The sequence below is a fragment of the Gopherus evgoodei genome, chromosome 18, assembly GCF_007399415.2.
Source record: "Gopherus evgoodei ecotype Sinaloan lineage chromosome 18, rGopEvg1_v1.p, whole genome shotgun sequence".
In the NCBI taxonomy this organism is placed as follows: Eukaryota; Metazoa; Chordata; order Testudines; family Testudinidae; genus Gopherus; species Gopherus evgoodei.
Genome location: NC_044339.1, coordinates 6,727,621 through 6,871,799, shown reverse-complemented (window position 1 = coordinate 6,871,799; position 144,179 = coordinate 6,727,621). Strand labels below are relative to the sequence as shown.

The 144,179-nt window shown below is 49.0% G+C and overlaps 1 protein-coding gene and 1 long non-coding RNA gene across 4 annotated transcripts; both read right to left on the bottom strand.

The window, feature by feature from the left end:
• Positions 1–21,408: 21,408 nt before the first annotated feature.
• LOC115636808 lies at positions 21,409–39,395 on the bottom strand. Of its 2 annotated transcripts, XR_003997073.1 has the most exons (6): positions 39,205–39,395; positions 37,481–37,608; positions 36,367–36,518; positions 30,949–31,083; positions 22,886–23,308; positions 21,409–21,614 (listed from the first exon to the last, which is right to left on the bottom strand). It is a non-coding gene; the product is annotated as an uncharacterized LOC115636808 (long non-coding RNA). The 2 variants fall into 2 exon arrangements; XR_003997074.1 differs by lacking the exon at positions 36,367–36,518.
• Positions 39,396–81,937: 42,542 nt separating this feature from the next.
• Positions 81,938–143,309, bottom strand: ACTL8 (actin like 8). 2 transcript variants are annotated; one of them, XM_030537387.1, is made up of 4 exons: positions 142,468–143,309; positions 124,696–124,989; positions 84,334–84,709; positions 81,938–83,396 (listed from the first exon to the last, which is right to left on the bottom strand). In XM_030537387.1, the coding sequence occupies exons 3-4, from the start codon at positions 84,697–84,699 to the stop codon at positions 82,632–82,634; spliced, it is 1,131 nt and encodes a 376-aa protein (XP_030393247.1). In that variant the 5' UTR covers positions 84,700–84,709; positions 124,696–124,989; positions 142,468–143,309; the 3' UTR covers positions 81,938–82,631. The 2 variants fall into 2 exon arrangements, with proteins under 2 accessions (XP_030393247.1, XP_030393246.1); XM_030537386.1 differs by lacking the exon at positions 124,696–124,989 and having other exon boundaries at positions 142,468–143,307.
• Between the last annotated feature and the right edge of the window lie 870 nt (positions 143,310–144,179).

Here is a 144,179-nt window from a genome sequence, read left to right as displayed (position 1 = left end):
TTAATGAATGAAGGATTTGAAGACCTAACAGCTGTGGAGATTTGTGCAGGGAGGAGAGGAAACATTCAAAGGATTATCAGAAAAATCAACACGCTTTTAAAAAAAGGGAGAGATGGGGAAATTGCAGGCATATAAATATAGGCTTGGCAGAATTCAATTTTTTTATATAATTTTGACAGATAATATCGATCTTTACAGTTAGACTTTTTTTCTATCTTTATCGATCTAAATTTTCACAGTTGTGCAAAATTAAGGGGTTTAGAATTTATTTTTATCAACTGAAATTTTCACTGTTGCGGGAAATTATAGACAATGGGGGAAGGGGTCAGACTATAATTATGTAATGGCAGTAGACATTGAGATGCAAGACACTAAAGTTGTATGAGCATTTATGACGGGGTGGGGAGACCCTGTCCCGTGCGGGGTGAGTTCACCCTATCCTTCAAGCTGCCTTGGATCTCCAGGCCGTAGGGTGACCAGACAGCAAATGTGAAAAATTGAGACAGGAGATGGGGGGTAATTGGCACCTATATAAGAAAAAGCCCCAAATATCGCGATTGTACCTATAAAATCGGGACATCTAGTCACCCTACCAGGCTGTGAGACCTAAGGGCAGGAGTCCACAGAGATGTCCTGATCTGCAGGGCTTTACGGCCCACTGGCCAGAGGCTATGGAATCGCCTTGCTCCACAGAGCAATAGGGTCACGTGACCTACATCCCAGAGGGTTGCCCTTCTCTGCTGGGCAGGAAGGCCTAGTGGGCAGAGTCCATAGGGGGTACTCCAGGGTTTGCAAGGCAGTAAGGCCTGATGGCCAAAATCAATAGCAATACCCTGGGTCTACAGGGCAGTAAGGCCAATCAGCCAGAGTCATTAATGATCCACTGGGTTTGCCAGCAGCCAGGTTTAGTGGCCCAAGTCAATGGAGATACCCCTCCAGGCATGGCTGAATGGCCTAGCGGCTGGAGTCAATAAAGTCGCCCTCCATATGGGGCTGTATGGCATAGTGGCCGGAGCCAATAGGGTCACCTTCTGGGCATGGATGTCTGGCCTAGTGGCCAGAGTCAATAAAATCATCCTCTAGGCAGGGTTGCATAGCTTAGCATCAGGAGTCAATACAGCGGGGCTGTATGGTCAAGTGTACGCTTGGGGGGCGGGGAGGTGGCATCCAGGTAGGGGGACCTGGGCCCTCCCTGCTCTACCGGGTCCCAGCCCAAGGCCCTTGCAGTGGCGAGTGAATCTGCCACTAGGTCAGCGGGGATCCATCCACAACACACTGACCGGCCTCGGGCTACTTCCTACCTTGTCACTCCAGTCTGTGATCTGTGCATCTTCGAGGTCTCTGGGTTCTTCGGCTGGTGCAACTCCCTGGGGTGTCCACAGGTAGCTGGGTGTCTGTGTGGGTCTTGGTGCCTCTGGCTTTCTCAGTCTGGGGCTCCAGTGGTTCCTGGGCCAGAACCAGAAAGGAGCATCCTCCCTCTCCAGCGGTCAGCCCAGACTGAGCCGGACTATTCCCTCTTATACTGCTGCTACACCTGGAGCATGCCCAGTAGAGACGTGGGGGCATGGCTTCCTCCACCCATAGTGAAGAGTTAACCCTTCCCTGTCCAGTATGAGGTGATTTCACCCGTCACACACCCTCCCCCACAAGAGGGCACTCGGTGAGGGGAGTTCTTCCTTTCCCCTCTCCCCTGCTATCCTTGAAAAAAAATCATCATGCACTTTTCTGGGGCGATGTAGTACCTGAAAGTCATATGGTTGCAGGACAAGATACCAGCACATGATTTGTGCATTTGTAATCTTCATGCTATTCAACCATCACAAGGGCACGTGATCAGTCAGAATGTATTTCCTAACAGATAATGCCACAGAGCTTCTATGGCCCACTTAAGGGCCAAGGCTTCTTTCTCAATAGCTGAGTAGCGGGTTTCTCTGGGGAACAGCTCGTGACTTGGTTACAGCACAGGGTATCCTTCCCCAGCTACTTCCTGTGATAATACTGCCCTGAGGCCTACTTCTGAAGCATCTGTCTGTAAAATGAAGGGTTTCTGAAAATCCAGATGCATTAAGACTGGTCCGCTGGTCAGTCACTCTTTCAGTGTCTGCAGGGCTGTCTCACACTTGACGGACCTCTGAGGTTGTGAATTTTTAGTTAGGTCCATCAGGGGGGCTGCCAAGGTAGCAAAGTCTCGGATGAAACTATCCGGCCAGCCAAGGAATTGCTGCACCTGCCTCTTCATTGTTGAGTTGGGCCAATCTCACAGGGCCTTTATCTTGTTGACCAGGGGCTTTAGTTGTCCTCCCAGCAATAGTGTATCCTAAGTACATCACCTTGCTCTGTCCAAGGTGACATTTTGTTGAGTTGACCGTAAGTGCAGAGTCCTTAAGGGCTTGGAGTTCCTGGGATAAGTGTTGGAGACGGTCTTCCCAACTGGTGCTGTACATGATGATGTCGTCAATGTAGGTGGCAACGTACTGGTCATGGGTTTGTAACAACCGATCCATGAGCCTCTGGAAGGTGGCCGCGGGTCCATGGAGCCTGAACAGCATCGTGATAAACTGGTACAAATCAAAGGGAGATGGGAACGACTGGGACAAGCAGCAATGCCAGGCAACGTGGCAGGGACTGCAGCCGTCCTACCAAAAGGCAAAGGAGGCCAACAGAAAATCTGGGACTGCCCCCCAGACCTGCCTGTACTGTGCAGAGCAGAATGCCATACTGTGCAAGGACCCCACAACACACCTCACGATGCTTGGAGGAAGGAACTGCAGCGGTGCACCCTGATGATGAGCTATCGAGGCTATCGGCAGTGGCTGGAGCCGGGGTGACTGTTCTTGGGGACAGGTGTGTGAATCTCCAGCTCCCCTCAGTCTGTTTCCTGTCCACCAGCCAGCAAGTTGTTGGGTTCTTCACAGTCAGAGCTGGGGGGGCAAGGACACTACTTGTACCCAGTGGCTGCTTTTTCAGAGAGTAGAATCATAGAATCATAGAAGATTAGGGTTGGAAGAGACCTCAGGAGGTCATCTAGACCAACACCAACTAAATCATCTCAGCCAGGGCTTTGTCAAGCCTGATCTTAAAAACCTCTAAGGAAGGAGATTCCACTACCTCCCTAGGTAACCCATTCCAGTGCTTCACCACCCTCCTAGTGAAATAGTGTTTCCTAATATCCAACCTACATCTCCCCCACTGCAACTTGAGACCATTGCTCTTGGTTCTGTCATCTGTTACCACCGAACTGAGCTCCGTTCTCTTTGGAACCTCCCTTCAGGTAGTTGAAGGCTGCTATCAAATTGCCCCTCACTCTTCTCTTCTGCAGACTAAATAAGCTCAGTTCCCTCAGCCTCTCCTCGGAAGTCATGTGCCCCAGGCCCCTAGTCATTTTTGTTGCCCTCTGCTGGACTGTCTTCAGTTTGACCACATCCTTTCTGTAGTGGGGGGCCCAAAACTGGATGCAATACTCCAGGAGCCGCCTCACCAGTGCCGAATAGTGGAGAATAATCACTTCCCTCAATTTGCTGGTAATGCTCCTACTAATGCAGCCCAATATGCCACTAGATTTCTTGGCTACAAGGGCACACTGCTGACTCATATCCAGCTTCTCATCCACTGTAATCCCCAGGTCCTTTTCTGCAGAACTGCCACTTACTCAGTCGATCCCCAGCCTATAGTATTGCATGGGGATTCTTCCGTCCTAGGTGCAGGACTCTGCACTTGTTCTTGTTGAACCTCATCAGATTTCTTTTGGCCCAATTCTCTAATTTGTCTAGATCGCTCTGGACCCTATCCCTACCCTCCAGCATATCGACCTCTCCCCCCAGCTTAGTGTCATCCATGAATTGCTGAGGGTGCAATCCATCCCATCATCTAGATCATTAATGAAGATGTTGAACAAAACAGGCCCTAGGCAGACCCCTGGGGCACTCCGCTTGATACTGGCTGCCAACTAGACATTGAGTTGTTGATCATAACCATTGAACCTGACAATCTAGACAGTTTTCTATCTACCTTATAGTCCATTCAGTCAACTCATATTTTTTTTAACTTGCTAGCAAGAATTCTGTGGGAGACCGTATCAAAAGCTTCGCTAAAGTCAAGGTATCTCATGTCCATCACTTTCCCCATATCCACAGTGCCAGTTAGCTCATCATAGAAGGCAATTAAGTTGGTCAGGCATGACTTGCCCTTGGTGAATCCATGTTAACTGTTCCTGATCACCTTCCTCTCCTCCAAGTGCTTCAAAATGGATTCCTTGAGGACCTGATCCATAGCTCCATCTTCATTTTATCCAGTCAGGAAAGGTCATTAAGCTCAGCACAAATGCCACCTCCTGTAAGTGAATACACAATATTAACAATCTTGGTATGGTTGGGGGAGAGGGGTGAGACACACGCGTGTTGAACAGGGACAGAGCTATTTATTGCCCAGCTTACATGGAAATTTTGGCTCTAATGAAACACCTGGGACAAGCAAAACGGTCGTTTCAGATCCCCAAGCGCTCCTGTCTTTAGCCTCAATAATAGGGCTGAGCCAGAACAACCAGTGAGGCAGAACTGAGTGAAACTAGGAAACTGCTTTGCCTGCGGGAGGGAGGCAATGGAGCAAACCAGAACTCTCCTGATGAATGGGTGGAATTTCTTTCAGCTACTCAGGCATTTCTGTGCTGCTCGTCAGGGCAGCAATCGGGAGCCTTTCAAATATCGAGGAGGCATTAAACTCCCAACTACAGGTGGGTACATGTTGTTCAATAGATTTTTTTTCACCCAAAAATGCATCTTGGGGTGAAACAAACCCATTAGTCACTCAGCTCCACTCACAGCCTCTCACCCCGTAGGAGACAGGTTATTATTAGCGCTATCCCATTTGGCAGAAGGAGAAACTGAGGCATGGAGGGTTTATGTGATTTGCCTGCATTGCAACAGTGAGTCTGTATTAGAGGCAGGAATCAAATCAGATGTAACCACACATCCATGGTCCTGCCGCTTGCTCTAAGGAGCGTTCTGCGTTACTAACAAAACGACATCAGCAGAAGCACAAGGAAACAGGCCTCTTAGACTTCAAGTCAGTGCCTGCCAATCTCTAATCAGCATCCCCCACCCTCTCCTAGCATATTTTTCTCTTTCCAAACCCCCATACCTGGGTATGTTCCATTCCATGCATAAGTTCTGAGCGTCACCCCCACCCCAGGGTAAGGTTAGCCCCTGAAACCCCAAACTAGCTGTTTCACACAGCCCTTGGCAGTCTGCTGCCCCATCGCATCTGTGGGTGCTTCATAATTATCTCAGGAATCCCAGTCTCGCTCTCTCTACCTTGGGACTGGTGCCACAGGGAAACAGAGTCTCTGTCCCAGATAGTATCAGAGGGTAGCCGTGTTAGTCTGGATCTGTAAAAGCAGCAAAGAATCCTGTGGCACCTTATAGACTAACAGACGTTTTGGAGCATGAGCTTTCGTGGGTGAATACCCACTTCCTCAGATGCATGTCTGAGGAAGTGGGTATTCACCCACGAAAGCTCATGCTCCAAAACGTCTGTTAGTCTATAAGGTGCCACAGGATTCTTTGCTGCTGTCCCAGATAAAAAGTAGATTAATTGCGGTGGGAGGGGAGGAGGGCCTTTGGCTTCACCCACAACCTGATTCTTTAAAAGCCATTTACAAACGCAATCCTTCCCCAATGAAAACTCTTCCCCTCTGCCCTCTGGTAGCCATTCATTTGTGGAGGCAAACGACTGTACTAATTTATTTGTGATCGGAGGCATTTATACTATATGAGACACGTGCCCCTGGGGAAGATAACTTCTCTGAACTAAGGGATCCCGTGTGACAGCAGGATACCCGGCTTTGTCCGCAGACGACATGCTGAATGCAGTATAGGCTTGTTAGAGAAGCTACGCTGTGCACAGAATTCTCCCTCATTTTCCAGCAAGCAAAAGGTTTACTCTCCAGTGTAGACATCACAGAAGCATCAGGAAGAACAATAAGGCAGGGCTGGGGACTGAAGGCTGAATTAAGCTTTCAGAGAGCGTGAAAGAAACTCAGTTTATAGAGGGTCCAATGCTTTCCCTCTCTCCTTGGGCCCCCGTTCGTCACTGGCCTGCAAGTCACGCAGTAATTTACCCAGGGCAAAGTGGGAGGAAGAGATCAGGGAAGGAAAGCTACATTGTCTAATGGGATCAGGTCACCCCTTTGAAAGCAGCCTGGATTGGTAAGTAAGCCAAAGCTGTTCAGTTCTGGGAATTGTGGACACATACCACTAGGCTCAGCCCGATCCCTGCCGCGCAGGTGCCTGCATCAGAAAACCATCGCTGGGATCAGCACCAAGCTTCATTGGGAGTCCCCCCGCCACCACAGGGAGGCCAAGGAGCGAATAAGATGTGGTCTTACTGCTCTATTGGCAGAGTGGATCAAAAAGCAGGACTTCCATCTCGCAGGAAATGTCGATATTCATTTTCGTCCCCAAGTGCAGTGAAAAGACGAGCAATGAAACATCTCGAGGAACAAACAGTTCCAAAAAGTTTCAGTTCATGAATGTCGAAATTGACATTAATCTCTGCCTTGTTCTGAGCCACCATGGTGCCTGATGGGAGCTGTAGTTCCAGGACTCTCATGCCCCATTTCTCCCCTATGGGCCCAGGTCCCAGGACAGACGTCCGTGGAGTTCCATGATAACCTGACATCTCAGCAGGGTGAGTCTATGCCGTATCGTGGGAATGCAGGCCAGCCCCTGGAACTACAACTCCCAAGAGGCTCCGTGACAGTTCAGAGGTTAACATCGACCCAAATTCTTCAATTTCAGTGATATGTTTGGTTGGCAAAATGGATTTTTTCCCCTGGAAAATTCCTGATTTGACAAAAAAGTCTAATTCCCTATGTGAAAATGTTTCATTGGAAATGTTTCTATCATCCCCACCCCTGACTCCTAAAGGTTGGCCTTCCCTGACAGGCTGACGCACAGGGCAGTGTGTGTGTAAGTGTTCTTGCTACCCACTCAGTACCTGTATAAGCTCATTCAGGCATTCCAATTACATGAGCATTCTGGGAATTTTCTCCCTTGCAGATGAGAGTAGCCCAAATCCTGTTACTCATCTAATAACGATTTAAATAGTTTTCATCGGCGCCGATAAATGTTTCAGTTGTTTCATATGTTTCCCATCTTCAAGATAGCCCTGGATCCATTATATTATAAAGCCGAACAACTGATGGACGGCGGTAAATTTCGCAGAATTAATTCTGTCTCGGGGAATGAGCTACATCCTTCCGGTTTATGATGTGACCAGAAATCCTCCGCAAAATCATCTCCTCATAAATCGCTGCATTCCATTCATTATTTCTGCTGCGTTATGAATAGATGTGATGTCACCCCTGTGTACCCATCAATCACACCTACATAATAAGGAGGGCTGATTGGCAGCTCGGAAGGAGAGAGTAAACAGAATGCACAGCAGACGGAAACATTCTATCCATATAGCATTTTAAAATGAAAGAGAACAAACAACAGCCTAATGCAAGGTTATCATGCAAAATGTGGATGCTGGTAAGCTGGTTTGAAGAGGGAAATCTGCTGCTCACTCACAAACATCCAGCAGCCCAAACCAACGCTCCAGGCTAGCGACCACACAAGCTATTGCTTAGTATTTAGCCTCCCTTCTGTAAGCAAAGAACCATCTCCAATGCCACTGGTCAGCAGCCAGAGCACCTGGACTCCAGGCCTTGGCAATGAGACAGTACCATAAGTCAGATTGGCTCTGACTCTGCCCAGGTTGGAGGCATCGGGCCAGATTGCTTGGTCTGGCCAAGCTGTATCTGGCATAAGATAAAGGAGAGAGAGGAGACTTTAAACCACCTGTGCATCCCCTGGGGCTAATGTGAGCCAATTTGGACTGACAAGTTAGAGCAGCACAAGGGTAGCTCTAAGTTATGCCAGTTGTTCTGCTGTATGCTCGTGGCTCCCAGGGGGGCTATTCTAGCACCTGAGGATCACTGGACCATAGAGATACACTGCCCACATGCCTTTTCTCCTGGACACTGCCAGCAGCAGGGACTATGAAGGATAACAGCACAGGAGTGGCTATGACAGCTCCCCACTGCTAACTGGGGAAATCCCACCAGGGGATGGGTTAGCTGCCATTATGTTTGCCCTACACTGCCAGAGCAGCTGAAGCGGAGCTGAGGATCAGGCCCATCTTGGTTACTCTGGTCATGCTCAGACACTAACACAGGCACCTCCTTGCACAGTAACTCTCCAGATCTGTCCCTGGATCTTGCTTGAGGGCTGGGTGCTCCAAGTTCTTCCGGAAGGTATCCCAGGGGAGCCAGAGGCACAGGGGTGTGAAGGTACCATGGGCAGGGCTCTGAAGTGCATTTCTGGAAAGGGTGATGCCAACGGAAGAAGCTCAGAGAGCCCAAATGCCATCACATCTCTAGACAATGGACTCACGTCCATTGGTTAGCCTGGCCTTGCACAGCTCAGCTGCCCTCAAGCACATGTGCTCTTGCACCCAGGAACATTCACCTTGGCTTCCAACCCACACGGATGCCATGTGCCTCTCCTGGTCGTTTGGGCATCATTAGATGATCACTGACACCTCTTCCTTGGAATCTCCCAGAAAGGCCAAGCTATTTCTTGGACTCTAGGGAGGGGGAGAGGACACACAGCATGGCCCAGAACAGATTTTTTCTTTCAAAGCCGAATCTCCATGAAGAAGGTGACAGTGTTGCCAGAAAGGTTAATAAGTTCACACTTGTCCTGTGCTCCTCACAACAAAACGCCTGCAAGCTTAGAGATGACATTTTGTCCACATGAAAAGCACCGGCCCTCCCTGAGAAAGAGGAATTAGCTGCTCCCGTGTAGATCGTATTTTATAACATGCTCAAATAAACACCAATTTTGGCTCCCTGCCCAGGATGTCGGAGGCTTTTATCTCCGAAGAAACACTGGGGACTGGGTGAACTTTAAAAATCATAATCCGCCGTCCCCTCACTAGGCAGGTTTATTTTCTTGGTATCACATTCGTGTCTCAAAAATATTAATCACTCAGCCTCCCAGAAAACTGCATTTCCCATCCTGCTCGGCCAGTCTAGCATGTAGGGGGCTGGGGGTAGGGGTGGTGAAAAGGAGACACACTTAGCAAATGTGTCCCCCCCTCCTTTTATTCTAATGGACTCCTCCTTGTTATTTTACTGTGGTATCCCAACAAAGATCAGGGCCCCCACTGTGCTAGGTGTGTACATTCACCTAGTCAGAAGCAGCTCCGGGAGTCTCTCAGGGAGGCGGTGGGATAGAAAGTAGTTGAACCCAGATCTCCTGAGTCCCAGCCCACTGCATTAACCTGACGACCATCTATCTTCTAGCTTACTACAAACCTGGGCTTTAAAGAAAGGCCTGGAGAGACTTGGAACAACACTGATTTAATCTCCTGAGTCCCATGTTCAAACGTTATTTCCCAGTCCTAAGTGAAAATTCATCCTGAAGCTGATTCTCTGGGCTGCTGGGCCTCTGCCGCTTCCACTGACCTCCAGGGGAGTTGTGGGAAACTCGTCACGTCTGGAAATCAGGTCGTTCTCTAGCCACATGGCAAAGCCACTGTGCGTCCTAGCAGCACTTCGCCGCAGAGGGCAGGGTCTGCTGCAGAGAGGCCAAGGAAGGTGCAATGGGTCAGGGCTGAGGTGCATTGGCAGAGCCATGAGGAGGAGCCAACCCTGCCATGCGTGCTGCAGGTCTGCATCTGCATAGCTAGCGCAAGCTTTGTCCAGCCTGCCCGGCCCGAGACGCTAACATTAAAATCCCTCGCCGCGCTCACTTAATTATAACAATTATTTTGTAAAGAACAGCAAAATCCCTCATCTTAGGCCTAAATCTGCCAGGCTGGCAGGCAGGGCCAGGATCTACGAGGCTGCCACTATGCCAGAGAAGTTGGCTCTTTCTTTCTCCACTCCCCCACCCCCATTCCTTTCCCTTTATGCTAATTTATGGAAATCAAATGGAGCCTGTTCCAAGTCGAAGATAATAAAGGAGAGGTATTAAAAGGGGAAGGGGGGAGGGAAGAAAAGAGCAAGGGGGCGGGGTTGTAAATACTAATTGTTCTATGAGGAGAGTGCATTTTATTTTCTTGCTAACGGGAAGGTTATGTTTAATTAAATCTGCTTGTTCTCTGCTTATGGGCCTGGATTTCAAATGAGCTCTGAGCTGCTGTTACCAGGCAGAAGGAGGACACCAAGGTTTTCAAACACACTCTCCGCCCCTTGGGGCCAGAGCTCTGATACTTGTTGCAGACGGTGCTGCAGGTCAGGCCTGGCAACTGGGCTAGTGGTTATCAGGACTGAGGTGCATTGGCAGATTTCTAGGCACTCCCAGTTACCGGAATATTGTGTATTAGGAGAAAGAGGCACTGGGAAAGCTCTGTCGGTGTCGAGTTACTGGAATAGGAGGGGTGCTGGAGATTGGCCCTGTAGTGCATTGGTGGAATAGAGAGGTCTGAACTTGGACTGTCACCTAATGCAGCTTCCCCTACCTCAGTGGTTCTCAACCAGGGGTACGCATACAGCTGGGAGTATGCAGAGGTCTTCCAGGGGGTCCTCAGCTCAACTAGAGCTCAAGTGTGCATGACGCCCAGAGGTGGTTGCAACTGCAGGGCCGGCATTAGGGTGCAATAAGCAGGGCAACTGCCCAGGGCTCCAAGCCACAGGGGGCCCAACGAAGCTAAATACAGGCTCCAGCGCCAGACGACGGGGCTAGGTTTCAGCCCAGGCTTAAGTCTCCCCCCTGAGACGCCCATACAATATTTATATCCCCATCGATTGATGGCGTAATCGTATGGGGAAGACAAGAGCATCAGCAACTTTGCAGTAAGAGCGCGCTGTGCCATTTTTGTATTATGTTTGATTTTATAAGCAAGTCGTTTTTAAGTGAGGATCCAGGGAGGGCTCCCCATCTCCCACAAGCCAGGATTCCCCCCATCTCCAACCAGCACCTTTGCTAGTTTTGACATGCTCACTACTTCTCCTACCCTGATGGGCATCAACTGGAAGGCCAAGGAAGTGCACTCTGCTTGGGAGGGGGCGTATGCAGGCCCAGTTGTGTCACTGAGTACAAGCCTATACAATTGCCTCCCTGGGAGCCTAGTGCAAATCCCGGCACTGGGGCGCATAAACGGCTTGATGAGAGTGTTCTCTGTGCAGATTTGATTCAGAGACATCCCAGCTAGAGAGGAAAATAGAAGAACGAGGCTGTAAAGCAGCTGTTCATTTGACTTTCCCTGGCACTCTATGAATACAATGTTTTGGGGGGTGAAAAATTCATTTCTCTGTCTCAGGAGACGCTAGTCAGGAAAACAACAAGCTGTTTATTCTGACTGGAAAAATCTCAACAGTGGGGCGGGGTGGGGGGAGAGAATTACCAGCCCTGAATCAGAATTCAGTTCACTCGAGGACAGATGGGCCATACAGCGGGGTGGGCTTAGAGGCGTGGTGCTGCCGTGCTGGAAGGACGCAGCGTTCAGCAGGAAATTCCCCAGCTATCCCTCCCTCAACACGGCAGGGACTGGGGTTCGTTCTGAATGGGATCCTCTTGATATTAGTCTGGTCGGGCGCTGTCTCCAGGGCCTCAGTGTCCTGCGCTGAAGCAGCAATGGAGAGCTGTCTCTGAAGTCATGCTTCCCACTGTTCCCTACCTAATCTATTCTACCTGTAAGGTACCAATCATCAGGGCAGGATGGAAGCACAGGAACACTGAAATTGTACTGGATCAGACCAGGAGCTTGTCTCTGCAGTGGCCAGGACCAGCTGCTTCTGAGAGAGGTGCAAGAAACCCCAGATGGCACAACCTGCCTAGAGAAGATTCTTCTTGACTTCAGACAAACATAGTGATCCACTATGACCCCCCAGATCCCTTTCCACAGTGCTCCTTCCCAGGCAGTCATTGCCCATTGTTTGTGTGCAACTGATTGTTCCTTCCTAAGTGGAGTACTTTGCATTTGTCCTTATCGAATTTCATCTTTTACTTCAGACCATTTGTCCACTTTGTCCAGATCATTTTGTATTTTAATTCTATCCTACAAAGCACATGCAACCCTTCCCAGCTTGGTAATCTAGGCCTTTGTGTCTCTGTGCTTCAGTTTCTGTAAAATGGGGATGATAATAATGCCTAGTGCTGATCTACCACGTTTCATCAGCAGATCTCAAAGGAGGTAAGTGTGGCCATCCCTATTTTGTGGATGGGGAAATTAAGGCACAGAGAGAGGACGTGACTTGGCCAAGGTCACCCAGCAGGCCGGTGGCAGAATCATAGAATCATAAAATGGGAATAGAATTCAGGTCTCCTGAATCCCTGTCCTGTGCTATGTGCACTAACTTTCATGCCCTACCTCACAGGAGATACGTTTAACATTGTGAAGTGCTCAGATATAGGACTCTGAAGACCACCGTAAGTACCTAAGATAAGCAGAGTTTCACTCTTTTATTCTCAGGTTGCCCTCCCTTCCCACTCATCTCTTATGTGAGCAAGAAATGAACACTGAGGCTTGGTCTACACTGGGCGGGGGGGGCGATGTAAGATATGCAACTTCAGCTACGGGAATAGCATAGCTGAAGTCGACGTATCTTATTCTGACTTTCCTCAAGTCCTCATGCCGCGGGATCGACGACCGTGGCTCCCCCATCGACTCCGCTACCACCGCTCGCTCTGGTGGAGTTCCGGAGTCGACGGGGAGTGCGTTCAGGGATCGATATATCGTGACTCATCTAGACGTGATATATCGAGCCCCGATAAATCAATCGCTACCCGCCGATACAGCGGGTAATCTGGACGTACCCTGAGAAAAGATGGATTATTAACATGGCTTCAGAACTGTCATGCTGCAGAAGGATGGCTCCGACATCCTCACCTACTCCTCGGGCATGTGACACAGCTGATTTCCAGCTGTTTTCAGAGAGTCACCACCATATGCAACAGCTTCACCATGACCCTGCATGCTGAGTATATTCACTTGCTGTCATAATATTGTGACAGAGCCTGGGCCGCTGAGGTAGTCATGGTTCTCGCTAGAGTTCAACAAAAATCGGAATGTCCATTCCATAGGAAATTCCAAAATTTGTTTTATTCCAAATTAGGATGAAAAAGAAATGTTGACATTTTTCATGTAATGAGAAGCTCTGGACAAAAATTTGATTTTGAAATGCTGAAATGTCTCATTCTGAGTCAGTTTCATGTTAAACTGCATTTGCCTAGGGTGCTTCAATACCTCCTGGGAGTTTGTGTGCTTCATGCTCTCATTCTTCCTGTAACAGGGTCAACACCTGCCTCTTGCTAGCTCCCCCTTTTCTCTGCCAATGTACCTGCAAACAGAGTCTTTTCACGGGACAATCCCCACCTCTCGCAGGCAGCCCCACTTGGTTGGTTGGGTGTGAGCCTGCTTCTCTTTTTTGGTGTTATATCGGGATGGCACCCACCTCTCGCGGCTGGTCTTCAGCAGCTCAGCCCTCCGGCCAAGCCACACATACTGTCCCCCCTCTCAGGGTATACAGTCCAAGTGCTCAGCACTGGTATGGGGCTGTAGCTCTTAAGGCTTCTCCCAGAGGCACTACCTTCTTCAACCACCCAGCCGCGGCATATCTCTGTACCCACAGCTGGTGGCATTTCAGCAGGCCTCCCCGGGCTCATTCTGCAACCAGACCAGCAGAGTCCATCTTGGTACCCTCAGTGGCCTGGCCAAGTTCTGTGCTCAGACCCCCTGGGCTTCAGCCGGCCTTCTGCTGGCCCTGCTGCTCTTCCCACCAGCCAGACACTAGGTCTTCAGCACCCTTCCCTGGGCTTCAGTTCTGTCTGCAGTGAGCTGTCCGTGGTACTGCAGCTCTTCCAGCCAGTCACCAAATCTTCTCTCCTCAATTCCACACTGCAACTGAACTTCCCTGCTCTGCTGCTTGTCTTATATAGGGCACTTCTGGCCCCCGATTGGCTGCTCCATCAGCCCCTCTGATTGGCTGCTCTTCTGCAGCCACTCTAGGCAGCCAGGAGGACTTCTCTCTGCTCTATTTTGGGGCAGGACAAGGCCATGAGGTCTCCAGCAGGGGGCCTCTGGACCTAATCCACTTGCCCCACTTTCCCATCATGTGGGGTCTCTGCGTAGACTACTACTCCCATGAGGCACTTCAGTTACACAACTCCCATAATGACCCACACAGCTCAGTCAATGTGGGGCCCAGGCCATAGGAGAGAATGAGGTCACAGAGCATCTGAACTACAACGCCTATGAGACTCCGTAGCGCCAAAGGGAGATGCTGTTTAATGTCAAACTGACCTGAAATGAAAAGTTTTGGTTCAGTTCCTCAGACAAAAATGTTTTGATTCTGGTTGAATCAGTGGAAACCAGTAGAAAATCAGAACATTCCGTCAATCTAAATTTTCCCCCAGAAACAGCATTTTCTGTCCACACTCCCATGTTGATGGGACATTTCCCTCTAGCTCCCATTACCGCAGTGCTGCTGCTGGGCGATGGGGCTGCCATGGAGACACAAGAGGTGCATGTGCACTGCAGCTGGGAGAGTGCCTCCCAGCACAGGTAGACGAACGTCCGCTAGCGCTGCTTGAGCTACCGAGTCACACAAGCAGCGTGACCATGGCTGTGGCATCACACTCAGGCCAGCAGCCAGAGTATAAATGTGCCTGAGCCCCTGAGTCTGTACAGGACTGAACATAGCCCCACCAGCTCAGCCCCCTCCCACTTGAGGGAAAAGAGAATGGCTAGCAGTATAGGGCCTATGATACATGGCCTTTGCTCTCTTTCATGACCAACTATCATTAGGTATGTCTCAAGCTACTTGATGTCATACTCGACCACCACTAGGAATCCTCAGCCAGTGCAGAACATAGCTGCCTGCTCATTAACTGGGATTTTACACAGGTCACACTGCGCTGGCTCACAATTGGTTTCCAGATACAATTTTGGGTTTGGGCCTATAAAGCTGTCAGTTCCACTGTGCTCATAACGCACCTCAACAGCTGAAGCAGTTGAGCTGACAATCCCTAGATATGTAGGACGTTATTACTGAGTATAAAACAGTTGCAGCCCCAAACGGTGCCCCCTTGGATGTCACAGTCCCTGCCCCAAGCGCTTACAGTCCTGTGACAGGGCCACTCGCCTTCTCACAAGCATCTCCTATCTGGTGGCACGTACCTGCACTGTCTCTCGCTGCCGTCTCTGGTTGGCACCCCCTGCCGACTAGGGTTGCCACCTTCCTAACTGCTGGTAACCAGACCCCTGAGGCCCCGCCCCTTCTCTGCCTCTTTCCATGAGACCCCGTCTCTTCTCTGCGTCTGCGAGGTCCCACTCCTTCTCTGCCTCTTCTCCCTGTTCCTCTCCCCCTTCCCACCATCACTCGCTGGATCGTCTCCACGTCTCCCACGCCACCCAGCTGAGCTTCCTCTACTCTGGGGCTGGGACAGGAGCTGCTGCAGCCTGACAAGGAGTCTGCCAGCAGGTAGGAGGTGGCCCTGGCTGAGCAGCAGCAAGTGCAGGTTAATGACCTGGCATCTCTCCTCGCCCCACAGTAACCTGGATTTTGGTATCCAGCCAGCACATCTGACTGCAGGCTGCCAGGTCCCCTTTTCGACTGGACTTTCCGATCAAAAACCAGGCACCTGGCAAACCTACTGCCCACAGCTAGCTTTTCTCAGGCAGGTTTTCAGTGACACAGCCCTCCGGCCAAGTCGCACACAGTTCACGTGTGAAACAACACACAGACCCCTTCTGGGGTAAACAATCCAACAGGGCCTATTGCGGTACCCTCAGCTGGTCTCTTTATCTGCAGCCCCATCCCTTGCCTCAGTCCTCGGCGATCTGTCTCTCAGCCCCGTTCTGGACTTTCTCTCCACAGTCCCTGCTCTGATATGGAGCAGTGCCCCCAGGGCTTCCTGCCTGGAGACGCTTCGCCTTTCAGTCCTCATTGACCCCAGCTCAGTCATTCCTTCTGGTTCAGTCCACTCCCTTTCCGGGGGTATCAAACTCCCACAATTGCTGGCCTCCTTCTGGGTCTTCAACCTCTTCCCTGTGCCACTTCCTTTCTCAGGGAGTAAGTCACTTCCCTAAGGGCTAGAAGAGGGCGGGGTGAACCCAGGCCCACCCACCACTCCAGTTCCTAACCCAGGGACCCTATAAGTAGCCACCACCTGCTGCTTCCCTTTAACTTCTTGCTGCTGCACTTTGCTGGGCCACTTCCCTTCTTAGCCCCAACATCTTCTTTGCTCACCTGGCTCCAGCCACTGATCCATCCAGCCCTGCAGCCAGCCAGGAGCCCTGTGCTTACTCCTCTGGCTCCATCCAGCAAACGGAATCTGCTCAGACCCTGCAGCGCCTTTTAGCTGGGCCCACTATGCACTGATTGGCTGTTCCCCCCCAAAAAATAAGGGCCGGATTTTCCAGTGTGTTCAGCACCCAATGTGCACCCAGCACCAAATCTGGCCCAGGAAGGCTGGGAATGGAGTAGATGAGTGAATCCAGCCCCTGCTAGGATAAGCTGAAGGAAAGGTGGATGATCCCAGCGCATCCCAGCTGAGCCAGGGAGTGGGAATGCTCTTAGAGGGATGAAGTTGTATGAGTTTGTGCAGCACTGGACCCATCTGCCAGCACAGGTTTCCCTTGGTCTCCCTCCGGAGGGTCCTGGATTTGTGTTCTTCCAATGTCTCCTCTTCTCCTGCCCTGATCACTAACATCTACCTCTGTGATCCCTTCACCATATACCTTTCCAAAGCATCCAAGTGCCAGTCTCAGTGCCAGCTTCTCCCTCTCTCAGACCTCCCTCACCACGGCTGCCAGGTGCGTGGCGATGTTCAGCTGTGGGTTTGTGTCAGGATGGTTTTTTTTTAATGGCAAGTAATTAAATGCATGCAGTTGGAGCCATAAAGCAAGGAAATGACTCCCAATCCCCCTCGATAACATTGCGGATCATTCAATTCTCATTGCTCCAATAATCCAAATCTAATTTGCTGGGAGCCCTGTGCGGAGTCTTCCAGCAGTTCATTATGGCGTGTGACTAGCATTTCATTACGCCTCTTAACGGGCTGTGTGGACGAACTCCTGCTAGCAGCAGCAGCCGCTGGCCTTCATCTCTCCACTGGATGCATCTTGGTACGGTAAATCCTCCCCTGTCGCTGCCCACACCACACACCTTCCTGAACCAAACCCTAGTTCTCAATGCCCAGGGCACAGTGGAAATTTGAACCCAGCTGAGGATCTGATTGTTCCTAACACACACACACACACACACACGTTCATGCATGTACACACGTGCACATGTATGCACACTTGTGCTGCTGCATGAACACACACACACTCTCTAAACTTGGGCCTGTTCAAAAATCCAGATCAGGACCCCCCAATCCTAATATTGCAGTTTGAATCCATCTCAGTCTTCCCCAAACAATTTCTTGTGGTGATATTCCTGTCTTCCCCACCCACAGCCACAGCTCAATGCGACAGAGGACAAGCCATCTGTCCAGAAATCATTATTACATATTATTTGGCATTATAGATCAGCAGGAATTATGAAGGCTATATGGTCGCTGTGGGCCAGCCAATCAGCTTGCGTAAATTCTCTTTATTGACATCACTGGAGCTATGGCAGTTTATACCAGCTGGGGATTTGTCCCTGAGTCTTTAAAATTTTTTTAAAAATGAACCAAGTTGGCTTTACTCTCATTTAAGGATGCCCAGGGATGGGAGAGCCATTCTTGTGCAAAGGGATGTTGTTATATCAAGGTGCCGGCAAAGCTGCAATTATCCGCACTAAAGCCAATTCAGATCAGCCTCTGAAATTAACACGGAAAGGGACATGTGCTGAACCTCAGTCTGCTCCATACAAGACCAAGTCAAACTGGAAATATTCCATAGCTATAGAATCAGCACCGACCCGACCGCCAAGCTGGCACAGGTGAACCTCCGCCCTGCTGTAGTGCTAAGAGCCAGACAGTCCGAGAGAAAAGCAGGACGCTGGCAAATGTCAGACGAATATGTCCTGATTTCTTGGCCCCTGATGCTGAGCTGGTGGAAACTGCTGCAGTCCCACTGCCTTCAACAGAGGCATGCTGATTTACACCAGCTATGGGGCTGGTGCCTTGCCTTAACAACAGGGGTTTGGGGCAGTAGGAAGGAGACTACAGGGACAGATTCTCTGGTGGTGCAAAGTTTACATCGATGGAGAGAAGCTCTTTGCTGGCAAGAAGCTGGTAGAGATCATGCTACTGCCTCCTGCAGCCCCTGATGCAAGAGGACGGAGTGCGCCTGTGAGCAGCAGGGCAGGGTGGGCCATTCTGCATCTTCGGATGCTCCACCGATGGCCATGGCATGAGTTAGGCCTGATCCTCAGTGGCTCTGATTTATGGTGGGTTCTCAAATTGGCTCCTTGCAGTCCTCTACCCCTCCTAAAGACCTAGGTAGGGATGATTTTAATATCATTTGTCTTTGAGTTCATTTGCTTTTTCTCCTATTTTTTCCTAATCAAATGTGTTTTCTTTAAGAACATTGGGTCCCACAGTGTTCGTGGTAAGTCCCGTGATCCTTCTGAGGCGAGGTAAATGAACCTGAAGTCTGTAAAGAGAAGTAACAGCGCAGGCGGGGTCTCCAAACAAGAGGGCAGCCAATGAAACTGACAGAAGTTACATTAAATGGATACCAGGAAATACATTTGTTTAATCCAACTACATGACTGACCTGTGGAACTCACTGCCACAAGGTCCTTAAAGTCAATAGCCCAGCAGGAACCAAACAAGAATGAGGCATTTGAATACATAAAGAGAAAATCCACAGTTCCGTTAGACAGGATAGAAATGTAAAAGGGACATGAACCCACCACTAACTGATGGAGCTTAGGGAGAAACTATGGGCAGGTTATTCCAAAATTATCCATTACAAAGTTTCAAGCACCTTCTTCTGAAGCAGCTAGTGGGGGATAGGGTACTGGGGTAGCTGGACTCCTAATATAATCTGGTCTGGCAATTCCTGTGCTCTTAGGCCCACTTGTGTTCTCAGGCAAAGGGCCGGACCACAGAGAACTGGGAAAGAAAGCCAGAAAGGAGCTGGAGAGATACTAAAGGAAAGGTTGCGGATGGGGAGAGAAATGAAGAGCACAGGCTGGAGTTATTTATAGAAATGGCTTTTGTGAGGGGAGCGATATCAGTGCCAAACAGAGATTGTAAAAATAATTCCGGAGACAGGCGCCTCTGCCTTCGCCGAGGAGGAGGCTGCATGACAATTATAGTAAATGCGGTTGGAAGAGATGCCAGGTGGGGGGGGGTGAGCAGACGATCTCTCTCCCTGTTGATCTTGCTCTGCATTCGTCCAGCACGAACCACACAAACATTGTAACATTTTTAGCCTCTCCCTCCACACTCCCCAACAGCTGCTGCTCACAAACCTCCACACCAAACCGTTTCCTTCACACCCACTCCTGCCTCCATGGGGAAGGGAAAGAGGAGATATTAGCCTGGCAAAGGTGGCAACTGAAATAAGGGGCTCTTGGCTTACGTGTCAGAAAGGACTGTGCCCTTTAAAGCACATCTTCACTGCAGAGTTACTCAGGTGATTGGCACCTGGGTTAGCCTAGCCAGGCTGTGAGCAGCGACACTGCCAAGCCATGCTTGAGTTACTGTGTAGGTCTACCCTGCACTCAACCCCCCGCGGCTGGCCCAGGTCATCTGACATGGGCTGGTGGTGGGGTAAAATTGCAGTGTAGACATTTGGGCTCTGGCTGGATAGACCTGGGTTCAAATGCCTGCTTTGCCACAGACTTCCTATGTGAACTCGGGCAAGTCACTTAGCTTCTCCGGCCCTCAGTTCCCCACCTATGATGTAGGCATGACAGCACTGCCAGACCCCACAGGAAGGATAAATTCACAAGGTGCTTGAAGACTGCACTAATGGGGGCCGCAGAAGTATCTAAGATAGTTTGTAGAATTAATGAAATGGTCCCCTCCACCATGCCCAAGAGCTGCGCTGGAGTCTAGTTCTCTCACATACCCATGTGGGGCCTGTATCAGGCCTTTGTTTCTTGAACAGCCTGATGCTAACTCTGTATCCTATATACTTAGTCAGAGGAGGGCAAAACTGCTGCTATATAGAAACCAAAGCCCATTACCAATCCGGGGGAAAGGAGCGTGATCTGTGAAAAATTCCCTCTTGAATTCCCAAAGGACATTTGCCCACTCCAAGCAGAGAGTTTAACATTCTTCTAATGTACTGTTGCAAATTCCATGCAGTCATCCAATTTCTGCTTCCATATATTAGTACCTCTTGACTCCACTGTAGTGTTCCAGATTATCCATGGCTCTGTAAATTAATGCACCAAGATCCAGTATTGAAGTTGCTATCACACTACATTTATTAGAGCCAGTTGAAACTGACAATTGTTTTCTGTGGGAAATGTAGAAAAATGTTGGACTTTCCAGTGAATATTTTTGGTGTTTTCAACTACAGCAAAACGGGGCTGAAAAATCTTTGATTTCTGAAAGCCATTTAAAAAAAAATTAAACCTCAATTTTTTTTTGCACTGAAAATTTTGTCTAAAATGAAAATTTTTCAGAGACATTTTTTATTTTATGATGAAAAGCCATTTTCTGTCACAATTATTTTTGATGAAAATATCTGAGCTGGCTGTGTTGAAGGATATCTGCACTGTACAGCCGTACATGGTTGACCCATGCCCCCAGTACAGTGGGAGGTTTAGGCTGGACATTAGGAAAAAGTTTCTAACTGTCAGGATGGTTAAACACTGGAATAAATTGCCTAGGGAGGTTGTGGAATCTCCATCTCTGGAGATATTTAGGAGTAGGTTAGATAAATGTCTATCAGGGATGGTCTAGACAGTATTTGGTCCTGCCATGAGGGCAGGGGACTGGACTCGATGACCTCTCGAGGTCCCTTCCAGTCCTAGAATCTATTAATCTAATGGCAGCCTGGGACTCAGGACACAGGAGTTGAATTCTCTGCTCTACCACATGTTCCCTTTTTGACCAACTCACTTATTGTGTCCGTACCTCAATTCTCAGCTGTCAAATGAGGTTTTGTGAGGCTAAATATATTACAGCTTGTTAGCTGTGCAGATACTGGGGAAGTGGTGGGCAGATAGATAGATAGAAATCCTACCTTATGATTCACAGTATAAGCCAGCTACTTACTAACAAGGGATAGGAAGATACATCACCAACAGGCAGAGAATTCCATTCGAGATATTTTGCAACTTCTTGTCAAGTGTCTGGTACTGACCATTGTCAGAAATGGGTTACTGGACTCACCTGCTATGGTCGTTCCTAATTCCTCACTTCTATACATTTATACCACACTCAGCTGAGCACCTATTCATCCATGCAGGTCCATGCAGCTGCTACAGCAAAGTGTTCCTATTATTTATCATTTGTACTTCAGTAACAACGGAGATTATGGCCCTATGGTGCTGGACATTGTCCAAGTGCGTTGTGAGAGATGGTTGCCCATGCAGCTCATTCTCTAAATGGACAAGGCAGCTGAAGGAGAGGAGGCAACACAGCAGAACCCGGAACAGAACACAGCTCTCTTACCTTGCAATCCAGTGCTCTAGCTACTCAATCATGCTGATCGTCCAAAGGGAGTTCCTGCCAGAGGTTAAACACAGATAATCAGAGGCCTTTGTAGAACCCATAAGATTGAAAAAATGGCTCCCACTTTGCAGACCATAGAGAGAGCAAAGCCCAGATCATAGAATATCAAGGTTGGAAGGGACCTCAGGAGGTATCTAGTCCAATCCCCTGCTCAAAGCAGGACCAATCCCCAACAATCCTCAAATGTGTTTAGACATCTAACTCTCAGAGTATCCTTCGAAGGTCTGGACTCAAAGGGCCCAGGACCAGCCCTTTAGCATTGACTGTGTCAGATCCAAAAGAAAGTTTATCAGAGACTCTGACAGGATTTCCCAGAATCCTGCAGAAACTATGGAGTGGATTAATCATTCTGCAAGGGAAGGTAGGCAGAAATCAGGGATGGGGGCGTTTGACACTTCAGTACAGAAGAAGATGGAACTGAATAATCAAGGGGAAATATGCTAGGAAAATGCCAGACTGCCTTCTTGTTACTTCTTTTTTTTTTCTTTTGCCCAAATCTGTCTCTGCATCCTCCTTTCTGACCAACTTTCATCAGCCTGTCACTGGGTGACAACATCCAAGGCTGCAAGAGGAAAGCAACAACAGCAGCAAAAACCCAAAACCACACAAACAGAAAAACCAGCAACCCACCCACCCCAGGATTCTCTGTCTGAACTGTGAGGAAACTTGTGAAGATATTCATAACAAACGCGCCCCATTCCTAGCTGGAGAAGCTAATAATTGCTGCTTGCGGATGGCATCAGCCAAGCAATCTACAAAAAAAAAAATAGAATGATGAATCTTGCAGAAGGTGTGAGGGATAGGACACACTTGTTCCCTAGTTGGAGTGACAGCAGAGCAGCTGGCAGGCAGATGGTGGAGTGAATCTATTTTTATTTGTAAAGTAGACAAAACTTTGTATTAATAGGCTCAAAAATGAGAATCTGTTGGTGATTCTATGTTCTCCCCAACATCTATCTCTCAAGGACATCGCACCTGCCTTAGTCATGAACTGCCCCCCATCACTCCCCCACGCACAGCATGTGGTGCTGGTGCTGGGTCCTGTTAAATTAGTATTGTGTATCTAGGGGCACTGTCTGCACTGACATGACATCCAGACCACTCATCTGGGATTACACGCCAGCTGTGCCTTGTTAAGTCTAGAGAGGAGCCCGCACCAGCAAAGCTCAGATTCAGATCCCAACTCTGCCAGGGTTCAGGTTTGTCCGGAACTGAGGTTTTGGTTTAGGCCCAGCTCTGCTTTAGACCCAAATTTACCTCCGTACCTGTTCTCTTCCTGCTGGTAGAATACTGAAAATACAGAACTGTGGAGCTCGGATAATGGAAAACATGCATGTCACAGAAATGAAGCCCACAGCATTGCCAGCTTCCTCCTCCTTGTGTTACCATCCCGATGTCTCTCCTTTGAGTTTCTGTTATACATTTTAAACGTCCAGTCCCACGTCTCTCCTTTCGGCCGTGGCAGGCTGAGAGATATGAGCTCCACAGCGGTCCAGCTGCTCTGCTGATCACGCAGTGGATTTGTTGCAATGATGAAGGTGGCATGCACAGCTTCCAGAAAAGAGGACTGGGGAGAAGGCCAGATGTTTATCCCTCAAGCAGCGATTCCTGCTGGTTAGTCACAGTACAGTACAGTCTACAGAGCCCTCAGTTCAGTGTCACAGGCTGGGGATGAAGGCAAAAAGGGTCTGCAGGGGGAAAGTGAAAAGAAAGGGCATTAGCAAATGTGACTCCAACACTGATGACAAAGGGAAGGCAGCAGTGGTCTGACACCACATTGCTAAATGACGATGCAGAAGAACACCCTATCTAACTGAAATTACAGGGTGATTGAGGTCCATGTCTGGGTCCCAGGCACCACCGCAACACAAATTCATGATACCAGATCCCATGTCCCATTATCTGACTCCTCAGCCATTCAGGCACCCTTTGCATCTTCCTCGGCTAGCAGCCAAAGATCCTCCTTGCCTGCGCTTCTCTCTCAAATGCATAACGTTTAAATGAATGCTTTGGAATGCCCCCAAAGCCCAGACAATACAGCACACTGCTCTCTGGGCATTCCTTTGCATCAGTCACAAGATCCCTACCTATGATTTTCTGGTGACTGCATGCCCTGTAGCCCCATTACGTGACTATTGCTAGTGGTAGGAGACCCTGAGAGTTCAGAAATCCAGAGTGAATAAGCATCCCAGGAGCTCGGCCATTTCTTTAGATTGGATCCAAACTCTTTGGATCTCCCGAATCTGCAGAGGGTTGAGAATCTCATTAAAGTAGCCTCTCATGAGATTTCTAGCACTTTCTGCTTCTGGTGAGGCTGGAGACCTGCAGAGAGAATAGCCTCTGTGCTGCTATAGAAGCAAAGAGGCAGGCCAAACTTTCAAGCTTTGCAAAAGAGTTTGGTTTGAATTTTGAACCAAGGTTCAGGTTGGTTCTTACTTCCTTCAACCTTGCTTATTTCTCATGTGAAGGACAAACTCCAGGGAGGAGCCAAGTTGCCTTTAAGCATTTAGGAGACCAGATACCTCGTGTATTTTATTATCCAGCCATCCCTGCATGCAACAGCCCAATATTCACATCTGGTCTGAATGACTGGGCCCGAACTAAGATCTAAATGGTAAAAAGGTGGTAAACATGCTGAGACCAAACACAGCAATTTGAGATCCTCCAGGAAAATCCGATGCAATAGTGCAGATTATTCATTATTATTATAGTCTCTTTATTCTGCAAGGCAACCTTGTGTTACCTTCCAAGAGCTAACCATTTCTTTGCTAGAACATCCCAGCACAAAGCAAAACCAGGCCCGTATGATGCCTAATCATGATGTTAAGATGCTGTGACTTACATGATATCTATTCTGTCTGCGATGGATTCCTTCCAGCGCCATCCTACACATCATCACACCCCAGACACGGTTAGTCATGTGACTTTTGACATAACTTGTACAATGCCCCACCTATCACTATCTTAAAATCAAAAGCGAGGTGGTCCGGCATTGTGCCATGCAAACTGAAAACACAACATTCCTCCTCCATCGTTTACAGGTAAGAACTCCATGGAGCAGTCATGCTGCCTGGGGCTTCCAGAAGTATCAAAATGACTTAGGAGCCCAAGTTTCACTAAAAGCCAGTCGGATTTGCACATCTAAGTCACATGGGTGCTTTTGAAAATCCCACCCCTTGCCTTTAAACGATGAGGAAACCAGATGTCTCATTTACCTAGGTTCGTATGTGAGAGCCCATCACCGTGGTATCCGAGTGCTAGCCAAAATAAGGTGTGCTTCTCTCTCTTCCCTCCAGACAGCAGGGACTGGGGCTTCTGTTGTTCTTGGGGTTTTCTGTGTGTCATAGCAAGCAGGCACAGTTGCAGATGAGGGTGTTGCATTTTTCTCTGAAGGCGTTGAGGTTCAAACTCATCTGATCCCCTCTGGGAGAAAGATTCACAAGTCAGTCTCCAAAAGACCTCTGTCCCAAGCATCTAGGAAACTCACTCTTGAAGCTGATGGGGCCACTGTCTCAGTGGAAAGAAAGTGTCACGTCTCGTGAGGACACAGGTTGAGAAGACCCTTCAGTAACATGGATCGGGCCCATGGAAGGCTTCACGATCAATGCCTTGAATTTGTCCCAGTGCTCACTGGGTAGTCAGTGAAGAGTGGAGAGCCCTGGGAAGGGCAGTCTGTTTGGCTGAGCTGCTGTGCCGAACTAATTGCAGCTGTTTTAAGGTTGGCTGCTTCATTCCTACGCACAGAGCATTACAGTAACTGAGCCCAGAGGCCCTGGCTCTGTGGAGCACTGTGACTATGTCTGAACAGCTGCGTTCTTGCCAGCCAGAGCCAGAAAGCTCGTGTTTTGTGGCTGTGGAGCATCCTAATGATGTCAGGCCAGATGACCTCAATGAAGGAGGATGTTCTGGAGGCCAGGAGTTCCTTGCAGTGCCTCCCTCTCCTTGTCTCATCATCTCAGGCCTTCCCAGGATTCTGCTTCTCCAAGTACATCCAGTTGCTGGTCTCAGCCAAGCTCTTGGGGGATAGCGTGGCATGAGCCTGTTGTGGGCACAGTACAGAGCTGGGTGTCCTCCGTTTACTGCTAGCATTTGCATCCAGGCTAGTGGCTATGGATGGATGTGGAACAGGATGAAAGAGAGGATGGATCCCCGTGGGACTGCACAGGTCACAGCTTGGGTGTGAAGGAGCCAGTCATGATTCTCTGGGGCAGCTTGAGAAGGGACAGTCGACGCCATCTCAGTGCAATCCCACCAGCCCCTGCCACAACTCTGTGGCTTGGCAGCAGAAATAAGTGACCATGTCACTTGGCTAGACAGAGGCCCAGCAGTGCAAACTGGGAGAACGGGCCCTAGTATTTGGCCAAGAGGACCACCTCCTCCAGTGCCACCAATGTTGCCTTGGTTCTGTCTCCTGGCCTGATGCCGGATTGGGAAGAGCACAGAGGCTAGATGGAGCTGGGGTAACCCTGGGCAAGCCCACAGGGATGGGAGGTTAGGCGTGGGGTGGCAGCTGGAGAGGACTGGGGTGTGCAAGGAGTGCTGCAGGATCACAGGGCATTGGGAAGGTTTTATGAAGCCAAGATTGCACAGCACTTCCTCGCATCATCCTTGTCCGCATGCACAGCCTTTATTCTCTCATCTCTCTGGCATTAAAATTCACCCCCTCATTTATTTCCCACAATGCCACTTAAATCCACATAATGATAAAACATGCATCTTAATACTGTATCCTCAGTGCTAAGTGCCAGGAACAGCAAAGATCCATGCAAATCCCCGGCACTTCAGGACAAAGGCTTGAGTGTCACATTGCACTGTTCACACACCAGAGCTCCCCATTCAATTTCATTTCAATTTATTTTCTCCATTTCTTTAATATACATAGAGAAGGGGACGCATATAAAATGGCATTAAGAACCTTTGTACGAACGGGAGCCAGCGTCTGCATTTAGACTCTTCCTCGCCCCACTCAGGCTGAGCGGTTTTCCAGTTAATGAGTCTATGGGACTAGGCACTTCTCTGGCCTCTGTCACAGCAGGAGATGAACACCGCCCACCCGTTCATGAATTGATCTTCACGCAGGAAGGTAGGGAATGATTATCCCCCCGTTTCACAGATGGGAAACAGAGCGTGATTGAGTGACGTAGCCAGGGGCTGATGGAATAAATGGGCCAAAGGTATTAAGAGAACCCAGTTGCAGTCTATCATTAAACAGCGCTAAACAAGGCTCGGGGTTTGATATACGGAGCCCAGAGCCTGCTTAGTACCATGGCAAACACCATTCAAAAGCCTTTCGACTTTTTTATTTCAGATACCGAAAAGCAGGTAAAGCCTCTGAAACGTAAAGTATGGAATAAAATAAAAGCCTTAACATCCTTTCCCTTTAGCTGGCGAGAGTTTTAGAAGGAAAACCCCCTTGTCTGCAGGGCCGGCTCCAGGCACTAGCTGACCAAGCTTGTGCTTGGGGCAGCAGATTCTAAGGGGCGGCATTCCGCCCAATCCTAGGGTGGCACGGCCACTTTTTTTTTTTTTTTTGGTTCGCCGCCAGCCGCCCTGCACCCTGTTTTCTCGTTGTTTGTTTCTTTGTCTGTTTTTCTTTTGTTTTGCAGATGACTTTCAGTGCGCCACTTTAGGGGACGGCAGCGCGGAGGAGGAGAGCTCCTTGCTGGGAGCAGGCAGGCTTCACGCTCCGTCAGCCCAAGCCGGTGCCAGGTCTGCAGCAAGCCCGGCAGCCCATGTCCTTCCCTCCCTGCCAACCGACGACTTTCAATTCACCTGTGGGCGGAAGCAGCGCTGAGCCCTCCCCACAAGCGCCCCGCCGGAAGGAAGCCCTGGCTGCCCCCCTTCTCTCTCTCCTGTCCTCCCTCTCCCCCACTAGCCGGGGCACTCCGCACTCCGCTGCCCGGGGCATGTCTGCAGCACAGGAAGTCCTGCTAGCCAGAGTGCAGCCACTGCCCACTCAGAGGCTCGCCAGCGCAGCCGGGGGAGGCAGCTGCGAGCTGCCAAGTAAGTGGCACCGAAAGTTTGCACCCTGGTGGGGTTTTTTGTTTGTTTGTTGGGTTTTTTTTGGTTTCCTGCACCCTGGTGTTTTTTTGGGTTTTTTTGCTTGAGGTGGCAAAAAAGCCAGAGCCAGCCCTGCTTGTCTGGTTGGTCTAGTTTCTTGGATGGCCTGAAAGATGACAATTCCTGCCCCTTTGGCAGGTGCTGCTGCAGTTTGATAAAGTCAGATCCAGTTTTATTTCAGGAGTTGTTTGGGATTGAGCTGGAGCTGGCAGCGAGTGACGATGTCATCTGGGTCCCTTTCTCTGCCCTGAGCTGGTCAGGACATCCCTCAGGATTACGACAAAGAAGGCGTGGGGGTCCCAGAGGGGTGGGAGCCATGATGGGGAAAGCTTGGTCCAGCAGCCTCCATTTGTTCTTTTAAGGACCCAAAGACAGAGTAATGGATGGAATATCTTATCCCTTATTAAGTGGCTATCACTTAGCCTGACTATACCGTTATTTGGGAATCTCCAGTTCCATATCATCTGTTTTTACCAAGCATGATTTTAACACAGTCTTTGAGTTATATCAGTTCCTCTCCCTTCTGTACCTTTTCCCAGCAGCATTTGTGGTTATAGGTTCTTATGACAAGTTAGGAACTCTCATATCCTTTTTACAGGTGAGCTCACCCTTATCAAACTGGGGGCGGGGGGGTCTATGGCAGAGCCAGGAATCGAGCCCAGGTCTCCTGAATGGTAGCTTCATGCTGTAGTTTCAAGAACATGCTTCCTCGGAGGCTGATCAGGCAGTGACTACAGGTGAAATTTTGATGACAAAGTTGTTGTTTCACCAATGTCGCCCTCTTTCCTGTTCACAAACTGTCAACGAAGCAATACGGATCTTTCCTCCTAATTCCTAACTGGTCCTTATATCATTTATCCAAACAAAGGGTAACCTGTGGGTTATCCCAGAACATGAGCATGGTGGTTACTTGGGATTTGTTTTGTGTGTTGACTGGTCGCCTAAGTCACCTGGTATCGTTCCTGAGCCCTGAGTAGCTGATTGAAAGTTTATCAACAGGAGAATAGCAAATGCTCTTATTGGTGCAAAACTGCAACCAATAAAAGGGAATGCTTCTTCAGAGAGTGAAATGGACTTCTGTACCCACCTGGAGTGGGCCCTGGGAAGGAGATGTACCTGAGCTAGATTTCTGTGCCCAACGGGAATAGACACAGGGCCCAATCCCATGGGAGGAGATAGAAAATCTGCGCTGGAATACCAGGCCCACCTCTCTAGGTACAACCCAAATTGGAGTCTGTGCCCACCTGTAATGGATTCTATGCTCAATCCTGGAAAGAAGAACTAAGCAGAACTTCTGAGCGGAGTGGCATGGGCTCTGGTTACATTATCCCTGGAAGGAGGAAGAGTAAAGTCCGAAATGGACTGCTACACCCACCTGGAATGGCCTCTGCATGAGCTCAGAGTGATTATTGGCTTTGGCCACACCTTGCCCATTTCTTTCCGGGCATTCCTGGTTGCAAAAGCCAGTCTGTGTGTGGGAGATGGTGGGGTAAGTGCCATGTGTCGTGGGGCTGGGAAAAGCAGTGCTGTCCTCCAAGCAGTGTTCGGTAGTGCATCCCCGTGAGTACAGCAGTGTCAGAGGTGAGACTGATGGTCGGCAGGTTTTATATGGCTCTTACCAAATGCTGGAAGAGATTAGGGGAATGTCAGGCGCACGGTATCAGAGGCTCTTTGAAGTCAGCCTGAACTGGCAGCTGGCCCTCACTCCAATGTCTTCTTTCTTAATGACTGAGACGTTTAGCTGAGTGAGAAGACTAAATGAACATGGGCTTTCTCTCTCCTCCTGGCTTTGGTCGGACAGGTGGTGCCACCCCAGGAACCAGCTCTGATTGTGATCCTGGTGAGCCACGTAAGGGATCAAATCACTATTGTCATTGTTACCACCACTAACCTCAACTAGCACCAATGACACGATCCACGAGCACCACCCACTGCCACCAACACTATTACCACCCACCAACACCACTAAAACCATCCCCTACCCCCAGCAACAGCCTCCACTACCACCACTTGCTACCACCGCTAACCCCCACTAGTGTCAAAAACACCACAACCACTCAGTAACACCAACATCACTACCACTGCCAACTCAAACACCCACTAACAACAGTACCCACTACCAGCAACACAACCCACTTCCTGCCATTAATAGCACAACCACACCATCACCACCACCCACTACCACACCGAGACCACAACAAATGTTATTGCTCACCTGAGCCAATGGTCTGGGAGGGGCTGGAGGAGGGATGGGGGACCCCACGTGCCCCAAGCAAGAAAGGTTTCTCTGATCCACCTCTCTCCTGTCCTGGCCTCTCATGCTCCTGGGTGTTACTGTGTGGCTAAGCAAAAACCCTGACTCTCCACTTTGAATCACTTTTTTCTCAGAGGCTGAGGATGTGGCCGAAGATTTATTACTGACAATCCCAGAACCTGTCCTGTCCTGGAATGTCTTTATACAGGATCTCAATGTAATTCAGTGGAATTCACCCTGCAGGCAGGAAATTCCCTACTGGAGGAGTAAGATTCTAATGCACCAAGTCTGTATTCATTCCTGTTTGCTGCATGCTAGTGGCACGTTTGGTGCCGTATGTCACACTTTTAGGATAACTGCACCAGTATTCCTCCCCCACTTTCATGCTCTACTCCAGGAGTAGCCAGCCAGATCTGAGGCCTCCAGCTGTCTCCTGGGTAGGGACCCTTGTCCCCCTCCCTTCTGACCAGGAGTTTTACGACTGCACAGCTCCCTGCCTTGCACTGTGATACCCCCAGCAAGCCAGTTTGCCTAATGACCAGCACCCGTGCATTGCTCTGTCTCCCTGAGACTTATGAACAGTGTGCTGCCAGCAGTTACAAGTTCCCGCACAGGTCTTTCGAAGCAAGCACCTTTATTCTTAAGGTAAAAGCGTCCCAGAGAAAACATGCTAAAAACAGCAAACAGATTTAAACACACACCAAACATGCCAGGAGTCTCCCATCAGTCTTGTGGTGCCTAATAGCCCAAGGTCTTTCCGATGTTTCTGCAAGGGTCGCAGGCCGGGGAGGGATCAGAATGAAGGCCCTGAATCAGTTTAAATCCAGCCATTTTATATCAAAATCTCTTTTTTTATCTGATGGTCTCTGGAAAACCCACTTTGAACCAACACAGATTCACCTCCCCAGGGGTGTGGTACCACTCTGGAGGTGTTTACAGCCTAAGCAATTCACCTTAATCATCCCCCCACCCCCACAGCTGTGGTAACGCTGCCCTGTGAAGGGGTTGACTCACTGCTGGCGCCTCCTCATGGCCGGGCGTGGCATGGCAGCTCTCTCCCTGATGGCTGCTGCACCTCTGAACCTGCCTGTTCCTGGGACTTGGCCCTGTGTCCAGGTCACTTTAAAGCCTCTCTCCTTGCAACGTAGTCTGTGGACAAAAAGCAAGGGGAATTATGGCAAATAAATGGAGTTCCTAGGGAATAGAGAGGAATGATGCCCTTCAGGGTGCATCAGAATCCGTCCCTGCCTTCCCTCAGGGAGTGGCCATCGGGGAAGCTCCTACCTTCAGTCACCCCTTTCCTCAGGAGCTGAAGGTTTGTTCTCTTCCCTGGTCTGCCCACAAGTGAGCAGCTCTGCTCATCCTGCAGCCTGTGCATGCCTTGCAGGTGTGGAAGGGTGGGGCTGGCTGGCTGAGTCCAGAGCAGCTCCTTAACCCTTTGTTGTTCCGTGTGGAGTTGGTACACACCAGCACACACGCCCTGGAGTTGCATACAATTCCCGTCCCCCAGTTATACTTAAAGGGAGAGCAACTTTCTACACTCTGGTCCCCAAAGATACTGCCTCAGATTACAATACCTGTCACACTGTACACACACGGAGGAGCACACTTGGCCCCCTCCCTCAACAGGCTTTACAGGTGAACTCCCAAAAAAGTACAACAAGATACAGATCCAGCCTTGCACTGGCATCCCATTCTTGGATCACGATGACAGAACTCGCACTACATTTGGGGACTGACGTAGAGGCTCAAATCCAAGCCTTGGCCCCCATCACCAAAATATGTGAGCACCTCATCATCTTTAATGCATGTGTCCTCCCAACATCCCCATTGGGGAAACTGAGGCCCAGGGAGGGGAAGTGACTTGCCCAAGGTAACACAGCAGGAAACTGAACCCAAATCCAGGCACTGATTTGATCTCAGTCCCATGCCCTAATCCAGATCTGACAAGACATCTATATCTGTCTAGCTAGGTGTTTACACCACACTCCTCAGTGTGGTATCTGAGTGCCGGCCTGGAGGGATAATACTGATCAGCCTCTTGAAAGATGAGAGTGCAAAGATGGAGATTGGAAAGAGGGGAAGATTGACGACCAGCATGCCAGGAGCAAGGAGGGCATAATGCACTAAACACCAGGATCCCATCAAACCTGCCAAGACTAACTCATTTGGAAGGAGGTGATCTCATAAATGGATTAGTTTTAAGGCTGTTTTAAAAGTCACCCCCCCCCGTGATTAAAGATTGAGAGTTCAATCCTTGAGGGGGCCATTTAAGGATCAGGGCAAAAATCTGTCTGGGGATTGGTCCCTCTCTGAGCAGGGGGTTGGACTAGATACCTCCTGAGGTCCCTTCCAACCCTGAGAGTCTATGATTCATAGGCAGCCCCTGCATGCCTTGCTGAGTCTATGACAAAGTATATCCTTTTTCTTCTCTCAATGGGTCAGTTCTATAGTTGATGGGCCATCAAGCAAGTTAGGCAGTGCTCATGCGAATTTGTCTGGGGTTGTCACCCAGATGCACAGCACAAGTTTGGAACTACAGACATACCCAGGGCCGCCAAGAGGATTCAGGGGGCTCACCCGGTGGCGGTCCAGGTCTCCAGCAGCATTTCAGCGGCGAGGGGGTGCCCTTCAGTCGCTGCGCATCTTCAGCAGCACTGAAGGGCCCCCCCCGCCAAAATGCCGGCTCAAGACCTGGACCACTGCTGGGCCAGAGCTCACAGGGCTCCTGCGGGGCCTGGGGCAAATTGCCCCTCCGCCACTCTGGGCAGCCCTGGACATACCATACATATAACTTACAATACAAAGGTGATACAAACACATAAAGGAGATCATCACACTCAGCAAATTATCACACTTTTGCAGATACATCACATGGCATATCTGGCACAACCCACTGCCATTTTACTATATTGGTATTCAAAATACCTAAAGTGTCCCCCAGATTCCATACAGTGTCAGTGTCTGATGATTTGCTGTGAGTTTCCAAATTCTGAGGCCTCTGCTGGTCTTTTTCCAGATGGGGGTAAACTTGCTGTTTTCACTGCGGGGGGAAAGGGCTACCCGCCTCTTGTGCAAAATCAAAACCTTCTGAAGCTGGATGCGTAAAGCAAATGACTGCCTCTGTGGAAAAAAAACTTTGTGAAATTGCCCAACTCAAACAAGCTGAATTCTGATCTGACTTGCACAAAAATTTTTACTCCATCAGCTTCAGTAGAAGGTCTTCTGACTTACACAGGTGCATGAGAGATCAGCTACAGGCCAGTGATTTCCCCAGAGCTCCTGAGCTCAGCAAATGCGGAGCCAGTCCCAATACTGCCACACAAATGTGCAAGAAAACCAATCAGACAGAAAGACAGGGCTGCAAAGCCAAAGCTTCCCCACATGGACAATTGCCAAAGCAGCTGATGAATTAAACCATCAGAAAGAGTCAGCTCCAGGGGTTCTGTGGCCTGAGGCAAACTGGCAGGTAGCCACCCTGACCAGCCTGAAGCCACCCGCATTTCGCTGCCCGAGGCAACCACCTCTTCTGCCAGTCTGATACTGCCCACCATGAAGAGTTACGGTTACCGTACATCCTGGTTTTCCCAGGCGCTGCCTCTTTTTTGAGCCTCTGTCCTGGCAGATTTTTCAAACAACGCAATATCTTGGATTTTTGCAGAGCAGACGCGGCAGCTCAGAAAGAGCCTCGATTGCTCCACTTCCCGGTTGGTCCCTTCCCTGCATCTGCAGCTGGTTGAGCCAATCCCCTGCAGCCACAGCTGCTGGATCCCGTCCACCCAGGCCCCTGGCTCCCAGCCCTGGGGAAAGGGTCCTGCAGGTAGGTGCTGATTGACGCCAGCAGCCCTGCCATGATGACCAGGGCCATCCCCCACGGGGGCCCCCATGAGAGTTTTTTGGGGCCCCTGGAGCGGGGTCCTTCATTTGCTCCAGGGGCCCCGGAAAATTCTCGCGGGGCCCAGGCCCGCAGAGATTCTTCTGCTCCAGGTCTTCAGTGGCAATTCAGTGGCAGCGGGTCCTTCCACTCTGGACCCGCAGCTGAAGTGCCCCGAAGACCCGCGGCAGGGGGAGGGGGGTCCTTCCGCCCTGGGGACCTGCCGTCGAAATGCTGGGTCTTCAATGGCAATTCAGCGGTGGGGGGCCCCTGCCGCTGAAGACCCCAGGCCCCCTGTATCCTCTGGGCAGCCCTGATGATGACAGGGAGTGACACTGCTCCCCCACCTCCAGCGAGTACCATTACTGCAGGTAAACCCCTCCTTCAACTGCACCCCCCCAGCTCCCTCCCTATCCCCCCCCACAGTGTCTTTTTGGTGGGGGGGAATCTGAAATATGGTAACCCTATAAGAGTGGAAAACAAAACCATGAAGCAATCAGATGCAGTTCCCAATGGTGTTTAAACCATAATGGCATCATCTCAAACAGTCCCCCTGGGAAAGAACAGGCAGGCATACCAAAGAATCAGCCTCGATATAGTCAAGGGAGAAGGCTGGATCCTCTTATTTTAAGGCCCCTTTGCATAATTCTGGCATTGCATTTAACCTTTGGCTAGTGGGGGGGCGAGGGGCTGGGCACAGCATAAGCTGTTACAGCAGGATCAGAATGAAGAAGCAGCAGCAAACCCTAGGAACCCCACGGTGGGCAGCCAGTAGCCAGCGGCCCCTCCCTTTCTGCCCGAGGTCCCACCCCTTGCCCTCCCCTTCTGCCCACCTTCCCTGCAGGAACCCAGCCTAGAGCGCGCACGCACACACACACACTCCATAGCTCCTGCCCTCCACAACCCCAGCCCAGGGCTGCCCAAGTGCCCCCAACCCCAGAGCCCCGAGCGAGCGGCATGCCCCCCAGCACCAGCTGCCAAGAGTCCCACTGGCCTACTCCAGCCAGCCTGGGCTAGGGAAGAGTGGGAAGGACCAAGGAACTGCAGGAAGCGGTCTGGGGGTATAACGTGGGTGGGGCCATGCCAGGCTATTTGGGGAGGCACAGCCTCCCCCAGTCTATGATACCTGCCACCCGTGAACCCCAGCCTTCACTGCAGCTGGGCAGAATAGACACTAGCCCCTGTCCTGCTTGCTCCTATCTCTCCAGCAGCTCAGGACCCACTCTCAGTCGAAGGAGCAGGGAATCGTACTATTATTATTCATTATTTGTATTATCACAGCCCTTAGGAGCCCAGCTCACAGACCAGGACCCCGTCATGCCAGACACTGCCCAAACACGGAACGAAAAGACCGTCCCTGGGCCAAAGCTGAGGCTGCCGCTGCTCCGCACACACGCTGCAGCCTTGAAGCTCAGGGTAAACGAATTCCGATTGGGACCAAAAGAAGCCGAGTGGAGTCATTAGCCGGGCTCTGGTGAAAGCACCATCACGGAGTCCAGCACTCTGTTTATTATGCCCCATTCAAAGCCTATGAAAGGTGCACTCAGAATGCGCCGATATTCACGATGCAGCCACTTGTGAACGGGAGCACATCTCTTTCTCTCCTCTCTCACTAGCGCACACCTTGAATGAACAATTTATCCCATTGACCTACACTCTCTGCCGGCGCAACAAAAGGGTCCCCACTTGGGCGCGGCCTGGCTTTGAAAGCCTTCTGTGGCACAGGAGCCTTGAATGCCACCGAAAGGAGAGAGAGCAAGACCACCGCGAGTGTGATTCCATGCAATTGAGACAGTTGGATAACATCCCTGGAACGAGGAGCTGCCATCTGCTGAAGAGATCGTTAACCAATTTCCCTAACAAAGCCAGGTGATTGGCTCTATTCTTTGGCACAGCAGAGGCGCTTGTCATGGGAAGCCAGAGCACATGTGTTCAGGGGAAACCTCTCCATTCCCTGCCTGCCCTCTGACAAGCATGAGAATCTCTCTGGCCCTCTTCTATGTTTTCGGAATTGATCTTGCTCTGCATCCTGCCCCCATCCACCAGCTGTGCCACTATCTAATAACCCCCACTCACAGCATGATGACTATCATCATGGCCAACACAGTCGGAATGGAAGGGGAGCATTGGCCTGCTAAATCCAGGGATGTGAGTTCAATCCTTAAGGGAGGTATTTAGGGATCGGGGGCAAAAATCTGTCTAGGAATTGGTCCTACTTTGAGCATGGGGTTGGACTAGATGACCTCCTGAGGTCCCTTCCAACCCTGATATTCTATGATTCTATAATTCAGTTGTAAAATACTCACATCGTATTGCAGGCAAGTCACTGACCAAGCTGGATTGAAACACTCGCCCATAGGTGCTCAGGCACCCACAGAAAAAAAATTGTGGGTGCTCAGCACCCATTAGCCACAGCTGTTCGGTGGCTGGCAGGAGGGCTCAGGGGCAGGAAGAGGTGGAGTGGGGGCAGGCCTTGGGGGAAGGGACAGGAGGGTGGGGCCTTGGGATGGCAGGGAGCACTCACCAGGAAAAATAAAAGTCAGTGCCTGTGCACCCACCAGCAGTGTTTGAACCCAGGGCCTTCAGCACTGAACCGAGCACTAGAGATAAAGAAGCAACTCCATCACCTGCTACCAGGTGGTAGGCTATCATCGCCTCTGTGCAGCAGCCAGTAGAAATGGGATGTGGCTGTAAAATGGAAATCCCCATCCTTGAAAACAAAATAATGTTGTTGATATTTTTTCATTCCAAATCAGAACAAAAAGTAACAAACATGAAATTATTCACATGAAGGGATTCCCAGAGCTGGCTGTTCAGAGAGCCCAGGGAACTGGCCAGGTGAACTGCTGGGTAGCTCAGGGAACTGGCTAGCTGAGAAGCAGGAAAACCCAGGGAGCTGACTAGCCATCAATCTAGCAGCCTGGCTCTCTGAGAAGCCCACAGAGCATGGGAGACAGTATTGCCTAGTGGATACAGCACTAAACTTGGACTCAGATGACCTGCATTCTATTTCTAGCTCCACCACTGGTCCTACTGGGTGACCTTGGGCAAGTCATGTCACCTTCCTGTGCCTCAGCTTCCCCAGATGTAAAATGGGAATAAAGATCCTGACCTTCTTTGAGGGCTACTGATGAAAAGCACTAGATAGGAGCCAGGGGTTACTAGCTGGGGAGGCAGCCAGCTGGGGACCCCTGGGACCCACGGGGTCAGGAGTAGCCCACCAGGCTGGCTGCCACGGAGCTGGGGAGGCAGGCAGGCAGGAGAGAGAGCAGGAATACAGACAAAATACTACCAGAAACCTGCCTGATTTCCACTGAAAGGTTCAATGGAACTAACACATCCCCACAGCACATTTCAATCCCATGGAATCAGCACCTCTGACAGAGAACCATTTCCATCAGAAAACTGCCAGCCAGCCCTCACCATGGCACCAATGCATGTCCCTTCTGTGGTGAGATGCCGGGATGGCTGTTGTGGGGCATATGCCTGCATTTGGAAAGGAGAGTGGGAGTGGGTGATTAGGGAGGGTTGGTGGTGGAAGTGGGCAGGGTGGGGAGGTGCAGACAGGGAGGTTTTGACAGCTGGATAGCAGGATGGGGTTAAAGGGTTTTCATTCCTCCCTCTCCCAGAGACCTCAGAATGGCTATAGTCTGTCCATCAACTTCTCCTCACCTGAGAAAGAATCCAGCCCAGGTATTACGCACGTGGCTGCTAAGACAGGACATCTGGGTTGAAGCCTTCACTCATCAATTATTCCCTTTAACGTGCAGTGTTAAGAGTCGTCACACTTTTGGGTGCTCCTGGAGGCAAGTGATCAGGAGAGCATCTCAGCTTTCATTTGAAAAGAAAAGCAAGTTTCCAGGCCTCATGGTTGCAGAAAAATGCTTGACAATGCAGCTCTACAAGGCTCCAACACCAGATGGCAAAGAAAAATAATCCAAACTTTATTAATGCTTAAAATCTCATGAGTTGGGGGGTTGCAATGCTGAATATGGAGTATTACAGCCAAGTTTAGAAGCTTTGTCGATGGTGAGTGCGTGTGATGGGTCCCTCTCTGTGCCTGATCCAGAGAGGACATGAGTCTGTTATAACCCCTGCTACCGATCCTGACTCTTTAGCTCAAGCTACAGAAGCTCATGCTCGTAGCGCTGGAGATCCCTGATCAAGGTGGCGCCTGTTTACACTTAGAAGTACCTCCCAATTTACTCCAGGATGTAGCTGCTCTAGTGCCGAACCCTACGTACAGACGAAGGCAAACCAGTTTGACTGATGAAGGTGACTTACCCCTTCTCCCAACTCCTTCCCCAGGGTGGGCATTCAGCCCCCTTACCCCTTATTTAGACCCACTCAAGGTTGCAGACACCCACACACACTCCCGCCCTCCTCTCAGAATTTGGCTCATGGTCTAACCTGGCGTGATTCTCATGATAAAGCTCCGGAAGAGAAGGGATGGGGGAAGCGACTTCCAGGAACGGGGTGGTCATGGGTGGTCTCACTGGGGCTTGGTAAGACTCCCATGGATTCAGGCTCTGGCCCTTGGTGAGGGCAGGGCCCTGGCTGTGGGTTCAGTGATGTACCAACACCCCGCACTTGGCATGGGGAAACTGACTTCGGGTCTCTTGCTCATGAATATTGATTCGAAGAGGAAATGTAATCATTTCTGCTCCTCAGAGAGGTTGAGCAAGTGCATGTTGGTGCATCTCATTCCATTTCCCTCGCACACCCCTCTGCATCTGGCTCCCTCTCTCTGCTCTTCACTCTCACTTCTCCCTCTGCCTCTTTCACTCCCTCTGACACTCTCGAATCTCTCTCACTGACATCCCAGATTCCCCCCCCCACACCATCTACCCCCTCTCCTCCCAGTCCCTCTCTACTGCCCTCCCACTCACAGTCCCTTTCCCCCTCCTCCTCTCCCTCCCTTTCTCCACCCTCACGGGCTCTCTCTTCTTCTCTTCCTCCTCTCCCTTCCTATCCCCACCCTCACAGCCCCGTCCTCCTCCTCTCCCTTCCCACCTCCACCCTCAGAGTCCCACTCCTCCTCCTCCTCTCTTTTCCCTTCTCCCCCTCACAGCCCCTCTCTCCCCTCCTCCTCTTCCTTCTTCTCTACCCTCACAATCCCTCCTTTCTCTCTCAGTCTCTCCCTTATTCATTCATTCCCCCCTCCCCAGCGTTCCTCCATCTCTCTGAAAGCACATCCAGCTCTCCCCCTTTCTCTCTGTACCACTCAGCCCCTCTCCTCCTCCCTCTCTCTCTACTTTCTCTGCCTGCTGCCCCTACCCCACTACTCTCTCTTCCCCTCTCCCTCCCAGCCGCTGCTTTTTGGCAGTCGACACCGTTTCCAGTAACACGCGCTGTCGTGTAACCCGCTAACCACTTTTACAACGCCACTAAATCACCTGGGCTGCCGGCGGAATCACTGTCATCTCACAGATGGGGAAATTTGTCCTTTTTGTCAGCACTCGGCGAGACGTGATGGCATAAATAGCAGGTTGCACTGCCTGCAGCTTGGAGATGTGCTGTGCGGAGCGGAGCACGTCATCCCCAGGGGGCTGAGAGAGCAGAGTATGAAAGTCAAGAAGGCATGATTTATTTTATGGCACAAGTCTCTAGGGGTGCTAAGTTTTCAGGGCAGAGCTGCTTTATCCAATTATCCCATAAAACCCACTCCACCCAAGACTGAAAGTCAACAGTCTGGTGGGCGAGGAATGCCCAACCATGCCAAAGTGACATTCACAGCCTGGAACGAAACATGAAAGGCTGGGCAATATTTGGCACAGTAGCTGTGTTGACTCATCTGAGAGCCCACATACAGGATGAGTTTGGGGTTCTCAACTCCAACAACATCAATAAGGTTTGCACACTTTGAGATACTGCAGGTCGCCTGAGGCTGGCAGAGGGCCCAGGACTTGACTGCTGGGTAGAATGTGTCTTTAAAATGGTTAATTATTGTTCAGCGGCAGATATGGGAAGTGAATAGAACTGGTCAAGATTTTTTCTTCGTCCTATTTTTTCTCATGAAAAATGATTTTTTGTTTTAACCAAAATTTAATTTTTTCACAGGAAAGGCAGCCCTCCAAGTTGCTAGTTAGTCACCTTAGCATGCCCTGCTGCCAACTCTCATGATTTTGGGAGTTTTTCTTTAAGTCCCAGCTTCTGGAGACATGTGCTTATGTGAGACTTTCAACGTCTGTTTGAAGGAGAAGGCAGGTTTTGTAGCTGCAGAGGAAAACTTGAAAACGTGATCCCTACAGACTCTAAAACCAGCAGGTGAATATCAAGACCCTCCCAGATGATGAATTCTGAAAGTTTTATGATTTGTCAGTCAATCTCATAATTTTGTGGGAAATAGTGGAAAAATCCATTTTGGTTTACATTTTCCATTTTTCATTGAAATATCAGAAACATGTTTTGATTTAAAAAATCACTTTTTGATTGAAATTTTCATTTTTCTATTCAGTTTTCTTTTTAAAAAATTCTCTTTTTAGTTTTCAAACCCTGATTTATAAACAATTTTCAAAAACCAAAATTAATTCTTGGTTTGAATTTTTCACTGAAATACTGAAAAAATTCAGAAGGCATTTTGGAAAAAAAGTGATTTTTTAAAATTCTTTCTCACAAAGTATTATCATTTTTAGACTAGCTCCAGGCATGAGTTCCCAAGTAACAGACAACGTCCAAGTTGTGGGAAATGACAAATTAGCATTGCAGAAGTTTTAGTTCCCATGGGAATGAAAAGGTCACTATGGGTCCATCCCAGAATGCAATGGAAAATCTGAGCCTCGTTTTCCAGAAGGCAGTGGAATGCTCCAAAAAGGGCACCTCCTTGCAGGGCCATGGAAAGCTTGCATTGATGGAGAAAAACCCTGCCAGAATTCTTTAGGAAGTTCTGAAGATGGTGGAGCATCCCTCGGTCCTTGTGAAGAACTTCAAGTTCAGAGAAAGGGACTATGTTGGAAGGAACAAGAAGCTTGGAGAAGACAACACCAGCACCCTTTCTGTGCCCTCTGGAATCATGGGGTAACATGAGAATGCTGACAAGCAGAGCTGGTTATAATGTTCTCAATTACAAAAAAATCAGGAAAAAATATTTTGACTGCATTTTCACCATCCTTTCTCTCCTGTTTTTTGACCACGTCAGCTGCTCCTCAGCAGGGATCTCAGGTCCCATAACAGTAGTATCTGGGCACTTCACCATCTTTCAGGTATTGGTCATCACAACACATCTGTGAGGCAGGGAAATGCTGTGATCCCCATTTCACAAAGGAGGAACTGAAGCAGAGGGAAATTCAGTGTCTTACCCAGGTCACACAAGAAGTCTCCCAAACCTCAAGCTGGGGACTAACCATTCTTCTTGTCAGGGAACAGGGAGTTTCACCTGCTGGGTCAGCATTGCACAACGAGGTGCCTGAGGAAGGTTTCATGCCCCTTTTCTGAAGCATCCTGCAGTGGTTGCAGACGGAGGCAGGATAGAAGACTACATGGACCTTGGGTCTGTTTCTCGTGAGGCAATTCCTGAACCTCCATCTCCTCAGGGTTGGGGGATGATTGTTTCAGCCAAATAGAATGATTTGTAATTATTATCCAAGGGCTGGGATAATTCCACAAGCCTCTGTTAAACCATTTCCTGCATTAACATTGCGTCCGAGGGGACTGTTTGCTTCTTTCCCTTCTAATCAGATTAGTGGAAGCAGTTCTACACTTCCATAATCACAGTCCTCATTAACCCTCCTGAATGCTCACTTATTCCCTCTCATTGCTCATACTCATCAGGTGGCTCAGAGAAACCCCCTTGCCAAGGGGAAATTCTCTCCACCTCCCACTGGATTTGGCGGATTACAAAAGACATCTCCCCAGTTTGAGAAGATTACATTTCAAACCATACAAGAAAGGTATATATTTTTCCATATGGCCTGATGCCACATATCGGCTTAGACCCTGATTCTGCACCAGTCAGATAATTGGGAGTTTTGCTATTGACTTCAGGGAGTGTAGAATCCAGTCTTTCGGCTGTGACATGGCCAGACCTTCGGGGCACAAATGGGCTGAGGCAAGTTGGTACTTGGTTGAGAAGCCGTGTACACAAAACTGGAAAGTAGTGTTAGTGACCCAGGAGGTGGCATGCCTTCCTGTGAGCCAGCCCTGAATCAATGCACTATCATGGGATTAGGCCACTGTGCTCCTGCTTTCTGCAAAAAGAGAAGGGTTATTAGTGGTTTTTCCATTTGCTAGCTCCCTCCTGCAGGCCTGAAATTCTGCATGCTGCATTTTCAGCTGGATACAGTGTTCTTCTTCTCTTCTTGACTTACATTATTTTGCAGCACTACTGTATGCTGTTAAGCAAGTGCAGGGTTCCATCCCAAAACTAACCGCTTTTCCGTGGTGGGTGGAGGAGCAACGTTTTCAAAGGATCTTGGGATCCTTAGGGAGGACGAAGTTCTACATGATGGGAGCATCTGAAACAAACCGATAGGAAATAAATGCATGATATTGCTGATTCATGTTCAAGGAAGCAGCTCTCCTGAGCCTTTATTTGAGCAACAGAACAGAAAACTGGACCACGCATCATAATAAGGGCACTGTAATTAGGGTTGCCAGGTGACCAGTTTTCAACCGAACACCCCATTGAAAAGGGACCCTCTCCCCAGCCCTCGCCAGACTGGTTTAAATGAGTGAGGGAGTGGGGGTGGGGGAGAGCGCGCGATGGAGGGAAGGGGGATGGAGTGAGCAGGGCGGGGCCTCGGACAAGGGGCGAGGCAAGGGCATTCGGTTTTGTTCAGTCAGAAAGTCGGCAACCCTAAAGTCTGTACATAAAGCGTAATTACCTTGTAATTACAATGTACATATAAAATGTTATTACAGTGTGATTGCCACTGCTTAGTCTAATTGGAAAGTTCACTATATAAGCAGGAATAATCACAGTGCAAATACACTGCAGTTACATACCTGGATTCTAACAGCATATGTGTTAAGACCACCACCAAAAGGCTAAATATAAATAATTCGATCACATGCTTAGCCTTCTGGGTATATTAATGGGTGGTAATTACTCTGTAATTACAGTTCACTTACTGTAACATGGGACTGAAAGTGGTTTGCGTCTCGCTACTGGAGATGAGATTTCTCTCTCCCCTACCTGGGAGAGGTTTCAAACGTACACCTTTACTATCTCTGCTCCATAGATTTCTTGCCACGCTGTTTCTATTAAAGCTGCCTGTGTTTAAACCAGAGCTCTGTCTCTTCCCAGCCTGTCTCTGCTTGCCAGTGGGGACCACGATGATCACCGTCAACAGCCACATTTCACTGGAATAATGGACTTGTCCAAAAAAGAGAGACGAGATAGATTAGATTAGATTAGATTAGATTAGATTACATAGCGTGGTGAAGTGATAAGATTCGGGTTCTTGACATCACATCCATTCCGGTGGCAAGCAGCCAACTGCAATGTCACTAACACAGGAGTATTGATGACTCTGCAGTGGTGCATGGGAACAAGTTTATCAGTCAAATACCAATGTCTAGAAAGAGTGGCCAAAGAACAGAAAAATGGGAAGAGGAGACAGGGGAGGCGAGGAAGACGAAAGGAGGAGACAGACATGCTGAAGAGAACAGGGAGGGAGAGAAGGTCGTTAAGTACTTAGTGCTACACCTTAGTGATTCAAGTTCCAAACAGCATATAAATTAAGAGTGTAATTCTGTCCTAGGATTCTGGTGATCTGAGCTTCACGCTGGAGGTTTATGATACTGCCTAGATCCTTTGATGGAATTACAGCCTTAGAGCATTCAGTTGGGGCTACATTATTCCTGAGGTTTCAGCTTCCCCATTTCTTGTTATGACATCATTACTGAGGTGATAAGGATGTAAACACCTGTTTAGTACAAATCCAATTACAGCCCATACCATGGTATAAATCACTCCCTTAATTCCACTTCAGAAACATTTCTGTCCTAAGTGAGGAAAATACCACTATTTATTTCCATCATGAATCCTCAGTGCTACACGAATATTTATTAAGGATGGCCAGGCCTGTCCATACTACTAAAGAGGAGGACTACACGGCAGCTCAGCCCTTCTTCTGAACAGAACTCAAACTCCTTTTAATAGCGTGGTTCTGCTCTGAGAGGTGACACAGCAAAGATTTGCACCTTCCCACTCAGCAGACGTGCTCTGTGTGCAGTCAGCGTCGTGTCTGCTCTCTTTGGGGATTAAAACACATTTCCATGGGGTGTTTTTATTTCTTATTTTTATTACATGTAAAGTGAGAGGCCTCAGCTGAGATCAGGGACCCACTTTGCCAGGCGCTGTAGGGAGACATAAAAGACCTGCAAAACTTACAATCTAAATAGGCAAGACAGACAAATGATGGGAGAAAAGCTAGATTATTATCTGTACAAACGAGGAACAATGATAGCGGGTCTACACTAGGAACTTCTATCTTTGTACCAACCTAACCCACTGCTGTAGACTGACCTAGGTTGATGGAAGAATTCTTGTGTGACATTGAGCAAGCAACAGCATCTCTCTGTGCCGCAGTTTCCCATCTCCAAAATGAAGATAACAATCTGCCCTGTCTTTTCCGACTGTAAACCCTTCAGAGCAGGCACTGGGTCTTGTTTCACACTTATGCACCACAGTGGGACCTACTCTCAGTTGGGGCCAGGATAGGCTCCAGGGTTTTTGCCGCCCCAAGCAGCAAAAAAAAAAAAAAAAAAAAAAAAAAAGCCGTGATCACGATTTGCAGCTTTACCACCATTGCTTCAGTCTTCGGCAGCAATTCAGGGTCTGGTCCTTCGCTCCGAGAGGGAGTGAGGGACCCACCATTGAAGAGTCAGACGTGCTGCCCCTCTCCATTGGCCACCCCAAGCACCTGCTTGCTGGGCTGGTTGGAGCCTGGTTGGGGCCTCTTAAATTCCATTGCAGAACACATAATAACAACGGTAACACTCCGGCAGGTTCAGATGAGCATGTTATTGCTAATTTTAGGGGAGGTTATGTCAATCGACCCATCACAAACCATTTGTGATGTGTCCCAGACTGGTTGATCCTCCTCCGTGAACATCTTCGCCAGCTTTCGGCAAAGACCCAGCGATCAGTATTTGCACAGACATATGGGAGAGAGTGGGATCGTACAGTTAAAAGGCTAAACTACCGGAGAGCCAGCAAGAGGCAGAGTGAGCTGCAGCCCCGGGCATCGACTCAGAACTACAGCCTGGAGAATTGGGCTGTTTATTTTTGACTCATTATTGATGCCATTAAGCACAGAAAGGCAGAATGCTCAAGACAGATTTGGGAAAAGGGAGGAAAACCAACTTCAGAGAAGGGCTTTTGCGCTGAGATGACATGTGAAAAAGAGAGAGCAATTATGCCAAAATCAATGGCCTTTACCAGTAATTTTCTGCAATTTCTTTGTTACAATGGCAGATATATGTGTCTGGAAAAAGCTTACGCACTTACAATCCAGAACAGCAGCAGGTGTGGGCCCACGCAGCTTAGCCAAAAACACACAAGTCTCCAGCTCCCTGCACCATGCCGGGCCACCAGTCCGGGGCACCCTCCTCAAATCCCCAACTCCAGCCCAGGGCCTGCTTCTCTGCTGCAGAGTGGATTCCCTAACTGCCTCTCCCATCTCCCTGCTGTGCAGTTCCACTCCATGCAGCACCCCAGCCAGCATGGTGACTGACTTGGATCCACAAACACACACACATACACACACACACTTCCTCACCCATGTCTCTTTCCTCTGCATTCCTCACACACTGGTGAAGCAAAATCCAGCCAATGCAGAAGTGAGGCAGACCACGCATGGTGATGAGCTACACTCCACTTGCCAGTGTTGAAGGCAGAGCAATTCTCTGTGTGTAACAGAGCAATCTTCTTATCTCAAACAAACTGAAGGTTAAATAGCAGCGCTTGGCCATTCTCACTGCATATGCAACAGGGTCTCTCTCGCTAATGTAAAACTGTCCTTTTGCTAATTCCCGGTTGCTGGATGGGACACTGACAGCCTGGTTTTCCCCTGCCCTGCGCCTTGTGCAGCCATCTACAGCTGTGCAGAGTGGCTGTCTGCTATGTAAGCATTTTACACCTGTGACACGCTGGTGTGAAGGACTCCACAAGGTCAGTGGGGAGCCTTTAACGCCTCTTCATTTGGGGGAGTTTTATTGAGTAACTGAAGGAGTTGAATGGATTCACTGCAATAGGCTGTGGGTTTGTATGGAGCAGGAGATATGTTGAGATTGCAAAGTCTTGGTGATCTGACCATCTCCTGAGTCTGACTTAAGCTAGGGACATCAGTTAAAAATATTTTAATGAGTGCTGGAAAAGAAGAGGAGCAACTCTAGGATTTTACAGCTATAGTGGTGACTAGATAGATAGATAGATAGATAGATAGATAGATAGATAGATAGATAGATAGATAGATAGATAGATAGATAGATAGATAGATAGATAGATAGATAGGGTGTATGGGGGGGGGGGAAGAGAGAGAAGTCTGTGCTGTGCCTGAAGTTGCTCAGCACAGCTGGGGTGTGGTGCAGATATGTAATGATGGCTTTAATCCAGCGCTGGCCTGACCATGAGGCGACCTGAGGTGGCCATCTCAGGTGCTAGACTGGGGTGGAAGAGCGCCACTAGGACCCAGAGTGTAGAAAAGTGTGTCTGCTGCTGGTGCATATGTATTCTCTCTGCTCTAGATGCACAGAGATGGTGGAGTGCTGTGCTGGTGGAAGGAGGGCACAAGAGACATAACAGGCAGGCAGGAGAAAAGGTGAGAGGGAATAACAGAAAGCAGCAGGAGCTGCAGGGAGAGAGAGGAGGGGGAGTCTCTTATGTACCTCTCCAGCACTCCCAGGAGCCTGGACTGATTCACACCAGCTTCTCAGGGAGCTTCCTGTTTCCTGCTGCTTCTCTGAACCCACCTGAAGAGAACAGGCAGTCAACTGAAGTAATGGGAGCCAGTTAGGCCCTTAAGACGCTGATATCTTCCCTCACTCAGGCCCTGCAACCAGCCTAATTATTTGCCCCCTTCAACTGAGTGTTGAGAGCCACTCTAGCTGGCACAGAACAGCAGCCATGAGTGAAAGAAGAAAACGCCCCTCTGGGGCAGCATTCAGAAAAAGAAAGCAAGCAAAGGAAGCTTTTCTATCTAAGCAGGAAGGAGCTCTCCTGAGATACACAGACACAAATGTTCACGGTGAGCCTTCCAGCTCCAGTGAGGATGTGAGTGGTGAGGAGATGCCTGATCTTCCAGTTAGTCAGAGTGCAGGTGACCTGGCAGCTACTGCAGCATCCATATCTCCATCTCAAATGGATGTAACCATGCACATTCCTGAAGAAAAGTGTAGATCAGAGAAGAGTGTGGTGGAGGCGCAAGAAACAGCTGCTGCTGAGTTTAGTTCCTTAAGTCAAGATGATCCAGGACTGTGGACCCACTTGAGCAGTAGCCTGAGGGACTTCCTTGTACTGCATGGGCCACAGCAAGTGAAAAACTCCATGTTCCCCGATGACAATGAAAATAGAACTTTCCATCCAACACATTACTGGCGTGAAATCCCCAAGGGTGACAAAGTGGAGAGGCCATGGCTTATGTACTCAAACCCCCAGAATGCTGCATACTATTTTTGTTCCAAACTCTTCCAGTCTAATGTTCCAACCACATTGGGTTCTACAGGAACAAAGGACTGGAAACATCTGGCATGCAATGAGAAGGCAGCAAATCATAGAATATCAGGGTTGGAAGGGACCTCAGGAGATCATCTAGTCCAACCACCTGCTCAAAGCAGGACAAATCCCTAGACATTTTTTTAACCCAGTTCCTTAAATGGCCCCCTCAAAGATTGAACTCACAACCCTGGTTTTAGCAGGCCAATGCTCAAACCACTGAGCTACTCCTCCTCCAATCACCAGAGAGCATTCCATAGGTGAAAAGAGTTTGAGATGAAGCTAAGATTAAAGGCCACCATAGATGATCAGCATTAAGAGAAGATTGCATCAGTCTCTCTTTACTGGCAAAATGTTCTGAAAAGGCTCATGGCCATTGTGAGAATGCTTGCTACCCAAAACCTAGCACTGTGTGGCACTTCATATCAACTATATGTGCCAAACAATGGAAACTTCCTTAAAATTGTGGAGCTGATGGCTGAGCTTGATGCTGTACTCCAGGAGCATCTAAGAAGAGTCACCACCCAAGAAATGTACACACACCACTACCTTGGAAAAACAATTCAAAATGAGATCTTATAGTTACTGGCAACAAAAGTCAAACAGAAGATTGTGGCAGGTCTGAAATCAGCAAGATATTACTCTGTTATGCCGGACTGCACACCTGACATCAGCCATACAGAACAAATTACTTTAATTGTGTGTTTTGTAATAACAACGATGACTGTCCGAGAGCATTTTCTAGAATTTATTGACATTGATGATACTCCAGGAGCTGGTATGACATATGTGCTTCTTAAAAAGCTGGAAGATACGGGAATTGCGATAGCCGAAATGAGAGGTCAGGCCTACAATAATGATGCCAACATGAGAGGAAAGAACAGAGGACGGCAGACATGGATCCGAGAATTAAATCCTTGAGCTTTTTTTGTCCCATGCAGTTCTCATTCATTGAATTTGCTGGTCAGTGATGCAGCATCATCTTCTAGTGAGGTTGCTGAATTTTTTAATGTCATTCAAAGCATCTCTGTATTTTTCTCTGCATCGACTCATCGATGGCAAATTTTGAAGCAACATCTGGGAACATCCTCTCAGACACTGAAACCACTGAGTGTCACATGATGGAAAGTCGAGTGGAGGCGATAAAGCCTATCAAACACCAAATTGGGAAGATAGATGATGCCATAGTTGCCATTATGGAGGATAATGCTATGACAGGAACTGTTCGTGGGAGAACAGTGGCAGAGGGAAATGGAATCACCAGAAACATACAGAACTTCAAATTTCTGTGTGGCTTAGTGTTGTGGCATGAAATACTGTTTGGAATAAACGTTGTAAGCAAGAGACTCCAAGATGTTGGCCTTGACATATCTAGAGCAATGGAACACCTGGACAAAGCAAAGTCATACCTACAGTCTTACCGGTCAGATGAGGTATTTCAAAGCATTCTGAAGAGTACACAGAAGTTGGCGGAGGAAATTCACACTGAAGCTATTTTCCCACCCCTTCAAGAATACAAGCGTCACCGAAGAAGACGACATTTTGATTATGAGGCACGAGATAATCCCATAAGAAACCCCAAACAACAATTCAAAGTTGAATTTTTTAACCAGGTGCTGGATTGTGTAATATTCAGTTGAAGAAGGTTTCATGCAGCTCAAGGAACCCAGCAGTATATTTGGGATGTTGTACGATATTTCAAAACTCCTCACTATACCTGAAGAAGACCTACACCAGCAATGCAGGGCACTAGAGACAGTGCTGACACATGATGACGTGCGATATTGATGCGAGTGATTTAGGTGACGAACTGAAAGCCCTTTCAAGATACACTTCAGCAGGATCAACTCCAAAGGTTGTTCTGGAATATATGTACACGAATAAGATGACCACCCTATATCCAAATGCTTTTGTTGCTCAGCACATACTTCTACCACTTCCTGTAACAGTTGCCAGTGGAGAACGCAGCTTCTCCAAGCTGAAGTTAATAAAAACACATCTACACTCCACAATGACACAGGAGAGGCTTGTCGGCCTTGCAATGATCTCAACAGAGCACGAGCTAGCCCAGACTGTGGACCTTCAGGAAGCAGTTCAAATCTTTGCAACCAAGATGGCACGGAAAGCCCCACCTTGATTATTCAAACAGATAACAATGCCAGTGTTTACTATGCAGGCAAGAAAAGTTACATTTGCTGTTCAGGTATTTGAAGGTTACATGTTACTTAACATTTTTGAACAAGGCATTTTAAGTTGTTCGTTCTCCTTTACTGGGATAGGTAGCAGAGCAGTACCATGAGAGGAGCAGAACAGGAAGAAGGCAGAATTGAGACCTTTCAAAGTTTGGCCCAAGCGAGGGGGCATGAGGGCATCATTTGAGCTCCCCGCATCTCTTGCATTTCCCCAGTGCTGGGGCTGATGTGCACTGGACCAATCGCCAGGCACAACTGAGAGCAACCCAAAGGCTGCCCTAAATTACACCAGCTGCCAAGAGACTCGAGAAGCCAGCCTTCCAGATCAGGACTGCTAGAACATAAGGGAACCCCAGCTACACCTCTTTTCCCCAGGCCATGTCACCTGCAATGGAGGTCGTGAGTGGGGTGGAGACACAGCCTTTACAGTGGCTGAACCATCCAAGGATTCCTCTACATGGGGAGAAGGCTCCAAAGGCTGGATCTGCCAGCTTATACAGGCACAAAATAGTGGTAACTCCCCAAAGGATCCGGTTCCTTAGAAAGGGGGCGTCTGCAGGGATTGTGCAGGGGCTGGGACTTAATACACAACCTTTCTAAATACCAATGTTTATGTCAATGCCTTAAATCCTTTACCATCACCTGCTTTTTCATTCCGAATAAAACCATGTTGAAATAAGTGGATTTTTGAATGGAATGACCCTTTCAAATTTGTATTTTACTTTTTCTTTTTTAAATGATTGACTCCTAAGCAGATTCCCTCTCATTCTTCAAAAGCACTTGGCTAGCACAATTTCAACTAGCCGCTCCCAAGTACATTGGTATAAAACATTTTAATTGTGGGGCCATGAAAAAGCAGAGAATAATAGAGTATAAAGAGTTATACAATATAATTAAGGCAGTAAATGCCAATAGAAAAATTGTTGGTCAAGGGTGATGCAAGGAAGTCTTTCTATAAATTAACTGTGCTCAGGTCTATAGGCAGCTTTGCTGAATTAGCAGGGAGAAAAGTACATCATGGTCCTGGGAAATAATAGCAAAGGAGGAAAGGAAAATTAAAATGAAGAAGGTATAACAAGGAACCAAAGCCGTCCTTCCAACCTCCAGCCTCATTTCCACCTGTATGCACTAGCTTACATTTCTCATTTCCCTTCCTTGATCTCCTCTGTCCCACACTCAGATACCATGCTGCTGGGCAGATAGATAGATCAGTGGTTCTCAACCAGGGGTACCCAGAGGTCTTCCAGGAGGTACATCAACTCATCTAGAGATGTGCCTAGTTTTACAACAAGCTCCATAAAAAGCACAAGCGAAGTCAGCGCAAACTAAAACTTCATACAGACAATGATTTCTTTATACTGCTCTATATACACTGAAATGTAAGGACAATATTTATATTCCAACTGATTTATTTTATAATGATATGGTTAAAAATGAGACAATAAGCAACTCTGCAGTAAGAGTGTGCTGTGAGACTTCTGTATTTTGATGTCGGATTTTGTAAGCAAACAATTTTTAAGTGAGGTGAAACGTGGGGATACGCAAGACAAAGCAGAGTCCTACCAGGGGTACAGTAGTCTGGGAAGGTTGAGAGCCGCTGAGACAGACTAGATAGATAAGCATTTGAAATGAATTTATCACCCTGCTCCTCTGAATGCCCCACTCAGTCCAAAATCCAATCTCACAGCACTTCTGGGCCACACAGCCCTAGCATCCCATTACATAAGGGGTCCTCTGTATTTTCTGATCTCCCTCCATTCCAATTACTTGCCTCCCCAATTTCCTGAGGTGCTCAGTGAGCAAAGACTGCTGTAATTTGATACAACAGCCAGTCCGCAACGCGACCAGGTCAGCTGTATTATTGCAGTGGAAGTTGATTTCCTAGTTTTTACCTCTTCCCTGCTCTTCTGTTAAACCAATTTGTATTATCGCTGGTTGGCTCTTGGGCACCTGTAATGATACTAATGCTCCTTGGATGCTTCTGAGCCACTTCAGAGCTGTGATGGGGGCTAATGCGCTGTCGGCTGCGGTGCGCTGCTCTGCACCATTTGCTGTAATGAGCCAGCTGCATCCTCCCTGTGTTGGTAGATCTGCGCCTGCTGGTGGAGTCTTCCTCCTAGGCGGGGGCTGATTTTCCAGAACTTGCCGTAGCTTTAAAGTGACAGGGCAGCAATCAAGCTAATCTGTTTACTGGATGATTTCTCAGCAGGGAATAGACTCATAGACTTTAAGGCCAGAAAGGGCCACCATGAATTGTTCCCTCCATGCAAAAATCTCACTTTGTTCGCCCATTTCTTCACCCCCACTTGCAGTTTTGTCCTATCTTGACATCACCAAGGATGCTACCAGCATAAGGCACAAGCCCCTGGCTCAATCTGCTTTGCATGTCTCTGGGTCCCTGGCCCACCTCAGCATCAGGGGAGGTGGAAAGGTATCTGAGATCCTCCCATCCACTTTGTCTCCTACACTTTGTTCAGCTGGGCCAGACCAGGACCTGGCTGTATAGGTGCTATAAATATCAAAAGTCTAGCCCTAATGTCCCTTCTGAAGTCTAATGCTTATAACTAACATTAGATACCAGTGTCCAGGTTTTCAAAAAAGCTCAGGCCCTGATTTACTCACACCCACAAAGGGAGCCAGATATTGATGGGGACTCAGCTCCATTTAAATACCGAAAACATGGCTGGATTTTCAACAGTCCTCCACACCCGGCCATGATGCTGGCGGCCAGCGTTGCAAAAGGGCTCAGATCCCAACGTGCGGAGCTCTTTTGAAAACCAAGCCCTGATTCTGGCTGCCAAGAACACTCTGGAAACTTCCGGCCCTATCTCTGACAGCATTTCCAAACTCGACAGCACTGGGGCGGGGGAATGTGACAAAGGTGCATGAACCGTGCATGGGGGTTGGGCAGAGCTGGATCCCAGACGTCCCACTGAGAGCAGCCTTCACAAAGCAAGGAGTCTGTAGCATGCAGCTGGGTACACTATAAGCTGTACTTCCTCAGGGCCTGCCACATGGCGGTTGTGCCATCTAGCAGGAACGTGTGCCTGTGTTTGTGAGGAAGACTTTGCCGTCTCTTATTTAAAAAGATAAAAGTTCTTTATTTATTTGATCTTCACAGGCCCCCGCAACCATAGGCACCAACTCCGTGGTTACTCTGGGTCTCAAGGACCCACCGAAAGAAAAAATAAGGGGTGCTCAGCACCCACAGGGCCGGATTAGTCTTTTGTGGGCCCTGGCATCCGGGTTGTGGCCCCACCGCCCATGCTCCGCCCCAAGGGCCTGCGAGGGTGACCAGACAGCAAGTTTGAAAAATCAGGACAGGAGGTGGGGGGTAATAGGAGCCTATATAAGAAAAAGACCCCAAAATCGGGACTGTCTCTAGAAATTCGGGACATCTGGTCACCCTAGGGCCTGCTTCCACTCGGCTGCTTCCTCGAGGCCCCGCCCCCATTTAGCCGCTTCCCCCAAGGCTCCACTTGTGCTTTGCCCCAAAACCCCACCCTCACTCAGCTCTTCCTCATGGGGCGTGGGGGGGGGGGTGTGCGGAGAGGAGCACCCACCGGCAAAAACAAGTCAGCATTTGTGCCTTCGACTCTATTTGCTTCCTCCCTGGATCTGATTTTAACATGCCCAGGGCTAGATTTCTAAGTGCACTCAACGTGTTCTTGGAAACTTGGCCATAAGTGTCAAGAGCGCTGCCATCCAGACAGCAACAACCGTCTACCCCAGCAACCCTCGTGGACTGAATTCAAACCTGACGCCTGTGAGGAAAAGGCTCTATATCTCTTTCCAGTCCCCCTGAGTCATCCATTGCCTCCCATCCCCTACACAGTCTCTCAGCTCTAAGGTGGATCCAAAGCAAAGAAATCACCGAGTGCAGGCAGAACCTTGGAGTCTGTAATGGGAAATCAAGGGGAAAGAATGCAAAAAGGAAACAGAGCAAATGGTCTCTTCTGTGCATCCAGCTGCCTGTCTTCGGAGAGAGGCTGTGCTCGAAATAATCTCCAGGAAATACCAACCGCCTGCGAGAAATTAAAGAGAACGCCTAGAGTTCTGCACATTCAAAGCGAGAGGCTGTGACAGACAAGGGAGAGAAAAGAGTGTGTGCAACTCTTCCGATATGGGGAGATAAAGGAAGAGAAGCTGTTTAAATGGCAATGCACATTAACACCCCCACCCCTCTGTCTCCCAACCCCTGCTCATCCACTTCAGAGACTTTGAAGATGGAAGGGAAAATTGCATCAAAGAGCTGAATAATTTCATTAAATAGGAACCTCCGAGGAGAGGACGAGCACTAAAAACAAGAACTGAAGATGCTGCCAGGAGCCTTTCAAGTTGGGGAGGATGCAAAGCTGTGCCAATCATTTGCCCCTTGTCAAGGTTCCTTCCCCACTCTGAACTTTAGGGTACAAATGTGGGGACCTGCATGGACACTTCTAAGCTTAATTATTAGCTTAGATCTGGTACACTGCCACCATCCAGAAGTCAGTGTCTGGAGCACTTCCTGTCCCCCTAAAACTCTCCCCTCCCTGAGTGGCCTTGAGGGACTTCACCAATTCCCTGGTGACACAGATTCAAACCTCTTGGATCTTAAAACAAGGAGAAATTAATCATCCCTCCTCCTTTCCCCCACCAATCCCTGGTGAGTCCAGATCCAATCTCCTTGGATCTTCAAACAAGGAAAAATCAATCAGGTTCTTAAAAAGAAAGCTTTTAATTAAAGAATAAAGGTAAAAATCATCTCTGTAAAATCAGGATGGAAAATACTTTACAGGGTAATCAAATTCGTATAGCCCAGAGGAACCCCCTCTAGCCTTAGGTTCAAAGTTACAGCAAACAGAGGTAAAATCCTCTCAGCAAAAAAGGACGTTTACAAGTAGAGAAAACAAAAATAGAACTAATCCGCCTTGCCTGGCTGTTACTTACAATTTTGAAACATGAGAGACTGGTTTAGAAAGATTTGGAGAGCCTGGATTGACGTCTGGTCCCTCTTAGTCCCAAGAGCGAACAACACCCAAAACAAAGAGCACAAACAAAGCCTTCCCTCCACCAAGATTTGAAAGTATCTTGTCCCCTTATTGGTCCTCTGGTCAGGTGTCAGCCAGGTTTACTGAGCTTCTTAACCCTTTACAGGTAAAAGAGGCATTAACCCTTAACCATCTGTTTATGACACCCCTCCATCAGGAGACAGGAGAACGGAGCAGCACAAAGCTGTGTTCCCCACCTAGCCTGGTTTGTAGCGAGCACCTCACAGCCCAGAGCTCTCAAGAGCAGGTTGGATGATGCCAGTCTGGTCGTTCCCGTTTGCTGGGACATTTCAGGGCAGAACCAGTGAGTGTGAGGAGTGGATGGATGGGGTCTGCAGAACCGGGCTGAAACATCCCACAAGGAGACACTCATGCTATTTTGGGACTTTCGTCTAAACCTAGGAGACAACGGCAAACAGGGGGGAGGGATAGCTCAGTGGTTTGAGCATTGGCCTGCTAAACTCAGGGTTGTGAGTTCAATCCTTGAGGGGGCCATTTAGGGATCTGGGGCAAAAATCTGTCTGAGGGTTGGTCCTGCTTTGAGCAGGGGGTTGGACTAGATACCTCCTGAGGTCCCTTCCAACCCTGACATTCTATGAAATAATGGCCCCAATCCACAGAGTCTAAATCTTTTCAGCCCTTCCCAAAGGCCCCAGCTGGGGTTAGAGTTCAACGTGAGTTAGGGGAGGGGAGGTTCAAGCTGCTTATTATAACTATCTGACATGCTGATTTCCCTGCTTTCACAGGGACTAACAAGACATGTGATAGGAACGCAAACCATCCCACCTCAAACCCACTGCCTCTCATCTAGCACCTCCAGTTGGTCCACCATGACTTCAGGGGAAAGTAACCCATTGCTCAGTGCCTGAGTGCTGAGCCTTCTATCTGTCATGGGCAGAGAGCACTGGATTCAGACACTGCCCTTGCTGCTGAAGTAAGCTAAAAAAACTTTACTCATTTGCTTATTCTACAACAGCTCAACAGGGGACTGGGTTAAGCGCGAGGGCTTCGTCTATACCCCGAAGAACAGAGACGGGAGGTTGAATGGTAAAGCCCTTTCGTGGCAGCCAGCCTTGCAATATTCATTCAAGGCAGTTGTCCCACATCAGTCCGAACCTGTCTCCAAACTCAGGCCTGCAACGTCCTTCCGTGGGCACCAGCTGCAACCGGTGAGTCACTCTGTGCATCTGCTCTCGGCATACGCCTGAGATCTGGGACATCAGATTGCAATGCCAGGAGCCCGATACTATTGGGTTCTGGCTGTTTGAAGATGGATGGTATCTGCATTAGAAACCCGCAGAAAACAGAGTCTTGTTTCTATCCTCCATCTGTTGACGCTTGTGCATTCATGCTTGGCAGGACTTCGTTGGGAAAACTGCTCGTATGCACAGCAAATGGAGATCGCCTCCTATACCTGATGGCTGGCTCTTTGGCATCGCATCACACAGACCAGGGAGCCACAAATTTCTGGGGACAAACTGAAAACAAAGAGACTTGCAGATGAAATACCTTGCATTATCAAAGACCCAGCTTAATTCCGCTGAGCTTCTGCTTAAGCGTTTGTTCCCGTCTCTTCTAAGAGCTGTTTGTTTCTCTTCTGATGAGTTTAGTGAAAACAGCTTCTCTCTAATGGACTTATCCCAGTTAGGAAAAGGAGGTAGGGAGGTACCCCAGGATCGCCTCTACCCACAGGGATACTCCCGCCCAGAGAGACACACACCATAGCCATGCCAGGGCCTTGGCCACCAAGGGGATGCAACACGCAAGGTGGGGTTTGGGGGGGCAGACTGCACAGCCCTAGGGACAGCTCTGCCCTGGAGACTGCTTAATGGAAGGTGTTGACTGGGACTGGAGATACATTATTTTAGCCAAGTAAAATACATAGTGACTGGCGCAGTGGAAGAGCCAAGTGTGAGCTCAGGCCTGGAATAGCCTGGGGTGCTACCTCTGAGGACTGAGGCGCATGCAGAGAGCTATAGAGGGGAGAAGGCTCAGAAGACTGGAGCTACAGCTCATTTGCTACACAGTGATGAGTTCTCAAATGCATCCAGATCCATGCAAGCAGCTAAGGGCAGGGACCAGCATATCACAGGTCAGATCTTCAGCTGATGTAGACCAAGGCAGCGGCAGTGAAATGAACGGACCAACGCCCATTCAAAACCCCCTAAACTGGTTAGGTGCTTCCCAGAAAGTCAAAGGGAGTTAGGCACATGACTGAGGTGCTTTTGAAATCCCATCAAAGAACTCTTTGAGTTGATAGAGCACCTTCCACATGAGGATCTCAACAAGCTCTAAAATGCTATTTATGGTAGCTTCCCCCATCCCACCCCATGACAGAGGTCAGTGTTGTTATCCCCAGTTTTCAGAGGGGGGAAATCAAGGCACAGACGGGGTGTATGACTTGCCTATGACCACCAGGAAGGCAAAGCCAGGAGTAGAACCCAGTCGTCCTAACTCCCAGACCTTTGCTTTAATCCGTAGTCCGTCCTTCCTCTCGCAGTGCACTCCTCTTCGTCACACCATTGACATGAGTAGGCTTGATTGAAAGACATAAATAAGTTGTTTGGTTTGCCCACGTTCAAACCACTTATTTGCTATCCATATAATTGAGGTTTTTGCACACACAAATGGGGATGGGTGTTCTTTGCTGCAACAGCAGGATTCACATGAAAACAGGGGACTGGTATGCAGACCAAAGTATTCATTGTTCAGCATCCATTGTCCTTTAATCTTAGCCACTGGGGTAGGGAACCAGAAACAATATATCGTGACTTGTCTAACCAGTGAGCATACGTACAACTAAGAGCTTGTATACACTTGGAAGTTAATGTGGATTAAGGTACGGTGTGAATTCAAAGTGCAGTAGGTGTTTCCGAATAATCGCATATGTGGACACTCTTATTCTGGAATGAGAGTGCCTTGCTCCTGTTTAGCTCAATCTACCAAAGTGGAGTAAGAGTATCGACACGTGGAGTTACTCAGGAATAGCTATTCCTGAGCAATTCCTTGGGCGGTCATGTCCTAAGACACCTGTCCAAGAGGTAGGTGGTCCACCATGAGTAATGAATATTGAACAGTTTGTGATCCACAAGTAGGATGACATACGTTCACATAAACTGCCCAATGAATCCTTGCTAATGCTAGAACTGGCAACAACAAAAAAAATTTCAAAAGGTGGAAATTTTGTTTAAAAAAAGGAAAATCATTGACATTTTCAGATCCCTCCCTCCTTCCTCACTGTGTTTTCATATATTCCAAAGCCAGACGGGGCCTCTAGAGCACAAGCTAGAGAACTGCTCCAAAATAGTTCCTAGAGCAGATCTTTTAGGAAAACATCCAATCTTGATTCAAAAATTGTCAGTGATGGAGACTCCACCATGACCTTTGGTAAATCTCTCCAAATTGTTTGTTACAGCAAGACACACTTTTTACAATTCTCAATTTTGGGAAGGAAAAAGAAAGTCGAGAAAATGTCCTCACATCCCTTCCTCCCTGTTTTTCTGTTTTGTACAACCAGCACAATTGAAAAAGGGTACATTGGCTAAAATGTGGTTAAAAGCCAACCCTGAACAGATATAAGTTCCTGAAATTTAGTTGCAATGGCTAACGCAACCAGATCTCCTAAAGTGAGCAAGATGTCTATTTAAAGCCTCCGAATAGCTGTAGAACCAAGGAGCAACAGCTCTCTAGCAGAGCAAAGATTGCGGAGTGAGTATTTATTAATAACCACCATCTAATTTCCTTACCCAGTTGCATTAGCGTTGATGGGACATCACAGAGCCATGTTGGTATCGCTGCGATGTGTTAGGTCAACACTGCTGGGACTTTTACGAGATGTAAACAGCATCAGTGTTAATCTTGTATTATGGAAGAGAACAAATAGGCCAAGCTGTAATACAAGGACATTCCGTCTCAGGACCCTGGGGACTCTGCTCTCATGAAGCATGATGGGTACGATACACTTCCTGGAAGAGTTCTGTGTCTTCTTCCTATGGGCCATTGCTAGATGCTGCCTCATGGTTTGACCACTGCCAGATGCTGGATGTTCATCCTGATGGATGAGTCTGGCCTTACGTTCTTAAGTTACCAGATGCCCTTGCTGGAAACAGACCACAAGGGCATAGACAGGTTACTTATTTCCTGTGCTTATTATAACTCAGCAGGACACACACAGGCAGGCATTTCTGCTCCATATACTGCATGTGAATTTTTATCCTTTTTGGTCTTTGCTTCTTGGGGTTTGAAAATGTTTCCAGCGGCAAACCAACATCTCCCCGAATCTTGTTTGCTCTTGGTCTGCTGACTCTCTCCCCGACCCTTGACGTCAGGATCTTGCCTGCATAATTCAAGCCCCTTTGGACTGTGCTCACATCCATGCCTCACCGCTCTCTCTCCCAGCCTCTCATGGTTGCCTGTGTGTTTGGTGCCACGGTGAATCTCCAGTTTCCATGGAAATAGAGAGGATCCCCCAAGAACGGAGCTAGGTTCACTCCACCCAATCCCATTGCTATACGCGTCGTGATCCAGCTGGCCGCCTGCTGAATGGAGATCTAACCCTCCCAAAGGAGGCTCAGCAAGCAGTGTAGCAGGCTCATGGATTTTGCTCTCCAGAGGAGAGGAGCTTGGCACCTGGGCTGAGACGTAAGAGGTCACAGCTACTCTGCACAAAGGGAGTGCTCATCTCTATGCAGACGCAGCGTCCATAATACAGACAGTAATTCAGGAAACTGTAGCAAACTACGACCGAAAGGCACAACGGCCCGGAATCAACAAAGCACTTACGCACATGCCGAACCCGAAACAAATGAATCGTCCCATTGATGTCAGTGACTCACATGCTTCAAGTTATAGCACGTACATTGCTGATTCAGGGCCTAGATGAGCAGTGACTTTGATCCTTCTGGGCTCTTGGGTCTTCTGGGAATCCACATTGTAACGGCTGCTTCTTTTGGCTGCTGAGGTTGATGCTTCTCAATGATACAGTGGAGAAGTGAAAAGTGCTGGCGAGTTCCAGCAGGTGGGGATGATCCAGCTCGCCCACCGATTTCAGTCATTGGTAACGCCATTGAAACAATGCGAGTTTACACCCTTGTAACGGGTGTATTGGCCCCTAGGATCCAGAACACAGGCCTTGCTGCTCAGTGAGGATTTTAAAGGTGAGGCAAATTTGGAGCCTAATCTAAATGACTTGACAGTTAAGTGACATATAAAGAGAGGGGAAGATTTGACTTTGCGAACCCCAGGGTCTACCTAGTGTCCGTGGGTGAGCTCAGGAAGGAATTTCCCCCCAGCTCAGACTGGCAGGGACCTTTGGAATTTTTCACCTTCCTCTGCACCATGGGGGTGCAGGTCACGTGCCAAGATCATCTGGGTACATCTCACTTAATCAATTGCCTGCCACTGTAGGTGCCTTGGGCACTGGTGCCCCTGGGTTCCTCCTATTCTCTGCCTGTGGCACAGAACAGTCTGGTCTCCTGTGGGCTGTGATACCCTGGTCTAATTTTGGTTGTTGGGTTTAGTGTGCAGGTGCCGGGTTGTGTTGGTGACCAGTGTTATATAGGAAGGGAGACTAGATGATCTGGCTGGTGGTGCTTTCTGGACTTAAATTCTCTGACTTTACGTAGCCAACTAAGAGTCATACAGAGAGGAGGACAATCCAACCTGGGAACGGAAAGAAGAGAAGTTGGGCCGACACGCCAGTTACCAGTATCTAGGTCACAAACCTAAAATGCTTCTTGCTGCTAAGCCAACGGAGGGGAGAGAACAAAAAGGATTCAGTGAAGTCCAACACACTCGTAAGGCAGGAAATAACAAAATCCATCACGTCCTATCCACTGCTGACCAGGCCAGCGCTGCTAACAGACAAATGGGAAAATTGCAGGAAGGTGCATGGTGACCCAGAGTTATTTCAAAGTGATTATCTGGGATAACAGTAATTACGTTCAAGAACAGAGAAGGTCAAACCGTCCTGTCCTGCTGTTCAACTCTATTGCAAGCGGCGCTTTAACACGTGTGCGTCTGTCTAATGCAAAGAGCTGGGAACCAGAGAGGAAATATTCCCAAGATGCAGTCCTCTGACATGATGGAGGACATGATTCAGCAGTAGAGCTGGTTAGGAATTTTCCAGCAATCTGTTTTCTTGTTGAAAAATGTCCATTCAGCCAACTCAAAACTGTTTGCGAAAGAGGGTCCGTTTGGACAAATTTCCGGTCTCAAAAAAAATATTGAAAATGTCCAAATTTTCAAAATGTCCCTTTTCAATGTTTGTCAAATGAAAAACTTCTGGTTTCCCAGTTCAGAGCTTTGTTTCAAAACTTGAGCTCATTACAATTAAAACAAGGAAATAGGGTCAAAAATCAAAACAAAACCTTTGACGTTATCAAAATGAAACATTTCAATGGACCCAAACTGACATTTTTTCAGTTTCTTGGTTGGCAAAACATTTCGAGAGTCTGGTTTTTTTCCCCATCCCGACTTGGAATGGAAAATTGTTTCAAAATCTTGAATATTTTCCTGGGATGAAAGAACCATTTCCCGCCTCTCTCCTGGCAGCAGGTTAATCAGATGGATTTGTTCATCGGGAGATGAGGATAAATGTAACCCTAACAACGGTGCTGTGCTTTTCTCAAGTCACTATTTTTTTACATGTGTTCTAGCAGAGCTGGTCATGACTGCATTGTGCCAGATGCTGTACACACACCTTATAATAGACAGACTGTATCATTGAGAATTTACAGTCTGAATAGACGAAGGTGGGAGAAAAGAAGGATAATTCCAAGGAAATATTGGAACTCCCAAGGTTAGACTTGGATGCTCCATTCTTGATGTCATCAAAGCAAGACTAGATGCGTTTCTGGGAAATATGCTTAGCCAAAGCAAAGTTCCTCGGCTCAGTATAGGGGCAAGCAGGTGCAATTTATGGCCTGTGTATATAATGTCATGGCCTGGACTACACAGGTCAGACTAGATCTAATGGTCTTTTCTGGCCTTCAACGTTATGGCTCTATTATCCCCATTTTTATACATGGGAAACCGAGGCACAGAGAGATGAAGTGACGCATCCAAGGTCACACAAGGGATCTGTGGCGGAGATAGCAATTGAACCTTGCTCTCCAGAATCCCAGCCCAGTGCCTTAACTATAGACCAGTCTTCCTCTCCATTCATTGGGAACAGCCATTCAATAAATCCTGCCCTTGCCATCCACAGACAGTTCACAGCCCGTGCTACTCACAGTTGCCTGAGTGCTAGTTTTTAGGAGCACTCCAGGGCACTGTGTTATTGGCCCTGGCTACTTGCCCCTCTGCACTGGGGATCTCCAGGCCACCTCACTTGGGCCTTTGCCAAACGCTCACCCTCCCCTCTGCTGCCATCCTGGTGATCTCACCCCCCTTTGCTCTCTCAGCTGCTGCTACTTGCAGACCTGCCTGCATGGCCGGTCTCTTGCAGATCTCAGGCCAGGAGCCACCCAGATCTGCAGCCCCATTTCCAGTCTACTCCTAGCCTCTGGCATGTGGCCCCTCAGAGAGACACTGACAGCTAGTCCTGATCTGCCCAGCCCGCTGCCTCTGCAGCAATCTCTTCTGGCCCCTCACTTAGCCTGCTTTGTTCACCAGTTCTCGCTTTTCTCCAGCAGATGCGCTGTCCCCTCCTAGCCCTATGCAGCTCCGCTTTGCTCCCGCAGCATCCGTCCCCTTCCCGGCTGCACATCTGCCCCACACAGCTGCTCTGCCAGCACTCTCTGCTGACTCCCCGCCCCAGCAGCTGCTCCCTACAGCTAGTCAGCCTGCTCCGTAGCTGCTCCTCCTGGCCCTGGATGGGGCTTGCTGACCAGCTCCTTCGATCCCAGCGAAGTGGGCTGATCCTACCTGAGCCATGGGTCTGCTCCCGGGAAGACGGGCCTCTGCTAAAACCAGCCCATTGCCTCTAGGATGAGTGACCTGGGCCTTCCCCCAACCCCCCTGCCACCTTCAAATGCTCTAGGATCCAACCCCTGTGGGGCCTAATCTATGGAAAGACTCAGTGGGCTTTGGACCAGATGCTCAGATTGAGATACCCGCAGGACCCAGACCTATGCAGAGCTCAGGCTTCCAGAGGAAGAATCCTCCCAGTAGAATTTTTTTCAGCTCCGCTCTCTCAAAGCTCCCATGCTGCCCGCTCACTGGCGTCCCTTGGCTTGCTAGGATATGGATTAGCCCATGCAATGACTCTTGTGCCCCCTCCTGCTTCGACAGGTAGGAGAGCCAGCAGATTGCCAATGGGCCCCATCACCACCCCTCTGCTGCCCCCACACCAGACTCCTGCAACAGACAGAAAAACATCCCTTTCCTTCACACCAGCGACGGAGAGGCGGCTCGTGATGTGGGGAGCCTTTGGCACTGCCCCCTTTATTCTTAAATGGGCAAAGGGCACTTTCATTCCTCCTTCCCCACCCACATCCACACATTAGACTCAGCAATGGGAGCATCCAAATCCATATAAAGGCTCCCACCCTTAATCTGGCTGGAATTTGAGTGATGAATGTAGCCAATGCCTTTAGGGGAGCTGCAAGATTTTCTTTACACGATATACCTTCAGTGGGGTGCAAAAGTGGGACCCACCGCTGCAAAAACACAGGGCTTTACTGTTTGGGCGCAAGGAGTAGCAGGCTGTTACAGTAACTTGGGCCAGCCTCTAGGTGGTGACAATCACCCACACAACTGGTGAAATTTGCCCGCACTACAGGTGAATTTGCCCCACGCAACAGGCCAGCACAGAGCACATGAGCCTGGTCACTCCCCCTTGAACTCTCAGGCACATGGCAGAGCGTTGCCCAGCCTTTGTGCTGGGCCTCAGCCCATGGGTGAATTCTGCCCTCAGCCAATGCGTCCCACGCACAAGATGCAACAAGCAGAAGCCTATTTTCAAGCTCACTCCTAGATCGCTGACATCTCCCTGAAGCACTACTGAATTTTTCAAAACCGATCAGTTCTCCCCGGAGCCGCACGAACACATGAAAATGAACAGGCTCCTGCCTGCTTCACCCTGAATTTATCACCAGCCACACGCCTTAAATTTTTAACTCTGTTTGGATTTGTGAATTTGTTATCATGCACCTGCCAGAGCTGGGACTTCTGCGGTCTCCCTGCAGACTCGTGAATTGGGCTGGGTCGAAACAGGTCTGAGCTGCGGCACCCGGCGATGGTGGGGGACGAAGGCACGTATTTGACAGTAATTTCATGCAGGGCATATGCATAGATCCATGAGCACATTCATACACAATACACGTAGCCCCGAGCCTGCTGCCGTTAAATGAACAATGTTCCTTCCCTTTACCCAAACTGGAACCAAACAGAATTAACTCGAGCCATGATTCTACAACCCAAGCACTGAGCATTCAAGAAATTGTATGTGATAACTGAGATAGGAGCCATCTTTTTGTTCCGGTTTAGTACAGCCCCTTGCACAATGGGGACTCGGTCCATGGCTGGGCACTGCTGCTAGGCAGTACCGCAACGTCAGTAAAATAATGCAAGCAGGTAGCTCTTCCTTTGGTACGTGGCCGGGGTTCAGTGACATACACTTCTCTAAGCATCCTCCAAAGAGATGCTCTTGTTGCATGAGTAGTAATCTGAGACGCAACTCTGCAGGCTGTCACAGTCGGGTCTGTCAACAACATAATTAAACAGGCATCCTCGAGTTGTAAGTCTTGTTTTTCCACGGGGCTGTAATCAGGGCTGCCATAAACGTGGTACAGTTCATCTCAGCATCACGTCGGCCTTTTCAGATGAAATTATTAATGAAGCTGAGTAACAAACACAGCACAATTCAGGTCATTGCTAGTTTCCCTGCTTCCATGACGGGGCTAGGAACTTTCTGAAGGAATGCTGGCCTCATAGGGGGTGAAACGGACTATTATTATTAATTATTGGCAATTAAAAAAGCACCTGCCTCCCCTAAGGGAGATCAGGGGCCAATTGTGTTAGTCCCTGCCCTGAGGAGCTTACAATTTAAATAGACAAGACAGACAAGGGCTGGAAGGGAAACTGAGGCACAGAAGGGGATGTGACTTGCCCAAGGTTAGAGACAAAGCCAAGAATGGAACTCCTGAGTCCCAGCCCAGTGTACTATCCAGGAGACCTTCCTGCCTTTCTGACAACCACTACTATGACACCAGCACTGCTAGCAAATGGTCCTGAGGTCAAGAAATGGCAAAAGCAAGGAAACAAGGGGAAGAGAGAAGAAAATGGCAGAGAAGGCAGGAAGTCGTGGCCAGAGAAGGTGAAAGGACTAACGGGAAAGAGGAAGCGAAAGATGGAATCACTCGAGATAAGACAGGAGAGACGAAAGGGGGATGTTCCTCTCGTTTGGCTGTGATGATCAGCCCCCCAGCTGGGAAAATGGTCAGTGGAAAGAGGTGGGAGGAGAGATCCAAGATGTAAAGTGGAGGGGGAGAGAGAGACACGTGAAGGGAAAATGAAAAACGTAAAGAGGGAGCCATCAGCAGGGCGCCCAAGGCAACCGGGAATGGGAGTGGGGCCGGAGGGTGAAATTCACCCCGGGTGAGGTCTGGTGTGAGTTCCATGTTCCGCTTCTAGGGTGACCAGATGTCCCAATTTTATAGGGACAGTCCCGATATTTGGGGCTTTTTCCTATATAGGCCCTTATTACCCCCCACCCCAGTCCCGATTTTTCACACTTGCTGTCTGGTCAGCCTACCCGCTTCTGGCCCACTTTGCAGACACAGGGGTGAATTTCACCAGCAGACAGCAGCCTGCTAAGAGTGGCAGATGGAGAGACCCGAGCGGCGTACACGCTTTGCCTGGGTTCTTTGCACAGGAGGGTACTTCACCGTGAATGCCTGGGGCACACCAGGTCTTACACGGGAGCAGTAGGTTAATGTGAGCGTTGGACAGGCTGAGGGTTAGGGTCCAGAGGAGGGACGGCAGAGATGTCAGGCTGGGTCCGGCAGGCTGAATAAAGTGGCTCCCTGCCTCCTCTGTGCCAGACAGGAACGCTGCGCTGCAACCTGCCTTCTGCTTTGATGAGACTCTAGCCGCTCGGAGAGCCACCTGACAGCTTAGCACCAGCACCAGGGTGCCACTTGAGCTAACTTGTCAGCTTTGCAATCGGGACCCAAGGCGATGGGTGACTCTTGCGTGCAATGGTGCAGCAGTCTGCTTAAATCACCCTCCCCCCAGCTCCCTAGGAAAGCGCTGGGGCCCGCTGATTCCCACGGAGCCAACAGAAGCTCGATACTCGTGTTCCCGCGCTCATGCCAGCGGTGAGAAATCCCAGTGGTGAGCAAATGCTGCATAAAAACACACAGTTGCTTGAAGGCAGAATTCAGCTTGGCTGCTGCCCAATGCTAATGGTTGATGCTGTTGAGAAGTGTCCGAATTGGTTTGGTTCCCAATAAATGAAGCGAGATGGGGAGATTTATCCAGTCCGCAAGCACTGGGAAAGCTGGGATTTCACACACAACCAGCCCTGAGCCTAGGCCATGCAATTTGAGAGCAAAATTCCCATGGATGTCAGTAGCTGCAGGACTGAGCCAGGGAGCTTTTTTGGAATGAAAGTGGAGGAAGGCTGGCTGAGCGGTAGAGCACTGGTACCAAACTTAGAGACCTGCTTCAAGTCCCTGCCCTGCCACAGACTTCCTGTATGACCTTGGGCAAGTCACTCAGTCGCCGTGCCTCAGTTCCGCAGGTGTACAATGGGGATATATATTAGCCCTGTCCTGCCTCATGGGGGCATTGTGAGGACAGATCCACTACAGAGTGTGAGGCTCTCGGCTACCATGGAAATGGGGTCAGATGATGACTTGATGAAACACGTTCTACCATCAAGAGTTAGGTAACGGGGGTTGAGAGAGGATCCCTACTCTTGCTGTGGGCCCCACTGCTGGCAGGGGCAGCAACTTTATTAAATATATCCACATTGGCGGGACAGCTACGAAGTACTCAGCCATGGCCCACGACGCACTGGGTCCTGTGTAAAACCTGGTATAGTGTCTGGGGGTGATCTCCAATGGGGCTATTGCAGGGGGCTGGAGGGGAACACACAAGGTGGGCTTTGCCGGAAATTATTCATTATTGTTTGCATGACAGTAACATCCAGAGACCTCCAGCTGAGCTCCAGGCCTCCACTGAGCTAGGCGCTGCACATACACATAGTAAGAGAAGCTCCTCAGGGCAGTGATTCTATGATCTAAATAGACATGGCAGACAAATAGCATGGGGGACGGGGGAAACTGAGGCATGGCAAGAGGAAGTGACCCGCCTAATGTCACAAAGCAGGTCAGTGGTAAAGCCAGGAATAGAACCAAGTCTCCTAACTCCCAGTCCAGGACCTATCCTCTGACTAGACATCACTGCCTGCCTCTTTACGCAGTGTAGGCCTCGGGGTCATGTCTCATCTAACACACAGCACTGCCAGAAGCACAGGGCTCCCTGCACACATGCTGGGGCATTGGTACAGTCCTGACTCAGCAGAAAGAGTCATTGATTAACTGATTCACCAACTCACTCTTCTAGCAAAAGGGAGGTCCATCCACCGCACCACATGGAGATCAGCACTCAGAATGCAGAGAGCTCGTGATCTGCAAGTGTTTGAGTCATGTTCCAAGATGAGTAGATCGAATCTGACCTTCTGGGTCACACAGGCCACGCAACTTCGCCCACTGCTTTCTGCATCCATGCCATGACTTCTCTTTGAGCTACAGCATCTCTTCTCTGAAGGAGCCCAGTCTCCATGTCAAGGTTTCATGTGATGGAGAATCCACCACAATCCCTAGGTAAATTCTTCCAATTGTTAATCGCCTTCACTGTTAAAAACTTACACCTTATTTGTAGCCTGAATGTGTCTATCAGCAGCTTCCAACCCTGGGGTCTCATCTGGCTTTGGTGGCTAGATTAAGAAGCTGGCTATTATTGAACATCTCTTCTCTCCAAAGATCTTTGAAGACAGTGATCAAGTTATCTTGTCACCTTCCCTTGGATAAATCAAACAGTCTGAATGTCTTTAATCTCTACGGGAAGGAGTAATGGTCAAGTAGCAGTGGAGGAGGTTTAGGTTGAATATTAAGAAAAACTTTTTCACTAGGAGGGTGGTGAAGCACTGGAATGGGTTATCTGGGGAGGTGGTGGTGGAATCTCCTTCCTTAGAGGTTTTCAAGGCCTGACTTGACAAAGCCCTGGCTGGGATTATTTAGTTGGGGATTGGTCCTGCTTTGAGCAGGGGGTTGGACTAGATACCTCCTGAGGTCCCTTCCAACCCGGATATTCTCTGACGGCACAGTTTCCAGGCCCTTGCAATCCAGAAGAAGGGGATTCCAGGAGGATGAGCAGATGGGATCACACAGACAGGAAGGGAAATGCAGAATGACGAGGCTGACTTTAAGGCTAGAAGCACTGAATACCATGCGCACTCTATCCACTTCCACTTTGTTAAACTCTCCCGTTACGAGACTTTAATTTTTATGGCAGAGCACGCTTGCTTGCCCGACCAAAAGAATCATTTAATTAATGTGGAGAAATGTAATTAATTGTAATTGTTTGTGATAATTCATTGTTTAATATGATATTCATAATTATAAAATCCTAATACCCAGTAACTGTCCTATAATGTAATAATTAAACTCTCATATAGGAGGCAATTCATTTAAAGTGCTTTGAAATTGCTCCTGGTCTACAGAGCCAAAATCAGTAACCCAGAGAGACAGAGCACCCGCATATGCACCCCCCGGACTGCCAGGAAGCTGCGGCTTCTTTAATTATCCTGTGCAGAAGAGCCACACTAAAGGCTTGTCTACATGGGAACACTCAGAAAAGTTGATCTGAATTAGCTAAAAGTGCAAATTTAAAGTGGATTAGTTAAACCACATTAAGCCCCCATGTGAATGTTCTCATCAAGAATGAAAGTGGCCTTAATTCAGTTTATTTTAATTCACTTCCAAACTGAATTAAGCTGAACCAAATTGAGGACCCAATTGAGAACCATACATACACATACAAAGGCTGTGTCAACACAAATCAACCAAAGACAGGAAGTCAATGCGCTTAAGTTAAAGCATGCTGAACCCCGTGTGGATGCTCTGATCCAGGAATAAAGGGGCTCAAGAAATAACTCCTACCCCAAGGGGCTTCCAAGCTAACAAGAGTTATACCCATTTTACAGGTGGGAAACAAAGGCACAGAGAAACTAAGTGCAGGGGACTGGACTCAATGACCTCTTGAGGTCCCTTCCAGTCCTAGAATCTATGACTTGCCCAAGATTTGTGGCAGAGTGAGGAAGTGAACCCCCAAATTCTGCATCCCAGTCCAGTGCCTTACCCACAACACCATCCCCGTGCAGAGAGGCAGCCCTATATTTTGCCCTCTTTGTGAGAATTCTCCAGAGCACATGCTTAGCTGAAGCAAGTCTCTTTAACATGGTTCTATTGTTTCAGTCTGCACTGGCCCAGAACAAAACATATGTTTTTGCTACTTTTACATTCCCACCCCGGGTATTCATAGCTGCCTGATCAATTTCCGTTCTGATCAGCACAGGCCACATCTCACACACTCTGCCTAAATTGATAGACACTAAAATTCACCTTTACTTAACAGACATATTCTGCCTAGCATGTAAGCTGGGCAACCGCAGGCTGTGATCCTGGAACTGTGTCCCATCAAAAGAACGGAAAACAACAACAAACCACCACTAAACCCATTGGCTTCACGCTAGACACGTTCTCTGAGCTTCCAAGCAAATGGTGCTCGTGATATCGGAAAGCTGGTTTGCAGCTGCAGCTCCCTGAAGGACGAGAGGAACATATTTCTGCAGAGCCAGGGTGGACGCACGCACCTTTCCCTTTTGAAATTGACCTGAAGACAAAAGAAAAAGGCAGTATGCACTTGCAGTTATGACACTGGACTGGGAGTCAGGGGGCATGTGTTGAATGTTCCTCTTTGCGCCTGACTCTGGGCAAGTCATTTAACGTTTCTGTGCCTCAGTTCCCTGCACACACAGTGAGGACAGAAATCTTTCCCTTTGTCTTGGCTAGTCCGACTGTAAGCTTTGGGGGGCTGAGTCTGTACGTGTACAGCACCTCGCACAGTGAGGACTCAGTTTCCGTTGAGGGCACTAGACACTATCGGGGTGGTCTGAAAGGAGCAAGAGCCAGTTTTCCTGCAGCAGGAATATACCCCCTTCCCAGCTGGCATAAATACAAGAGCTAGGGCGACCATACACCCATTTTGGCCAGGACAGTCCCTTTTCTAAGCCCTGTCCTGGCCGTCTCGACCTCTTTGGCAAAAGTGGGCATTTGTCCTGTTTGCTCTTGCCGACTCGATCAGTCGGGACAAACGACCCGGGGGAAAGGCGATGCCAGCTCTGTGCAGAGGAGGAGGTGGGGTTCGAGAGAGAGCGATACCAGTCTCAGCATCATACCGGGAGGCAGGCACAGCCCGGACAAGCGGCGACACCGGTTCTGCCTGAGGAGGAGGGGGTAGGGCTCAGGCCAGACCTCTGCCGGGTGAGGGCAGGAAGGAGGCTCGGGCCAGCCCCACGTGGTATCTTGTTTTCTCTTTGGGGGAATATAGTCACCCTAACAAGAGCTAATCCCCAGACCTGAGCTGGTGGGTTCCATCAACCGGGAGGAGGGAGAGATGAATCAGCCAGCTGATACCATCCCCACTCCAGCCCCATCCATGGAACTTGCCTTTGCTGCCTTTGTTTCCTCCTGCCAACTTCACGATGGGAGAAATAACAAGTCCAGAAGAACACAGCGGTGGCGAGTCTAACCTCACCGGTCACCTGGGAAGAAAACAAAAGGCGCGTGAGCCCCAGCTGCGCTCAGGGAGTGGATCAGAAAGATGGCATCATCTGAAGCCTCGTTGAACTTCCGAAGTTTGAAAACACTTATCTAATTTCCATGTGCCGAGTGTCCTCCGCCACTCTCATAACCATCTTACGTACTTAAATATACAATTTACATGAAGGAATTATATACTGCTGGCTGCTTTTTAAAATAGGGAAAGGACCCCCCACGGAACTGTTTGCTCTCCTCTAGTGGTATAATCTTGTGTGAAGAATTTGTCCTTTCCCTCTAATTGTGCCATCTGTGCCTTGGTGGATGGGCTTCTGCTTTTTTTTCCCCCGTTTCCCCCCTCGCCTTTCCTTCCTCCTCCTCCTCGTCTCTCCGAAGAAATTTGCAAGCGACGCTTTTTCATTGTGAGCACAAAGGCGGCGGGTGATCGGAGCGGAGGGTCTGGGCAGATTCAGGTTTTTATCTTGCGAGCGCAGATGTCACTGAGAAATGCCAAGGCTGATGGGGCTAGACAGACCGCGTGCTCGCTGCATGGCGGAGGCAGCGCTGAAAGGGATTTGGGAAAGCAGTGAAGGCGATAAACGTCGCCCTTTGATGTACTGCGATTCCAAAAGCCGCCCTTCCCTGGCCTTGCCGGTGTAGGTGGGCCGGCTTCCACTTGTGGAGTGGGAAGGCTGAGAGTGGAAGGGATTCAATTGTGCATCCACCCCCCCCCCCCTTTGATACTATAACTTGCATTTCTAAAGCATTACAAGTGCGTTGTAAAATCAGAGCCGCGTCATATACCTGTAGACGCAGAACAAGCCTCTTCTCTCCTTGTGAGCTGGTGCCTGGCCTAGATCAGGTTGCAATGTGGGGTTTGCTGAAGAGTCAAGTCTGGTACCATCGTCCCTTGGTCTAACTGGGTGCATCTCGTGCCGTGAGAGCCAGATTCTTGCAGATGCAAGTCCCATCAGTGTCAGCCGTGGAGGGGAGTAGAGAGAGGGGCAGTTACCAGAAGAGCTGGTCTAACTCACACCTTGGTTCGGCAAAGCACGTGCCGATTGTAACCCACTGTTTGCAGGTTGCCCTCTGGGCCGATCACAGAGGAGATGAGTTGTCATAGCTGTGGAGCCTGAACACTGTAGCTCCAGCGGCAGCGGGTCATGCTGGGTGTCCCAGGTCCAATCCCTGCTGTGCTGGCCAATGGAGTGGCCACCACACGCTCACAGGTCACCGGCAGGGTATGGACACAGGACCATTCGCACCCACTTCTGCCGCTGGGTTTGAAGGAGTAACGTAGTTAGTGGCAGCACACGGATTGCTTTGCCCATGTGTCTCAGCAGCACATTCTAGGCTGAGCCCGAGCTGAGTCAGCCAAAAGCGCAGCACCAATTCCCATGCCCCTGCGAAGTCATGTTGGAGTCATGGCACAGACCAGCTCTCCTGTGCAAAGCTACAAAAGCACCAGGGCTGCCCCTGAAGAACAGGCAAACCATTATTATGTATATTAGCACCCAGAGGCCCCTGCCACAGTCAGGCTCCATGACCCTAAGCACTCTGCAGACACAGACTGGCGAGAGTCCATGCCTTAAAGAGTTTACAGTCCAGACAGAGGGTAGGGAGGGAAGCCAGGGGCAGGAAGAGATGGAGGGAATTCTCCAACATCTCAGTGAGGAATAAAGCCAGGTCTTCTGACTGCTTGTGCAATGCCCAAGCCATTAGATCAAACCGCCCCAAAGCAAGGAAGGGTCACTCATAAACACACTTCTCCATTATCATCTGGATTATTATTGCACCTAAGAGCCCCAGTCACAGAGCAGCACCCCCCCCCATGTGCCAGGAGCTGTACAGACACAGAACAAAAAGCCAGCCCATTCCCCAAACTGCTGACAATCTAATATACAGCCAACTCATCGAATCCGTAGAGAACATTTCATGGGGAACTTTGCCAGCAGGGATCCAGATGTGATCGTGAACTAATACTGGCTGCCTATCAGAGACTGTGAAACCTCCCACCAAGGCACTCCCTCTAGCCCCAAGACGGGAGGTCATACTGAAGCCTTGTTTTCAAACTGGTTCATCTCCAGCATCCTGTGGGGTACAACCATGTTCTCATGGACAATCAAACCACCTTACCAGAACATCTCCTGGGCAACCTCCAGGATCCAAAGGACCCAGAGGCACTCCAATATAAACATTTGAGTTGCTAGTGTATTGCTAAGGGTAAATCTAGGAAGAAAAATGTTTTCCAAGAGAGCGTGAAATCACCCAGCTCGGCTAAAGTCCACGTGGAGCTGGGCAGAATGTTTCAAAACTTTTTTTTTTTTTAATTTTTAGACACAAACGGGTCTCTTGATTCTTTTGTGAATGAAAAATTGTCATTTCTTTAAAAACGTTCAGGCTTTTTGCCACAACAATGAAAGGCTGCGGGTTGCATTTTTTCATAAAAAAAAGTTTCCACTTTTTAAAACAAAATTCATTTTTCCTCCTTTTTTCATCGAAAACACAGCATTTTCCAATGGACTCCAGGTCTCAGCCAGTCTTTGACCTCGAAGAAATTGGCAGCTGTGGAAACAGAGTGGCCTGTGGTTTTGCATATAAAGGAGGGATATTTGGAGCAAGTTCTTTACCGTAGACAGAGAGCTCCGCAGTTACCTCCTGTTCGCAATGGTGCAGCCTTACAGAGGCCACTTGTAAATACGAAAAAAGGAGACCGAGTGGGGAGGTAAGTTGAAAAATGTTTGGTGACGCAAGATTCCCGGTCTCCCCATCACACCATCCTGTGCAGAGCCTGTCGAGTTGAGACCCTGCAACAGCAGCTGGCACTGACTGAGAACTGCAGAGAGGAGATTAGCACACAATCTGCACGTGTGAATTTCAGAGGACCATCCCTTCTCCCTGCAGCCAGCGCTGTGCATGAGAACACATCCGCTCCAGGGAGCAGGGTGGCGTTCGGGCATGTTTTTAACTGACAGATGACAGATTGAGATCACAGGGGGCAGACAGAGAAGCGAAGGCTTCCAGTGACAGAGGCCGGCTAAGCTGTCTATTCGAAGGAGCCGGCAGACGCAGCAATTCACAATACACCTGCAAACACGCAGACACTCATTCTCACCGCTAGACTCTGTCTCAGGAGCATTGTACTGTGCTCACCTGTCTGAATGTCACACGGGAGACAGTAATTGTGCCACTGCCGTTATATGCCTCATAGAGACTAAGAACAGTCCAACGGAGCAGAGCGCATACGTTAGTAATGCCGGATGAAGACTGCAGTGTTTCAGCCAGGATAGGAGGATTATTATGAATTGTTATTATTTTATTGTGGCAGCCTATAGGAGCTGCAGCCATGCACCTGGCCCCCATTGTGCTAGGAGCTGTACAAAGAACAAAGATCCAGTCCCTGTCCCAAACAGTTTACAGTCTAAGACTTCAGGATCATTCAAAACCACTTAGCATTGGCCTAACCCTGCTGCCAGTGAGGTTGATGGGAGATTTAACATGGAAGCAGAGGTAGGCCAGCACGGAGCACTTTGGAAAACTGCCCCTTTGCGTACAATATCTTGCAATATTGAGCTGCTCTTGGGGCTCAGGTCATCGCTGGTGTCGCCGAACAATATGACCACTGGAGCCAGCCCTCCCTCAGCAAATTCTCCAGTTAGGACCCTAGTCTAAATTCTATCACTGTGAGAGGGGTTATGCGGGACAGCCAGCCATTATGCTGGTGTGCATGGGTGGGGGGGGAATTCTCTTCTCACTTGGGAATAAATTTAACTCTCTGCAGGTGAGTCAGAACCAGGATAGTTAACACCCGCTCATACCCCTCATGATACTGTTAGTGCAGGGCAACATTTTCAGACTCGGGTACTTAAAGTCAGGCAGCTAAATCCATGTATTCACAGCATGCTACATCCCCACCCCTCCTATCTGTGCTCATAAGCACCAGACAGTAGTTCCTCAGAGCGCCACGGGGATGTCTGAGGCCACGTTAAGGCCCTGTGCACTGTCCCGATGGTGCAATGGGCTGCAATCTGGCTGCAGTGCTCAGCAGAGAATTGCTAGGATCCCGAGCCGGCAGAGGGAGGGGGTTGTATAGCAGGGGACAGGCACCCTTAGCTACATTTCCCTGGCACAGAATGACCATCGGACTCTCTGGTTCCCACCCTTCTAGCCCCCTGGGGTCAGAGTGCACCGTAACCCACTCCCCGCTCCTCCCACCGGTGAGCCAGACGGCGAAGCTCAGCATGCGTCCATTACAGCCAGCTGCAGAACAGAAGCGTGTTGCCGCATTTCACCCCTTTAAACTACCTGCCTTTTTTCACTGGGGCCCCAACCCACTTTCGGAGGCCCTGATATTGAGGGCAGCTCATTGAAAAAACTGCCTGGGGTGAGGATAAGGATGAGGACCAGAAGAACGGGAGTAGGGTTGCTCAGGATTTAGGAGCCCTGGGACAGCTGAGTTGGGCACCCAAGACCGGGATCCTGTTGGGGAGGGGGGGAGGCAGGCTGCAGGTTAGGGCTGAGGTGCTTTGGCAGTGTGTGTGTGTGTGTAGCCGGGGGGACAATTGGCAGAACTATGCGCGAGCCCAGGACTGGAATTGTAATAGGGGCTGCAAGTCAGGAGTGAGGTGCATTGGCAGAGTGGTGGGGGTGCATAGGACTGGAGTAGAAGGATGGTCAGGTCAGGATTATGGGGCATTGGCAGAGTTCTTAGAGATCTCAGGACTGGACAAGCAAGGCTGCTCTGAGGTATATCAGCAAGTGCCTAGGACCAGAAAGGTCTGAAAGTCAGGACTGAAATGCATGTATTGGCAGAGCTGCGGGGAAAGAGACACTTGCGTACCGGGCTGCTCACCTCTTGCCTGATGCTCACCCGAGCAGCCAATCCCTTAATGAGTTACAGTCACACTATTAAGCCTTGCATTATTAAAAACCCACTGCAAACTATTTAAATAAGAAAAGGATAAAAGTTAATGAGGAGACTTTTCAAACACAGCGTGCTCCGAAAGCAAATGTCTAGGGAAAGATTTATCGCCTTTTCCCAGCAGTTAAACACAGGTGGACGACCCAATCCCACCTCACGGAAGTAACTTTATGGGTGAATTTTTGCATTTGTCCAATTCATTTCATAGTCTCCTCATCCCCATAAAACTTCTGTCTCTTTCTTTTTTAAGGTCTGTGCATCTCTCTGTAAAGCTTCCAGCTAACTAATCAAAAAAACCCACGCGCACACAATAAATCTCTGCAAACTCGTGTCAGGTTTGCTGTGAGATCTAGGCAAATGCAGCCTCACGCAACAGATAAAAGGCACAAGTACGAAGTTGCAATTTTGCGCTATCATAGGGAGACTTATCACTGTTTTACAGTAGCATCCAGAGGCCACAATCAAGACTGTGGTGCTAGGTGCTGGACTAACAGCCAAGGTCTTCACCATAAGACCATTGCCCCAACTGTAGTGAGATTGACTTTCAAACTCCCACCTCTGAGTGGCCCATACCACCCTCCCCCGAGAGAATCCTGCAAATAGCAAGATGTTCTCTCCCTATATTGGTGTCAAGTATTAGAGGGTAGCCGTGTTTGCTGCTTTTACAGATCCAGACTAAGAATCCTGTGGCACCTTATAGACTAACAGACATTTTGGAGCATGAGCTTTCGTGGGGGAATACCACATGCATCTGAGGAAGTGGGTATTCCCCCACGAAAGCTCATGCTCCAAAACGTCTGTTAGTCTATAAGGTGCCACAGGATTCTTTGCTGCTTCTCCCTATATTCACATCCCAAGCCTTTACACTTAACATATTGCAAGAAAATAGGTTAGGAAGAGGAAGCTGTCACGTCCTACCTGCATCCTTTCTGATTCTACCAGGATAGAGGAATTGTCTCTCTCTACGCTCTAGTAATAACGTCAGTTGAGGACTTGGCCTACTAAATGAGGAATGGAAAGAGGCACACATGGTCAGTGGCTGCTAACGGGGAGAAGTTACCACTCAAACCACTAGAACTAGATTGGTCCCAGAGCTATCGTAACATCCCAGTCGAGGGGATGAGCTTTTTCCTTCTGAAGCGGAGCTACAGGCTTCATTACTATTCTACTGCACATCACGCTCAGCAGCTGCATGAAGGACAGCTCACCTGCGGAAGCCCCCCAGGGTCTCATCCTCCATGCTCCAAGCAACGAGGGGATGCTCCTGCTTCCTGACACGCTGAGTTTGTCAGTCTGCTGGGCACTTGAGTCAAGCCCCCAGGTAACTGTAAAACAAAGGCTCCAAACCTTTGCAGGAATGCAGCTTGCATAATTCATTGGGCTTTTTCTGGCCTGGAAACACCAGACAGCTGTTTCACACTCCGCGTAGCCATTTGAATTGCCCAGCTGGCCAACATCCTCTGCGTGAGGAAGTACAGGCTGCCAAAGAAAAAGAGGAAGGATGGTCTTGTGGGCTAAGACTCAGGAAACCAGGCTTCAGATCCTGCTCTATGCTACCACAGGCTCTGAATGACCTTGGGCTGTCAGTTTAATCTCTCTGTATCATAGCTATAAAGCAAGGATAAATCACCCTTCTTTTGTCTGTCTCACCTCCTCAGACTGTCAGCTTGCTGGGGCAAGGGCAGTCTCTTATGATGTATAACAAGCAGCTACATTCTCACCCCTTTCCACAAGCCACGAAACTGGCCCACGTCCGATGCCACATCTGGGGGAGTACAGGACGCAGGGCTATGCGGGTAGAGTAGAAAATCCATAGCTATTAGCTGCTTTCTGTGCCCTGACTGGCTCAGCCGCAGGCCACCCTGAATGCAGCTGGATGGTTTTCAGGAAACTCTCCTCCAAATCAATCAGCCGCAATTAGTTAAATTCTCCCTTGAGCAGCTGAGCACGCCTGGGCTGCTAGAGAGACTTGACCTAACACCAACTTGGACACTTGTGAGCCTGCCACCTCTCTGTGCGAGTAGGCACTCAACCAAACAGGTCGGCTGAATACAGCAACACTCGCTCACCTAATCACACCAACCCGTCATGCTTTTCAGCTTGACCTGTGGTCTCAAACCAACAAAACTGGGGATCAGGGCTATACTAATTCAAAGTGGTTTTTTTTAAAGAAGATACTGACTTCAGTACGTGACTTTGTAAAACTGACACATTACTGCAAGAATGGAGCTAGCATGGGCACCACAGCAGTGCCAAACCTGCTTGGCTGTGTGTCACGGGCCCTATACTGTGGAGATTCTCCTGAAGCTCAAGCAGCAGGGGCTTGCATTTCTGTAGCAGGAAGATCAGAGTTCTGGTCTCCATAGTCACCTTGAAATTTTAAGAGGCATTCAGTGGGTTCTAGTATTTTGTTCCTCCTGCCTTCCTCTTTTTCAAGTGCCAGGGATAGGAAAACTTTGCTGGCGAGGTTGGTTGGTCAATAGACACCAAGTAAGAAGAACTGGTGCAAGTGACCCAAAAGGGAACATGAACCCATTTGCTTCCTCCTTTTTATCATGACGTTAGCTAGCCACAAAGCAAGACAGAGAGTCTCATCCAACTCAGCAACATCAATCGAAAGGCTCCCAGCGGGTGTTGAATCAAACTCAGGACCCCGCAGTGCTATTCTTGGCCTTGCCCTGCACTCACTACAACCTGAGTTGATCTTTGCCTGAGTTCTCTGCTCGTTCAAGCCAGGATAGCACTCACCTGGATGATTTAGTTGGGGATTGGCCCTGCTTTGAGCAGGGGGTTGGACTAGATACCTCCTGAGGTCCCCTCCAACCCTGATATTCTATGATTCTAGGATTTGCCTAGCTCTTGGGGAGCAGCGAGGTCTAGCCGTGCCTATTCATAAGATGCTTGGACCTCGTTGTATAGTAAAAGGCAGCCCTCAAGGCCAGGTGGTACACAGGACAAAGGCAAATGCAGCTGCAGAAGAACGCACCAAAATCAGGTACGTTCCAAGCATGAAGCCAGTTGCTAGAGGATCATTCAAGAGGTAGATTCAATGGCAGCAAGGGCTGGAGCATCCAGCTAAGCTGATTCCCAAGGGCCACTGTGGAGAACTCTGGAACCCCACAGCATAATGGTACCAGGTCTGCCCTGCCTGATCCCGCCCACACTTTGCAAATGCATTTCTCCAAGTCTGAAAAAGCTGATCACGTCCATGGAAACCCTTGTTCGGCAGACATTTAGCAAAGACATTACACTAGATAACAGCTGTTCAGAGAGGGCCTGTTTAGAAGATAGACTCCTTTACTGTGTCTCAGGTTTAAAGCCAGCCTGGCTGAGCCTCTGAGGAAAGAAACACACAGATCTGCTACTCTAACTGCTAAGTTTAAGTTCTGCGTAAGTCTTAGGCTTTGGCTAAAAATACCTCCATGCATTTGAGTTTTACACTGTTCGCTTTGATTGGACCAGAGGAGACAGCTCCTGGCTCCCAGTTCCCTCTGTATTCAGGAGCCATTATTAACAGCCTACATGGAGCTGACTAGCAGTTAAGTAGCTCAGCTTCAGAGTAAAGCTGTAAAGAGCTGAGTTTGTTTTATTTCCAAGAGCGGGAATTGTTGCTGCAGACTTAAGAGGAATTTGCTACAAATGCCAGTTAATTCCATTTCCACCTCCCAGTTAGATGGAACTAACAAAGGAATAGGAGGGATTGAGAGACATGGAGTAGGCCAGCTTCTGGAAAGGTTTGCTTGTGTAGCCAGAACCTGATTCTGTTGGTCTGGCAGGGCCAAGTCCCACTGGAGTGGCAGATATGGCTGCAGGGTAATTCAGCCCTACCACCTCAGCTGCTAGGAGTTTTCATCCCCCTCCATCTTTCAGACTTCCACTTTTGCTTTCAGATAGACATACAGGAGCCTGGGAGGAGCATGGCACTGGCAAAATATTAAAACTAGCCCAGGCCAGCCTATAGCCTAAATGGGGCATCTCTTTCCCTTGTGAGGATCCTTCTAGTTCTTTATAGTGCTGGCCTGCACCACAAAGTTATGCCAGCATAAGTCTGCAGGGTTTGAATTGTTTTACATGGTGTCCACACCTAAAATTTGTCTCCTTATTACAAACATACATGGAGAGTCACCAAGGATTTCTGTTGACATTAAAGGTATCTACATTAACATTCACCCGGACAGGCTTCCAAGCAGCTGTCCCAGGAAGTGTGTCTGCTTTGACCAAATGTTGATCTCCAGTGCCCAGGGGTCAGAAAGCAGAAGCCCTTTCACTTCCCCCTTTAAATCTTCAGTGTGTTTTAGAAATGCTTTTTCCTAGTTGCACACTATGCAGAACATCAGTACAAGCCCCCTTTTCTGAGCTACAACCATGGCCAACAGCTTTTGCTGTCAAAAGGACTGTGATATTGCTGCTTTTACTCCAATGATCAAGCTTTTTTGCATTAGCCAGAACAGAGACATTGGACATGTATCTCATTACATTCCCTGTGGAAGCCATGTTGTTCTTTGCTAGAAACAATTCAAGGACACAAGACTAAATTAGGCAATACTTGTACCCTTATGCTGCCCCTGATGCAGAAGGAAGGCTAGCAGAGGTGGTGGGAGAAAAGGCCTGGCCTCTAAAGGAACAGCTTCCCTCTATAGTCTCACAGGAGAGAGAAGTTTTAGTTCTGAAGCCTTGCCCATCCCTTCCCACCCAAATTTCAGAGTCCCTGCTATGTGCAGAGACCCAGACCACTAACACCCTGTTGAGTTCTGGTGTCTAGTCAGACCTGGTAAGATGTCTTCCTAGAAAGTACTGAACAATCTCTTAGAGACTAGGATCCTTTAAATCATCCCCAGTTGGGCACCCAGGGAAGGGGGGGGGAAAAATCTGCCTTCATAGTTTGACCATCAAGCTTCAGCCAGGTCTTCCTGGGGAGGTTTCTTGACCATCTGTTCACACTTCGCTAGCATTCTGGGCTGCAGGACTGTGGTATGAAACTGACAGCAGCATTGAATTATTTTTTTTTTTTAAACTAAGAGGAAAGTTACTCAGCAAGTCAAGTGCTAAAGATGTATGTGTTTGAAGGCGAGGCAATTTCAACACTAAGCTTGTTCTTAATTATGTGCTACATTTTGTTCCATGATTAGATGTAAAGGCTAGATGTTGCCTGGAGTATTAGTGTAAAAAACCCACCCCCAATGTCCTGGTCACATTCTCCCACTCCAAGCTAAAGAAACCCTCATACCAACTAAGACATTTGCCCAGCATGTGAAGTCCTGCAGGGGTGAGCAATGCCTATTAATCCCAGTGCCCAAAGTGCTGAGCAATTGCAGCTATTAGGCTGAGGTTCAATTTATGCAATTGAACATGGTTTGGGGGGCAGTGCCGTTATGCAGGGCACCCTCCACAGCAGGCATGGAATGAAGGACCTCTGAACCTCACTGCATGAGGCCCCACTGCCAGAGCTAGAGCAGCAGGGGTCTGAGCAGGTTCGATTGCTGGGTAATTGGGTCCCAGGAGGTGGTTGATCATATCAAGTCAGAACGGTTTACAGGAGTTTTAGCACCAGAGTACCTCTAGTAATCTGGCCCCCCCAAGATGCAGGTGGCCATCAGGTGGGCTTTTCATTTGGAGATCTCTAGGAGTTGAGATCCTGAAAAAAAAATCCCATGAGGCACTTCTGTTTTAAGGCATCTAATGAGTCCTTAACAAAAAGGCCACCCTGACCCTTGTAATTACACTGCTACAGGATGCTCTGAAGCTGCCTAGAGCTATTTCAATTTAGGTTCCTAAAATCCATCCCATTCCTCAGGATTGGAGTGGGACACCCATGAGAAGCCCAGCCTTCAGGCAGAGTTTTGAAAGTGGGTAGCTTGTTAGTTTTGATCCAGATTTAGATGCTTAAGGCCAGGTCTACACCACTTACTTTGGTATGACTGTTGCTCAGGGGGTGTGGAGTTAAGATTGGCATAACTGTCTACATGGCAGGGAGTAGGTAGGTCTACAGGAGAGAGTTTCTCCCACCAACCTAGCTACTGCCTCTCACAGTGGTGGAGTTGAGCTGACGGGAGAGCTCTTTCCTGTCAGCTTAGAGCATCTTCACCAGAAGCATGACAGTGACAGATGCACCAGTGCTGATGTAGGTTTGTAGTGCAGACCTGCCCTGTGTGTCAGTTTCCCAGAAATGCAGAGCATTTGCAGTCAGCCACTGGAGGCTCAGCACCTCTGGAAAAAACACCCAGCTGCTGTTTAATCATGTACCTTTGTGAAACTCTTCAATGACCTGAGACCCCACCACAGGAAGCTGATGTTTCCTTAAATCAGGTGGAATTGTCAGGACAAGCAGCCCCTAGTGTTTGCTACTGCATACCCAGATCTGCCACCAATGACTCATTGCAATGTCAGATAAGTCATTTAGTCCCTACCTCCCCTTCCAGGAGGCTGGAAAATGAGTGAGTATCCCTGTTCAGGGTGTAACATTTGATCCTTGACCAAAGGAGTTGTCCTTCTGAAAGCAGACTTAGAGTTTTGTCCAAATCCCTTCCCCATCCATTTCCCAAAGAAATTCAATCAATCCTGCAAAGCACTTCACATTTATTTTTAAATTTCCCCTTATCACAAGACTATCATTGCATGTTACAATTCTCCACTTTGCCTTAATGACCATACAAACTCTTAAATCTCCCCAATGTACAGAGATTTTCTTCAGATTAGGATGAATACAATAGCTTGCGCATGGAGCCAGGAGTAGCCTTCAGCCCCATGGCTATTTATTGGTACAGTTGGGTGGAAAAAAGCAGACAGGCCCCTTAATTCTTGCTGGTACAGCAGGAAGACAAGTGGCAATTAACATTTGCACTTGCCAGCCCCCGAAGAGGAATTACGGAATAATTACTCAATCTTTAGATGCCTGACCTTGAGTACATCTTGCACCAGTCTCATCTCTAGCCCTGAGAATCTGACAGTACAATGACAACAAGGAGTGCTATAGTCAGCGACGGATCCATAGCCTCACATTAGCGTGGTTTTACCTCTTAACCTTGTGATGAGTCACTAGCATGAGGGGTTTAGCACATTTTTACAGGTGATCACTGTGTGTTAGGTTATGTGATGGGACTTCTGTTTGGATAGGTCAAAAGCAATGTTAGAGAGGATATGTTAAGCATACAGACAGCCGTTGGAAGAGCTAGGAATAGCTTTGGAAGGAATATTTCCATAAAGGAACAATCTATTGTCCAGCCACATTTGACACTTCCATTTTGGAACATGATTCAGAAGCATTTCCTGTGAACAATGGACGGACCAGCCTCGTCATATTCCTGCTTACTGATCCACATCTGCTGGAAGGTGGAGAGAGATGCCAGGATGGAACCGCCAATCCAGACTGAGAATTTGCGCTCCACTGGGGCAATGATCTTGATCTTCATAGTGCTCGGGGCCAGGGCAGCGATTTCCTTCTGCATGCGGTCGGCGATGCCACCGTACATGGTGCTGCCACCAGACAGCACTGTGTTGGCGTAGAGGTCCTTTCGGATGTCAATGTCACACTTCATGACTGAGTTGAAGGTGCTCTCGTGGATGCCGCAGGACTCCATGCCCAGGAAGGAGGGCTGGAAGAGGGCCTCTGGGCACCTGAACCGCTCATTCCCAATGGTGATCACCTGCCCATCAGGGAGCTCGTAACTTTTCTCCAAAGAGGCAGACGCAGCAGCTGCAGCCATCTCCTGCTCAAAGTCCAAGGCGACGTAGCACAGCTTCTCCTTGATATCACGCACGATCTCCCTCTCGGCTGTGGTAGTGAAGCTGTAACCCCGCTCCGTTAGGATCTTCATGAGGTAGTCAGTCAGGTCACGCCCAGCCAAGTCCAAGCGCAGGATGGCATGAGGCAGTGCGTAGCCTTCGTAGATGGGCACGGCATGGGTCACCCCATCACCAGAGTCCATCACAATGCCAGTGGTACGTCCAGAGGCATATAAGGCCAGAACAGCCTGGATGGCCACATACATGGCAGGGGAGTTGAAGGTCTCAAACATGATCTAGGGGAGGGAGAGAGAGAGAGAGATGTTACTGTACTGCAGGGATCAACTGTCCCCACCTGCAACCAAATACTGATTGCTAAATCTGTAGCTAACCAGGGCTAGACCCAGACACCACCATGATTAGACTATTCTGGGCTCAAGCATCAAAACCCAGGTCTTCCCCACCCCCTGTGAGCTAGAGGGACTTCTGCTATGAACAGTATGCAGGTGTAATCTTGTGCTGATATAAGATTACACTGCACAGGCAGCCAGATATTATGCTGATTGGTGACTAGAGCAGGTCAAAGACACCTGGACAAACTTTCATGCCAAAGATGACTCAACTCTGTACATTAAGTTGTAGCTCACCTCCACCTCCCCTCCCTGTCCTTTTAGAAATTCAACTAGTAGAGGAAAGTGAATTTCTGAAGTCTTGCAAGTTTTTTCTAGAGATAAGCTCTTGCAGGGTTCAAACAGACCTGAGATGTTTGACATGTCTCATGAAGTGCTGTTTGACTGGTTCCCTGGAAGACCTTAAACCTGGACACTCTGGGTATGTCTACACTACCCACCAGATCAGTGGATAGCAATTGGTTTATCGGGGATCAATGTATCGATCCCTGAATGTGCTCCTGTTGACTCTGAACTCCACCAGGGTGAGTGGTGGTTGCAGAGTTGACAGGGGTAGCTGTGGCCAATTGATTCTGTGCTGCGAGGACAGGAGGTAAGTCAAAATAAGATCAACTTCAACTTCAGCTGAAGTTGAAGTTAAGTATCTTACATTGACCCTGCCAGTCCTCAGCATCAGACAAAAATTGAGACAGCCAAGAGACTTAGAATCAGAAGTGCCAGGGCTGCCATAAAAGATCAAGGATGCAGGGGTAGAAAACTAAGACACTCATTTAAGGCAGCTGGAAGACATGCACAGCAGATACACATAGTTGCAATACTGCACCTGGGTCATCTTCTCTCTGTTGGCTTTGGGGTTCAGGGGAGCTTCTGTCAGCAGGACAGGATGCTCCTCTGGGGCAACACGGAGCTCGTTGTAGAAGGTATGGTGCCACACTTTCTCCATGTCATCCCAGTTGGTGACAATGCCATGTTCAATAGGGTACTTCAGGGTCAGGATGCCTCTCTTGCTCTGGGCCTCGTCACCAACGTAACTGTCCTTCTGCCCCATCCCAACCATGACCCCTTGGTGCCTTGGGCGTCCGACGATGGACGGGAACACTGCACGAGGGGCGTCATCTCCAGCAAAGCCAGCTTTACACATCCCAGAGCCATTGTCAATGATGAGAGCAGCAATTTCTTCTTCGGCCATTTTGGTTTGTCTGAATAATGAGACAGAAAGACCAAGCTTTTGGTGAAAGGCAAGTCAAGTGCTCCTGCTGAGGGACCATCTCAGGGCATTGGAAGCTAGTAGCTGGTTGGTTTAAATATATGCACATCCTACAGAAATGCTTGGATAATGCTTGACTATAGGTGTGATTGTATCTCACGAGGCATGGGTCCCTATGTAGAAGGGACAGACTAAGGGGAGGCTTCAGAAGCTGGAACTGGGAGTTTGGAAAGGATGTTGTACCTGCCAGTGTTTGAGGGCTGCTAAACACCTAAGCTCTTTCCAAGGCCTCTTTGGCCAGCTACAGGAGGGGAAGTGCCACTCCTCACCCTCCCTTAAGGAAGGAAGGGCCTGTTGAATTAAAAGCCAAGTGTGAGTTAAAGCTATTCGACCCTCCAGCAAGCCTGGGCAGGCTGAGTCCATTCAGGACAATTATTGGGGATGGGGGTGTCTTGTAATTCATGCAGTTCAAAACCCCACATCCTTGAGTGTCCTGGGTTAAGCTTTGGAAGCTACTGATGTAGTAGGGACCCTGGGTTGGCTTGTCAACATCTGGCCAGTGAGAAAGGCATGATATGCCAAGAGCCAGGTTTGGTTTTCTAGAGTTCAGCACAGACTCTCATGTAAGGGGGGCGGGAGTGGAGTTTCCACTTTCAAGCCCGGATTTCATAAGGGAAGAGCCCCATGCTGTGTGTGCGTGGAGCTCTTAGAAAGTCAGGCCCACAGAATCCGCATCATGAGGTGCCAACATCCCATTTTGGCCCTAGTGTGACCATCAGCTTTGCCAGTGAGAGCAGGAAGCATTGCCCTGTGATGAGAAGCCAAGTACTGTTCAACCCACAAATCCTTCATTTTTGTAGGAAGGAGGAGAGGCAGCTACTGTAGAAAGCTAGTTGAGCCATACACAGTCAGACTCCAACAGCATCAGAAGGGTTTACTGTCTCAGCTCCACACTGACGATCGGGTCAATAGGCCAAGTACATAAGCCAGAGAACACGTATTTCGAAAACCACCTGCTTGTTTGACTGAAAACTACCACCAGCTTTTTCATGCTGAAGGCTTTAGGCTTAAAAAGGTCTTCCACCCAAGCCTACTACTCCTTAGTTTGCTGTAATGAACAGATTTCTATTCCAGCCTTTGGTACTTGTCTGAATTATTCTTCCTAACCATCTGTCCCAAAGCAGACTCATGGTAAGTGACCATAATGCTATTGCATTCCAGTGGTTAGGAAGGGTGGGAAATGGGGTAGTCTTGGTGCAAGACCCATGGATTCTTTAGATGGTATCTTGGGCCTTTTAGAGGGCCATTCCATGCAGGGTCTGGATGTGAGAGCAAGTCTCTCCCTCTAAACAAATAAGCATGCAATGAGGTATTGCAGGTCTTTCCTCCAATAAGCCATTCTGGTGGGGACAGACTGACCAAGACTTGTCTCCTTAGGTAGGAGAATTGGAGTCTTGTCAATTCACTGATTTTCCCAGTTGGGGGTGGGGGGAGAGAAGATGCCTTCTCCCCAGTGCACACCACCTGAGAACTGTGTAGAGAAGACAAGCCATATGAACACTTATCCAGAAGTCCTCCCTCTAAGGAGCTTTGGAAGTATGCTAGTCTCCCAAGCCAGTACTTCCATCCAGCTACCTCCAGGAAGACAACAATGCAAGGCATCAAATAAGTTACCTAGCTTCCTGCCAATGGGCTACATCATGCTGTTGATGCTAGACAATATGAAACTACTCCCACAGGAAGTCCTTGAAGCTATACACCTTTGCTTTGTTACTTAGCCCACAGGATTTCAGCTAAATTTACTGCCTTATCCAGTTAATATTACACCAACTGGGTTATTGCACTGCAAACAAGTTGTAGATTTGCTCTTCCTGCTCCAGAGATCTTAGCGTTACCCAGTTCATGCCTTAAGGAATAGGCCAAATACTGAGCTAGTGATTTAAAGCCAAATTCATTCCTGATCCAGAGAGACAGTTTAAGTCACAAGACCTATTGAAAGAACAGTCCTTATGCAGCCAGTCATTCTGCTGTGCTGGAATCCCAGCATCTAAGTTCCCCCATTAAACCAGGTGTGGGTGAGGCCAGACTAATAAACCAGAAGGAAAGTGTGGTAATGTTTAGGTTCTTTGTAGCAGAAGTTGCCCAATGATCTGAGATGGTCTCTTGACTCTGCCAAGGCAACCATGAAAGCTTTGCTATCCAGTATCTTTGACAGGCAAAGCCTTCAGAAGATCTTGGCATCTCCCTGTTGATTGGTTGTTATAGTCACCCAAACATTTTAGCTTGTAAGTATGAAGTTTATCAAGCCCCAAAATAAAAAGGTACAACATCTTCCATGCACTTGGATGTCAAATGCACAGGCTTTTCTTGCTAAGCTACTAAAGAGTAGTGCTGGAGGTGGCTAATGTAAACCAAGCAGGCTGCATTTGAGAAATTAACCATCTGCAACTCTAGCTAGGGTGACCTGATGTCCTGATTTCATAAGGACAGTCCTGATTTTGGGGTCTTATACAGGTTCCTATTACCCCTCCATCTCAATTTTTCCACATTTGCTATCTGGTCACCCTAACTCTAGCTGTGTTAGTTTTCAATCTGATACTGTGGTTGTGTAGTTACCTAGAGATGCCATGTGTTCATTAGGTCTTTAAGTACTTTGTAGGTAAAATGCGTAAGTGTTTTTATGAGGGTGAGTGTTGGGTACTTTTTGGCCAGCATATGCTTCATCAGAAATTGCTTAAGGGGAGTTATGGTAATATCTAGATGCTCCAGCAACAGCATAGGAGTCAAGGCTACTGGCAGAAGTGTGCTATGAATGGTGTTGTGACCATGGCTCCTGATGCTTGTACATAGGAGCAGCCTGCATGGAAGAGACTTGCTAGGTGAGACTTCTGCTTGTGACTCCAGCACAAAAGTCTTCTGGAGAAGGCCTAGCAGGAGGTTTGGTGATCTGCAGAAGTGCTTCCTTAAGGCTACCCAGACACTAGGTTAGGTGCCAGCTTTGATCTTGGGCAAGATCAGTAACCTGGGATCAACAGGTGGGGCAGCTACTGGTCAGGACAGGAGCACAATCAGCAAGGAAGGAAGTGAGGCAGCTTTCACCAATGTCTACTCAGCCTGACCCTAGCTAGAACCAGAGAGCTGCCTGTCCATGGAGCAGTTAATAGATCCCTCTCCCACATGGCAGGTGCCTATTTTATAGCATGGCTCTGCCAGGAGCAGATGGACTGGAATTTGGGAGCATGAATCCTGTGTAGGATCTGATGTGCTACTGCCAGTTTCCTAATGAACATCTGGGTTTGCTGTGTGTTGCAGAGGGAGATGTGCAGGGGAGACTAGGCCAATAGCAGGGACCACCAAGAAATTTGCTGGGAGCAAGGAAGGGAGTAATTAAAGCTCTGCCTAACCTCACTGTACCTTGGAGGTATTTTAAACATTACTCTCTGTGGCAGCAGGGGGATTGATTGATCACCCCTTAGCATGCTGAATTCCTGATTAATGTAAAGCGAACCAGTCCCTCCAAACTCTGGGGAATCAATCACTTAAATGTGGAAATTACTCACTAAGCCATTCATATACGCAATAAACCAGGCCATTAAAAATTAATCGCTTGACATCCTTGCCATGTAAACATAGCTAATAAGATTCTGATGGAGGGGATGGTGTGGGGGAGGGATGACTGCCAGGAACAGACAAGGCTACTGAAGAAAGCAGAGTCCAGGTGAAAGCCAACTAGGTGTCTAAGGGCAGATCTTCAGTCCTCATTTTGACATTTTTGCAGACTCTGGTGCCATGCGCTCTCCTTTGGAAAAGTTGTCAATAGGGCCCCAAGAAGAGACCTCTAGACACACACAGTCAGGCATATGCCAACAGATCTCCACTGCTATGTGATCAATAGCCCCCACAACATCCTTTTCACAATTCATGGGTCCTACCAGGGCTGGTGCAAGGATGTTTTGTGCCCTAGGTGAAGCTTCCACCTTGTGCCCTCCCCTGTCCGAGCCCTGAGGTGCCCCTCCCCCCACAGCAGCTCCCCACCCCTCCTCTGAGGCACCCCCCACCACCACAGCAGCTCCCTCCTCTGGGGAGCTGTGCAGCAGCTGCCCACCCCAGCTGCTTCATGTCTCCTGCCTCCCAGGCTTGTGGTGCAAGTGAAGCAGCCATGGTGTGCTTGGGGAAGAGGTAGAGCAGGGGCAGGCAGCTGCCCTGCATGCCAACCCCCCCTTACTTGCTGTAGGTGGCCCACCCCACACCCCCTGCCTAAATGCTGACAGCAGCTGAAGATCTGGCCACTGCAGTCCCTGCCAAAGAAAATGCCACCCCCCAAATCCTAGAGCCCTAGGTGACCTCCTAGGTCACCTAATAGGTTGCACTGCCCCTGGGTCCTACACATGCCTCATCCAGTGCACTACATGTCCCAACAACTGGGTTGGTGGAGCCAGGCAGACACTATGCTCTGATGAGCTCACACAGAAGGGTGCTAAGACAAAAGGGTCCCCATCACCCATGAGCAAACACTTCTCACAAAACAATCACTCTGTATCTGACACAGAGGTGTCAAGTGTCATGGACTGGAGACCCTGGATTATGGCCCATTACAACAATCTAACCTGCCTTCTGCCTGTGACCACAGAGGTGTTAACTGCCCACTTCACCTCGAATGGCCTCTTGCAACATGCGATAACTCCTTCAGCATAATCTGTCCCACCTTGTATTAGCTTTGGTGCAGAGTCCTTTCCCAGACTTTATGGCCTCTATGCAAGTTCAAATGCTCATCTCCCTGATGGAAGTTGGTCCAATAAGAAATTAACTCACCTTGTCTCAGATGAAAAAAAAAAAAAAAAAAAAAAAAAAAAAAAAAAAAGGTGACTGAGGTTGTTTTTAATTAGCAAAGTGGGACTGGGAAAGCCAGCCTAGAGATATTTGGACAAGGCTGTGAAGATAAGCCCATCTCCTCCTGCAGTGGAGTTGTTGTGAATGTGTGACTGCTTTGGAAGATGGGCTGCATGACTAAATATTTTAGTTAATCTTTTATCTATGGTGCCTGTAGATCTATATTCCAAGGACCTGTATTTTCAGGGAGAAATTGGTGTGCAGGTTGGATTGCTTACCCATTCTCTAGCAAGCCCTGGTTTTGTCGGCAGAAAGCCTCGCCTTGTGAAGGAGAGATGTGCAAATTTTGACTGAACTATTTGGCAAAATGCAGGTTTGGCAACAGCCAAAATTAATAGTTCTGCCAAATTGTTTTAAATCTGAACATTCAAGCTGTTTTTAAATTTTTGAAGTGACTGGGGGTTTTTTGGTTTAACTTTAAGAAATGCTTGAAATCAAGACAAGAGGTTTTGATTCAAAACAAAGTGATTTTTGGGTAACTGCCAGTGAGCTGAAAAATTTGGTATTCACAGCTGTCCTCATGAGACTCATCCTGCCAGAGCAGTCAGTCTGGGGAGAACAGCTGTATAGGAAAGTACCTTCCTATCTGGTTTTCCAGTGTTTTGCACACTAGAATTTTCAATATCAAAGTGAAAGAAACCTAAACCCCCCCATGCCTGGTTGTGATAGCAACAGAAAACCAACTGCCAATTATCTGAAAGAGTATTCTAGTCATGGCCAGTTTTGCTTTCTGGTCAAGTGTTCTGACAGGTCTGGCTGGAACTTGGAAATTCTATTTCCTGGGAAGTTTCATCAAGAGATTGTGGGGGTGGGAAGTGGGGAGAACCATGCATGTGTCATACAGGACTTTGCTAGAAGTTCTCACTAGATCTACATTTTGATCACTGCAATGCAATAGCCACTGATTTCCTTGGGAGTTTCCATGGAGCCTTGAGGCTACATCACCTCAATGAGCCTTAAGGGGTTGTGCAACTGTATTTAGGCAAGTTGAGTCCATCTTCAGAAAAAGGCCACCCAAACCTTTACACCAAGGCCTGACAGACTCTAGTTGTGAAGCAGGGATGCTAAAAACAATCCTGGCTACAGTGACATTTGCCAAGTCAAAAATGCAGTTTGATGCTAGGTCACTACTTCCTGAAAGGATTCTAGTGTGGTCAATTTCTGGCATCATGGTCAGCAACCAAGAAGCTTCTATTACCTGGAATTTCTCCCTCAAACCATGAGACCAAGACTGACCCCCCAAGGATGGTCGTGTGCTTTTTGGCACAGCAGCTAAGCACCAGCTACCTCTACCTAGAGAGTGTCAGCAGCTATGGTACGTGTGCAGGGACAGGAAGCAAGACCCCAGATGACACTTCAGGCCATGTGAAAGAAGGACAAAGGTTAAATGGAAAGAGGGCAGTGCATCGGTCTACCCCTGTTCACAAAAGTGTTCCAGCCACGCAAGCAAATAAGATCAACTCCACTGAACTGGCTTCAGTTCCAGTGTGAAGAAAGGGCTTTTTAAAATCCCTTCCCTCCCGTGATGCATCTGACACTAATCAGGGATCCAGCCCTGTGGGAATCAACAATGATTAATGATGTTAAATATAGCAGGAGATTGCCAGGGTAAAATTAGGCACCATGCATAAAACATCACAGCTCCTCGTTAGATTGTCAAATTAGACTCTAATAGTTTGATGTTCATCTATTCACACTGGCCCTGTAGTTACAGATGGACTGGCTAACCCATTCCCCGTCTATGTATCTAACTTTGATGCCTGTGCCCAGAGATGAAATCTTCCAGTCTTCAGTCTTAATTGGAACATGGCCCTCAATTTATTAGAGTTATTGCTATTAATGCAGGGTAGAATGTCAGTCAAGTTCTTAACAGTTTTACTCTACAAGCAGATCAGGAGGCCTGAAAGATACATGAGCATAGAGGGGCACAGTGTAAGTGGAGGCTAGTGTCACTAGACTGATTCTGTACTTTGGTTTAGATGCCACCACTGCCTGCTGGAGGACATCACATGGTGTTTGCTATAGCCCTGTTGAGACACTGCTATCTCCTTTGTAGCAAATAGGAGCCTTTTGGAGACTGCTTTGAAGTGGGTGACTTAGTCTGGAATCACTTCCTAACATACAGCCAAGCACTGAGTCACAGGGAGCCCAGCCTACCAGGGAGAGATTGAACTAAGTGTGTTAACACTTAGTGGTCCAGCAACATTTCAGTGAGTGGAAGATGCTGGAGCTATACTGCCTACTGGTGCCACTCCAGCTTTGAACCCAGCCTGTGGGTGCCACTTGGTAGTGGTGATGCATCCAAGTCTTGGTGGTTTGCCAGACCTTCAGAGAGTCCACCCCACCTGCAAAGCCCAAGTGGAGTGTGGGGTTCCCTCCCTAGAGGAACCCGGATGCATTCTAGCCATGAGTACTGGCTACACTAGTGCGTACTAACCGCTTTGAGAATGCGGGTCACTCATTTTGGAACTGAAGCCCACTGTGGCTACAGTGTCTGGAAGCTCTGATACACTACCCAAGATGAACTAGCCACTGACCACATGGCAAGGACAGCCATATTTGTTCTCTTCCTCAAGGAGGAGAAGGCATAAGGTAGGGTAGCTGCAAACTTGTGTGGCCTCACTCTAGAGGAGGTCCTGCAAACTTGCTACCTCATAACTAGGTCTGGTGAATAGTTTCATGAATAGCCAGGGTCCAGGTCTGTACTTTAGAGTGACTAAAGCATTGTTCGAAGGACAGCACCATCTTTAGAGACCGCCAGATTCCAGTAAAGCACGAGCGCTGGGTTCTAGGTGATTCAGTTCTGAGCCTTGTTCCTAGAGATATTTGCCTGTTTGGCTAGGGTAGCCCTATTCCCATGCCATGCATTTTATTAGTTTAATAAAAAGCCATCACTGCCTTTGCTTGAGACAGCTTTTCTCTGCCTGTCAGTTTGCTACCAATTGACTCAGACACCCATCTCTCATTTTAATAAGCCAGCTAGAGTCAAGTCCTTTGCTTAAATCATGTTTTGACTGCTGACGTTTAAAGCAGATAAGCTACCCAGGTTACAAACTTGGAGCCTCACTACAGTTTAATGCAAAGCCATCTTCCCCCCTGGAAGGACCTCTTCTCCCCCTCAGTCCAATTACCCTTCTAGACACTAATTAGAAGAAAAGGAGCCTGGGGGAGAGGGGGAAGGGAGATGAGATTAAGCCAGAATACAAAGACAAACTGCAGAGAATGAGGGAAACAGTCAAAACTATAACCAGTTCCTCAAACACACCATTGAAAAGACAAATCTCAGTATAATTAATCTCATTATCTAGAGAAAAAAAGACATGGGAATGGTTTCAGTTCTTGAAAGGGCTGTCAAAATTCTGATACAGAAGGATAATCCTTTGTGAAAGCCAAGCTTGGGTAGCTAGCAGAATTCAAGAGACAGTTTATGGAAGATCAGAGGATAACAGTGGAATAGATACAGGAAGCCAGCCCACAGGGACCAGTTTAACAAGGGTCTTATTTCACTGCATCTTTCCTAAGGCAGCCCAAAATAGCCCAGAAAAGCTTACTGCACTGAGCCTGTCACTAAATTTCACTAACCTTTACACCCCACCTCTAAGGAAACAGTTCATTCCATTTTAAAAGCTTGCCATCTTTAGGGCCCTCTAGAAGTCTGAAGGAGACAGACAGTAACCCTGGCTTTGATGGCCAAGGCAATCATGAGTGAGAAATGAAGGGTGGGGAAAGTCAGTACATAAGGACCATTAGTCTGATGCAATATGGCCAATCTAGCCCAGTATCCTGTCTTCAGTGACTGGTGCCAAGTGCTTCAGAGGGAATGAATAGGATAGGGCAAGCAATCCATCCCCTACCAGAAGCTAGGTCTGGATAACAGAGGTTAGGGACACCCAGAGCATATGGTTGACCATTTTGGCTTATAGCCATTGAGGAACCTATCTGCCAGGTAATTCTCTTTTGAACCCCATTATAGTTTTGGGGTTCACAACATCCCTTGGCAAGGAGTTCCACAGGTTGACTGCATTGTGTGAAGAGGTACATTCTTTTGCTGCTTTAGGCCTAATGTCTTAATTTCATTGGCTGACTCCTGGTTTTTAGTATGAGAAAAAGTAAATAACTTGTCTATTCACTTTCCCTGCACCATTCATGATTTTATGGACCTCTGGGTATGGCTACATTTGGAATTTCAAAGTGCTGCCGTGGCAGCGCTTTGAAGTGTGAGTGTAGTCAGAGTGGCAGCGCTGGGAGAGAGCTCTCCCAGCGCTGCATGTAAACCACATCCCTTACAGGTGTAGCGTGCAGCGCTGGGAGCCGCGCTCCCAGCGCTGCTGCCCTGATTACACTGACGCTTTACAGCGCTGTATCTTGCAGCGCTCAGGGGGGTGTTTTTTCACACCCCAGTTGCAGCGCTGTAAAGTGTGAGTGTAGCCAAGGCCTCTATCACATCCTCACATTCTTGGATGCAATCCTGACCACTGGGGCTGTGTCACCCCTCTGACATCTTGGGTCCCTCACAATCATTTGCAGTTGTAGCTTCTAACCTGCACTGCTCACCAACAGCCTGCAGGTCACACCTTGAGTGTCTGACCTGCCACAGTCCTGTCTAGCAACTCGACTCCAGCAGCAACACCTGTCACACCCTGGCCTCCACCAGCTTGATTACTTGCAGGGTGATCAGACATGTGATCAATCTGTCCATGAGAGGGCTGGGCAGTGTAGAAAGTCATTTGCCTCTGTAACAGGCAATATTTGACAGTTGGCTACTTGAATTGGGGTTACCAAACAGTTGTGTTTATATCAATCAAGTACAAGGATTAGGTTTTAAAGTGAGTACAAGGTATTAGAAGTGGTTACAAGTGCTTAGTAGCTAAAGCTGAAGGCAGAAATCCTCACCACATGTTCAACAAGAGGGTGGACCATCTCCCCTCCTGCCACCAAAATCAAAAGGCTGCTTCCTCTGCCTGAGGGGCAAATACTCAGGCTCTCTCACTTCTACACTCCACTCACCCTTTGAAAGGCATTTGGGGGGTTAGCCCTAGATAAAGGGCATTCCAGCTGCAAGAGCAGCTGGAAATCCATATCTCTGAAACTAAACTACAGATGCCTCTGTTCCTGCCCCCTTTGTTGGGGTTCTTTGGCACTTGACAGGTGATTGCCAATCACCTAGGGACACCTGGTTGGAGGCATCAGCTTGTCCTTGGTCTTTGAGGAAAGTTTTTCCCCCTCCCCATACTCCTCTGGTAAACGTGTCAATCTCAGCTTGCATTCATCATTCTGGAGACATTTTGTCTCTACACATTAAAGATCAATAAGCAGCATTTTATCAGTTTAAGTGATAACTCACCAGGTATATTTTGCACCAAGATGACACTAATGGCACGTGACCAAACACACCTCTCATCACCTTTTATAAATAGATCGGTCCCACCAGTCTTTTTAATCTCTCATAAGGAAGCTGTTCCAAACCATGTGTCCTCCTAACTTTTCCAAGTCAAGAGAGGTGGAGCAACCAGAATTGCACATGGTGCTCAAAGTGTGGGCATACCTTGGATTTATATAGCGGTATTTTATAGCCACCTTTTTCCTAATGGTTCCTCAAGTTAGCCCAACCAACAGCCTTTGCCCAAAGGAGATTTTGAGCTGAGTGTTACTGTTGTATACCTCAATTTGCTGGGTTCTGCCATGAAACAAGCAGAATCTAGCCTGGTATGTAGATACGCTGAGTGGATGGGAAAGTCAATGGGAATTCTGATTACTTTGGTCACACCCCAGAGGAGTCTTATTCTGTAGGCCACCAGAATGATAGTGAAAGCAAACTGACAGAGGAAAGCTTTAATCTTGTTCACAGACTAAGGGGAAGTCTATGCTAAGGAGTTATACTGAGCAATGTAATTGGGTCAGTCTGAAAAAGCCACACTCCTGAGACAGAGTTAAGCCAACCTAATCCCCCTGTTGATAGCACTAGATCAGCGAAGACTTTCCTTGCCAGCCTACCTGTGGCCTCTCAGGGAGGTGGAACAATACTGATGGGAGAACCCCTTGCAACACTGCAGTGAGTTTCTACGGTGGAGCAGCTATAACTATGATGCTATAGTGCTGAAAGTGTAGACAAGGCTTTAGAACGACTGCTGCAAGACTTTGGATTTGCAGGTCGAACACTCAAGCAGGACATAAGCCTGGCTGGGACCAGACACAGAAGCTCAGCATTCCTGCCACAAACTGCCAAGTTCTTTGTTTTACAGGCCTCGTACCCCCTAGTTCAGAGGGAGAACTTCTCTGGAATCCTGCAGTTCAGACTGTTCCTGTGTACCTTAAGGGGTCACTTGCATCCACTTTGCACATGTAAGATGCTACCAAGTGCTAGTGAAAGGTGGATGTGGAACAAGTGACCACACAAGCTTCAGGGCAGAATGGACTCAGTGTTGTTCTACAGAAGACCAGAATTTCTTTTGCAGCAACTTCAGATTAGACTGTGGTCTTGACTCCTGGCCATGCTAGAGGCCATTACCCCCATCTTATAGCACCAAGCATCAGTCTGATCTGACACTGGATAGCAACAGTACACCAGCAGAACTGTTTTGGAAGAGTCCCTTCCCTAGGGAGGCAATTGGATGGTCAAACGCTTTTCTCCTTATGAAAAAACACTGAAAATTGCAGATGTCTATTTTGTGCCATTTCAACTGAAATTGTCAATTGTTTCAAGAAGGGTAGATTATAGGCTGTCAAGCAACCTGAAACCGAGCCAGCTAGGAAGCTTCAGGATGTTAAGCCCCTGAAAACTAGTCAGTGGATTCAAAAAAATTATGACAAATGCCTGTATTTCTCCTCACACCCCCTTGGCTATAGATTGACAATAGCTGTAGAGAACACATTAGAAAGGGAGTATTCAGATACCCCTATTCCTGTTTAACTCTGATTTGCCTGCCACCTCAATACAGGGCACTTATCCCCATCCTGCTTTAGAGTTGCCAAGAGGGATAGGCTAGGCCACTGGTTGTTCTGGAAAGGACAGATGTCAATTTGGGCAATAGAGGATGCAGAACAGGGACCTGAAAGAGGCAGGAGCGCAATGTCTCTTTAGCCCTTGAGGTAGCAGCCCAAGAGCGGGTTGCTAAGGGGAGGCTTGGTAAGCAGCCACAGAAAGCTTGTGAAAGCTGGGGTCAGGGACAAGAGACTAGCTAGAGCAGGGATTCTCAGCCAGGGGTATTTGTACTGTGGGGATATGCTGAGGTTCTCTGTGGGTACATTGACTTATCTGGATACTTGCCTAGTCTTGCAACAGGCTACATAAAAAGCACAAGCAAAAATGTCATACAATGACTTGTTTAAATAGCACCACACTGAAAATGTGAATGTTATATTCCAATTGATTTATTCTATAATTATATGGTAAAGTGAGAAAGTCAGCAATTTCTCAGTAATCCTGTGCTGTCATGCTTGTCTTTTTAGGTCCGATTTCGTAAACAGTTCAAGTGAGGTGAAACTTGGGGTATGCAAGACAAATCAGACTCCTGAATAGGGGACAGTCATCTGGAAAGGTTGAGAACCATTGGCGAAGAGCAAAAGTGCCCAAGCTGAGAAGCTGAGCAGTGTTGCAGGCCTGGGAGAGACTTGTTAGTGTGGGACAGTATTTGTGGAATTAGCATGAGTAGCTAAATAATCTGTTCAAACCTCATATTTAGCAGTGATGCTAACTAGCAGTTAGTTTCCTAGACCTGAAGAACTCCTCTAAGCTCAAAAGTTTTACTGGAAGTTGGTCCAATTTAAAAAAAAAAACAAAAAAAAAAACAGATTTCACCCACCATGTCTAATATCTTGGGGCCAATACTGCCCCAACATTGTACACCTCCTGGTAAGATTAGAAGTTGATATCAGCTGCTAGATATCCCCTCAGTTCATTTAGGACTTGTTGCAATGATGCACTTGTTGCACATTTCCAAGCTTCTCTGCACTGGACAACCACAAACTTGTTTAAAGGGAAAGCAGAGATTGAAAGCAAGAAAGTGTTAGGGAAGTCGAGACTTGGTAATCACCAAGTTGCTTTTGGTCTGACCTTGTAAACCTAACATTGACACCTCTTCTTCCCCAGAGGTGTATGAGTCGGAGCTAGACTAAACCGGAGGGATTGGCCTTGCACTTCCAGACTGCCCTCTATAGGTGAAGTTTGGAAGTTCTTTGTTGAGAGCCTCCAATGTTTTTTAGGATATTTACACTCAGTCTTTCCTGAGGCCCTAGTAGAAGATACTTTTGAGAGTTTACAGGTGACCCACTTGGGCCAGTTGAGTCCAGTCACACCAGCTCATCACTAAAGATCTGCATCTTGACACAATGGCTGCATCCCCCTCCACTCACAAATGCCAAGTCTATTGGGGAGCAAAAAAGTACATCTAGAGGGCAAGCCTGCCCCACCTGCCAAGCATTCTAGTTCAAGTCCCGAGGCTCTAGGTAGAGCCAATGGTTAACAGGAACCATCTCACGTAGGCAGTGTCATTCAGTACACCCCTTTGGCACGGTGGCAGTTCCTGCCTAGACCATAGGCAGAGAATCATGATTCAAGAGGAGAGAGGCCAACTAGATTGGACAAGTGGGCATTTGCTTTTATCAGTAGGGGCAAAAGCAGCATTTCAGAGTCAGCCCCAAAGCTTCTTTCCCAAGCCAGTTGGGAGACTGCCCTTGTTTCTGTTAGAGCTTGTTCGACATGGCCAAGAGCCCACTGCTGAGATAGTAGCAGGGAACTGGTGCAGAGACAGCAGCATCATGCAGTGCTGGGCTCGATCTGCAAGGAGGCAGCCTTAATTATGGGCAAATAATGGGAAGTGTTTTAAGCAATTCTGCAGTTCACTTCTGCGAGGGAGGAGATGCCCATACCACCTGCATACTCAGATTAGCACACCCTCTATGCTGGGAGGGAAGAAGAATGAACACCCAAGAGTCTAGCAGCTTGCTGGAAGGCAGCGTCAAGCTGTGTTAAGGGGCAGCTGTCACAAGAGGCAGCTGCTCAGGAATGCAGCTGGAAGCACTGCCCTCCCCACTCCCTAGCGTGCCCCCAAACATGTTGTGTACTTACACTGCCTGAATCTAGGTTCAGCCAGCATTTGCTGTGAGCCAGCACATTTGATATGAGACTTCCTCCAACATGTCTAGTTTGATTTATAGAATGCCACTGGGCCAGGGCAAGATGCAAGATCCTTCAATTTCATCAAAGGAAGAAACTATCCTCCAAAATCCCAGCAATCAGGCATAGATATCATGGTGCTGATTTTTACGATTGCTCTGTGGCTCAGGATAATGAAGACCAAAAAACCCACACCCAACATTCACTGAGAATCTCAGCATTCAGCTGAGGTGCTACAGAGAATTGTGGAGGAACCCATCCAGGGGTTCTGATGTCAGCCTCCATTCGGAGCTCAGAACCCAATTACAGGATGGAATTTCTTAGATGCAGTTCAAAGCAGCCTAGATCTCTTCTTCAGACTGGGGTTTCCCATTGTTTTACTCCAAACATGGTTGTGTTGCTGTCTGAGGGACTGCAGATCCTCAGGACAAGCAGCGAGTATAAGTAATTCAGCTACAGGGAAACCCTGCTATAACATGCCCTGCAATAACGCAAATTTGGATAAAGGTGGCTCTGGCTGCCCCAAGCAAAAGCGCGCCAGAGCACCGAAGCGCAAAAAAAACCAAACAAAAAAAAAAAAACACACACACTATGCCAGAGTGCTGCTGAAGCACAAAGAGGCTGGAGTGCCACTGAAGAAAACAGAATGTGCCTTCCTCACTGCCTCTTCCTCCCTACCCTTGCTTCTTTTGGGGAGAAGATCCGTTCTCCTCCCCAGCTACTCCTCGATCTTCCTCTGCCCCTTGCACATCTCCTCTGCTGTCCCCAAGTGTTTACCCTCTCGCTGCATGGCTGAGAGCTCCCGCTGCTGGAGTGCACCCTTTCAGTTACTGTTATGGGCAGTTCACAAACACAAGTCATTCTCTGTCCAAGCCTGACAAGAAGCTATTACGTTCATAGTGGGGATTAGGTTAAGAGCCCTGCCCCACTGAATGTCTGGGGATTGTGCATCCAGTGTCCAAGTTGGAGTGACAATAACCAATTGACTTATTAAAAGTCCAATAATGGCTGGGAGATTGCAGCTTTGATAAGTGCAGCTGAGGTCAGCTGCATTAGGAAAAGTGTAATTAGACTAATAAATTCTTGGCAATTTTTTTTTTTTAAAAGTCTCTCAAGGGGAGGGAACAGCTTACTGTGCCTCATTAGCTATGGAAGCCATAGATCCCAGGCACTGGCATCAGGCTGGAAAAGTGCTCTGGTGGATTTCACACTCATGTTAAGTTTGACATAAGCATGTGTTTGTCAGGGAGGGGGGAGGTCTTTAGCACCAAGGAAAGCAGTGTGCTGGGTTTATTGCTACATTCTAGAAGAGAGTTAACAGGGACCCAGCTTAATCTGTGCTTGCCTGGCCTAATTTGCCATTAGCTGTGGCTTGAAAAAGCACCTCTGGCTTATGCATAATGCAGAGAAGGCTGAACCTCCTGTAAGGACCAGCTCTTGCATGGAAATCAAATATTCCTGATTAAAAAAAGTTATATTTACTGATCTCTACAGCATGCTTTCCAGCCTACTGGCTGCTTCCTCTTGTACTGCCACTTTCCAGCTGCCACAGCAGGAAAGCTACTTCCTTGATGTGGAAGGAGTGGATCACAGGTCATGACTCCATCCCAGCAATGGGCAACTGAGTGATTTTAATAAGATGCGTGCCTGAGGCAAGGTTTGGGATAGCACTATTGATTGCATTGCTTAATATTTCATAAACATCTGTTGGAGAAGCTCTCCCCCCCACCCCATGCCTCTCAGGAGTTTGGAGTGAGCTTTCTACAGAGCATTTTTTCTGCAACCTTCACCCAACTCCACTCCCAGGCAGCCTGGTCTGTATGTTTTTTAATACTACAGTGATGAGAGCAGCATATTAAGCATTGGGACTAATTGGTCCCATGCTTTGTTCTCTCCTTGGGGAGAAGCAGGGGCAGGGGAGCGTCTTGTTTTGGAAGCAAGTGGTTTTAAATAGAACTGTTTGAGCCTTAGTGCAGCCCTTTTCCAGGAAGGGAGTGGGTGTATGCCCAGCAGTCCAGCTTTTGGAAACAATGAAGCCTGATTAAAACAGCTGCTTAATATCCCAGGGCAGTGAATAGGAAGCTCTTCCCCTCAGTTTTAAGCTTGAGCATTCAAAGCAAAGAATCTTGCACTGTGTCCTATTTAGCTGGACTTGCACTCTGGCCAAACCTGTTCCACCAGATTAAGGTACAATACAGCACAGATGTTCATGGCAAAGGTGACATCTGTTGAAGATTTGCTGTCACGTGAAATATTTTGGTGGAGACAAGATGTCTCAAGCACGCTCGAGCTCAGCTTCATGTTCACACTGATGCAGGGAATACTGGGTGAAGTTACAGCTCGTGTTATGCAGGAAGTGCTCCTGGAGTATGACCTGGATCTCCTCTTTTTCCAGAGCAGAGATTATTTTGGTGGTTAAGGGAGAAGACTCCCAAATCCTGTAGGCCAGCTTGGCTGCAGACTCATGCAAGCACATAGACAGCTCCCCACCCTTAAACAGTCCCCTGCCAGCACAGAAGCTATGTGGACAATTTGAGAGAGAGTCCAGCGGAGGGCAACAAAAACGATCAGGGGGCTGGGGCACATGACCTATGAGGAGAGGCTGAGGGAAACTGGGATTGTTTTGTCTGCAGAAGAGAAGAGGGGGTGGATTTGATAGCAGCCTTCAGTGACCTGAGAGGGGGTTCTAAAGAGGATGGAGCTCAGCTATTCTCAGTGGTACCAGATGACAGAACAAGGAGCAATGGTCTCAAGTTGCAGTGGGGAAGGTCTAGGCTGGATATTAGGAAACTATTTCACTAGGAGGGTGGTGAAGCACTGCAATGGGTTATTTAGGGAAGTGGTGGAATCTCCTTCCTTAGAGGTTTAAGGTCAGGCTTGACAAAGCCCTGGCTGGGATGATTTAGTTAGGGTTGGTCCTTCTTTGAGGACTAGAGACTTCAGGAGGTCTCTTCCAACCCTAATATAGTCTATGTTCAGTAGCCTGACTGCTTCCAAGGATAATCAGCAGTCATGTCCCTTTGTTTATCTGCTGGCACTATTGCAGAGGGTGTTCCCTTATCATTGACTGCCAGAGAGATCTGGTTATGAAAACCTCCCTTCCCCAGCCCATGTGTTTGTGGGGCCAGGATGCTGCAGAACAGCTCCCCCCACCCCCATGTTTTTCCATTGTTACCACAGTACTAGGCTTTGTGCCCCCCTAGGAGCATAAGGGCCCCAACGTTCCAGGAACTGCCCATCCATGGCAGCTGCTGCCCTTCTGTGGTGGGGAAGCTATTTAACAGGACAGGCAGATGTCCCATTTTAAGACTTGTGGGGACAATATTACCTAGCTTCAGGACTGATGAGGGGACAATTTTATCACCCCCCCCAGCTCAAATCTGTAACCGGCAATGTGGGAATGGGTGAGGCCCTAGACAGGATGTATCAAGACCCCAAAAAGTCTCTCAATGGGCTTGTCTAGCTCTTAACTCAGGAGTGAAGTCAATATTGTCATCCCATTTTACAGATAGGCAAATGGTGTCACAAGATAACATAGCTTGCCCAAGGTCAACCAGATGGCCAGTGGCAGAGCCAAGAGTAAGTCCTAGTTGAGTACTCCATCCACTAGACCACAGAGCACCTCCAGGGTAGGACAGGAAGGAGCTGGAGTAGCTGTTAGCTGTTTTCATGCAGCCAGTACCCAGAACTCTCCAGCCTTACATTTGGGATTCAATCCATGCCTTTGTCAGCAGCATGTCAACAGAAGATACTCTAGAGGTTAAAGTAAGTAGCACAGTCAGGCTAAATGAGGAAATGGGTCTTGAACGCCCTGAATATCGGCCATCCCTATTTAGTCTTCCCAAGATCTAGGGCAGAGAAAATTGCTTTAGGAGATACTGGAGATCAGTCTCATCTACTGCACCATGCAGTGTTTTTAGCCAGGGCACGACAACCCTGTGCTAGTGCATGGGAACCAGACCATGAAATTGACTGGCTGCAGACTGGTCTTGTTTGTCAGCATAGACAAGAACACAAGTAGTTGAACAGCTTAAGGGGTGAGATGTTGAACACCCAAGTCCAATTTAATGCTTTGAGTATTAGTAATACAAGTTAAACAATATGTTCATTTAGCAGGGACACAATGAGATTGCCAGATGGAGTGCTCAAACCTGCAGCTCCTGCTCAGGGCAGCTGTGGTTAATGTGATGGCAAGTGTTGCCTTAACACAATTATTTGAAGCTCTGCTATAATTGTCTGACTGTTCAGATCCCAGGATGCTGTGTACAGCTATGGGTGCCCTTACGAATGCTCCTTGCTTTCACATACTGCCACCCTCTGAGCTCAGCCAAGCCTCAAGTCAGCCAGTTCAGCTTCCCAGTTGCCCACCATTATGTCTTCACTGGAGCTGGAACTGGCATGTCTGCTGCAGTGTTTAACAAGACAGGTGGGTCTGATTAAGGTAAGAAGTGACTGTAGACTAGACAAAGCTCCAAGCTAAGCTGCCTATTAGCCCAGGCTATGGTTACAGATCTATGCTGAAAGATCCAGTTTAATGTAAAAAGAAGGAGTACTTGTGGCACCTTAGAGACTAACAAATTTGAGCATAAGCAATTTGTGGGCTACATCTAATTTCATGGATGCATCCGATGAAGTGGGCTGTAGCTCATGAAAGCTTATGCTCAAATACATTTGTTAGTCTAAGGTGCCACAAATACTCTTGTTCTTTTTGCAGATACAGACTAACATGGCTGCTACTCTGAAACCAGTTAATGTTGATTCACTAGGACAGAAGTGAATCAGGTCAGAGATCAAGGTGTTGCTATCATTCTCCCAGCTTCCTTGGCTGAGGGGGCTTCTGCCATTAGAAAGGCCAGGCCAGGATCTCATCTGTTGTCCCACTATCCTTGTGAAATGGAAAGTATCCAGCTTAGAGCTGCTTGCAATTAGCCAATTCAGGAAAGCAGTCTTACCTAGGAACTCAGTCATGTAGCAGACCCATTTAATGGTGTGCTATTTAGCTTTCAGGACCTTGGGTAGTTCCCTTGCAACGGATGCCATCACAGCCTACCTACTGAACATGTGGTGTGTACCCATGTGATAGAGACATGGTGTTTGCACCTCTAGCAGCTAGATCCGAGTAGCACCTGCCAGACAGCTGCCAAACACTCTGAGAAGAGCCTGTTGGAGCCAGGTGTGTTATGCACAGAACTCCCAGCCAGTGGTACTCCTATTAATTCTTCCACTACCAGCTCTGCTTCAATAGATAAGGTACCAACACTTTCCTGGGATGTTCTCTCCCAGGCAGAAATTAAAATGCAACCCAAGCAGTCCTAGTGTTGTCTGACCACAACCGTTCCAAGGACGGCATGGTATTGATGAGCCACCTCTGCATGAGGAAGTTGGTTCTTCTGGCAGATCTTTGCCTCTCCAAGCCCCAGCAGTTGGAGTCTAGGACAAGAGGCACAGGTTCCCCCGACTGTTTGAATGAGAACTTGAAGATACTTTTCAAGTTGCATTGAGGGAAGACAGCTGCTCTGGCTCCCTGTACCTAGGCAGCATGAATTAATTCCATCCTGAACTCTAGATTGATCACCTCCCTTAATCAAATTAAGAAGAAATGAAATAATGACACCACTACAGCTGTCATTATGTGCAGTATGACATCTCAAAATTTCTGGTGTAATAAAAACCAGATCTTTAACTGTCAGTTAGAATTGCATTTTAAATGCACCAAGTGCCTTTTTCATTGATAGTTGATTGGAAGGAAAGGAAGAGACCTACCCTGGAGTTAAAGGATTGGCTGTTTTATCCAGGGTTTGAGAGGATACATCCAACAACTTGCCTCACTGGAAAGCAGGAAGTCCCTACTAGCTTAAGCCAGCTAATGCGGCAGGCTTAGCTAGAACACTAATCCAGAATCTCCACCCATTCAGTCCTGTATATTCCTTGGGATGCAGAGTCCAGTCCTGGAGGTGCTAGCACCCTGCTTGAAAATGGCTCCCTCTAGGGGTTGGCCAGTGTACTGCAACTCCCATTGGAAAGGTTGCCCCTTTGGGTCAGGTAGTACTGAACACAGGCTAGGTTCAAATGCCAAATACACTAGCTAGGAGTAGTTATGTCTACTACACTCCATAATTCAGGCCAGTTGTCTCCCTGTTTTGCCAAAATTTAAGCTGTAGTTTAGTATACCAGTTTGCTTTTGGTTGGTTTTATGGTCTTGCTAGTTTACAACAGCCACCCTGACTAGAGACTCCACCGCTAAGTTCTACTGTAGTTGGGTTTTTGCAGCACCTAGTCTCAGGTGCCAGAGTTCTTGTCTTGAATTAAATGGTCTCTAGAGTACTTGAGACCAGCATCAATGATTTGTGCTTAGCCTTAAGCATTTTGTTTTAGGGAAACCCCTGAACAAGGCTTCCCCCCAGAGAGTGTGTTGGTTCTAGCTACACAACGAGTGGTTAAACTTTGGTTCTTTATAGCTTTAGATCACTGTACAAACACCAAATCCTTTACTCTATAGCCACGTCCAGCACTGCCTTTTCATTGGCTAGGATGAGGTAGCCAGGGAGTTTGTTCTAGTCCCGACTTTGGGAAGAAAGTTGGAGTTGCATGCTAGAACCCCTTGTAGTGCCACCTGCAGGTCCTAGCAAGCAGTACTCCAATTTGAGCCACATGCCAGGTAGACAAAGCTGTGATACTAGGATCATATCTTACAGGTTGCAAGTTCATGTTGAAAGTGCCCTGTGCAAGGAAGGGGGAAGAGATGTCTGTGTGCCTCAGGCTCTTCTGACTAAAGAAGCCAAAAATACTTCATGCATCCTGATGGGAGGAAGAACAGGGAAAGCCTGTTCTGCCATATTAGAAGAAGTTCAGGTCCCATCTCATTAAAAGGTGTTAGGGAGATGATTGCTATCACACCAACTGTTCAATGATCACTTTTGATATGAGCAGGAACTTAAGGTGTTCATTACTGGTAATATCTTTGAGGATGGCTGTTTCAGTTAGAGATTCACTCAGTCCTTTAAGGGGAGTTTGCAATACATGTTGTGCAAGACCTCATAACAAATCCTCCATGCCTACAGCTGGCTTTGAGGTTTCTAAAGTAGATTAAGCAAGGCGGCCCTTCCAAACCCTCTTCCTATATGGAAAAGCTAGATTGATGCCCTGAGAATAGGTGACCTGATGTTATAGGGACAGTCACAATATTCAAGGCTTTGTCTTATACAAATGCCCCAACCCTGTCCTGATTTCACACTTGCTCTCTGGCCACCTTACTTCTGAAGTCCTTTGCAGGCTACCATTAGTGAGGACATTAGGCTAGGACAGAGGTGGGCAAACTACAGCCTGTGGGCCACATCTGGCCTGTGGTGCCATACTGCCCAGCCCTTGAGCTTCTGGCTTGGAAGGCTAGCCCTTCCCCCATTATGCCCCCTCCCCTACAGGTATGCCACAGCACAGGCAGCACTCTGGGCAGCAGGGCTGCCCACTCCTGCAGAGCAGAGTGGCAGTGTCTGGTTCTGGCTGGGTGGTGCAGCTGCCAGACATGCTGCTCTGTGTGGCATGGTAAGGGGGCCAGGCCATTGGCTAAGGGGCAGGAGGTCCTGGGGGTCAGTCAGGGGACAGGGAGTGGTTGGAGGTTCTGGGGGGCACTAAGGAGAGTGGATTGGGGTCAGGGGATGAGGAACAAGGGGGTTGGATAGGTGTGGGGTCCTGTCAAGGGATGGGGGTGTGGTAGGCGTTAGAGCTGTCAGGGGACAAGGAGTGGGGGAGATTGGATGGGGGGCAGGGTCCAGGCTGTTTGGAGAGGCACAGCCTTCCCTATCTGACCTGCCATACAAGTTTGCAACCCCAATGAGACCCTCAGGCCCCCCCCCAAAAAAAAAAGCTTGTCCACCCCTGGGCTAGGATACCTATAGGTTCCTGAAGCCATCATGCTGGTTTCCATTCTTCCAGAGCATTAGGATGACCATACAGCAAATGTGAACAGTTGGGAATGGGTGCCGGGGGGAGGTAATAGGAGCCTATATAAAGAAAAAAAAGACCCAAAATTGGGACTGTCCCTATAAAATCAGGACATCTGGTCATCCTACAGAGCATCCAACTTCCAAGCCTGGGGCAGAGTGGAAGTTTTGTGATTAGAAAAATCCATGCACTGGACCATCCAAGTGTCATTTGTTGCAGCAAAAAAAGTTTCAAAAAGCTGAAGTCACAGGAGGCCGCAAGATAGAGTTTCAAATGTTCAGGACTTACTTATTTCCATGAAATATGCTGATCAAAATTCAGCCTCTCCACACATGTGGGAAACCCTCAATTGTCTAGAAAAAGGGGGAAATTGCTCAGGGCAGGCACTGGAAATGTCACTAGAGTGGTAATGGAAAGATTGAGCCATTTGCCTACTAAAAAGACATTTTAAATAGCTTTAAGAGGAGAGGCTTCTGCAGCAGCACAAAGAGTGACAGCTGATGGAAGCCAGGTGGGTGTATATTTTAAGAAATTTTAGAGTCAAAGTCAGTCTCATTGTTATGCCTCACTGCAGCAGTCACTTGCAACAGCACTGCTAGACTTAACCCAAGGAGGTGGGCAGATCACCAAGTCAGTGTGCTGCCAATTGCAGCAGCTTTGGCACAGTGGAGAACAGCCCTGCCTGCCCTCCTAGCCTTCCCCCCTTCTAGGCAGGGGCATCTCATTTACACACAAGTGCCTAGGAGGACTGCACCACATCATCGTGCTTACTGTCAAATGAGCGTTTGACTCCTAGTGAAGTGACCAACCGCTGGCTGTAAACAGACCAGCAAGGTCCAGGGAGTACAGGCACTGGAAGCAGCAGAAGCCAAGGCATGTCTAACGTACTTTGCAATCACCATGTGTCATGAGAACTTCCACAAGTTTAGGGGGATGATCAAATCCAATGCTTTGCCACACCCATGCTAGTTACTTGTATCTGGAAATACTTTCTACATTCAACTGCTGGCTGAATGGTGTTTAACTACACCCTCCATCCCAATATAATGTGGCCCAACACAACATGAATTTGGATATAACATAGTAAAGCAGCAGGGAGCCCCGGGCCCTTTAAAGCACCACCCAAGCCTGGTTGCCAGAGCTCTGGCAGTGATTTAAAGGGCTCCAGGCTCCCTGCAGTGGCTGGAGCACCAGGCCCTTTGAGTCACTGCCAGGGAAGCCAGTCCAGTCCTGCATGGTGAACTGGCTCTTGCCAGTACACTGTACTGGCCTGTACCTGATATAACATGGTCTCACCTATAAGGCAGTGAGATTTTTTGGCTCCTGAGGACTGTGTTATGTTGGGGTAGAGGTGTAGTTACAGTAAAACCCTCAGTTATGAACACCAGGGTTATGCACTGACTGGTCAACCACACCCATCATCTGGAGCCAAAACTACAAAATCAGGCAGCAGAGACAAAAAAGCAAATGTAGTGCTGTGTTAAATGTAAGCTACTAAAATAAAAGGGAAAGCAGTATTTCCCTTCTGGATAGAAAGGTTTCAAAACTGTATTAAGTCATGTTCAGTTGTAAGCTTTTGAAAGAACCACCCTAAATGTTTTGTTGGGAGTTAGACAACCTCTGTTACCAAAGGTGTTTGGTAACAGAGGGTCTATTGTACTTAGTCATGATAACATCTCCAGCATTGAGCACAGGTTCCCAGTGTGCTATTCCCAGCCTCAGAACTTAAAGCCCCAACAGGACAGGACAGGACAAGAAGAAATAGCTCCACTTTATAGACGGGACAGAATGAGGAAACTTGTGCTGTTACACAGGAGTCTATGGCAGCTGAAGCTAGACCTTCCAAGTCCCAAGCCAGCATCTCCAGCCACAAGATTCCCCTTTCTCAGAGAGGGTAACTGCTACCTTCCCGGAGTAGATTTAGGACTGGCAGATGCCAAGAAGCTAGCCCTATTACTCCAATATAGAGCTGGGTGAAATCTCCCCCTCCATTATTTCTCAAGCAAAAGAACCAAAGACATTCTGAAAAATCTGTGCTCGAGAGTTATGCGTTGGCTACACTGGTGCTTTACAGCACTGCAACTTTCTCGCTCAGGGGTGTGAAAAAAAACACCCCCCAGCACAGCAAGTTACAGCACTGCAAAGCACCAGTGTAAACAGTGCCCCAGCACTGGGAGCACAACTCCCAGCGCTGTAAGCTAGTCCCCACGGGGAGGTGGAGTACCTGCAGCGCTGGGAGAGCTCTTTCCCAGCGCTGGTGCCGCAACCACACTCGCACTTCAAAGCGCTGCCATGGCAGCGCTTTGGAGTTTCAAGTGTAGCCAAGCCCTTAGTGTTTGCCCTGGCCAGTTGTTAGAAGCCTAGAAGTTTGGTAATGTTTTGTGTTGACATGGATTTTTGCCTGAAGCCTGTTTCAAGATTCCCTTTAGTCTGGTCCAAAAGAAAAAACAGTGTTTAATGGAAAGTTTAAGAGTGTGGTTTACCTGAAATTAAGGATTTGTTTTCGTTATGCCAACAAGCCACACATACACACACCCACCTTTATTTTTCCCTTACTATGGAACACAAACCCTTTTGAGATTCAACTACAACTGATTTCCTTGTATAGGAAATCCATTGGCACTTTGTCACAAGACCTCCATCTGCTTAGGAAGTCAGCTTGGATAGAGAGTTTTCCATGGCTTGGGTCCTTCCAGGCATCCCCAAAATAAGGACAGAGTCTAAAAAAATTAACACACAGCTGCAGATGATTAGGTGGTGTGAAAGGCAGCAAAACTTGTGGGAGCATGGAATAAAGGGCTGGTTTAAAGATTAGCAATGTCTTGAAGTGAGCGGAAGGCAGGCTAAGCTGTTTGTGGGGACAGGAAGCAGGGCTTAGGGCCAATGGAAGCTGGTGTTGCTCTTCACCATAACCTACAAGAGGAGCTCAGCACAGAGGCTGTGACAAATAAGCACTTCAGGAGGAAAGCAACATGGTGCTTAGGTCAGTCAAGCCTAACCTCCACTGATAGGCAATTGCACCAGTGCATTGGGAGCACGCTGACTATGCTGTTGTACATACAGTAATCATACACCCATTACAAGAGCACTGCATTGGCACATCTAGCCTCAGCTCCCAACATGACTGCCACACAGCCAGCCAGCACCCCATTAGAGCACCTATGGGCCACAGGTCTGCTCTCCCTTGCCACCCCCCTCCTGGAAAGTGGAACTGAACAATGAAGGTACTTTCCCCTATAGACCAACTTCTCAGGAGGCCCAGGGAGATCTCCTGTCACATGTGGTCTCCTGAGCCACTCCTTCCCTCTCCAGTCTGGATTTCCAGCACTCAGCAGGAGCTAGTATTTATTCTCATTCAACTCCAGAGGAGTTTAGAAAGCAAGATGCATGACAAGAAGCTATTCCAGGTCCCCTCCCCAACTCCATTAAGGGAGCTGCCTAAAGCCTGAGAGATGCAGATCCTCTGATGCCTGAGTTTCAATCTGGCAGCATGTAAACAGATTCAGATACATTCCAACTCATGTTAAGTTAGGGGATCACTGCTGAGATTTTTGTCCTTTCAAGAAATGCTCTAGAAGGCCAAGGCATGTTCCATTCTACAGAGTTGCCAACTAGATCCTTCCTAATCCAGAATCTTGACAACTGACATTGCAGCAGTGGATAAAGCAGACAGAACAGAACTGGATATTCAGGTAACATGCAGAGCCTGTACTTTGGAGTCCAAATGTGACTTGAGAAAGCCCTTGAAGGCTTGATCTCAGCTAGTCTTCTGAAAGTAGGCTACCAGACTCAGATCTTCAGATGATGGTATGGTTAGCAGTTTGCTTTCTCCCCCCGCCCCTCCCCCAACCACCGGTGTGCTCAGGAAGGTATGGGACACCTTCTGTTAAAACCTCCTGTTATCCTAGCAAGGGACACTTGCTCTGTTTGGAGAGCCCTGCCAGGAGACAGCTTGTTAAATGGAAGAGCAGGTAAACTGAACACTGGTTTTAACCAGGGGCAGCTCTAGGTATTTTGACACCCTCAAGCACTGCAGGCAGGCTGCCCTCAGCAGCTTGCCTGCGGGAGGTCCATGTTCCCACAGATTTGGCAGCATGCTTGCAGAAGGTCCGTCAAAGCCATGGGACCAGCAGACCCTCCACAGGCAACCTGCCTGCTGCCCTCATAGCAACCAGCAGAGCACCCCCCACAGCTTGCTGCCCCAAGCATGTGCTTGGCATGCTGGTGCCTGGAGCCACCCCTGTTTTAACTCTCTTGCATTAGAGGCAAAGTTCACTTCTAGGAATAGTTGGCAAGAATTGCTCATTTAGCTAACATGCAGATGCAGCACCCTGTAGTTGGACATCAGTCCACTATAGCATTGTCTAGGCTAGGGTTTAAGGTGTGAAAATAGAATATCAGGGTTGGAAGGGACCTTGGGAGGTCATCTAGTCCAACCCCCTGCTCAAAGCAGGACCAATCCCCAACTAAATCGTCTCAGCCACAGCTTTGTCAAGCCTGACCTTAAAAACCTCTAAGGAAGGAGATACCACCTCCCTAGGTAGCCTATTCCAGTGATCTTAGTACAGGAGTAGGCAACCAATGGAATGCATGCCAAAGGCAGTGCCCAAGCTGATTTTCAGTGGCACTCACACTCCCTAGGTCCTGGCCACCAGTCTGGGGGCTCTGCATTTTAATATTAAATGAAGCTTCTTAAACACTTTAAAAACCTTATTTACTTTACATAAAATAGTTTAGTTATATTATAGACTTATAGCAAGACCTTCTAAAAATGTTAGAAGGTATTACTGGCATGTGAAATCTTAAGTTAGAGTGAATAAATGAAGACTCAGCACACCACTTCTGCAAGGTTGCCAACCCCTGTCTTAGCACATTGTAATTGACATGTCTTCACCACTGTTTTGAAGATGTAGGCTTTAACTTGACCATCTTACTGTATGCCTTGTCTACATTTCCCCATTGAGCTTGGGTAGTTTCACAAGTATGGATGATGGTCACAAACACTCCGTTTAGTAATCTAGGGCTGAGACACCATTCAATCCTAGTCTGGATAAGGCCTGATGAATGGTTAAAGGTAGTAATTCCCTGACACAGGTACCACATCAGTAATCATACCATGCCCAGAGCCAGCTCCAGGGCTTTTGCTGCCCCAAGCAGCAAAAAGCTGCAATTGTGATCTGCAGCTCTACCACCACCATTTCAGTCTTCGACAGCAATTTGGCAGCTAGTCCTTCGCTCCAAGAGGGAGTGAGGGACCCACCGCCAAAGACCCAGACATGCTGCCCCAAGCAGCTGCTTGCTTGACTGGTGCCAAGCCTAATCATGCCTCTGGAGATTCTTGACCAGTGGTCTCAACTCCCTGCATTTGTAGTGAGAGGGGAAACAGCCTGTCTTGTTTCAACCATATAAGCCAAGACTTGGTCACTAGTCAAAAGCATCAGTTTGTATTCATGTATGTTTGTAGAAACATGCCCATCTCAAGGTCAGGCACCTCCAGAAGTGACATGGGCTCTTCCCATGTAATCCCCACCCCTAGTTCTTCTCCCTACCCACCCTAAAAAAGCCACACCTAAGGGTCACCAGCATATCGGTAGCTTTGCTCTTGGACAGTCACTGCCAGCTGGCCACACAATCGGGGATTGACAGGTTACTGTTCCTTCTGCACCCCCACTGGAGCTTCAGAGGGTTGGTACACAGAAGAGATTCCACCCACTCTGAAGTGTTCAGGTTAGGTGTTACAACTAAGCAGACAATGCCATTAAAGGAACAAAACCAGGACCTACTGAAGTGTCTCTCACCCCTAAAGTTAACCACCACCATGAGTGTTCCCACCAAAAACACTTTCAAAATGACATTGACTGGGGGGGAGGGAGACAGAACTGTTGACTAGCTCTAGTTACAGTCTGTTGATTGAAGGGTACCTGAATGGGCCAGGCTGACCTGTACTGTCTGAGGGACTAGGCTACAATTCCTGTTGTGTTTGGGGCAGGAGGCAGCAAGCCAAATGCAGACTTTGAAGTACAGCCCCACTCCCAGAAAAGAGATCATGGGGTTACAAGCTTTGTCTCAGCTGCACTAACAGCAACACAAGTAGGGAGATTTCCTAGCTGCTGCTGGTGGTCCCTCCTGCCCCCCAGTCCAGATGCCTTCTGACTGTTTCACATGCCACACCTGTGGAGTGCAGGTCAAATTATGACCAGTTCAAACACCTGCAAACCCATTGTCTTAACAGACAGAATCAGGGCTCAGTTTGATCCTGCAGTCAGAACTTCAGTGGAGAAAGTTAGAACTCCCTCATTAAAGCAATCAGAAAGAACTCAATCAGCTCATTTAGAAACAATGTTCATGGGTTGCTTTGGTTTTTTTTTTTAATAAAGGTAGCTGCTTTTCTGTGTATTGTGGCATTTTAAGGGCAGCACTAACTCAGCAAAAGCTGCAGCAGGCAAGGGGTTAACCAGCCAGCCCCTCATTAAGGCATTCAAATGAATCTCTGCCTTGTTTTGGACGGCTGCCCTTCTGCAGCTCAATCAAGTTAAATAAGCAATTGGAGCAGGTGAAGGACACGAGCTCCTTGAATCATTAGGAAGGAAAACAAGTGCTGAAGTGCCTTTCCCAGGCAGGTTTAAGATTTCCTTTGCCCTCCTAAGGCTGCAGCAGCAGCTGGATGCAGTGGAATGTAGCCCTCAGTCCTCTTTAGGGAGGGGATGGTTATTGAGCAGCTAAGCTACAGTGCAGTCAAGAACTACGCTGCTCTAACCAGAGTGCTTAGTTATGCTTCTGTGCCATAATGGGGCCCAGTCTGCTTTGCACAGGCCACTAGCCACCCAACAGGGAACTCAAGCCCTCCTCTGGGTAGGCTGCAAGTCCCTGGAGGAGGAAGCCAAGAGGGCATATTAGACCCATGCTGATCATAGAAGATCAGGGTTGGAAAGGACTTCAGGAGGTATCTAGTCCAACCCCCTGCTCAAAGCAGGACCAACACCAGCTAAATCATCCCAGCCAGGGCTTTGTCAAGCCTCACCTTAAAAACCCTACAAGGAAGGAGATTCCACCACCTCCAGGGAACCCATTCTTGTGCTTCACCACCCTCCTAGTGGGATAGTGTTTCCTAATATCCAACCTAAACCTCCCCCACTACAACTTGAGACCATTGCTCCTGATGTAGTTCCAGAATCTAATTGGGGAGCAGTTCACATAGCTTCACACAACATCCCTGGCCAAACCTGTTCTCAGGCAGCCTTTCACACTGAGCACCAGCCAGGCAAAAATTTCCAATCAGAGAGAAGAGAAAAAACCATTTCCTAGCAATTCTTAGGCTAGGAGACAAGGCTCAATCAGTCTTGGTAACTAATATTCCCACCTGCATAGTCTCATTTAAAGGTGAAACTCATAAATCTGCCATTAAGAAGGTAGATCAGATGCCACTGAAACAAACAGGTTAATAAATAACCTGCCAGGAATCCTACAGCCACTGTTCAGTGAACAGCCTTTTCCCCAGGCCCTCAGCAACCAAAGGAAGAGACTAAATGCCACTCCTTACCTGCTCAGCTGCCCTCACAAGGAATGGAAGGATAACCTTTCTGCAGCCTAGGGGCCTGCTTTTATGCAGTAAGTCTAAGAGGGCCCCACCTCTCTCTTAAAGTGCCAGTGTCCCCCATTTCATTTGGCTACCACCACCGTCTCCATTGCCTTCCTTCCCCGTTGTGTCTACTTCGAAGGCAGAGACTCTGCTGAACTAGTGGAGCAGCAGTGTGGCCTAGTGAATAGAGCCAGCATTCGGGAAGCTTAGTTTCCATTCCGGGCCCGGCTGTGCGACCTTGGGTGAGTCGCTCGGTGCCTCTGTTTCCCCTCCCACTCTTTGTGTATTTAGACTGTGAGCGCCTCAGGGCAGGGACTGTGTTTTACTGTGCGTGTGTGCAGCACCTAGCGCAGTAGGACCTCCGAGTGTAACTGTTGTACAAATAATAGCCTTGAACCCACATTTTCATCAGCCCAGGCTGGGGAGACTGGTCTGGATGCTAGACAGTCATTCCGGTGGGTAATTAATCTCCAGCTTGGAAATGAGTGGCAGAGGATACAAAGTGAGACCGTCACCTCCATCACTTGTTGTTCCTGCTGGGGAGAGATCCGATGCAGGGCTTGCCAATTAGGACTGTCCCCAGCCCAAAAGCAGCAATGTCAGCCAAACAGCGGGAGACAGCTCCTTCCTAAGGCATGCAGCTAACTGGAGCAGTTCTGCTTCCCCTGCCCTGCCCCCCCTCCCCCCCAGCCCCATGAAAGGCAGAGAGAGAGGATCGCTCTCTCTTATTATGCATTTCCCTGAGGGCACAGGAGGCTTTTCAGCAGATTGGAGGTGAGACCAATGTTAGAACTCAGGAAGGGAAGAACATGGGTTTTAAGAAGACAAAGTGGATGCCAGGGCCCCAGACATAAAAGCAAGAAAAGATGGAGGTGGGGGTGGGGAATATTTGTATAGATTAGAAAAAAGAAACAAGCACTTAATTCAATGAACCAGAAAGTCAATACACCTCTAGATATACATGCAGGGTAGAAAAATCACATCCCATTTAACTGTAAGGTGCTACCCTCGACTGAAAATTTCCCACCACCACCATTGCTCAGAACTGGGGTGGCTCAGCTGCACATTAGCAGAAACCCTGTGCAGTCTCCTTCACAGTTAGCCCCGGCTAGAGGGTGCCTACTATAGCAGAAACAAAGGTCCACGTGATGAAATCCTCATCTAATAGCAAAGGGCCCAGTCTCTGGGCCAACCAAAGATGAACGAAGGCTCTCTGAGAAGGAAGGAGCAGCGCAAAGTCCAGCAGGCCTCTGAGATAATAAGCTGCTTTGACAATGGACTCGCAGATGCCCTCAACTTCGCGTGGGGATATTGACGTTGCCAGTTAGTAAAAATCCAGCAGCATAATTTCTATCTTCGCTGACTTGAGCATAGTGAGGTGGCTCTGCTCCAGGACCTTATCTCTGCCAGCTGGTAGCGGAGAGGAATTCACGGGAGTCATCGCTGCTTATGGGAATTACTAGTAATGAAATTCGATGGAGGATAGTCTCTCAAAGAAGTTGGTGGAAACCCCATTACTCAAGATGGACAAGGCACTGAAGAAGACAGTGTATGAAATAACCCTTTGCTGGCTCAAGGGAGGCATAAGGGGAATGAACAGATCATTTTATCCATAACTGCAGCTATAGTTCAAAACTCAACAAGCGGGGCTACTGGTGGGCGACAATTGCTTCTGCCCTCTAGTGGTGGAGCGTGGTGTTCCTACCGCACTGGGACGCTCTGTACCTCGGGGGAACACCCTACACCCCTGTGTTCATCTTTATAAAATGACTGAGTGGTACCCACTGCAAAGTTTGTCATGTCGGGTGTCTTCAGAAGGCTCATGATGCACTGACTATGGTTGTTATAGTGATATTATAGTAATTGTTACAGTAATATTATAGTAAGGTTATAGGTTATAATTTCATGTATATAGTTATGAGGCTGAAAACGTGTCCTCATGGCTTAAAACAAGCCCAGGCAAAAACTCTCCAAGAGCAGAGAGGCAGTTCACACCTCATCAGGGCCTGGATGGGACAAACCCAGCCCAGCCTCACAGGAACAAAGGACGTTGGCCTAGTCAACAGCAAAAGGATCTGTTAGACCAGTGGTTCTCAAACTTTTGTACTGGTGACCCCTTTCACATAGCAAGCCTCTGATTGAGACCTCCCCCTCTTATAAATTAAAAACACTATTTTAAATATTTAATGCCATTATAAATGCTGGAGGCAAAGAAGGATTTGGGGTGGAAGCTGACGTCTACATGATAGCAACTATACCAGCATAGCTATGGCAGCATAGTATGCTGGCAGAACCTCGGAACTCCGCCTTCTCAAACAATCGTAGCTACGTCAGTGGACGCAATCTTCCATCGACACAGCTGTGCATCCACCAGGAATTAGGTCAGCATAGCTCAGGGGGTGGGTTTTTTTCCACACCCCAACATACTGTAGCTGTGTTAACCTAATTTTTAAGTGGCCAAAGGCCAAAATTAAAAGCCTTGAACCTCTGCCGTGCTGCACCTTAACTAGTCAATTATGCTGGTGCAAAGTGGGTGTAAAAGGCTGCTCTTCTGATGTGGGAGTGCTCTGCACCGCCTTTGCCCCAGTGCGAATGGTTGGAGTAAATTCACTGGTGTAAACACAGAAGGTGCAGGGTGAGGGTGAATCTAAGCCCTGAACTTCACCTCCAGTGATGCTGCGAAGAAAACTGCTTGACTGGGATGGCCAGTGAGTCTGCAGCCAGACAGGCTAGAAAACTAGCACTGAGCAGTGTGAACGGCCCCAGCACTCTCAAGGATGCATTAATCATGAAGCCTAGCGTGAATCAGTTAAACATCAACCCTGCTATCTAGTTCACGGCAGTCGCTTTTAGCTTGGGATCACGAGAGCCGTGTCACCACGCTTATCCCTTTCATTCTGAGCCCTAGCCCCCACCTCTTCTGATCTCTGAGGAACACGGGGAGAGATTTCAATCCTTCTCTCACACACGACAGTGCAAAATGTTTATCTTTATATCTTTTTATTCATGTATTTGTATGTATGCAACTGCTAAGAAGGGCAGCTATCCAAACGATCTAGTGATTGCTGGCACAACTTAAACATGCAGCTCAAAAACCCTAATAAGGATCATTATTTGTGATACAGCAGCATCAGAAACTCCAGCTGAGAACGGGGCTCCATTGTGCTCGGGGCTGCACATGTGTACATAGCAAAAGACAGTCCCTACCCTGAAGAGTTTGCAATCTGTTTAGACACAGAGACAGGGGAAAGAGAAGCAAATGGATGTGAAGTGATTGGCTAGTTACACAGAGCAGGGGGTAGCAGTGCCTGGGTTAGAACTCAAGTTCGTTGGAGTCCCTATCATAGGGTCATAGCAGTGTAAGGCCTGGTCCACATTTCAGAGTTAGGTCAACATAAGGCAGCTTACATCAACCAAACGCTATAAGTGCCCACACTACAACGTTGCTCCCGCCGATGTAAGTCGCCCACTCCACCGACCTAACAACTCCACCTCCACCTCCACCAACAGAGGGGGCCTAATGCGGATATGAAAAAACCACAGGCATTACTGCGGTGGCTGTCCATCAACCTAACTGAGGTCAACTTAGTTTTGCAGTATAGGCTTCCCTTGGACTGGAAGAGCGCTCAAGGCCACTAGAGCAAGTCATGAAATGCAAGTGCTTCCTGCCACGAATGCTCCCCACGCTGGCACAAGCTAAGGCCTGGTGCGCAGATGGAGGAACGTGGATTCGCCCGAGCTCATAAGGAAGTCTGTAACCTTATTTAAAAGTCACTTTTGCTCATAATTGGAGGCACTTACCCCCTCAGATACAACATTCGCCTTGCATCAGTTTTATTACTAGTAATAACTCTTGTCAATTCCTCAACAGATGGAAATTTTATTTGCCTAATCATTGCCGTTTGACTTACTGTGGAGCTGCATACGGCAGCTCAGGGCAGAAATGTTCCGGCAGAGGTGATGGCTGTGGGAGAGCCGGGAACGTGGCATTTATTGCCATGGCCACCTGAAGATTTGTGGATTTGGGAGGCGGCTCAATAAAGTTGCTTCTTTCGCATTCCCTCCACCAGCAACAGCAACCATTCAAATTATTATGTGCAGCTGGCTGAAGAGCTGCTGCTCAGGGGTTTATTCCGTAATCCCTACGGCGAGCCTCGGAGACAGCTCTGCTCTCTGTTTAATGGCACTGCAGTGCTTGGTTGGGTTAACAGAGGGTGCACGTTTCCTGCAGATTGCCCAGGGGATATCCCTTAGGCCCTATTGAAATGGCATGTTGTGGTGTCGTAGGTTCCTCTCAGGTGTATCTCTCCCCAGACAATGCCGGGGGGCTCTGCCATTAGCAACGGCCTTGGAAGACCTCTCGCCACGGCGCCACGCTAGAGGTAAGATGGCATCTTGAGCAGAGCCGGGCAAATCACAAATTTTTTTCAAACCCATGAATCAAAGTGTTTTGACCTTTGGGGAATTTCTGGGTGGTTGTGGTTTTGTTTTGATGGGAACAGCTGAGGGAAATGGACACACGGCATGTTTTCATGTCACCGAAGCTGCATTTTTCACTAAAATAAAAACTTGGGCTGAAAAATGTTGCCCAGCTCTGATCTTGAGGTCTATTGACCGGCCAAAGATATAGGCTATATGGGGGCATTATTCTGCCTTCCAAGAAGGGGATCGGGCACTGCCTGCCTGACCGCTCTCCAAACCCCACCAGCTAAGCCTGGAGAAATGAGGCACTTATACAGCAAGCTAGTTAGACACTTGTCCAAGTAGGGGAGTGGTCCCATAGCCTCCACAAGGAGGACTTTATGCTGCCTCAGGCATTTAGATTACTGGGTCTAACTCCTCTAGGGAAGCTTTGGCAATCTCAACCTAAATCCCCAGCAGTACAATCACGCCTCATTTCCAGCATCTGGCATGTGGGGAAGTTCCTAAGAGTTTCCAGAGTCACCAGCCGAGCTTGGTAAGGAGGTCCCCTTCCATGGTGGCAGCTCTCTTCTAGAGACCTTCCCTCCCCGTCTCCCCAACTCCCCTCTGTGCATAGTGAGATGTTCAGTTATTGCTGCGCACAGATGTTGGCAACAGCACCGCTGACTCTTGGCACAGATCCCTTATTGCCATGACCTCACGTAGCTGCTACATTTTCAGTAAAGTGAGGCCTACTTCCATGAATATTCCATGGGATTTTAGGGGCCAGGCCATGCACTGGATTTTTTTCCTGACTCCGTGACGTAGTTTGCATTTGTCTTTGTTGAATTTCGTCTTGTTGATTTCGGACTAATTCTCCAAATTGTTGAGGTCAGCTGAATTCTAATCCAGCCCTCCAGCGTGCTAGGAGCCCTACCCAGCTTGATGCCTTCTGCAAATTTTACAAGCGTACTCCATTTTCCAAGTCATTACGGAAATATTGAACAGGCCTGAACCCAGGACTGACCCCACTAATTACACCCTTCCAGTCTGAGAGCAAACCATTGATAACTGCTTCTTGAATATGGTCTTTCAACCAGTTGTGCACCCACCTTGCAGGATAGCATAGGAGCTGTGAGGCCAAAGCTCAGAGACCCTGGCCAAATGGGAATGCAGACAATGGCCGAATCTGGATGGAATTTCACCTCCTCCTCCTTTGGCGCACCTGACCCCATTCATAGGACTGGACTTGAAGTCAATGACTTTGCTTGAAATGAAGGATTTCCCCATGATTAGGGCCCTAGCGTGGGACACAGAAAACCCAGGTTCAAGTCCTTCAGCTACCACAGACTTGTGTGACCGTTGGCAAGTCACTCAGTCTGGCTGGGCCTGAGTTCACCACCTCTACAATAGAAACAATTGTTCCTTCCTCCTTCATGGGGGCACTGTGAGTAAAGGTTGTGAGATGCTCATCTCCTACATTAATGGGGGCTGTATAAGTACCTTCAATAGATTTCCGCAGCTCTGGCAGAACGACCCTCCACAACAAGACTCCATCATCCTGATTTTGGCTGCCCACTGGCAATTAATGAGGCTGCCTTTCATTACCATGGCTACTGATCATGTTTCCTGGCTAATGACCTAACTTAACATGGGATCTTTGAATCAGGGACCTACTCTGAGTGATGCAAATGGCATTGAGAGAATAATTATAGTAACATCTCTGCTTTTCTATTTATTTTAAAATGAGGCCACAACCACCCTAGAGGCACAAACAGTCCCTATTTTTCTGCCACTCCTTCCCCTCCCACAATCCTCCTTTTCCTCATCCTAACTAGGTATTTATATAGCCCCCATAACTACAGTATCTAAGGCCAAGATTCTTATTTAGGCACTGAAGGCCTATTGAAATCAATGGGTGTTAGGTGCCTAAATACCTTTGAGGATCCGGACCTAACAGACTTGTTCACACTAGCCCTGTGAAATGGGGAAGTACCTTCATCCACATGCTATAAATGATATCGCTGAAGCGCTGGGAGACTGAGTAACATACCCACGATCACCAAGGAAGCCTACAGAAGACACAGGAAGTGAACGTGGATCTTCCAAATCTCAGCCCAGTGCATTCACCACAAGGCCAACCTTCCTCCGTTCACACCTCCTTGGAGCTTCCCACTAAATACTGAATTTAAAAGCAGCCCTGAATTCAATGGCAATCACCATACCACAGTAGACATCCCAGACCCTGAAGTTAGAGGGTAGCTAGGTTGGGCTCAAGGCCCATTATAATGAAAAAGGGGACCAGCTCTTCAAAGTTTTGGTGTGGGCCCATTTCTGGTCAATAAACCAGATCCTCAACTGGTGTAAAATTAGCACAGCTCCATTGCCTTCAAAAGAGCGAGGATGATTTGCACCAAGCGAAGGATCAGGTCCATATATTGCAAAACTCAACACATTTACATACATTCTACAGTTGCCCACCTGTTAAGCAGGAAAATCTGTGAAATTAATATTGCATCTTCTTCAACCTATTCAAAGAGCAAATGAAATGGTGGCACATCATCTCTGGGCGAAATTGTTTCATGTTTCAATTACATTTTTTGTGATATTTCCCCTGTTTATTGACCATTTATTTGAGGCAGGAGAAAGTTTCAAATCTCCATGAAATTTCAAAAAAATGGTAAACAACCTCTCCTGCTATCCCCCCTTCCCACCAAAAACAAAACATAAGAGCAGCCATACTTGGTCAGACCAAAGGTCCATCTAGCCCAGTATCCTGTCTTCTGACAGTGGCCAAGGCCAGGTACCCCAGAGGGAATGAACAGAACAGGGAATCATCAAGTGATCCATCCCCGGTCTCCCCTTCCCAGCTTCTGGCAAACAAAACAACAAGAAGAACATCACACCACCCACGTGGTGGCGGAAGGGATTGTGAGAGATTTTGACATTTTATGCAATTTTTTTCCCCAACTAGCTCTACATCAAGGGTGGCCAGCCTGAGCCTGAGAAGGAGCCAGAATTTACCAATGTACATTGCCAAAGAGCCACAGTATCCTGTACCTTTTGCTTGGGAATCACCTAGTGAAGGCAGGGACTGTGCAGTCTGCAGATACCCTGGTCCAGAGGGAGAGAGCGACACACGTCTCCACACCCTAGAGAGGCGACGGCTGAGGAGCCTGGAGCCAAGAATGGGTGCCCTTGCTGGACACAGAGAGGGGATATGGGGCAGTCGCCGTGAAATGTGACCCAGGGCTCGGTTCACCCACAAGCAGCAGCAAAGCACCTCGCAAATGGGGAAGGCCACATCTGCTGGTTTTCCCAGTATAGATCCAGAGGATGGCGGTGCCCTTCCATTCTATGGACCAGTTCGATTCTCAGTAGCCATGCTGCCTGAAGGTGAGCAATTGCCCCACCAAGCGTATTATTCCCCCATTGCTTCCTGTACACGTGAGTAGGTCTGGGGCTACCTGTGCCACTTACAGGCCTCAGCACCACAGACTCTTTAATGTATTTATTCTCATAACACCCCTGTGGGACAGGGAAGTGCGATATCCCCTCTGTATAGATCACAGACTAAGACAGAGAAAGGCTAGGCCAGGGCTGAGTAGGGTATTGTACCCAGGTCTCTGCATTGGATGCTGGGGGGAGGGATAGCTCAGTGGTTTGAGCAGTGGCCTGCTAAACCCAGCGTTGTGAGTTCAATCCTTGAGGGGGCCACTTAGAGATCTGGGACAAAATCAGTATTTGGTCCTGCTAGTGAAGGCAGGGGGCTGGACTCCATGGCCTTTCAGGGTCCCTTCCAGTTCTACAAGATAGGTATATCTCTAGTATTAAAATTACCAAAACCCCTGGGCCTTCCTTCCTTCCTCTTCCATCCCCCTTCAGCCTTCTCAAGCATGCAGCAGTGGCTGCTCCACACAGCTCTCCTGGAGGCATTCTGCTTCCTAACATTGGCTGCAGGGCAAACACCTCCAGCTCTGTCTGGTCCAGCACCCCTCAGTCCCCCCTCTCCGGCTCACTCCATGTGTCAGTAACTTCTGCAGCACCAAGGTTAGAGTGGGAGCAGTTTGCGCTGGTATAACTGACTGTGCAAGGTGCCAGGTGGTGAAGAGTCAGGCCTAGGTATTTAGAAATGCAGATGTCAAACAGTTCTGTATAAAACTCTCCACGCCATGCACAACGGATTGCAGACTTTTCCCCGAAGTTTGCTTCCTCCAAAAAGAACTAAATAGCAAAGTACAGTGAGCCAGGTTTGGAAATGTTGTGACTCCAGAGTGACTCCACTGCATCTGAGGGCAGAACATGGTCAAGTACAAAACCATTGTCTAAAGCTCCTGTAAGCCGGCGTAGCTTCACTGAAGTCAATTTACGAATGCTGATATACACCAGCTGAAGATCTGCCTCACTGCATATATAACAAAACAGGTTAAGGGCACACTACTTATCAGCTGCTTCAATAACATGCTCTGTATTCAAAAACACTCATCAAAAATTGATTAAACGGGTTGAAAAAATGGTGACAGCCATAATTTATAATGTTTCCCTGTTGTGAGAAGGATTCTAAAGGGACCAATTTGGATCTCACCTCAGGATAAATCTGGAAGAGCTCTGTTGGCACCATTGTCTTACTCCAACAACACACTGGGGTAGCAGAAATCAGAATCTAGCCAAGTGATTACTGTTTGGCACTAAGAACCGCTAAGCCTCATGGGATGCTGGGAGCTGTAGTTTCTCTAATGTGGCTTCCTCATAGTTTTCTTCCCATCTTTCACTCTACGTGCAAGACCTCCCTCAGCATGCCCTGAGGATTCGCAGTTCTTGGCCCTCAGAGGGGCAGCAATTACATTGGATACAATTTGACTGGTGCGACGCTATTTCAATTTACTGGGATACCTCTAAGATGCTGCTCATTGGACATTTTACCTGCTCTCTGGACTCATGATCCTCTGCTGATGCCATCGGACAAGTAAAAACTGGTTTCTGGAGGTCAGTAGGTGGCAATAGCTCTGGGGCTACCTGCTTTGGAACACGTAGAGCCGGGATGGCCAAACTGCTGCTCTTCAAAAGTTAATATGCAGCTCCCTGTATAGGCACCGACTCCAGGGATGGAGCTACAGGCACCAACTTTCCAATGTGCTGGGGGGCCTCACTGCTCAACCCCAGGCTCTGCCTCAAGCCCTGCCCCCACTCCACCCCTTCCCGCCCCCTCCCCTGAGCCTGCCGTGCCCTCGCTCCTCCCCCCCCCAGAGCCTCCTGCAGACCATGAAACAGCTGATAGGGAGGTGCAGGAAGGGATGGGGAGGTGCTGATCAGTGGGGCTGCCGGTGGACAGAAGGCACTGGGAGCGGCGGGGGGGAGCAGATGGGGGGCCTAAGCAGCTTCCTCCATGTCTCTCCTCCAAGGTGTTACACCAGCTAGTTTCTCCCAGGTTTAAGTTACCACCCAGCTCTTCCTAAGCAAGCACCTTTATTCTTAAGGTAAAAGCACAACAGAGAAAACCTATTAAAACAATACAAGAACCTGCATGTGTGCTAACAGGCTGACCAGAGCTCTCACACACCCCAAGTCCAACCAGGGCCCTCGTTGGTGTTTAACCCTTCAGATCCCAGTGAGGGTTTCTCCCAGGGATCATAAGTTCTTCACAGCTTCAGCTCAGAACAAGCACCCAAGTTCTTGTGGGGCTTCAGTGGGCCCAAGACCTTCCACTCCTTCCCTAAGGATGAGGCCCACCTTGGAGCAGAGGTCTGGTCCATTTGCTGGATCAGAAAGCAGGCTCTGAGCCAGTTTGAATTTAGGCTGTTTAACCCAAATCCCTCTCTTTGTCCTGTTGGGCCCTGGAGAATCCAGTCTGAACCAGTATAAGCAAGCATCTCTCCAGGAGCTGGTAGCTCTCAGGAGGTGTTACAACCTGAGTACATTTTCCTAACCCGTCCCAACTATTCTTAGGTCCTGGAGGGCTGTGGTCCCCCTCTCCCCTGGGATTACATGCAATCCCTCAATAGCACATACACATTTGCATTTTTAATACAAGAAACCCTCAAAACACTTATACCTAACTCAGGAAGGTTTGTCCAGGATATTGCAGGAGATTGTGAATCTCCTTCCTAGCCCCAAGGAGGGGGCATCACTCCATGTGATGCATGCTGGGAATGCACCGCCTGACTGTCGCGGGTGTGTGGCTTTCTGCTATTTTCTCCATCAGTGGCTCAGGCAGATCTTGTCTCTGAGTCTTTCTCGGCTTGCTGTTGCATTTAATTATTTTTTTTTAAAGAGCCAAATTAGATTAATCCATCTCTAAATTAATTTGTGGGTTGGTGTGGAAACCGGATCGTCATCTTGGCAGCTCCTAGGGACAAGGGGAAACAAACAAGGGCTCATGGCTTAGTTTGTCTCCTTTGGTTGTGTGTGTGTGTGGTTATGTGAGTATATTTGTGTGCATTATGTATGAAGGCATCTTTCTGCATGTGTGTGTATCATATGTAAGGCTACATTTTAGTCATGGGTATTTTCAGTAAAAGTCATGGACTGGTCACAGGCAGTAAAACAAAATTCACAGCCTACGCTACATTGATGACATTGATGACATCTGGACCCATGGGAAGGAGACTCTGGAAAAATTCCACCACGATTTCAACAGCTTCCACCCCACCATCAACCTCAGCCTCGACCAATCTACAAGGGAGGTCCACTTTCTAGACACCACGGTGCAAATAAGTGATGGTCACATTAACACCAGCTATATCGAAAACCTACCGACCGCTATGCCTACCTTCATGCCTCCAGCTTCCATCCCAGACACATCACACGATCCATTGTCTACAGCCAAGCACTGAGGTACAACCGCATCTGCTCTAACCCTTCAGACAGAGACCAACACCTACAAAATCTCCACCAAGCATTCTCAAAACTACAATACCCGCATGAGGAAATAAGGAAACAGATCAACAGAGCCAGACGTGTACCCAGAAGCCTCCTACTGCAAGACAAACCCAAGAAAGAAATCAACAAGACTCCACTGGCCATCACATACAGCCCCCAGCTAAAACCTCTCCAACGCATCATCAAGGATCTACAACCCATCCTGGACAATGATCCCACACTTTTACAGGCCTTGGGTGGCAGGCCAGTCCTCGCCCACAGACAACCTGCCAACCTGAAACATATTCTCACCAGTAACTGCACACCGCACCATAATAACTCTAGCTCAGGAACCAATCCGTGCAACAAACCTCGATGCCAACTCTGCCCACATATCTACACCAGCGACACCATCACAGGACCTAACCAGATCAGCCACACCATCACTGGTTCATTCACCTGCACATCCACCAATGTAATATACGCCATCATATGCCAGCAATGCCCCTCTGCTATGTACATCGGCCAAACTGGACAGTCTCTACGGAAAAGGATAAATGGACACAAATCAGACATTACGAATGGCAATATACAAAAACCTGTAGGAGAGCACTTCAACCTCCCTGGCCACACTATAGCAGACCTTAAGGTGGCCATCCTGCAGCAAAAAAACTTCAGGACCAGACTTCAAAGAGAAACTGCTGAGCTTCAGTTCATCTGCAAATTTGACACCATCAGCTCAGGACTGAACAAAGACTGTGAATGGCTTGCCAACTACAGAACCAGTTTCTCCTCTCTTGGTTTTCACACCTCAACTGCTAGAACAGGGCCTCATCCTCCCTGATTGAACTGACCTCGTTATCTCTAGCTTGCTTGCTAGCATATATATATACCTGCCCCTGGAAATTTCCACTACATACATCTGAGGAAGTGGGTATTCACCCACGAAAGCTCATGCTCCAAAACGTCTGTTAGTCTATAAGGTGCCACAGGATTCCTTGCTGCTTTTACAGATCCAGACTAACACGGCTACCCCTCTGATACTTGACTTTTACTATATATCCCTAACTAAAACTTGGGTGGGGAGGCCTCGGGTGCTCTGGTGGGTTGGTCTGGGGTCTCTGTTGGTTCTGGGGGAGGTGACCCAGGACCTACGCTGGTGCTGGGGGTGGGGGGCGGCGGGGAGGGCTGTCAGGCAGTGGCACCCAGCCAAGTACCCCTGCTGGTGCTGTGGGCGGGAGGGTTGGCATGGCTGACAGGCTCCCTACCGAGCTCCGTGTGTCCTTGCAGCTCCTAGGTGGTGGAGGGGCCAGAAGGCTCTGCGCACTGCTCCTGCCACACGCGCTAGCTGCGCAGCTCCTGTTGGCCAGGAACTGCAGCCAATGGAAGCTGCAGGGGCAGGGCCTGCAGATGTGGGCAGCACACAGAGCCCCCTGACTCCTCCACTTACGAGCAGCAGGGCCATGCCAGTGAGAGCTGGGGAGTCCCTCACCCCAAGGTAAGCACCCCCCCGCACCCTACAACCCCCTGCTCCTACCCTTGAGCCCCCTCCCATACACCCAAACTGATGCTGCTGAGCCAAGGGCTGCCCCCTGAGCCAGCACCGGCTGCTGCAGAAGTCACGGATAGTCATGGAATCCGTGACTTCCGTGACAGACTCGCAGCCTTAATCACATGCCTGTGTTTGTGTCTAGCTGCATATGTGTGCGTATGCCTATAAATGTCTGTGTGTGCATTGTGTATAAATGTGTGTGTATGCTGTACAAATCCATGCAAGTGTGTGTGTGTGCGGTCTGTATTTGTGCATACTTTTGTGCACCCTCGTGCATGCATTTGAGTATATGCGCGTGTGTGCCTGCACTCTTGTGTGCGTCTGCAGGTGCATTTTTGCATTAAAACTCAAAACGACCAGACTAAAATAAACCCCTCAGGTCCAGGCCAGCCCTCTGAGTGCACTGCTGTTACGCCAGGGATGAATTTGGCTCCTGATTTTTTAACTAGATCAAATTCAACTCTGAACCGCACCCACTTCCATGCAGCCAGCCTGCCATTATCCCACCGCATCAGATCCGGGCCTGTGCCTGTTCCCATTTCAGTCACTCAGCGGCAGATTGCACAGGCTCTAAATTCTGTGCTGATGCCTCACCTGGGATTGCAGAAGGTGTAAAATCAGTGCAGGATTTGGCCCTATTCACTGCAGTGATGCCAGGCTGGGCGTTCAATGGGCGAAGGTGTGTTGAAGGGAGCACAAACTGGCATACCTGACACCGTGAGGGTCCTATCCTCAGCCCCAGTCTGGCCACTTTACACCACTCTGGTGGCACAAAGCAGCCCTGGACCAGCTTCCCTGTCCCACATTATTACTGTTACGTGTATTACGGTAGCACCCAGGGCCCCATACGAGATCAGCTCCCTTTGTGCTAGGCGCTGTACAAACACATAGGGAGCGACAGTCCCTGCCTTGAAGAGTTTATCATCTAAATAGACAAGGCAGACACAGGAAGGGAGGGGAAACAGGCAAAGTGACTTGCCAAAAGTCACACAGGAAGTCAGTGGCACAACTGGGAATGAACTCAGGTCTTTCTGAGTCCCCATCCAGCCACTAAGATCACACTGCCTGCCCAGGAAAGATCCCCCAACGTTGCCTCATGTGGCATAAATGGGGACTCCTTTGCTTCCTTTCCTACAGGGCCGAATAGAGAGAATGCTCCTAGGTGAAGGCTGGTAACAGTTATCTGCTGGCACAGCCTGGTGAGTATATAAGGATCCATTCTGTGCCAAGTTCATTTCAGCAAACCGGCTTTTCACGTTTATTTGCATTACCAGCGAGCCTGACGACCGGATTCTATGCTTCCCCATCCCGCCGCTGGTGAGCGGAGAAGCTGTGCGCCATCACAGGCACCAGTACAGAGAGGCAACTTAGCCACAGATGAGGAATTTAATTTGTTCTCTGCGTAGGGCTTTATGTATTTGTCTGAGATTTACAGTAAGCGGGCGGCTCCTTGTCTAATCTGCTTTCGTTCCCCTGATGCTTGCCTCCAAGGGGCGGCAGGATGCCAGCTAGGCCGGTGGCGGGGGATGGCGGCTCTCTCTCGCTGCGTGGGTATACACGCTTGGCTTGGCACCCCCTGGTAACTGTAGCCGGATAATAAACGCTGTGCTGGGAGCAGGCTGGGAGTGATTAAGAACAGGTCGTCCCCCCTTGTCGAGCGAGGATTCGCGTAATCCGCCTTTATGGTGAAAGATGGGCTCGTTTTCAGGTTAACGCTCCAGCAAACTGGCCATTGTGCTGTGAAATGACAGGTTTTAAAGGGCTTGCGTCGGTGGTAAACAACTGTTGCCGGCGGCTTATCGCAGAGCCGCCACTGGGTTTGCTTCTCGCAGCGGGGAGAGCGCGGCAGGAGCAGCAGTGGATTACGAGCCTCTGTTTGACCCAAACCAAGCCACACAAAAATAACACACGCCAGTGCTTTTGGCAATTTGATTTCACAGCGTGGGCTGAGAGTCGGCGATTTTCCCGCAGCTGGGGCAGGTGAATGGTGCTGGGCAAGCAGAAGCCCTGCTAATAGTCTGAGATCAGGGCCCTCGGTCTGTTTGTGTCAGCAAACCCCATTACCATGGCTGGGCATGTAAATTGGGCAGTTGTGTGCACAGACTGCTCAGGATGTGGCTGCCCAGCTGGCCTGCACACTCACAGTAGTTTGCGAGAAAAGAACAGGACATCCCCAAGCACATGGGCTCCCTCACTCACACAGCCAGGGGCTGGAGGGATTTAAGGTATGAAAATGGGCACTGTTTTTTTTAAGTCTCAGGAGGGGGCAGCTGCGGATGGTGCTGGACAGAAGCTCTTCAATGAAAGGGATTGAGAGAGGTATTCAGCCCCATGCACATAGAATGCCTGTACACCATGGAATTCCTCTTCGATTTAAGTAGGACTTCAGTGGTTCATAGACCTCGGGCTGTTCATTGCTCGTAACAAATCTCCACCAGTTCTTGTGCTAGATAATTTCCGAGGGGAATAATTCTATTCTACCTCTTTCTATTCACCCCTCAGGCAGTGTCAGCTGGGTGTAATGGGCCAGATCCTCCGCTGGTGTAACTCTGTTAACATTACTGGTGTAATTTATGCCACTGGAGCATTTGGCCCATTGTATCCTCTTATCTCCTGTCCTGGACAAAGGTGTGGAGTAATTACTGCAGGCAGATAAACCGCCTTCATCTCTGAGGTGGCTGCATTTCATTGGCAAGCAAAGCAATTCCTTTGTGAGGCTCACTCGCCTTTAGCCAAGCGACAATGTGAAGTCGCTATCCTCCAGCACAGAACAAGGAACTCTGTTCGAATCAGGAAAACAGACGACAACTCTAGCAGAACATCAGCATGGAGTGACGGCAGATCAGTGCTGGCTCACAAATATAGGGGGCAACCTACAGAGCCACATCCCCCTCTTCTAGCAGCAGCATGGGTCTTCTGCTAATTATGATTAATTATCGTTACACTAGCCCCTAAAACAGGACAGAAATTACGGCATGGAAATGGAGAGGACCAGCACATCCATGGAGGACAGAGCTGAGTAGCAAGCCAGGCATTGGACTGGAACCCTCAGGGCAAAAGGCAGGCGTGGCTAACATGGAAACGCACAACAGAAGCAGAATTGAAAGCTCTCAAAATGACCCTGCAGCGGAGGAAGGGCAAAGATGGAAGGCAGTAGTGAAGGCCCTGTTTTCTGCATGGACTAGACAGGCATGAGAGTGAGCGGGAGCGGTACCAGGTGAGATCAGGGCCCTGTTGTACTAGGTGCTGTGGAAACACATATGGTGTATCCACACGGCAGCCAGGGGTGTGATGGCAGCACACGTCACTAGCTTTGACCTAGCACAGGCAACAGGCCCAGGCCAATAGCACTAGTTACCTGAGCTGCTGTGGATCTAATCCGGCTCCAAGGGCCACAATCACACCTACCAATGGACCCATAGTTAATATGGAGATATACCTATCTCATAGAGCTGGAAGGGACCCTGAAAGGTCATCAAGTCCAGTCCCCTGCCTTCACAGCAGGACCAAGTACTGTCCCGGACCGTTTTTGTTTTGTTTTTTGCCTCAGATCCCTAAATGGTCCCCTCAAGGATTGAACTCACAACGCTGGATTTGGCAGGCCAATGCACAAACCTCTGAATATCCCGCCCCACAAGTTACAGATGGTCCCTGCCCCCAAGTGCTTACAGTCTCGGGGCAGGGCGGGGGGGGGGAAGGGAGAGGGGAGACAGATGCACAATGAGATGATGACGTGACTTGCCCAAAGCTCTTTTCCCAGCACTGTCATCAGCCCCTCTGCTTCTGTCACAAAATCACAGCTCAAGGGGGACTGACATCAAGGGCTGCAAGGAGCAGGTGTCTGACAAAGACATTGTAAAGCACTGCCGATCCTCAGCTGGGGTAAATCAGCATAGCCCTACTGACGTCAACAGCACGATGTTGCCTTCCGCTAGCTGGGGCTCTGGTCCCTTGTTCCCAGGATTGATTGGGGACCATTAATATCACGTGCACAAGCCGTCCTCTGCAAGCCGGGGGAAAAGGAAAAGTAGGGGGCAGAGCTCCCTGAAGAAGGAAAGTCTAGGTGTGGATCAGACCTCAACAGGCCGAGTGCTATATTCTGACAGCCCCGTGGACTTCAACTGGGAGCAGAACTGGGCCCATTTTCCAGCTGTGCCTCTGGTACACCACAATGCATGGCTTTGTTTTCTTTATTCATTATTATGATTATTTCAGTGGTGTTGCACCAAGGAGCCACAGTCTTGGGCCAGGACCCCTCTGTGCTAGGCCCTGTCCGAACCCAGAAGAAAAACAACTCTCCCTGTCCCCCCAGATTTACTTCTTTCTGCATTTCCCACGTGACAGGAAACCTCTTACCCAGCCACGAGCTGAGAAACAGGCTTGGAATTTCATCGCTTCCCACTGAGATGGTATTGGCCAATAGGCCAAACTCCTCCCTGGGGGAACTCTGCTGAGGTCAAAGGATCATGTGAAATAGCTGTGGGAGAGGGGTGCGCCAGGCACCTTGGTTCACTAGTGCCCAGCAGCCATTCAGGGGTGGGGGCAGTCAGTGTGAATTAAATGCAGCTCAGGCCAGCTCCAGCGTTCTTCTTTGGCCCTTTCGCACCACCTAGACGGGTACAAAGGGAGCGGGAGGTAAAAGCTAAGCACCTTCAGGAGTACCCACCGCCCAGAGGTCATGCCGGGTGCATTCTAGGGTGGTCACGAGGAGGCAGGGGGTGCGTCAGGGTGCCTGGCTGGAAGGATCATGCACCCTTGCAGTTCTTTGCAGGTGTGAGCCCCACGGGGGCTGTGATTACAGAGCGTGCAAACACTGCCCAAGCCCCCACCAAACCTTAAAACGCGTGCAGGGTGGCCTTTGCTCGCTGGGCTCTAGAAGCCAGGTAGCTATGGGGCGGGTGCAGGCAGAAAAGGCAGCAGGGAAAATGCAAACAGGGGCATGCCCCTGACACATGCTTCCCTGTCTGTATGACCTCACCTGCAGCCCAGGTGTCTGAGGCAAACTACCCCACCCCATACTGTCACAGCCTCTTTGCACCCCAAGCTGTGCAAAGCCGAGTATCCCAGCACCGTACACTCCTCCCAAATACTGCCAGCTCTCTGAGCCCACCGGGCTGGGTCTGCTAACCCTGGGCTTTTCAATAAATAACACCCCAGCAGCATATGATAACCCAAAAGCTCCAAACGGGAGCATTCAGCACACTGTGCCTGTGAGCTGCCCCTGGATGACACGGATGGTATTTGAGATCATCACCCACGACAGATTCAGTGCGACAGCCACATTGCCCTGTCTGTTCACCCAGGCAGAGGTCAGCAAACTGTCAGCAGAGGCTGTAAAAGGGAGCAACTGCCTGGCTATTTAATCCTGGAAATCCAACCGGATTCCCCTCTGGAAGATGGCACCACAGCGGGATCGCCTCCCCAGGGAAAGGGGATTTGAATTAGGAGCATATGACAGGAAGGCTTTCTCAACCAGAAAGGCTTTGCAATGTTTCCTAAGGATGGTCAGGCTCTGGGTTCACCTGAGCCACAGCTGGATCCCCTCAACAGGGAATGGTTTACCCTCAGCTCTTGCACTCTCCCGTCTTGGGCGTTGTGATCTGCATTGTCCTGGAGGAGAACCCCTGCCCTGAGGCCATGTCTACACTGGAAGTGTTACACTGGCACAACTGCAGTTACACCTCTATAGCGTAGTCACTTGCTGCCATGAAGTGAAAGGGTTTTTTTCTTCGCGGTAGTGAATCCACCCCTCAAGAGGTGGTAGCTAGGTAGAGCGAAGCGTGTGTGCAGACCAGGCCTCGTTCCCCATTGCCTTGCACTTTGTGGGACCACTGGCACCGGCCGAGGGAGCGCAAAGTGCATATAAAATGCTACCAACTCAAAATGCATCTGAGACCCACTTTGCACTGGTGTAAATGACTGCACAAGGTGCAGGGCAGTGGTGAACTGGGCCCATCCCTGCAGGCTGTGCTGACTGCACCTGCCGTGCAAATTCAGCACCACCCATCAGAGCTCCTACCAGGTCGATGTACAACTTGCAGCTCGCCAAACGCATCCGGTATGTTACGTTCTCCTGGGGGTCTGGCTTAGCCCCAGATCAGGTGCTCAGAGCACCATGGCTCACAGCTGTCACAGAAAAGTCCTCCTCTTGCTGCAGGTTTGTGGGGCCGGGGCAGGGGTGGAGGGTGGAGGACAAGGAAAGGCTGGAATTAACAAAAGGTTCTTAGATTCCCCATGAACCAGTGAGCTGGGGGGAGGAGGGTGTTAACACCACCAACCCAGCAATGCAGGTGCAATCAATCAGTCATCCTCAAGGGATGAAGTTTATGATCAGAAAACAGGGCAAGTTACCACAATCAAAGGGTACCGGAAAACTCCTTTGTGGAGTTCAACCCATCCTGGGACCCAGCCGTCCTGCATGCCCCCAGGGATTCTCCCCACTCTGGTTCCCAGGCAGACAGCCGTGACACCAGAGAGAAAGCAGAGGCTGAGCTGAGGTTAATCCCTTGTTTGCCAGCAGGGCCGATGCAAGGATGTTTCGCGCCCTAGGCAAAACTTCCGCCTTGAGGCACCCTGCGGCAGCTTCCACTCTGAGGCACCCCCCACCCCCGCTCACCCCTGCTCCGCACAGGAGCACCCCAAACACGCCGTTGCTGCTTCACTTCTCCCGCCTCCCAGGCTTGCAGCGCCTAAGCTGATTGGTGCTACAAGCCTGGGAGGTGGGAGAAGTGAAGCAGCCACGGCGTGCTTGGGGAGAAGGTGGGGCAGGGGCGAGGTGGGGCAGAGAGTTCCCCTGCATGCTGCCCCCCCCCTTGCTACAGGCGGCTCTCCCTGTGCTCCTCTGCCCCAGCTCCCTCTGCCTAAGTGCCGGCGGCAACCAGGGCAGCCGAAGATCCAGCCGCCGCAGTCACTGCCAAAGAAAATGGCACCTCCCAAATCCCAGCGCCCTAGGGGACCACCTAGGTCGCCTAAATGGTTGCACTGGCCCTGTTTGCCAGGGACCAGCTCAGGCCCCTGCCCCTTCCTGAATTCCAACTAATATCATTTTGTAAATGACTGCCTAGGCACATCCATAAGAGTTGCTATGTGTGCGTATCTACAATGCATTGATTTTCCTGATCTCGTTTTCTTCCCTGAAGTAGAGGGAGAAAGAAAGAAATGCAGCCTGTCTACCCCAGAGAGGTTAGAGACATTCACATTCAGGATAAAACATACTTTAATTTTTTTTTATTTTTTGTTAAATTGCCATCTCTGAGTTCCCCTCTCTCTTATTTTGGAAGCTGAGCACGACAATTTGCCATCCTGTTTGTTAGTTGGAGGCTTTGCCATAGTCATGGTGTGTGCGCATGTGAATAATCCCTGACAAAGAAAAAAAGTAGCTGTGGAATCGCTTGCTGCCTCTGATCCCAAAAGGGAAAAATTCCATCTTCGGAGTGGTGAATTTATGCCTCCTGCTCTGGAAACCGCTGCAATCCCTCTCTCCAAATTACAGACTTTTGGGAGGCTCTCGCCCTCCAGGCTGTGGCTCCTCTAGAGGCATGGGAGAGAAGGATGCTTTAACACATTGTTATTTTAAAAACGAATGCAGAGCTGGTTGAGGGGCTGGAATGACAGTGGTGGGGAAGGGAAGCATGTCTCCTACCAGAGCCTGTAAGGGACGCACAGAAGCACTGCAAGCTTCCTGTGCATCAACTGCTCACTACTTCTTAGGCCATGTGTACACTGCAAACTTGGGCCAATGCAAACTACGCCAGCATAAAACCAATAAAGTGATTATATCGCTTGCGTACGCACCTAGTTGTGTCGGCTCTGCGCGTACTCCCCAGGAGCGCCTATGCTAACACACAGTGCCGTGTACCACAGGCAGAAATCCCTCTCCGGGGCACTGTCTTCAAACCCTCTTCCTCCTAGCAGGTTCTATGGGCCCTTTTAACTCGGTGGCAGAACTTCCTCTTCTTTTCACCTTCAGCTAGGGTGACCAGACAGCAAGTGTGAAAAATCGGGACAGGGGATGGCGGGTAACAGGAGCCTATATAAGAAAAAGACCCCAAAATCAGGACTGTCCCTATAAAATTGGGACATCTGGTCACCCTAGCTGCAGCTGCCCTTGGAGGCCAACTGCTCAGCACCTCTGAAATTCAGGCCCTCGGCATCTCAAAACGAGGCTCATAAAATTAGCAAAAACTGACCACAGAGGCTGTGGCAGGAGCAGGAATACGGCGCAGGGCTGCTGTCTCCCAGCACTGTGCTTTAACCCTGTGCCCTCCTTTCCCCCCCGGGCTGAGGCACTCTGCCTTTGCTTGTGCAAAACCTGGACTGGTTTGTGATTGCATGCTGAACCCACGTGGGACTTCAGAAGGAAAAGCCAAAAGGCAGCTCTGCATTCAAATGTCCACCTGTAACGAGGGTAAGATCCACTCACTCTGCAGACCCGACTGTTCCCTGCCTTGCCTTGGTGGAGCCATTTGGACATGGACAAGTGAAGCCGAAAGCATTGACAAATCTGAATTCGCCACTCGCTTACACCGAGGGCAGCAATTTACTCCCACTTTGCACTGGCGTCAACGACCACACTAGGCACAGGGTAGTAAAGAATCATTATTAATTATGAACTATTCATTATTTGATTAATTACTAATTGTCAATGGTTAATTATTGAGCCTTTTATTATGCGTGCTGTGCTAGCAGGTGAGGGGCCCGGTCATGGGCCAGGCCCCCATTGTGCTTACAAACACAGAACAAAACAATGGTCCCCGCCCCGAGGAGCTTCCAGTCTGAGCCTGAGACGGGACAACAAATGGCTAGAGACTGATAGCGGTGGGGAGGGGCAGAAAGAACAGAGACAAGGCTGGTTAACGCGATAAGCCACGGTCACTGCATTTCAGTTGCCTTAAGTATCGCTGCGTAGCCACTAGAGGGGGGGACGTATTTAGCCAAAATCTTTTTCCCTGGACCCAAAGCGAAAAAAAAATAAAAAGAAATAAAACAATTTTTGTTGACCTAAAAAAAGTTTTTGTTTGTTTGAATATCTGCCAGTGAACTGACAAATCAGTTATTTACCCCACTCTGATACCCACCCAGCCAGGTTACTGTATGGGGCAAACTAAGGGGCAGCCCACAAATTCTTTTGAATCCTTCTAGCGCTTCCCAGGGAAGTGTGCGAAAGTCCTTTCACTGCTTCCAAGCTCCCCCTAAGCCAAAAGAAGCCAGAGAACCTCAGGCTGATCCACCCAGCTCACCCTTTCACAGACAGCATCAATCCATTTACTTCTAAACCAGGCTCGAACCACTGCTCAGCAAAAGCCTCTGCCAGAGGGATGCCCCGTTCGCCAGGATTTAAGGGAGCAATCCCAAGCTCAGTGAAGCCACTGGAAAGACTCCCTCTGACTCCAGTGGGACCAGACTCAAGGAGCATTGTCCCTTCTACCCTCGAGAAGTGGAGAATTCCAGCTGATCTGCATGGTAGCTCCGGTCTCACACCTGTCCAGCTTTAGCTCTTTGATTACTAAGGATCCTTTTAAGTCAAGGCTGCGAGGGCAACGCTGTCTCCTTCTGCCTGGGCAGGTAGGGTAGGATGCAGGGGTTTTGCCAGCTCTGCGTTAATCCCAGATGGTGCCAGGAGCCCCAGAAATATCTGGTCACAGAGGAGACAAGTACCCAGAAAGTGCACTAGATATGGGGGCAGGGGGGAGGGAGAGAAATGCAGGGTTAATCACACAAAAGTGCCATAAAGTTAAACCACTCTGCTCGGGCTGAGGGGAAGGCATGTCCCAAGCCCCTTCAAAGGGTGCACAGATGCATGAAAACTCCTCCTACCCCTGCTCAACGCAGAGGCGGAATCATCTGTCCTGTGGACTGCTCCATTCTGCAGCTCCTCCGGCTCTCATCTTCCTAGCTGATTCCTGCTGTCTTCAACAGGCACAGCCCCAGCCCCTCAATAACAGCCAGCTGCCATGACCCTCTCCTGCCTTCCGCTTCCTGCCTCCACTCCGCTGCAGGAAAACAAAGCAGCAGGCTCCAGCTTTCATCTGGCATTTGCTGCCTGGACTACAACTGAAGCACCTTGCGCCCAGGGAGTGGCTGTGAACAAAGGACTGGTGGGCCCAGAAGGCAGTTCTGGAGCCGGATCCAGAGACAGGGTCGGAGTTTGGAATTCAGCCTACCTCAGGATCTTGTTCTAGATCTGATGGCACTAACAGCCTGCCAGCTGCTCTGGGGAGACCGTGCGAGAGCTCGCAGTAGGTCAAAGTCGCTGGAGAACACCTGCAGCCAATGATTTCATTTTGTCTTTCATTTATTGTGTAAGGTCAGGATTAACGAATATGTTATGTCAGATGTAATCATTGTATGGGAAATAGAAGTCCGCTGGACGGTTACAGAAGAAGAAGATTGATCAGCAGTTAGAAGGAATAATTAGGTATTTAAGTAAGGAGGGCTGAAATGCAAAACCTATAAGCTCAGGCCTGTAAGATTTTAGGCCTTAGAGTTAAGTAATGCTGACATAAGTAAGTGACCGAAGAATTATTTGATGCCATAAGTTACAGGAAAAGATACACCAAGGGGTAATTTTGCAAAAATTTAGCTGGAAGATTAATTTTAAAATCACAAAAATGCTCTAACATGTGCCTTAGCCACAGGATATAGGTTGGGAATCAAAGCTAACGAGAATAAAAGGAACTATACACAATCTGTAGGAAACAGGGTACTCACCTTTCTTGGGGACACCAGACCAATACAGAAAAAGAGGGTTGACACTTATGTACACGCACAGAATGTCGGCATAGGCAGAATCACATTATAAAAAGCACGTGCCCTGTTTGGGGAAATTGCGCTTCCCACAGGAAAACTCCAGCAGGAACCATCCCTCTACTGATGATCAATCCAGGAGAGACCCATCTGACCCTAACACTGGCTAGAGGATGCGAGTTTGTCTGTAGCTAGATCTGGTGCATGGATATATCTAGGATTTGTATATGCTGTGACATTCATAACTTTGCTGGTAACTTTAATACAATTGATAAAAGAGAGTAGACTTTGTTCTTATGACTATGTTCTACTGCCCTTGGCCACTATGTGTCCCAAAGAGCTGCAGATCTAAAACACGGGGCAGAGAGAACAGTTGAACTCGAGACAGCAGCCACCAGAGCCAAACCCTCAGGGATGTAGTACATCATCATTAAATTTACTTTAAGTACAATAAAAGGCTACACAGCTCTCCTAGGGAGATCCCAGCCACCTCTGAACTAGAGCCGGAGAACAATGTCCCTTCCTACTGCGGATCTGAGTCAGAGCCAAAAGGCATCAGGGGCTGGGCTGGATTCAGAGATTCAAATTGCAGCCCCCTCCCCTGGGTTGCCAAAGGTTTTCATCTTGAAGCGCCTGACAAGAAGTCAGAGGGAGACAAGGCGGCTACAGGTGACCAGATTCCGGCCTGCGGATAAATCCCCTTGTAGAAGGGAATGCCCCACTGCAGGGCCACTTGAGCCACTCCTGTTCCCACCACCATCTGGGTGTGCGCCAATCCTCTGTTAGTGCCAGGTCCCTCGGGGATTTACACCAGTGGCATGACTTACAGTAGCCCCTAGGCTGCTCTGACTCCTCAGGGCCAACACAGACTAAGGGAACTATAAAGGGCTTCCTGACAGCCCCTCATGTGCACCCAGGGGGGCTCAGTCACAGGGGAGAATTCAGCTCTCTATGAAGATTAGAGAGTGGCTCCAGTTCCAGCAACTGAGGGTTGGCCACCAGTGTAACTGCATCGGTGCAAATTCTGGTGCAGCGAAGACACGGGAAGCGACAGTTTGCACTGGGATTGTTAGGCCCTGCTAAACCAGAACTAAACTTCTCTGCCTTTAGGGCCTGCACCACGGCAGCACCACTGGTGGCAGGATATCATTGGCTGGAATCAGGGTGAGTCTCCAAAGGAGACAAGGACTAAAAAGGGGGACAGAGAGAAAAGCTCATCCCCAAAGCATCCATCTCAATCCAATTGTCATGATAGGAGAACACAGCTGGAGAAAGAGACCCATCGGAGCCCCACCAGAGCCTCCCAAACAGACTGCTGGGGCAACCTCCTCCCTGCCCCAGTCCCTCACAGTTATTTCTACCAAGGCAAGGGGAATGCACGCTGCATGTCAACCACTGCCATTATCCTTTCAGCAAGAATCCCATGCGTCCCCTTCTGAGGGGAATGGTAGCTTTGCACATCTGGAGCAGAAGTTGGTAACCCAAGGAAAGGGGTTTCTCACACCTGGCGCTCAGGGAGGTTGAGATGGCTCCGGGTCCTGGCTCGGAGTGGTAGGCACCGCTCGGGTAATGTGCTCGAGATGTAAATGGTGCCAAATGGGACAGGTAAAGAAAGCCTAATTGCAAAACTAAAGCGAAACCCCCTTAAAGATTAATTTATCTTTTAATGAAGGCCTAATCGGAGGGAGCTGACACTCCAGAGGGAGCGCATCAATCACAGCATCAGGATTACTTAAGAGGAGGGGGGACACAGAGAGCACCACAGAGGAAAGACGCCAGCTGAATCCATAACCAATGCCATCCTGCGGCCTGGATCTGCCTATCCCAGCCAGCCCCAAGAGCAGGCCTGAGTCCTCTTAGATCCTTTTGAGATGCTCCGACAGCACGTGTGTGACGCACTGATCGGGGCTGTTACATGTCGCAGGCTGGGCTCAAGCCACAGAGGAGACGTGGTTAGATGGAAGCTGGCTCTTCGGCTTGTGCTGTCGTGACTCTAGAAGCCCCTGGTGCTGGCCAAGACGATGGCCACTGAACATGCTGAAAAGAACAAACTCAATGGGGTTTTTTTAATCCAGATTCAGAGGTGAAAGTAAACTGGTACGGTCCGGAACGGTGTACCAGTAAGAGCCAGCACATAGCCGACCATACCAGCAGGGCCGCTGATGAGGGGGCCAAAAGGGGCAGCGGCCGGAGCCCCTGGCCCTTTAAATCACCGCCAGAGCCCCAGGGCTCCCGGCCACTGCTAGCGTTACCAAGGGGCTCCCGGCCGCCGCTACCATTACCATGGGGCTCTGGTGGTGATTTAAAGGGCCCGGGGCTCCCGGTCGCTGCTAGCGTTACCATGGGGCGCTGCGGTGATTTAAAGGGCCTGGGGCTCCTGGTCGCTGCTACCCCAACCAGAGTCCCAGACTCTTTAAATCACCACGGGGCCATGCTGAAGGGCTGGCTGAGGGAGTCTGGCCCCAGCTCTGCCCCTTTCAGTTGAGCCCCGCTTCCCTCCCCCCTTGCTCAGGACCCCGGCTGCCCTGTATACCGGTAAGTCCCTTAAATTATTTTCATCCCTGTCCACATTAGAACAAAAGAAGAGGGGTCCGATGCCCCCCTCAGCCTGGCACCAGTGAACTCAATGAGCCAGATCCCCTACTGGTGTCAGCTGGCACAGCTCTGCTGAAATCAGCGAAGTGGAGCTGATTGAGAGTCTCTGCGGTGCTGACCCCTTACGCTTTAGAGCCTCTGGGTCTGATCACGTACCATAGCTGGGACTCAGGGAACTGAGGGACTGAAAGACCCAGGCCTGGTGCAGCTCCACCGCTCAGCCGAGTCCTGGCCTGGAACAGGCCTGCCATTCTAGTGAGGAGATCCCGCACCTGACCTGACCCGCTCTGGCCATTCCAGGCTTGCTCCTCTCCCCTCCACCCAGTCCTGGACCCTGCACAGGATGTGACCAGCTCCCTGTCACGGTGTTCAGTGGGGCCCACCGCTCTGCCAAGGCCCCTGGCTCCTCTCTCGGCCCTCTAGGAGTTTTCAGTTCTTCCTCTAGGTGGACAGAGCAACGTGATGGATGGAGGCAGCAAAACTTCTAGTTCTTCAATTTGGCCTGATCCTCCCCCACTTTGTCCCTTAGGGTTCCTGCAGCTCCGATGACCACCTGGTTAAGCAGTGGGAGCGTACTGAAGTGACCCAGCCCTGAGTCGTTGTTCACTGCTGTGCAAACTGGGTGTCCATCATCACAGAGGACCACCTGGGCAGGTCTCACCTCTCAGCCATTCCCTGCCGGCACAAGGGCACCGGTGACCCCCTCGCTCTTTCCTAGTCTCTTCCTGAGGCATGCAACAGGGTGACCCCCGTAGGACTAACGGGCTTTGGTTTAGTTGATGTCATTGGGCTCAACGTAGGGTGCGTGGCTGAAATGTAACGCGCCGCAGGAGGTCCGACGAGATGATCTAGTGCGTCCCTTCTGGCCTTAAACTCAATGAGGTGTAAGTGACTCCACAGGGCCTGCTGCTCAGTTACAGCCCTCTGCCCCGGGAATGAGAATCAGCTCTTTTCACTTGCAAAGCTGGGCAAAATCAGATCCCAAAGGCGAGTGTCAAAAGAGCTCAGCTCCCAGTTAGGCACCAAAAGAAGCGTCCCAATGAGAGCTCTTGGGTGCTGGTCCTAAGTATGTTCCTCAGAGTCCCATTAACTTGGAACATAGCCTCAGTGACTGAACTGGGGTGCTGTGAAACCAGAAATCACCAAGGATGTTCCCATCCTCCTCCCTTGACTATGTGCGCTCTCTCCAGGCGAGCGCGCACACACAAAACACACACACACACACACACACACACACACACACACAGAGCACGCTTTGGACAGGCAGTGCAGTGTGTGCGTGTGAAATTTCATCTCATTTTCTACTTTGCCTGGCAGAAAAATGATGCCTTTTGCATGTGCCAAAAACCCAGAGCTGCTCAGTATTTCAAAGACAGAAGTGCTTGTGCAGGACCCTCCTCAGCTGCAGCTGTCCAAATTCCCCACTCAGCCTCTCTCGGACAACCCCATTGAATCCAATGGAACTACACAGGGATAGCTGGAATTTGACGCATTACCGCTGCAGCTAACATCTCCCGTTTGTCTATGGCCTTGGGACCAGCTGGGACTCAGGACTCCTCTTCTGACAATATCTGCAAACTTGGCAACCACCCCTGGTGGGACCCAGTGCCACCACTGCACCTCTGAAAAGTCCTCCTCCAGGCCTTCACTCCCTCCAGGCCTTCACCTCCCCTGGGATGAACCATTGCAGCTTCTCAATTGGCTTCTCCAATCTTCTGCTCTCTGGCATGGCCTAGCTCCAACTGAATTTTAAGACCTGGTCTCTTGGTTCCTTCCACTCACCAAGCACCTGCTTCCTCCCTGGCCCCCTCTGGATGATCACCCTACTGCTGGCACAAGAGCCTTCTCCTCCGCAGCTCCTGCTGGCTGGAACAGCTCCATGTGCCACCCCAGCTTATCGAGTCACTGCCACTTTTTGGATCTCAGCTGAAAACATCTAACTGCCTTTGTGTCTACACTCTGCCCTCCCTGCGCTGTTGTTCACCGACTGTAATGGTGGCTCTATCATTGAACCGTGCCAAGCAATATAGTCTGCCCATGGGTGTGCGACAGGAGGGGAGGGGCTTTACTCACCACAGGATGGCGCCTCCTTCTGGCAGTTCTGGGGATTAGCTCTGCCAGGCCGATGCCCCTTCCTGTGGTTGCACTCTGTCTCCTCCTCACTCTGCGGCCCTCTCTCAAGCCCAGAGCTGCAGCTTCCTCTTCATGACTCAGCCCTACAGCCAGGTTACACAGCGGTTCCCCCTTCCAGGGTGGCTTTTCAAAGTCTATTGTGTCCAAGTGGCATCAGGCTGTCTTGACGTCCGCTGCCCTCACCCTGTCTCCCCAGCGGTGCCTCAGGCAGCGTTCCTGTTCACTGCCCACAACACCACTCTGCATCAGCTGGTGGGGGAACCCAGACCCATCCTCTACACAAGGTTCCAGTCCAGAGCCTGTAGTGAATAGTTCAGGTCTGCATCTCCACCACCTTACTGCTCTCACCCCTGGACTCCTTCCTACCAGGCGTCTTCTCCCTTATATCAGGGAGAGGGACTGCAGGCTTCCTCCCTGCCGCCCTCACATGTGAGCTTCCTTCTAGTTGGCTTCCCCCGTTTGCAGCTGATTAGGCCCACTTGGCCTAATTCTGCTCTTGCAGGGCCCATGCGGGAAGTACCCCTCATCACAGGGTGACTGTGCAAAGAAAGGCCCTGTTGCTTTTTTGGGGCGGGGCGGGGTGGGGAAAACATCAGAAATGCCAGATGCTCCCCAATCATACTCGCATTGCCGGGGGGAGGCTATTCCATTCCAAGTCTTGGGAGGCTCTGCAGCTGGGGGAGGGAAGGGCAAGCCAGAGATAACTGTTTCCTCTCCCCTGCAGATGAAAGCCCTACCGGAGACCTGCCGCGTTCTGATAAAGTAAGTCTCCCGCTCCGGGGGCAGGTTCGGCGAGGCATGCGGGCACCCAGCGAGGCGAGATAAGGTTATTAATTTGCTGATCGAGCCATATTTAATGCAGCTGTAATTGCAATCAAATTAGGCTGAAGGGAAGCATGGCCAGGCTGTAACGGGGGGCCCCACGCCCGCCAGGCTGTGTATTGGGGGGAGGGACCCCAATGGGCACAGACGGGGAATCATCAGAGGGACAGAAGCAGCTTCCCCATACTGGGGCCATCGCTGCAGGAACATGAGCTCAGTTCACCTGGCCAAGGGCTAGAAAACACTTTCCACAGGCTGGAGCACAAAGCTGCAGTGAGATCTGGATGAGGGGCGGATGTAACCAGCCGGGATCTGGGAACGCTGGGGCTCAAACCCTGGCTCCTGACAGAGTCTCCCTGTGTGAGTCAGTTAAAAGGCCTGATTTGCAGAAGGATTCTTTTCATGCTCAAATATGGATTTAGAGGATTAACTTTCGAGACTCAGGTTCGAGCAGGATGATTTTAATCACTCGGTGCCTCAGTTTCCCTGCCTGTAAAACTGGAATATTAATATATCCCTTCTGTCATTACAGACAAGTGCTTGGAGATCCTTCAATGGCAGACGCTGGCTCTGTTAGGATGATGATGTATGGTGTAGCCATGCCATCTGACAAAGAACACAAGGGGAAACTGAGGCACCGAGAGGGGGAGTGACTTGCTGGTGGTCACAGAGCAGGTCGGAAGCAAAGCTGAGCCTAGAGCCCACATCTTCTTACCCCCAAGAAGTGTCCTGTCTTATTAGATCTCACAGCTTTCCACTTCTCTATGCTATCCTTTTACTGCTGAGGGACTTCCCATTCATTGCGGGAGAGAACATGCCTGGCCTGAGCT

Bases quoted from the DNA above. Each gene is read 5' to 3' on its own strand.
- ACTL8 (XM_030537387.1), bottom strand. From the start codon at position 84,699: ATGGCCGAAGAAGAAATTGCTGCTCTCATCATTGACAATGGCTCTGGG. The intron at 83,397-84,333 runs GTGCAGTATTGC...TCCCTCCCCTAG, and splicing joins ACAGAGAGAAGATGACCCAG to ATCATGTTTGAGACCTTCAA.